The 144,179-nt window shown below is 36.6% G+C and overlaps 6 protein-coding genes, 2 long non-coding RNA genes and 4 other non-coding genes across 13 annotated transcripts in view; 5 read left to right on the top strand and 7 right to left on the bottom strand.

The window, feature by feature from the left end:
• The window catches only part of LOC100891353 (bone morphogenetic protein 7), a 52,953-nt gene extending 27,880 nt beyond the window's left edge, over window positions 1–25,073 (bottom strand). For both annotated transcript variants that reach the window (XR_004064087.1, XM_030985293.1), the window contains exons 1-2: window positions 23,887–25,073; window positions 4,417–5,232 (exon numbers count right to left, since the gene is read on the bottom strand). Coding sequence is in view for 1 of the 2 variants with exons in the window: in XM_030985293.1 (XP_030841153.1) it covers window positions 4,417–5,232; window positions 23,887–24,388 (1,318 nt within the window). In the remaining variant the exon portion in view is untranslated. The remainder of the gene's footprint in view (window positions 1–4,416; window positions 5,233–23,886) is intronic.
• A 9,981-nt stretch (window positions 25,074–35,054) lies between these two features.
• LOC582737 (vacuolar protein sorting-associated protein 51 homolog) lies at window positions 35,055–52,764 on the top strand. The gene is made up of 20 exons (XM_030985292.1): window positions 35,055–35,136; window positions 36,991–37,217; window positions 37,700–37,785; window positions 38,134–38,289; window positions 40,531–40,604; window positions 41,137–41,269; window positions 41,995–42,083; window positions 42,806–42,971; window positions 43,413–43,516; window positions 44,188–44,299; window positions 44,685–44,865; window positions 45,394–45,533; window positions 46,326–46,448; window positions 47,024–47,128; window positions 47,764–47,904; window positions 48,519–48,748; window positions 49,289–49,415; window positions 49,931–50,043; window positions 50,507–50,585; window positions 51,262–52,764. The coding sequence occupies exons 2-20, from the start codon at window positions 36,998–37,000 to the stop codon at window positions 51,289–51,291; spliced, it is 2,409 nt and encodes an 802-aa protein (XP_030841152.1). The 5' UTR covers window positions 35,055–35,136; window positions 36,991–36,997; the 3' UTR covers window positions 51,292–52,764.
• A 4,456-nt stretch (window positions 52,765–57,220) lies between these two features.
• Window positions 57,221–57,321, bottom strand: Mir252a (microRNA mir-252a). The gene has a single exon (NR_036411.1). It is a non-coding gene; the product is annotated as a microRNA mir-252a (primary transcript).
• Window positions 57,322–58,599: 1,278 nt separating this feature from the next.
• Window positions 58,600–58,700, bottom strand: Mir252b (microRNA mir-252b). Its single transcript, NR_036412.1, has one exon. It is a non-coding gene; the product is annotated as a microRNA mir-252b (primary transcript).
• Window positions 58,701–59,276: 576 nt separating this feature from the next.
• On the bottom strand, window positions 59,277–67,992 carry LOC115923951. The gene is made up of 2 exons (XR_004064086.1): window positions 67,605–67,992; window positions 59,277–61,800 (listed from the first exon to the last, which is right to left on the bottom strand). It is a non-coding gene; the product is annotated as an uncharacterized LOC115923951 (long non-coding RNA).
• Mir2001 (microRNA mir-2001) lies at window positions 65,816–65,886 on the bottom strand. Its single transcript, NR_036416.1, has one exon. It is a non-coding gene; the product is annotated as a microRNA mir-2001 (primary transcript).
• Window positions 67,993–72,153: 4,161 nt separating the features above from the next.
• On the top strand, window positions 72,154–89,286 carry LOC582767 (angiotensin-converting enzyme). Its single transcript, XM_030985291.1, has 12 exons — window positions 72,154–72,948; window positions 73,475–73,645; window positions 75,058–75,160; window positions 80,671–80,814; window positions 81,484–81,675; window positions 82,231–82,325; window positions 82,837–83,009; window positions 83,810–84,036; window positions 84,648–84,792; window positions 85,651–85,749; window positions 86,178–86,300; window positions 88,156–89,286. The coding sequence occupies exons 1-12, from the start codon at window positions 72,562–72,564 to the stop codon at window positions 88,385–88,387; spliced, it is 2,091 nt and encodes a 696-aa protein (XP_030841151.1). The 5' UTR covers window positions 72,154–72,561; the 3' UTR covers window positions 88,388–89,286.
• A 994-nt stretch (window positions 89,287–90,280) lies between these two features.
• On the top strand, window positions 90,281–91,944 carry LOC105437595. Its single transcript, XR_970657.2, has 3 exons — window positions 90,281–90,350; window positions 90,996–91,077; window positions 91,560–91,944. It is a non-coding gene; the product is annotated as an uncharacterized LOC105437595 (long non-coding RNA).
• A 1,001-nt stretch (window positions 91,945–92,945) lies between these two features.
• LOC582798 (BTB/POZ domain-containing protein 16) lies at window positions 92,946–103,138 on the bottom strand. The gene is made up of 15 exons (XM_782736.5): window positions 102,602–103,138; window positions 101,931–101,997; window positions 101,452–101,608; window positions 100,856–101,045; window positions 100,238–100,344; window positions 99,632–99,809; window positions 98,755–98,927; window positions 98,124–98,238; window positions 97,190–97,259; window positions 96,917–96,979; window positions 96,515–96,582; window positions 96,006–96,125; window positions 95,214–95,466; window positions 94,775–94,876; window positions 92,946–94,398 (listed from the first exon to the last, which is right to left on the bottom strand). Exons 1-15 carry the CDS (start codon window positions 102,724–102,726, stop codon window positions 94,141–94,143), a joined length of 2,046 nt encoding a protein of 681 aa, XP_787829.2. The 5' UTR covers window positions 102,727–103,138; the 3' UTR covers window positions 92,946–94,140.
• A 10,992-nt stretch (window positions 103,139–114,130) lies between these two features.
• LOC578694 (ankyrin-1) lies at window positions 114,131–119,178 on the top strand. The gene is made up of 5 exons (XM_778849.5): window positions 114,131–115,029; window positions 116,241–116,390; window positions 116,715–116,942; window positions 117,532–117,744; window positions 118,175–119,178. Exons 1-5 carry the CDS (start codon window positions 114,759–114,761, stop codon window positions 118,660–118,662), a joined length of 1,350 nt encoding a protein of 449 aa, XP_783942.1. The 5' UTR covers window positions 114,131–114,758; the 3' UTR covers window positions 118,663–119,178.
• A 4,846-nt stretch (window positions 119,179–124,024) lies between these two features.
• On the bottom strand, window positions 124,025–124,097 carry TRNAA-AGC. The gene has a single exon. It is a non-coding gene; the product is annotated as a tRNA-Ala (tRNA).
• Window positions 124,098–124,364: 267 nt separating this feature from the next.
• LOC578764 (nucleolar protein 14) lies at window positions 124,365–141,940 on the top strand. Its single transcript, XM_030985290.1, has 20 exons — window positions 124,365–124,447; window positions 125,895–126,140; window positions 127,022–127,156; window positions 127,651–127,789; window positions 128,266–128,324; window positions 129,161–129,226; window positions 129,695–129,790; window positions 130,594–130,674; window positions 131,178–131,344; window positions 133,763–133,836; window positions 134,085–134,344; window positions 134,784–134,838; window positions 136,123–136,342; window positions 136,754–136,889; window positions 137,522–137,686; window positions 138,077–138,237; window positions 139,780–140,005; window positions 140,472–140,593; window positions 140,961–141,122; window positions 141,421–141,940. The coding sequence occupies exons 2-20, from the start codon at window positions 125,958–125,960 to the stop codon at window positions 141,518–141,520; spliced, it is 2,607 nt and encodes an 868-aa protein (XP_030841150.1). The 5' UTR covers window positions 124,365–124,447; window positions 125,895–125,957; the 3' UTR covers window positions 141,521–141,940.
• The last annotated feature ends 2,239 nt before the right edge of the window (window positions 141,941–144,179 follow it).

Genomic DNA, 144,179 nt, shown 5'->3' with positions numbered 1-144,179 from the left:
CTTCTTTGACTACATAATACCATGACTGTTCGTCGTTATAGTGATGTGTAACTCGTGTTCCCTTTATTTACACGTTCGTGATATAATTCCAAAACTAAGGCATGTTTTATTTTAGAAAATCTGGAATATTTGTAGAGATGTTTATATACTATTGCCAAAGAACGGCCAAGAATCGAGCGAATAGGAAGCACGTTTGGACTTTCTCAAGGTATTCCCCCTTGAGCCCTATAGCTCTATTTTCCCAATAATGATAGCGATCTATATTCTCAAACTGTTTATGTGGATTTTATAAAAGCATTTGACGGATATACGAATCACCCATAAATGACTATTTAAACAACAAAGTGGCACTATGGTTCTATTTTCATTTCATTTTTTACTTTCCTATATTCGATTGATATTTCCTTATAGCCTCAACATGAATAAGTACAGGTAAAGTACAGGTAAATAGTTATCACTTATCAGACTATTGCCTTGGACCAGCATTTTGCTACGTCATCTACCTGGAGTTATAATAATACTATCTATAGATCACTGATAGGGACCAACTAGTTTCAAAGTATTCAGCCCTTATCACAATGCATTTATAAAAACGAACGCTGTTATTACCATCGGCATTGTGCATGTTATGTGTTCCCATTGGTTTTATCTTCTTTTTTTTTTCTTTTATGTTAAGAACATCTGAAATCTGAAATAGAGAGGTCCTGGAGAGAGGTTTTCTAATCCCAATTTTGCTTTTGTTAAACTGTCCGTTGGTGATTTCACAATTATTTTCTTTAAATAAGTGGTACAAGATTTGAAATTATAAAACAAAGAGAATACTCACTTCACTATAAGGAATAGTAGCTACTGGGAGGGGAACAAATGAGTGACACGCAGACAGAGCAATGAACGTACGGCTATCTCCGATCATCTCCTTCTTTAGAAAGATCAACGGAGGATGAATGGCCAATTTAAGGATTAATTGCGATGTTTACGCTTTACTAATGGCGTTATAAAATCAAGTAAATTACCAGCGTGGTAAAGGCATTCTGCACAACAACCATGCATTGATGTGGATGTCTGATTTAATCTTGTCGTTCTGAGGTACAAAATAGAAGCCCTGGGGTGATGTGGGGTGGCTCATGCTCGTGACTGGAATCTATCACCCATAGCGAATGAGTGGTTTTAGGCATCATCAACGGGATACACCCTTCTCTATACACAATGACAAACTTTCTTTATCTTAAACAATGCCCCATCCAATTGGCGGATCAGATCGACGTAATTGATCTTCGCGGTTAACGCACAAATGTCGATTGTGCTGGTACGTGCTTCCTACCAATCAAATATGGTATCGACATTTTACCAAGGATAATTGGTTTTTAGACACAAGATTAGCAGGGATGAGTTTCCGTATCAATCAGATGATTTCTGCAGTCAATTGGGTTCGTATTTAACTGTCACTAATGAGATCATGGTTTCATACTTAACCGCTAAATACTGAGATACCGACACGATAAGAATAGCATCAGATATCTAATGTATACTAACGCAATTATTACATTAAACCGAACTGCGTTCCGAGGTCATTTATCAATAGGTAAATAAACATTTATCCATACAATAATCTTCAGGTCAAGTCACAGAAATAATATTCTATCATTAAAAAGGATGCGAATAATATTGGAAATGGAGTTTTCTCACGTGACAGCATTTCAGGAAGAAAAAACAATTATTAATTCCCTTATTAATTCCCTCTATGTGTTGCGAACATCATCCAGTCAGGATAACCATAGGAGTAGCCAGGGGCTCAAGACCCCAATGCCTCCACCCCACCCCGTTCATCCGCATCTTCCACGGAACAGCCCAAACCGCATCCTTACCCCTTTGGTGTCACCATCCGTCTGTGCCCCTCCCCTAACCTGTTTAAAAAAGTCTGGTAACGTCACTGCGACTTACTACATGTACAGTATTGTGTTTTGATCTTCATCAGGATCTAATGGGATAGTTGTGTCTTATTCACGGCTACCATTACCCTTAAGTGCAGCGGCGATGATATTATCTTCTGTTATGTTTTCAATATGTTTGCGTGCTGGTAAAAACAAAGTGGTATGAAACAGAATTACTTACATTTGAAGAAATCATTAGCGACGTAAGTTTCTGAGTTTGGTGGTAAACATGAATAGTGCATATTGTTGTGACGATTATTGTTTAGATGTTCAATCTAAACGAGACGTTTATACTTCCCAAGTTCAACGAGAAGTGTCAATCAATGGTTTGGCCCGGTTTATCAACACTCTTCTTCGTGTCTTCAAACTTTAAGACTTTAAAATTGCTTGAAGCGTGGTTTATTTGATAAACACATTTTCGCTTAAAAAACAGTAAAGATCTTTAAAGCAATCAACGCAAATCGTGAGTGTTCTTATCCTTATCCATGTTTTGATTTGAGGGCCGTTAAATGGCCATTTTGAGCCTTACTCAATCATGCTAAATATTATGAGAAGATTTATTTCGGCAAGGCCTTCACGGCTTGGTATGTTGTGCTTCCACCAAAGGACTGCATAAACGAACAAAAGCCCAAAGGCGACAACCTTCCATTTCCTTTCCTTTCAGCACTTTGCTGGAATCTCCTTCTCAAAAAGAGCGCACGTTTCTTTCTATATGTTTAGATTTTCTTCCGCTTCCTTCAAATTAACGCGCGAACATATTAAATTTGACTTCGATGGAGAACTTTTTTATCTAGACTTAGATTCCCGAGTAAAGTGGCTTTAAAAAACTCGCACGTGTATGAAGGAAATCTTGTAGAAGTTAAGAATTTTGTAAAGACTTGAATAAAGTAGAAGATTTATTTTACAAGCCACTACATGTTGTCGGGAAATGATGCGCTCTTTAAATTGTCTTGATGTAACGGTTGATTGAATTTGGTACTTCTTACATTATAGAATCATAATATATGGAATTAATTCGAAATGGGATAGATTACAAAGCCCTTATACTTAGACAATCATCATGACCATTTATGTTCGCCCATCACGATGAAGTAACAAAATCGTACATTGTCCTTCGCATAGTTGATACAGGATAAATGCGATATAATCATGTTAAAACTCGACTTTATTCAGGGGTAGTATTCGAGTTACCCCCTATCTATCACGAGTATTAAATTTTAATTCGTATCTTAATCTACAATGATACAGATACAAAGTGTTAATATGTCAGAGTGGACAGGAACAGCCATTGACCCCATATAAATCACTTATGAATGTTCAAGCCACAACAAATATTCATCCTTTCACAAAAGATATAGGTTAATGGTCGAAACACACGGTGGTAGCTTTTCTTTTATAAACTTATAGGCCTAAAAAAGCATCAGATAATTATATCCCCTCTTGTGGTTTTTTATATCTCAATATGAAATGTTGTGGTTGTACCACTGCCCTCACGGTATGATTAAGGCTTTCATCAAGAGAACCCACGGACCTGACGAAGGGTCATGACATTTATAAATATTAATGATTGCAAATGAGATCAATTTGAATATTTGATTATATTATTATTTCTTCAATTGACATGGATATTTTACGGAAAAAAAGTTATGACAGTAAATGGTAAAATTGCACAATTTTATAAATGTAGGCGATGTAATAATTTTGTATAGTCTTTGTCCAAACGTATTCATACCAGACAATAGCAACAGATGACCAAATCCCGGTTAACCGGAACGTTCTGCGCGACTCATTTTCTATTTCCATTATCTTTAAAATGGCCTCGAAAATATATCAAGTGCACTTCTGTGCTCAAACCAACTGTTATTTTTGCTTCGCCTGTCCTCTTTCAAAAATGAAAGGTCACGGCTAAGAATATTGTGATTTTTCCCCCCTGTCCTTTGTCTTTACTTTGGTCTACTGTTGTTTACCAGCCTTTCCACCAGCCCGATACGATGGACCTACAAATGATGTCATGTATATACAAAGTTTCCAGCGTTTTATGAAGAAAAAAAAATCTCCATTTTTTTTTTCTTCCCCCGATGGAGTTTCGCAATTCCAGGATCATTATCCTATCTTCTTTTTTCTAGTTTGAAGCTTCATCTGTGATCAATAGTTAGACACATCCAGTAGATTACGCTGTTAAAACTGGCTACTTGCTTGTGGGGCCGGTGAGATTTCCCTGCCTTCTCTGATTTGATGTTTTTCCTGATTTCTAGGATAGCTGGTAATCCTGAGGTATCAACACTTTCACTATCTGCTATTTAATGGTATAGGGTATATTTTGCTTGTGTTGCAGACAAGTAAATAAATAAACTATGAATAAATAAACAAATATATGATAAATACGTTGATAAACAAACATAGGAATAAAGTATAAATAAATGAATAAAATGATGATGTCACACGAGAATTCGGGTCTATTTTGAATTCTAGGCCCTGTACTTACTTCTCGGAGCAACGATCCACGTGGTCCACCCAATGTCTTCAAAATTGACTTCATACTCTTCCAGCTGGCATTTGGTTCTTCCGGGTCTTGATGATACCCGATTTTCAGCCCTCCTTTTCCTCCTCAGTGCCTTGTGCTCCCTACCCACGCCACTGTTATCAGTCCTTGAGTTTCCCTCTACCGCTGCAGCTACTTCTAACCGCCTCTCCAGCTCAATGCTGTTTTCTAACCGCGTCTCTAACCTGTTTGATGCGGTAACAGGTGTATGTGGTTCTAGTTTATTCCTGCTTGACCGGCGTGGTGCCACCACACCCTCTTGTCCAAGAGGCATCCCAATGTCCCGCCTCTGGATCATATTGTCATTTAGATACAACACCAAAAGGGGTTGCTTCTCCGGCCTGTTATCGGCGGGAAATTTAATAAATCGCACCATTCTTTTAATGCTTGCGCTTTGCGCTCTGATTTTGACTTCAAATGTTCTTGTCATGACGCTGGTATTGTCACTACTAATCCTTAAATTTTGTGCTTTGTTTAAGAACGCCGATGTGACGTTAAATTGTAACAATCCTGAATATGAAAGATGGATTATTCTCTGATCGACAAGGGTCTTCCGTCTTCTCACATCACCTTTCTTCTCTAATCTGTAAACATGGTAGACTTCAATTATAACCCGTTTTGCATCCGATTCCATAGGTTCCCATTCTGATAGTCTGGACTGACGTTTGTAAAGGACGATCTCAGCCGATACGATGGTTTCGCGATCCAATATCCCTCTGACTTCGAACTCGAACAACCTGCGACCTGATGATCGAGATCCTGTAAGACAAAACGGTAGAAATAATGGGATAAATTTTGCAAAGTAATATGATGGGTTTTTATATAATGTGTCAATTTTACGAAATTATAGCCAGAATATCTACAAAAGTATTATTACTGCTCTTCCTGCATAGGCCCTGCAATTAGAACCCTGGCATTGCCAGGTACCCACTTAAAGCACCTGGGTCAAGAGGGCCAAATGTGATCAAAACCACTTGTACTAGGATGTAAGCACCAAACAAAGATCGAACCTTGGGCTGCTCATCCGAGTGTCAAGAGTATTCCCTTTGTAGTTCTTGAATAGAATATGTAAGTTTTATGTGTTTCTAAAGAATGCATTTTTGTCCAATTTTTATATAATTAGGCCTAGATTAAACTAGAACTAATCATGCCTTACAAAAAGTACATCACGGTTCAAGTATTGAGAAATAGAGGTTCATGAAATGCCTGTATTCAGTCGTGAAATGCACGGACGTCATTTCACAGAACTAGAGCTGCCAATTTGGATGCACACAGAGATTTAAAACAACCACACTTGTGCCATTTCCTGGAAAAGATTGAAAATTTCATTGAATATGATCAAACACGTAGAAACAAAAACTTTCGAAAATGTAATTCCTATAGCCTTCACCTATTGAAAAGTACGAACATTGCAACGCCATATTACGTACAAAGAATGTGATTTCCATGGGACATTGAATAGTTTCTTGAAACACCCTTCGATTTTAGTCACGGTCACTTTCCTATATTCTACTTAAATTCAAGCCAACTTGGCTGCCATTTTGGATGCACACAGAGATTTAAAACAACCACACTTGTGCCATTTCCTGGAAAAGATTGAAAATCTCATTGAATATGATCAAACAAGTAGAAAGAAAAAACTTTCGAAAATGTAATTCCAATAGCCTTCACCTATTGAAAAGTACGAATACCCCGTAACTTCAGTTATATAAGACAAATCAGTTATCCGAAAAGAAAATTGAAGAAAAAAATTGTAAAAATATAATTAATTAACCAGTAACGCAATTTATTAGGAGTTCTGGACAGGGCTCCAAGATAAGTGGAACTTGATGCCCTTTCGGAAATCTACCCTTCTGCCATTTCTGGTTTTACTTCTGTCACACCCGACTCCAAATCTACTCATTCGAGGTTATATAATATATTTCTTCGGCCAGTTGTAGGTATCGTTGTTATGACTGGGGTGTTGCATAAGTCTCGAGGAAAATTTTGACCAAGTTTCTTTACCTCCTTTTTCCAAAACTAGTGATTTCTTTACCTGATATGAAAAGAAGACTTTCCGGACAGTTGATTTACTAAACCCAACACCACGCCTCGGTACCACTATGACACCCACTGCGTGTGACAGTAAGTATTACTTATCTTAAGATTCATCCTACCTGTACGAAAGCTTTAAAGGGAATAAGTTGTTATTGTTCCACTGTTGAAATAGAGCTTTCCAGTGTATAATGGGCACGACAAAAGCACCCACTTAATATGATTCTTTGCTACATTTAGACTTTAGTTCAATGTGGATGTACAGCGCAAGAAAGGCACAAAACAACTTGGTGCTGAAAACCTTTTAGCGGTCATGGTTCTTAAACAGTATCTGTGGAAGCAGTTCGTTGGCTTGAACTCCATTAAAGGGCTTAGCCGGGGATTACAAATATTCTGCCATCCATACGAAAGTCGGGATCCAACTTCCTAAATATTGTGTGTAGTCTCCTTCGCGACGAAAAGAGGAGGCCTGTCGAGAATAAAGCTTGATTAAAAAGGCAAATTTTTCGTTCTTATCTGCGTATCTTGTATGAATAAAAAACAAGGAAATACACCATGCTGATAAGAACATTTTTGCCATTGACGAGTACAGCTCCAAGATCCTTTATTTTTTTTAATACAACATTTATCATAATCAAAACGTATTGTCCTCGCAGTATGGTTGTCAATCACACTCAAGATCCTCATCAAAATTGGTCCTGCGATTCCATTCCCTATTTTCGATATAAATATGCCACTTTACAGATTACAGAAGTGACAGAAGCCTGCTAGAAACATGTGGTTCTATCTCTATAACACGTACGAGGTGGAAGTCAAAGTCTAAGGGGGGAATCAATCAGTCGAACGTACAGTAGATAATATGATCATAACAAGTTCATTTTGGCTGATTTATCCTAATATGTTTTAAACTATTTTCGGGGCAAATATAATGACATACGTGATACGTACATTATCCTTGATTATGACCATGTATACGTATTGTAAGCTTGTGTTTAATAGTAGGATTTAATGTGTTGTTTTCATGTAGTAGGTTGTTGATCTTTAGAAGTCCTTGAAGAGGGTTTACTTCGTGTTTGTGATTAGTCTGCAGCTCTGCATCGACGGAGACTTGCTTTCTCAAAACTTTAGAGTAGCAATAGAGTAGCTTTCGATAAACGCAACGGGATAATTAGCAGTGCGAATTGAGCTACTTAGCAAAGTGGTTTATTGTTTGGTACACAGCCTTGGTACAACTGTAACGGCTGGACCCACCACCATCTACATTCAAGCGGAATAAGTAGGGAAACCCGGTATTTACTCCAGCATTTACCCCCCTCGAGTGCATCCATACAGCTTTTTCAAACTTTTTTAATTCGAATTTTTTTCTATATGAAAGGTGAAAAAACCTTAACTGATGAAATCAAGATGAGATTTTTGAACGTCCATCATTATTTTTCTCTTTAAAGCGGAATTCCAAACGTGAACGCAAAACTCGGGAAAACGGCTTAATCCGGAGAAATAATTCACCGAATGAAACGTGCATATACCTTTTTGTACAAGACCAAGTCAGCTTATAGAGATGAAATTATGTTTCCTCTATGCAGCAAAGAATGTTGGAGCTTCCTCTATATAGTTCAAAGTGACCATCTTCCTTACTCTTATGTTAAATTATTTATTTTAAAGGAAGAAGGAACAGCCTATCAGTAAACCGTGAACGGGAAATCCACAATCATGTAACACTAATCAGTATGGACGCACTGCCCAAGACAAACAAAATTGAGGTTGTCTTTGCGGTACCGAATCGCCTTTCTTCTAGAGGATCAGAGGCACTCAAGCCCATTTAGAAAGTGACTGAGAAGGATGTGAGCTGATTATAGGGTTAATGACATCTTAATGATCGTTTTCTTCTAACCAGGTCTCTCTCGGGATATCTAGTCATAACAAATTTATAACGAACAACTTTGTCGGCGTGTTCGTAGAAAGAGTCAATTAACGTAACATTTCAATCATGTACACGAGGCGTTAGTTCGGTTACGTTATTATCTGCCTAGCTAATCAGCCTTGTGAAGGAATCTAACCCATACACCAGTTATTAACGTCATAATTAGCATTGTTTATTTTGCAGTCACTCTTACACGATATTACTCTCACAGAATGCGCCAAAGACCCCCCGCAATCACTGACGCAGTCTTACGTTAATTTAATGACGCATCGTACACAACGTGCTTAAATGAAGATGTGAGCTGATGACGTATTGGGTAACATATCCTGCACACTGATTTTGACACACATGCGCAATTTAATTACGCTGGCATTTTTTTTCGGGTATTACGTTATTGTAGGTAAAAGGTATTATGCCCGCTTACAATTGATCCTCGTCGTTTCATGAGAACTGGTATTTACACAACTTTGCTTTGGTTTATGTTATGTGTTAACGAGAACATAGTATGTTTTATTGTAGTTCTGAAATATACACTGATCTCATTCTTCGAGGGCCGCCCTTCAAAGAATCTTACAAGCTAGAGGTCCTTCTGGTTGTTTTAATACGTTCTGTCTTTTAGTTATTGCTATGCTCATTTATATTCTAATCTTGCCTCTCCTGAATAGAGAATAGTAACCTATTGAGAATATTTTTATTTATAGACTTTCCTTTTCCTTTTGCTGCTTAAATCTAAAGCAATTTTTTAGTCTATGAAGACTTTTCTATTAAGGACTACTTGATATGATTCATCATAAAATGCTGAGAATGCCAGTTGTAAATATCTGAATCAGGGCAATAACCTTATCGTATACGATGACATGTCCTTACAACTTAATATTTACTCCATTATACCATTATTGAATTAACAAAAAGAGAAATTCCACTATTTTAATATTAAATTGCTTATGATTTGAATAAAATAAGCTGAAGTATGACCTTAAAATCACAATTGTTGTGATTCAAAACTAAAATATGAATATGGATAGTTGATAAAGTGATCTTGAAACCTGTAGTGATTGGTAAGGTTTAGTGGTGTTGTGTGGTAAGCAGATCGTGCGAGCAATTAACCGTGAACTATGCCATTATCTCACATCAGATAAAACTAATTGATACAAAACGATTAATGGTCTATTCCTTTGAGCTCCTGGATCGTAATGTGTCAAGAACTATCACAAGTATCATCCACAACTCTAAGGTTGACCTCTAGAGTTCATAAACAACCTCTTTTAAATCGTTCCAACTAGCGCGATCAAATGAATCAATTATTATCCCAAAAAGCATATCAATTGGTGTAAGATTTTATCTGGGGTTGGCGCTGAATAGGTAGAGTCCTAATTTGATGTTATCGTATGTTCCTATTCTGTCGCGACAATTTCCAATCTTCGTATCTTGCTAATGGCTATCATTAGCGAAATTGACCCTAACAAGAGAAGTACTAAAAACTGAAGGTGGGATTTGCCCGGTTCACCATCCAATAAATAACGTGAACGAATTTTCACACTACTCCAGATGCTCTTGTGTTATTTAGTATGTTCTCCAATTCAAGACTTTATTGGAGATTTCAACCAAATCATACACGTATTCTCAAATGTTCATCCTATGGAAGTGGGAATCCACTTTGGGAAAGTCATTTTATGGACCACTTCTATTGGAATGGAAACAAAGCTATAAGAGAGGAATCAAATCTCCAAAAACTTATCCAGCTACTTATTTGGGGTTGAATTTCCACTCATTTGTATTTACATGTATGTAGGTCGTATCGACTAAACTGTATGTTGCGATGTTATAAAAACTCATCAAACCATATTTATATTCATTACTAAAGGAAGGTCATCTTATTTTTCCTTTAAACTTCTTGGCCAAACTTCACTGGTTTCATGTACATTTTTACTGGGCTTTGAGTACTGTTGAATGATTAGATCATCAGCCTGTTTTAAATCTCAGGAGATGATTCAGAACTATTAACTTTGTACCAGCATGACCAGGAAGCATTATGGATGTACTGATCAGTCTTTATGAAACATGTAGCGACATTCAATCAGTTATAGAAGGATTCAAAGATTTGTGGTAATATGAACTAGATAAAAGAAAGCAATTACCAATATGTTTTAGTTGTATATAATACATAGTTAGATGGGTATGGGTAGAGTTTCGTGACAAGATTGAATATCAGATTGAATAGTTCGGGGTTGTGTTAAACTGTTTGGTCGATCAACCAAACATTGGTTTGAGTGTCGGTTTATGTCGATCGGTTGTTTGGTCGGCCTTTATGTAAGTTTTATGATTGATTATTTTGTCATGTTTTAGGTAAGTTAACTGGATGATCAGTTGGTTGATTTTTTAGTGGTTGGTTGGATGGTGGGTTGGGTGGGTGGGTGTTTGATTAATTGGTTGGTTTAGTGGGTGTGTGGTTTGTAGGGTGGGTGGTTGGTCGGTTGGGTTCGTGGGTGGTTGGCTGAGTGGATGGGTAAATGGTTGTTTTTTGAGAGTGTGGGTGGGTGGGTGAGTGTTTAGCTGGGTGGATGGGTAAATGGTTGGGAGGCTGGGTGTGCGAGTGGGTGGGTGGATGGATTGGTGTGAGTGGGTGGTTGTTTGGGTGTATGGGTGGATGGGTAAATGGTTGGTTGTTGGGAGGGTGGGTGGGTGGGTGGATGGATTGGTGTGAGTGGGTGGTTGTTTGGGTGTATGGGTGGATGGGTAAATGGTTGGTTGTTGGGAGGGTGGGTGTGTGGGTGTGTGGGTGGATGGATTGGTGTGAGTGGGTGGTTGTTTGGGTGTATGGGTGGATGGGTAAATGGTTAGTTGTTGGGAGGGTGGGTGTGTGGGTGGGTGGGTGGATGGATTGGTGTGAGTGGGTGGTTGTTTGGGTGTATGGGTGGATGGGTAAATGGTTGGTTGTTGGGAGGGTGGGTGTGTGGGTGTGTGGGTGGATGCATTGGTGTGAGTGGGTGGTTGTTTGGGTGTATGGGTGGATGGGTAAATGGTTGGTTGTTGGGAGGGTGGGTGTGTGGGTGGGTGGGTGGATGGATTGGTGTGAGTGGGTGGTTGTTTGGGTGTATGGGTGGATGGGTAAATGGTTGGTTGTTGGGAGGGTGGGTGTGTGGGTGGGTGGGTGGATGGATTGGTGTGAGTGGGTGGTTGTTTGGGTGTATGGGTGGATGGGTAAATGGTTGGTTGTTGGGAGGGTGGGTGTGTGGGTGGGTGGGTGGATGGATTGGTGTGAGTGGGTGGTTGTTTGGGTGTATGGGTGGATGGGTAAATGGTTGGTTGTTGGGAGGGTGGGTGGGTGGGTGGATGGATTGGTGTGAGTGGGTGGTTGTTTGGGTGTATGGGTGGATGGGTAAATGGTTGGTTGTTGGGAGGGTGGGTGTGTGGGTGTGTGGGTGGATGCATTGGTGTGAGTGGGTGGTTGTTTGGGTGTATGGGTGGATGGGTAAATGGTTGGTTGTTGGGAGGGTGGGTGTGTGGGTGGGTGGGTGGATGGATTGGTGTGAGTGGGTGGTTGTTTGGGTGTATGGGTGGATGGGTAAATGATTGGTTGTTGGGAGGGTGGGTGTGTGGGTGGATGGATGGGTGTGAGTGGGTGGTTGGTTGGTTGGGTGGGTGAATGGTTGGTTGGGTGGATGGGTAAATGCTTGGTTGTTGGGAGGGTGGGTGTGTGGGTGGATGGATGGTTGGATGGGTAAATGCTTGGGTAGGTGGTTGGCTGGGTTGTTGGGTTGGTGGGTTGGTTAGTTAGATGATCAGTTGTTTGGTCGAGTGCTTGCTTCCTTGGTTGCGTGCTTTTTTTTTGGAAAGTTAGTTGGTCGGTTGTCTTTTTCTTTTTCTTTTTCTTTTCTTTTTTCTTGAGGGTATTTCGAGAACAATCCTTTTCATCACGTTCAAGAGGCGTTGTCACTATGATGTTCTTAACCTTCTCCTTAGTACTCGTGGACGTTGCACGCTGTCCAGTGACCGGATCTGTTATTAATCTGGAGAACACGATTTTAATCAATGCGATTTCTTTTCCCCACATTGCACATGTTAGCGAAACGTCACTCAAATGCGAGCACCGTATCAGCCAGGCTAAGTTTGCTCGAATCAACAAGAAATAGACGTCTTCAAAGTTTTCGAATTAGGAAAAAATCGTTTGTATTAATAATTTTCTTGGCCTGTTTAGAGTGGAAAAGATTGGGATTTTGAAGCAGAGAGTAAACATGATGTAGACGTACGGTTTGACAGCTCAGTACTAGCTCGGCGCCATGTTTGACATAGGCAACATTTAGCTCAGACTTTCGCTTTATTTCTCCCCTCCACTAAACGCCATCATATCGGACATAACATACCAAAGCGAAACCCGGAACGGGGTAAAGAAAGGCGGCGTGCATTTGTTTTAAAAATGAGGTCCTCAGTAATTATGTGTCCAAATTTAAAACACAGGGTTATTCACAAAACTTGATACGACTTGTCTCAAATTATCTTCCAATTCTTGCGAGTCCATTCTACTATCTGTAGTAGATCGAGACGTATTTGTCAAGAAATAGACCTTTTCTAATATTGATTTTATTCATTATTTTTTAAAGGCGGTGAACTAAAATCATATCACTGGCATGGAGACATCTGTATTTCTGAATAAGATTAAATATTCCCTTAAAACCCTCCCCCCCCCCCTTTCCTATCTTACTCCAACTATTTCTTTCTTTTTTTTTATTTTTTTTTTATTTCAAGTAACATATTCTAACAAAACCCATCACCTTTATGTTCATACCGTATACTCTTATAATACTCTTATGATAGATCAATGATAAATATACACAGTATAAAAATTATATGATAGTTTGTATAGTTTGTATGCAATAGACAATGTCATTCGACTTTCTTCAAAACCATTTCACATTGCGTTATTCGTATAAATTACTCAAAATTGATCTTAATACAGACAAAAGCCCTAGTACATTGTAAGGTTTTAAAGGAGACCAGTTTTATATAGTATCCATTGGAAGTCCATGAAGTGCTTGCTATGAATAGTGCATTTTGTTCTAAAAATAGTCCTTTACAAACACGATACCTTATTAGTATCGTATTCTTAAGCTCTAATTCCAAACCTTGAAGCATGTAACGGTACAGAATTAAGATTGGCAATTTATTTTCTGAATCAAGGGTGAGCAACCGATTCCGAGATTTTTAAAGAACCCAAGAAACTAAAGGCCAACATCATTGTATGAATCAAATTGGAAAGCTCATTAGTTTTATACCTACACATGTGTTTTATTTTATTTTGCATCTCTAACAAGTTGTGGGGTAAACGTCCGTCCCGCTTCCACGATTGACGTCCAAAGGGATCACTCACCCAAAGATGAAATCAATCTTCAAAGAGTCAGACTGATATGTCATAATGACTGTAGCTCCCCCCCCCCTGTTTCTCTCTCTCTCTCTCTCTCTTTCTCTCTCTCTCTATCTCTCTCACTCTATCCTCTTCTCTTCTCCCAATTGTTCTCTTTCCTTTTCTCTTTCTTTCCTACTTCATTTCACTTTCCTATTATCGTCATTATAGACATGACTGTTTACTAAGTTATATTACTTTAATGCCATGATTTAAAGTGCACGGCCCAAATAATGTTTATACCCAGAGATGGTGGAGAAGGAATTAAGGAGGAGAAAAGCAGAGAAAGATGATAACTCTGGAAAAGAAGAAGAAAAGGAGGGTGAAGAAAACGAAAAAGAAGAAGAAAAAATAAAAGAAAGTGAAAAGACAAGAAAAGAAAATGAAGAATGGAGAAAGAGATACAGATAAGAGAATAAGATACACGACAAATACAAGAAACATAGTATTTTGAACTATCATCATTACGCTCTGGATTCTTGTGTTTAGACAACAGACTCTTTTCTCTCTCCTCATATCCATGAATCTACTAGGAACTGGAAAAGAAAGAGGGAGGTATACTCACTGAAATTCCTTCTCATTAATGATGTTGATAGTTGCGAGGTTCTGATATGTCTATTGGTCACATTCAGCTCATTTTGTCACACTAGTCACATGAAGCTCTAGGGTAGAGGCTATCGTTTCAGGACATAAGATCCTTCCACAAGACTACAATGCATCTCAACACATGAAAACACCACATGTAGAATTCCCGCGCTGGAAGCATCTACACAACGTCCAAAGAAAACGGAGCCTCTTTCCTACTTTATCATGCGTATATCACATTTTCGACTATGTAAATCCACTGCTCTACGACTTTTTCAATTCTCATATAATTTTTGTCCATATCCTATCATCCTTTTTGTACAATCAACACTTTTCTACAAACTCTACATTTCTCGAAATAAATATACCTAATAAGAATGGAATTTTCCATCTTGATTTACGATTTAGATGATGAACGAAAAGGTGCTTCTTAGACATTATAGTTAGAGCTCAAAAATATAATTTGAAATAACCTCCAAAAAGTAAACCAATCGCTAGTCGGAACGAAATATTATTCAAGGAAGGGGCCAAGCATTTCTTGGGACATCCTATACCCCCTCCCCCCACCATCATCTATTATCTGGATGAGACTGATCTACAGAGTGATATATTCTTTGCCCAAATCGCATGTACAACTGTATAATAAGGTCTCCTTTTCATAACAGATTCGAGGTAAGCGTAAAAACGGAGAAAGAGACAGAAGGAAATCAATCCTTTTCAAATGGAAAAGGATAAGAAAAGACACACATTAACGATGCTATGAACAGGTTTCACTCTCTTCGACAAATCCTTGTATAAATGATGATGGGAAAGGGGGGAAGAGTTGTATTTCAATAACCAAATCAATCTGTCAGAATGTTCAACTTTAATCTCTAATAATTCACATACGCAGTTTTTTTTACATTAGAATCCCTATTTTTTTAAGCAGTATACTCCCATGACATGTCATGAAGCATATTTTGCTTCTAAAATATTTTTGTCGTACTATTTCAAAATCTCATCTTTTTATGCAATTAATCCTGTTGAAATGAAATGAACAGGTGTGCTTATTTTCGAAATGCCCACATAATGGCATTTCAAATGTTTTTTTTACACGCTTTGAACTGGTGAAGAAAATATAATACTGTCTTATTGAATGAGCTGCATGAATAATGGGGAAATATACAGACGAGAGAAGAAAACCGTCAAAATATATTATACAAGCAGGCACATAATGAGAAAGGGGAGAGATAGACAGAGATAGACAAGGAGAAACAAAGTGAAGTGGGTGATATGCAGACACACCCTGATTTTTACTTTGTCTTTATAATAATGGTGACCCGAAAAATCCTCGCAATTAATTTATTTCTAACTTTTTTAAAACATACACTTTTCTTCTTTTTCCTTCTCTTCCACTTTCCTTCTCATTCTCCTTCCTGCTCTCAAGTTTTACTTCCTCCATGATAGCTTCATTTCCTTTCTTTCATTGATTTTCCTTATATCTAATTTTCTATTTAAGATGGTTGTTTTATTTCTTAAACACATCACCCTGCATACATATACATGTACATGACTTGTTATGATAGCTTGAATGCGAACGTGAAAATTTCGTACCCACATTCGTTGAAACTCGACAAGTCGGTTGATTTCGATACGATTTTTGACCCACAATTCGCATCCCAGCATCAACACGCTTCTTTTTTTTTCTTTTCCCTCTCATCTTTTGCCAATTGTGTATACTCGGTGGTGACAAGATCATAGTGCTTTAAGGCGCCCTGATGAATGACGGCTCTAGAAATACATTAACCGTGTTAAACATATCCAGAACCGCTTTAAATACACTTGATGACAGGGAGCCGGAGACACGGCTCTTCCTTTGGAAACAAAAGGATGTAAAGCGGGAAAATTATAGAACTGGAGGAGGAGAGAGATGAAGGGGAAATGGGGTAGTGGAGAGAGCGAGATGGAGATACTAAGGGGAAGAAAGATATGAATGGCATGAAAGCGGGGAGGGACGATGGAGGGCGATTAAGCAGAGGATTGTGTATATATTTTGAGAGAGGTGCAGCTAAAGTGAAGGAAAGATGGAGAGAAATATAGAGCAAGAGGGTAAGGGATAACAGGGGGAAGGGGAATAAAGGAGAGGTAGACAGAGACAGTGAGACATGGAAGAGAGGAGAGGAAGAAAAGGGGTGAGGAGAAGGTTAAGACAGGTTTAGGGTCAATTACAAAGAGTAAAATATTTTCATAGAATCCTGGATTGGGTTTCTTGGATTAGACGCTTAGGGATTCATGGTCTGCTTGTTCAACAAGGAACGGCAATGGAAGGGGGAAAAAACGAAATTTTGTTTTGCCTTCTCATCATAACTTTCCGTTAATTCTGTTTTCTTAACTTTCTCTTTCCACGACCCTTTTCTTCCTTTACCGCCTCACTCTTCTCTCTCTCTCTCTCTCTCTCTGCCCCTTAATTCTCTTTTTGTTTACCTTTTCTATATATATATCTCTTTCTCTCTATCTTTCTCTCTCATTTCATACAACACACACAAACGCACGCACACACACTTTCTCCCCCTTTCTCTCTCTCTCTCTCTCTCCCTTTCTCTTTCGATTTCTCCGTCTACATTTCTGTGTCGTGACCTAAGGAAACCAAAAAAAAAAGAAAAAAGTTTGTAGTCTTCGGAAGACACGTTGTAGCACTTAACAATGCCATTGGGATTACTCGCCTTCACTTGTGTGTGATAGTATAGGATTCTTTCTTCACAATCCTGTTATCATTACTAGTCTGTGTTTATCACCATGGTTATCTGTTCTGTCCTCCAGAAACAATATATTAGTTGTTATGACGCTCTCTATTTCATACGACATCCTATATTCTACATCTCCCAAATCCGTCTCCACCGTTGCGTTCCATTTAAACTGCTTTAATGTCCCTTTTCTGATATCTTTCTTTGCCCTATCTCTTATAAACAATTTGCCACAATCTCAATTATTTCGTGTAACTATCTGTATTGCTAGATAACCATAAATATGACAAAATCGAATTAACATATCGAATAAAAAGTTTATAAATTATTAAAAACCCGGGCGGATAAAACAAAATTGAATACGCGTTAGAGAATCATTTTGTATTGGATATTTTAATGTCAAAACATCTTCCCGATCAAATTGAAAAATGTTCGTTTTGTTACGTGCATTCCAATTTAACCATTTAAAACTGTTGATTCTCAAAAATCATTAAAATTGCGTATTCTAATCATCTTTCATTGTGCTGACATAACTGTAATACCCTTTTAAAGTCTTTTTTGTCAATCTTATAAACATTATACTTACTTAAGAAATTGTCGAATTTGTCATAAATTTTCTTGATCCTTTTCCAGTATTTCCAATTTAGTATATTTTTTAAATAAACTCGATTTACGGTCGAGACATGTGGCCTGTAGATCTTAATTAGTTTCGTATGTATGTAGATTGCAAATGCTTTATAGCTGATCGGCTAAACGTCATGCAAGTGCTTTGAATGTATGACTATTAATGAATAAATGATAAGGCAATTATCGATTGGAGTTCAACAGCAGTTCACGGTAATTCAGTCAAACATTGTCGACTCTCGGTGAAATCCACCGTATTTCTCTGAAGTTGTGTTTGAAGGTGACTACAGTTCACTAAATAGTTATGAATTATGATGTATTCGTTGTAGATTATGATGTATTCGTTGTATAATCGCGGTAAAAAGTGGAATTTAGAGAATTTTTGAGAGAAAAAAGTATGTCAGGCTCTTTTATCTTCTGTTTTGTGGCGTATCTATTCAGACTGAACGGTTTCTTAATGATCAATTGCGGATAGATCACGCTCAAATCTACAGACCAAATAAAAACGGGGCAAAGCCATGATTCAGGCGAGGAATGCATCTTTCTCACAAAATAAACCTCATAAAGTGTTGTTTCTTGGCTATATGTACAAGCTTACCACGCAAATATTTATCCACACTCTGTGTGAAAGATCAATGGCTGATAAATACATTTTTCACAATTCTGCTTCTTTTCTTTGCATGTCTCTCCCAGTCAGATCATTGATACAATTTCAATATACGGAATGCCTCTATTTGTGTCGCTCATATCGTGTGATAAACTTGCCCCAAGCGAAATTTAACAAAAGGTCGGGGGATTTAGACTCTATTTTTCTATTTCGTCTCATTCTCTTGAAGCTGTTCAAAATCAATGACCTCTGTATGAGCATGAGGGAACGAAGCTTGCTTGGCTGAGAGTAGGATTGTTTACCCCATCTTACCGCCAACTTAATCAACTCTTAAATTACCCCTAAATAGCACTCTAATTATTGTTTTACTTCTATTCCTACGTAATAGCTTGCTTTGTTATCAAACCGCTTAAAGGAATCATGTCGGGATGAAAAAAATGAACTGCAACCACTAATGGTACGTTTTGAGATAGAGGTAAGTGTTCATATTTTGAGCAAAGTAGTGACATCATTGTGACCTCGTGTTATATTAAGTCTCGAGTAAACAGTTTAAGTATTTTCTTACAACCATCTTCACCACGGTAATATGAATTCTCAATATATCTTGAAGCTAATATAAAGGAAAAATATGATGACAAAGAATATTGTGTACACCTGTATTTAATGAGTTTATAAGCTTACATCGATAATTTTCTATTCTCAAGAAAATGTGTATGTGTGCGTGTACGTGTACGATTATAACTTTAAATGATCGCTGGTGACTTATAACATATCAATTTGTAAATAAGGTGTTTTTATCAAGTGTAAAACATTTAATGTATTTTAATGACATGAATATACTTTATCATGTCATCTTTTCTCAGAGTTTTAAAATTAAAACTTATACTACGTGGTAACAACGCTGATGATATAATATCTCTAAGAAAAGCCCTGATCGATTATCAAAACCTTTAATCTAGTCCTAGACAAATCAATATGACCAGACAATTTTGGGGGGAAAATAAGATGGTTTTTAAACGAAATGTATATGCAGTTATCGATAATAGGCAAAACTACTATATTTCTAGGGTTGTCCCATAGCTATTCCTGATATTAATTTCATTCTGGCTCAACTGAGTCTCAAATGTATCACTTTCCCATTTCATCAAAATCAATGTGCATTTTTCAAAAGGATAACCAATACTCATTATTTGTCTTGTTTGAAGCTCATTTCGGGAAAATTACATTATGTTGACGAAAGAAATACGAGTGGCATCTAACATAGCTGCCAAATGTGAGGTAAAGTGCCTTTCTGGGTTTCTCTCACCTAATCGTTCAGCAAAAGAGGGACAAAACATATTCACGCAGAGGTTGCATACATAAGATCTACTTTGTCTAATTATATATAATTGGGCCAATTTTCTTTTGTTTGACAATCCTGTACACTAAGAGGCGTGTTTCACACACTTTGAGTGTCAACCACTCAGGGTTTTTCATTGAATGGTATACTCTATACATCATACCTGATTTAGCATTTGTGTTGTTTTCCTCAAATAATATTTGTTTTCAGCAATGATCTGTGACAGATTGGAGCTCCAAAGAAAAGAGGAAAACAGACGCATGCTTGATGAATTGTACACAAATCAAGTGGAAACAGAGTTCAGTCTAGTACCACTAACTAGCCTACTTTTTGCATTGGCATCAACTTATTGATATGCACTGCACACCATGATGGCTTTAAGCATCGGCTTAAAGTGAGCATTGACGCCTAAGTAGCAATAACAACTGTGCTACTGATTTTATTATCAACAAAGCCCTCGGACAATGCCTCGTATTATCTGCCTAAGAATAGATTGTAATGCAGCTATGAAAGTGTATGTAAAATGAATATGATGGGTTGATAGACATTATTAGTTGCATACGTCATGAGTATGGGATAGTCTGAATCTATGCAGTTAGAAACATAATTGAAATTATACAATTAATTTTAAATGGGACGTACTATAGGAGCGGTGACTATATAATTTAAACAGCTCAGATGCTAAGGAGTAGATAGATATACAAAAATGGTAAAGCAGTAGACAGTGACAGAGGTGGAATTACAGAAAGATTGATATGAGTTGTATCAACAAAGGTAGCAATGTAGTATCATTGACTAAGTTGACTGTTGATAAATTTCCCTCCTTCTATAACTGATGTCAAATAATGCACTTTCTTGAATATTGATCTCACATTCCTCTTGGTTTCCTGTGAATTACCCGACCAGAGGCAGAGATAAATCAAACTGAATTTCAACCATCAAGCATTAATGATTCATTACGTCTCAACATACGGACTTTACACCCCCATCTTTCCAATTCTCCACAATAGATTCTAATTCCAACAAAGTTGTAAATGTATTCATGTTGCCCTGCCAAAAATCCCTAATTTTCCAGTGAAGATTTGATTAATTGACCGGCATGTATGTTACTGCACATCCACTTCATAGTGGGTATTTGTACTGCAGGAATATAAGCATGATCGGCATACTTATCATACCACTTCAAATCATATTTTCTACGAATAAGTGTTGTGCATTTCTAAATCTAGATCTACATCTAAAATGTACACACGACAAAGAAAGTAGAGAAAATGCTTCAAAATTGGTATTGAGATTTATGACCCAAATAAATGTCAACTGGACGGAAACCTGTACTGTGAATTTGCGTTAAAATAGCTATATACTAACTGACAGAAGAGTGAAAAATACAAATTCTTTTCCATAACTGATTGTAAATATAATTTAGACGTCATTAATCGTTATAGGCAGCACTAAATGGCACAACTAAAAAACAGATGTGGACAATTATCCAGAGACATTTTGACCGACTCCAAAGTTAGGGAAAAGTATACTATTGATCAATTTCTTGTAAATCGATCACACTTTTTGATTGACAGTATGAAAAGTACAGTCTGGTCTTAGTGAAAATTGGTTATTCCCCATAAATCGGATACAAATTAAATGAAATTAATCTTAATTAAAGACTTAATTTTTACAATACAAAAATATATTTTTAAAGACTGCGCTATTCCCTTGCAAATGGTGCATGGTTAATTAGTGATGTAAAAATACAATGTTCAATGCATGTCAAGGATAAATTATGTTTTAGTTGATAAAAAGGCATCCCTTTGTTCAAATTGGTGATTGAAAAGCACGATGCTTTGTTTCGAATTCAAATTAATTGACTGGTGTTATTACATTTCTTATCTACAGAGATCAATGAGGAATGTATCTAACAATCGAAAACAAAATGGAATTCATTGAAATATATATTTTGAATAATTAATGGCGTTTTGATCTCTTCCTGGAAATTGTTTAATCGATTTGATTGTCATTCATTCATTTACGTTGGTAGTTCATATACAGTAGGTGCCTCGATAAGAGAAGGAAATGAAAGGAAAGAGTAGGTTCTTGATATATTTTCAACCAGCCGTTCTGAAAATGCCCAAATTGATGTAAACAAACAATATGGGTACAATTATTGGTTTATGAATGCAGGTATCCTGAGAGAGGAAATTCCCGCATGCCTGGCTATGATTATGAAAATGATGAGATGCATGTTCGGGACGGTTACCTCATTCTCCGGCTCCGATTTGAATGTAGGAGGATGGAGTATGAATGGATGCAGTCCCATGGGATGTCATGAATAATTAATTTCCTCCTCACCCCATTACCTTACACAGTTAATCATCCCTGTTCCAAGCTGCTCTGAGTTCACAAAGAAACCTTGGTTGTTTCCTCCCGCCCCATCTAACCGGCTTTTTGTACGTTTTTCGTTTCAATAATTAATTTTCGCAATCTTCGATTCAAGGTGTGGATATCAAGCAAGACACTGATCTCACAATGGGGTTTGTTCTCAATCTAGGTGTCATGTCAGTCAAGAAAACTACCTATAAGGACTTTACTATTACAATTCTAAATAGTGGTGTATGGTATTCATGCATTTCGATATAACATTCATCTTTTTTACACTATTTTTAAATATTTATTTTAAATTGGTTTGATTTTTATGATTATCAACTTCGCCCTACACATGTCATCATATTTTATATTATTTTTTGTTTATGTTTAGTTGATGTTATATAGAAAAGAGTTTCCAATTACTTGATACTTGGTAGGATTCTTCCAGAAGACGCCGTAAATGTGTTTAAACTGGAGGTTAACAGTTGTATTATATAAAGATCCCGAACATCAGCACATTGTTACAAGTAATTAAAAACGAAAAGCAACACAAAATTAAAAAGTAGAATCAAAATGGTAAAAATATGGAAAACACATTGCAAATCTATATAATGTACGGAAAACACGTAATAAAGGCTTTTTTTTAACATCAAATGCCTTTTTGCTACATGTGTAATGCAAGAAGTACTACCATGTGCTAGTAGTAGTAGTACCTTGCAAAACAACATATTTCTTCGTGTCTGAATCACGTTTCTCTCGCGTAGGATTAAAGGCACCATTAGCTTATTCTGAAACGTACTTTTTTGTCAAGGATAACATTTTCTGGGAAGCGAGATTTTTACGTATGGTGATAGTTTCAAGGCATTCCTTTGAAATTACTTCTTTTTTTACCCTGTTGTATATAATAACCCATAGTTATCCATGACACATTACAAATATAATTTTCTTTGTTTCATTCTTTTTGAAAATCGATATTGAAGTTTCTAAACAAAACATTTACCATTTTATCCCTAAAACTTCCAGTGATATCCTTTTCTTACATTAAAAAAAAAAATATGGCATTTTCATAACCATGTCATAACGTTAAAACTACCTTTAATAGTTTAGATTATATTGAGAGTAACTAGTGGAATAATAATTTGAGCTTCATTACTTCTTCATTCCTCACAAATTCACGTTCAAAATATTGTGATATATATATATTTATTTTTATAAGGAGTCTGGCATTTTGCGCTACTTACCAAACTGAACACCGTTACTTTAAGTCAATTTATATTCATGTTATTAGAATAGCAAGCCTAGAACTTATTCATATGATCAGCCCAAGGCAATGTTCGTTTAATTACTATTTCGACATGTGACTGGACATTAATGAGGCCTACTTGTGATTGTCCGAGTTCTACGCGCCAGCATGTTAGCTTAATTTGACTGTGGCGGCACCGGACTGGCCTGTGGCGCCTTGCAAGTTAGAGTTGGTTCCAATACCATTCGATGCAAACCCTCTTTGCCTTGAAAACATTCTCAATACATTATCAAATTGATGAAATACAAACTAGTTGAATTATCGACACTGAACGATACTTTTAAGACGATTGGTAGTCTTTATGACACGTAATGCTTATCAGCATTTGAGATGTCATGAATTCCACGGAAATTGTAAGACTATCCATAACGCTAATTGCAAAGGTGACAGATTACAGATTACACAATATATTCCCCTTTTGATGTGTGTTTTTCCTTTCTAGTTGATTGTTTTTACATATACCAATGACTTAATCGTTTATATTTAAAAAGTGGAAATACAATTTTTAAACTCACCTTTCTCTGAATAACTTCTGACTGTATTTGCTGCTGGGGCTGTATCATCATCGTGATTAAAATCCTCCGAGGTTTTATCATTTTGCGAACCTTGTAACTTTTCATAGAGATCCAACATAAAAGAAGGTGCTTCTTTCACGGCCTTTTTATCAAGCTTCGGCAGTGCAGAGAGGCCAAATGATGTCAGTAACCTCCTCTCGGCGTCCCCTTCAACTTTAGGGTTTGAATAATCCGAATAGTCGTCCTCTTCATCCTCTTGCTCGTCATCATCGACATCGTTCGATTTTTGGTCGTTGTTTCCGTAGGGTGAATCGTTTTCATGCCATGGTGGTGCCTCTTGCTCGGATCGTAAGCCGCCTGGTGTTCGGCGTGACGCCGACCCGCCTCGCCGCCTCTTCCCATAATGTTCCGTGGCGTCGAGAGGAGAACATGTAACCCGTGATAAAATAACAAGAATAAAAGAAATCCGTATTGTAGCTAGGGCAAAATTGGGCATCATCATGTCAACAACGACAGCAACAAGAAGAAAAATATCTCCCTGGTCGATGATATCAGCGAGCTAAAACGACGACGACCGGACTACACTGGCGAGTTGTCGTATTGATGTTTGCTCATCTAAAAGCTTGGAATCGACGATGCTATTGGAGAAAAGTGATGAGGAAGAAATGTTCGATTGTCCAACCAGTCATCCTGCTGAGATGCGATGGAAATGAAACAGGGCTGGGAAAATGGAGACAAAAATTAGAAAAGGAAGCCGAGAAATGCAGTACAGGTCCCCGGTATTGGTCTATATCAATGCGTAAACTCAGCTTTAAATGAGCTTTACAAACTCGTACGAAAGGCAATCGGGCGCAAAGGTTTTAGAGGCTCTCTCTCTCTCTCTCTCTCTCTCTCTCTATTTCTCTCTATTTCTCTCTCTCTCTCTCTCTCTCTCTCTCTCTCTTTCTCTCTCCCTCGTTGTGCCTCAACGATCCTTCTCTTTCTTTTCTTGTTTTATTCGCTTTTTCTGTCTCTCTGTGTCGCTACATCTGTTACTGTATCTGGACGAATAATGGTTTCGCGAGTGGGGCTCTGGCCATCCATGACTGAGCGAGACTGAACGGTCTTGTGTCGAGAAGGCAAGCTTGACGTATCTATTTAGCGCACGGGTATTCATTGGGGTTGGTAGGCTCGCATCAAACACAACCATCAATCAGTCCCAAATAGGCATACTAGCCCCGATGTAACCTCTAAATTGAAGAGCCAGATATGACAGAGAGAGCGAGAGGGAGGGAGAGGGAGGGAGAATGAAAGAGGGAGAAAGAGAGAGAGAGAGATAGAGAGAGAATGAGGGCGATAGTGTGTGGGGTGAGATGGGGAGAGGGGGAGAGGAAGGGGTGTGAGGAAGGGGTGTGGGGTGGAAACCCAGATAGGATAGGTTAGCGGAATATTCTATATCTATATATTTAGCGAATGCGCCTTTCGTCTACTGATGATCGTTATGGTGGCCATTTACAGTTAACTCCTAAACCAATACCTTGTAAATTTAATGTTTTCTTTGGGTTGTTTTTTGTGACTCAAGAATGAAAGGTGGACTGGTTGAATTAGAGCCTTTGTTGAACACTTTTAGATGTAAGCTTTAATATGTCACATTCTCAAGAAACTTAAATTGGGACATATCAACTGTTCGCACACTCTTAACAACTTGTAAAACTTGGTTAGGGCATGTTAGGGTATGAATAATTTAGTTATTAACTGGATCTATCGTTACCGTGGCAATAGTCGGGAGAGTTCTGATTTCTGCTTCTGATTTTTCTTTGTTAAAAGGCTATCCAGCTATTCACTTCAGATACATATAATAATTATGTGCATGATGGAAATATACAAATAAATCTATGATATTTGTCGTTGTTGTTTTGTTTTGTACACTGGCGTATTAGATGGTGTCTCAATCAATAATTTATCAATCCTATTTATGTTAGGCTAACAAAAGAGAAAGGTATGGGGGAAAGATTTTTGGAAAGAACAAAATGCCAAATTTAATGTATATCCATTTATTAACACACGCCCACTTACACACAAACATACACACACACACATTTCATAATTCTTTGTTCCATGTAATATATATATAGGCTATATAAACTATTTGTGTTTTTTTATTGGTATTTACATATTTCAGTGATAATTAAAGTCATCATTTCATTTTTTCCCTCAGAAGGTTGTTGTCGCCTTTAAATTTATTTGATTTTTTAATTGTATTATTATTATTATTATTTATTTATTTTGTGTGTGTGTGTGTGTGTGTGTGTGTGCGTGTGCGTATGTGTGTGTGTGTGGTTTGTTTGTTTTGTTTTACGCTTGAGCCTACACAAAACAAAGAAAAAGATGCGTTGTCTAAGTATCTAAGTATCTTCTCCCGGTTCGGAGGTTGATTGCAACATCTCTCCATTTCACTCTATCTTCTGCCATTCTGGTGCACTCTTGCACTTTTAGTCCACTCCAGTCCTAGACATTCTCTTACCAGTTGATTCTGGGCTTCCCTCTCGATCTAGTTCCTTTTACTCTTCCCTCCAACATATCTTTTAAGAGGCTTTGGTGCATTTTAACATGACCAAAGTATTTGACTTTTCCTATTAGTGCGATTTGTTTACGCCCTGCCATGTGCAGTATCTCTTTGTATCTCGTCGTAGTAGTGACAAATGGACTCAATGGCTTTTAATAATTGTCTTCTGTTCTAGAGCGATTTCAATTCAGTTGATGCTAATCCACCTTAAAGTTCCTTATCATGTTTAAATCAATTCGACTGGTTTCAAGTCATTTGATCGAGCATGTCATCAATATTATATCATCGAATGTTTGATAGGAACTCTTTGGGAGATATAAACGTTTGGATAACAGTTATTAGTTCAATCTATATACTGGAATAGTTTGTTAGATTTGATATAAATGATTCTTTCATTCACAACCGATTAGAATTATGATTTCCCTGTACATGCATATGGTAAAGAGTGTAAAATAAAGTAGAATCTATAATATCAATTTGTACAGCTTATGGGCTTTGAAATATCGTTTTTATGAAATGCGGTTTGTGTATTTCTATGGTATCGTTCTATTCAATTATGAATAAAACCCCATGTGTCGTTTGTCAATGACTTTTAGATAGATCGAAGCACGTTGTTTTTTATTGTATCTGTATATTCTAACTGACTGTGACCATGATGACCAGGGAACGAAAGCTTACAAATTTGTCTTTTTTTCTCAGATTTTACAATTCATATAAGTCTGTGAGTCATACGTTAGGTATCAGTTATGAAGGCTATCTGAAGAGTACAATAGGCGTAAAACGTTCGAAAATCCGTTAATTTGGTCCTACTTCATTACCACGAGTTAATAAAGAGGTCATTCTCCGTGTGTGTTATGATCTTGTTAAGACCCCAAACAATCTCAAGGGAAATAAACTCTAGCTTTAATAAATCAAAAGAGTCCAGAAAAGGGGGAGTCTATTAGAATACTTGTGTTAAACAACGGGTATTGTGTTGAAGAGTAAGTGAGACACAATACGCGGCCAGAGTGACTCTTCACTATAAGGCGCCCGGTCGAGTTGAAACGATCTCGGACAATACAAGATGTATTCAACAAGTGTGTGCCGCTATGTCGCCCCTCTCTATCCATGCAATGAAGATACGATCAATAGAGTACTCATCTTGATAGGTTTCATCCGAACCGTCTTCGTTTTAAATTGGGAGATCAGTCTCCTTTCATGACGTGATTTAGCTCAGAGAATGCCGCTAAAACGGGGCTTTTGCGATTCTAGTCCAATAGACGCTAATCTGTTAATTTGGATTAATGGCGTTATCCGAATAGAGATTGGCAAAGATTTACAAAAGGAAACAGTATTGATCCCTAAAGAATGGTATTAAGCAAGAAAAGAGGTAAAGAAATGACTTTTTCCTCTTCCTCTTTCTCTCTCAATCTTAAGAATATGTAGCGATGTCACTATCTATGCTTCATCTGAAATAGAATAAATTGAAACTGAGAATCCTAATCACAAAAATATGTGACACATAAATCACCGTGAGGCTATTCAGTTGTTTGGTTGGACATATGTGTTATTAATGGGATGAATACATTTCAATCTTAGACAGCATTATACCATGTAGACCATTCTTTGAAATTGAAAAAAGGCTTATCTGTATCTTGTAATGTTAATGCCTTGGTGAAAGAAAAGTTTCTTTTCGCAAAATAAATGTTCTCACTTAATTCCTAAGTAGTCTTAATGTTTCTCTCAGACACAATTGTACATATCCCTCCTTTACACTGCATGATTTATTACTCCTGGGCCCTGTGTTATAAACAGTTGCCATTAATCAAAAATGTATTTGTATTTGATACCAATCGCACCTAAGTATGTACATAAGAGATAAGAGACTGTAAACTTGCGATTGATTGGAGGACTTGCGATTGATTCGGATCAATCGCAACGCTTTACAAGACGAGGCCCTGGTGGGTTTTTTTTTGTTGTACAATTACAATGTTTGTAGGTCTGTTCCATGGAGAATGACATAAAAGGAGAACATGGATTCCTAACCATATAAATGGTTCCAATTCGTTTTTACCAGAGTATTTTGTTGAATCATCAATTCGACATAACCTATTAGAAAGTACACTAACCGTAGTCAAGGTAATCATGGGAATTGGTATAAGAAGGGGTGTGTACGAATAAGAAAATATTATGACAAGTATTGTGGGGTTATCTTTTCACTTCAGAATTACCAGACAAGGAAAAACACAAGGGGGATCTAAGGTTGTCACCTTTTCAGCCGTCTTTGGTGGGTTATTTTTTTACTTAGTCTGTATTTGCTATACACCTCACTTGGGTATGCCAAGGGAACGTGCCCCCCCCCCCGTCCCAACCTTGATTCGATATTGATGATTTCACGTCTTGTTGAGAGAGAAGGAGGAATTTCATGATTTACAAATACTACATATAACTGAATACATGATCACTTTGAATCCATCTGCAATACTAATATTCCGCTTATATATAGCGCTTAATACATCAACGATGACTCTATAAGCGCTTTATACAAATATATTATAACCCCGATCATCGGATTCAGGCTTACCCGCACACAATGTATGCACACTCTCCACTCCCTGGGAAGCATTCCAGGCATGCGTCATTTTTAATACAGACGCTCACAAACTACTTTAACTTTCGCTTCCTACCGCATCACACGCCTAACATGTCTAACATTTTGTAGGGGTGGAGGGAGAGTATAATGCTGTCAAAGTAACTGTAAGCGAAGTAATAAAGTATTATAATCATTTAAGCTTAGAATAATGAAATCTTTTCTTTCCTGCTACACTATAAGCGTATTACTCAGTAATATAGATCAACATGTTATAATGTGATCGACGTGACCTCAAGGATGTACACACACCACGACACATTAGGATTTCATATTCTTTCTGGGTCAATGCGCTGGTTTAACTGTACAGTAAACACGACTCCAAATGTTGTTTTAATTTCCTTTTCATATAGGGTGAGTTCTTCTCAGAATTAAAGGATAAATCATTTTTAATGGGTTTTTTCAGTTGTGTACTTGTTTTGTCACTGTTTGTTTTTCTATATTTAGATGGTGCTTTCATTGTATTTCGGCGTTTTCGGTTCATACAGACATTGACGATTAAAACAGTTTCTACAGCGCATCAAACAAAATATATTCACGACATGCCTGCAATAAGCTTAAATATAAAATATAGATGTTACCATGTAAGGCCTAAAAAAGGATGTTGAATTGCCCTTTGCGACCGATCCCAAAATCTTGAAATCTAAGGTCGACTTTTTAAGTGTTTTTTTTTCAAGAGAAAAAAAATATTAAAGCATTCAAAACTGAGAAATATCAGCCCAAAGAGGGAGAAAAAAGAAGAAAAGTGTTTTTTTTTTTAAACATCCGACCGACCCATGTTTTGGCTCCAAAAGGGCATTACAACATTATTATTTTTAGGCCTAACGTTCATCATGTCAATGGGGTTTTAAACGTTGCATTCCTTGCATTTGATAGCTGATACGTCCTTTTAGCACGAAACATGAGTTTTATATGTACTATAAAAGCAGAAAAAGCACACATGTAAGTTTAACCCTCTATGGCGTGCCCCCCCCCCACCTAAATATGGGGGGGGGGTCAAAAGAAAGCCAAACCAAACTATGAAGACCCTGTTCTTTTCAAATGTTACAAAGTTCGCAAAGTGAATATGTGTGGACATTATTGGCTCTTGTGAATATGTATTAAATATGGGAGTTAATCCAACCATTTCTTTATGTTTTAATAAGCATGTCATTTTTGTTTGTTTCTTTGCTTTTTGTTTGTTTCTTTGCTTTTTGTTTCTTTGCTTGCTTGCCTGTTTGCTTGCTTGTTTGCTCTTTCTCCTCTTTCTTTCTCTCTCCTCTTTCTCTCTCTCTCTCTCTCTTTCTGTCTCTCTCCCCTCTTTCTCTCTCTCTCTCTCTCTCTTTCTCTCTCGATGTATTTTTTTCGACGTTAGCTTTGGTGGATTCAACCGTTTGACTCGTTCTTTAACCCGCCAGATAAATATTGTGAAAAGTTTTGAATAGTACCAATGGCAGCTCATGGTTGATCTAGATTACTCGCCTCATCGAACTCTTCTAATTAGAAGTCATGGCTCATTACCAAACATCTAATGTTATCAATACTTTCATTTACGAACCATTTATTCGATACATTTATTCGTCTGGTTTTAACAATGATATATCTTACCTACAGGTGTTTCGTTTGACTGAGTTATTCTGTGAATCACACGCGAAGGGCATGACGGTTTGATGAAGGTGGATTCACGCAGTACTGACAGGGAGATTCTTTGCGAGATACAAGTAGAAAAAGAGAGAGCTACAACTGCGTAAAGAGATGAATAGACAACAGAAAAGAGAGAGGTGGGAGGGAGACAGAGGGACAGACAGAAAGAGAGAGAAAAGAGAGGGAGAGAGAGAGAGAAAGAGAGGGGGGAGAGAGAGAGGGGGAGAGAATATTTATATCACAATGTTGGACAGTCGGTACACTCACCATAACATATAATTGTTTGTATGTTTTATTAATGATAGCATACATTTTCATGGAATGGGGCGAACATCTTCCCCATCCCTCCCTTCTTCTGGCACTTGTGGACGTGCCCAAGTGGTCGCTAAACAAAAATCTCTTTTTAAGGACAAACTCTTTTGTAAAGTTGGCATAGCTTGGCGATTTAAAAAAAAAAGTTTTCCCACGACTTGCAGGCTAGGTGAATGACTTGTGAATTTATCATCCACCCCCGGAACAATATCAAAACACTACGCCCTTAATTGATGGCAACGTTTGTTTCTCGTGGTATATTCCTATTCTTGCAATGAAATGGGCGAATGGATGCCAATCAACTAAAACGATGTAAGTATAGGATAATCAACCACTATCATTGAAAGTCAACAGAGACATGACATCATCAACCAGGGGCGGATCAAGAATTTTACATCAGGGTCTGGACATGGGAGTACAGACATCTTGAGGTTTTAATATATTTGTCAGTGATTTTTAGGTCTACATGAGGGACAGGAGTTGGTTTTGCCCCCCCCCCCCCCTAAATCCGCCGTTGTCATCAAGAATGACGTGTATGGTCTTTTCTTTATTCAATGGGCAATGGACCTTGACCAAATTATGGTAAATGAGTAGGAGGTTTAGAAATAAAAATAACCGCACTGCTACCAATATTTCATAGGTATCAACACTAAAGTTGTCTAATATTTTAATATTCATCCATCTATTGTGACAAGATAACATTGTATGGAGCAGTGGAGATAGTGTGTGTATTGGGTTTTTACAGACGTGTATCAATCAGATATGATTATTTACGTCTGTAGCAGAGGAGATACAAAATATCTTAATACACTCGTGAGCCCACTTATATTTGTGTTTGTTTGTTTGTAAGTTGTTTGTTTGTTTAAATTGTTCGTTAACCTTCGGACCATATGATAAGAAATATTGGTAATGGATAGAATCTGAGAAACACTTTCTTGAAGAAAATGATCTTCTCGCGGGAATATGATTTCGGAAATCCTGCCAGGTTCCCGAAAACTCGGGTTGGGTGCGTTTTCGAATAATCTCGAAAATATTTCATCCACTTCTTTCTTTTTTTTCCCAAAATTTCCCACTCCCCTCCCCCTTTTTTATTTTTTTTTATTAGGAAGGGTGGTGACCGGATCCGCTGAATAAATGCTGCTAACATTCATAAGACCGGGGAAGTGTCCTTACTATAATGCCCGTCATGCTTGAGTAGAGTTAAATGACGAAAACAAAAGCAAGACAATAAAAAGGGTAATCTAATCACCGACTATAACGATCATCATTAAGAAAATGATTTTTACCATCCCGAAACAAGATGTCTTGAAGAGATTGCACGGGTGTGAAGTGAGATAGTCATGAATACGACAATCACTCAAGTGAGATGGAGGAGGGGCAGACTGAAGGGGGGCACATCGTCAAAATGAGAAGCCCTCTTCTGCAGTTTTTGTTTCCTATGTTCTTTTCATCATTAAAAAAACATTGTTTATGCATTTTCTATAAATCGAAAACTTGAAAATCAGCTTTCACGCTGCCTGTTCGATGTGTTTTACAACAAATGAACCAATTATAATGGGGAAAAAGACACGTGATAGTGGGTCACTACTCTTAACCTGTTAGTTATTATACGATATTTGTTTTGACATAACTCGCATTTTCCCATAAACTCCAGCCAGAGCTATCTCTGTCATAGAATTCGGGTTCAAACTATATTCATGCAGCAACAACAAAACCAAAAGAGGAAACCGAAAAATAATAAATAAAGAGTTGAAGTAAGAAAGATAGGGCATAGGAAAGTTGAGAAAAGATACACATCCTCCCATTTCATCCACTTTGTAAGAAGCTCCCCCCCCCCCCGCCCCCTAGTGCCCAATTATTGCTAGTGCCCCTCGATAGCGGGATTCGTGTTATGCAACTGGCATGAATTATTAATTAGTTATGTTATCAACAACATTACTGTAACACTTTAGTAATAACATAAATAATTAAATAATGATTAAAACTTGATCACCACTATTTTCGAAAAAACATCCTAAAGCAAGTTCAATAACCTTATGCGTCGCCTATTGCAATGTGCGAACATGATTTATATGGGGTGTACAGTAGGGTATTGAAATTATCCTAGAGTGGATTTTCGAAAACATATCGTGTTCTTACTACATTTATAAGCAAAAAATACAAATGAATGAAAGATGCCCATAGCCTACACAAATATTGGGGTCATCTTATCTTCACAATGTCAACAAGCCTTTCTAAGATCGCCATTAAACAATTCATTTTAAAAAATTCAACTTTCTGTTCACATAACATGTTTTTTTTTATAAAGAATCGATCAGGTCAATGAAACATACTTGATTTTCAGAATAATGTTGACATTTTGATTTCGAAGTAGGTCGAGACGACCACACTTATTACACTTAGCCAGCATGGCCGGTGTGATGTAACTCATGCACCTCGAAATAGATGGCGCATTATACGGAAATGTCGAATGAATCATCAACTTTAATTAAGAAAAGTTTGTCTCTCAGTAATTCTTCGGATCATTAAGCTCGTCAATATTTCATCATCCTCAAACGGGTCAAAGACTTGACATCCTTCTCATGGTTCGACCTTCAACTCGACTGCTCATTATAATCAAAGGCGGTGAGTTTCAATCTCTGGGTTGTCCGGAAATTTGCAAAAATTGCATTTTCTTTCCTTTTTACCAGCAGTACCTAGCTTTATAAAACAGCACTTTATTTTCAGACAAAACAATTTTAAACAAAAATTGACAATTTCATTATTCGTCTTTTGCCGATATGTGGACTAACAATCTGTTAGACTCTTTGAATGAATTGAAGGCTCGGAATGAAATACGATTTTTACACCAATATTTATATGGCCGTTCGGGGCCTCAGTCATAGACTATTAATCTTTGTTTTCCTTTAATTCCATGTCCCAAATTCCGTTTAAAATAAAGTAAGTTCTACATAAACCAGTCGTTCAGCTGAATGCTTCTGATTACTCGATGAGAATAAAAGACTTTACATGACCAGAGAAAAACTGAGAAATTGTCGCCATCAAAGCTTATTTGAAATAAGAATAGTTTTCATGTTCACGTATTAAAAGGCCATTAAGTAAATAAAGGTCCTAATTATAATTGCACTATTTATATGACATTACCAAGAAATGAATATTGTTTGTTTGAACGTTGTGTTTGGAGCCACGATAAGACAACTTTCCATTGTGTCTGTGGTTCAAATAAAGGACGCTGGTACTTTTATATAATAACAAACGTTGTCGGAACACATGTTGTAATGCATGTATTCGCATGAATGTTGAAAATGTTATATCAACAGCAATTCATCACACCATTGACCAACAACATTTGTTGCTTCTGGCCTACCACAAAACAGCGGTTTTCTCTACCGTTGGTGGCGTTAAATGTAACAGCAGACAGGGTATATTGATCTCGTTTTAACCTCGTTTAGACTCGAGTAGGCTATAGACATCTATATTTTTATTCAGGTTTGACTATAGGATCTACCTGAAGCAGGAGTTACAAACTCCCCTTATATTCAAGTGTAATATAGCCTACCATTCATTCAAAGAGTGAAAGACCTAACACTGTTAAATCAGCATTGTTTGTATTACTGCATCCAACGTACACTATAAAACTAAACACGTCAAATGCGTTACCCAGCGTGTAAAAGTCTTTTCAAAGCAACCAATCCTACTGAATCTACATGAAAATAATTGTGAAGTCTTTTCTGAATAATGTTAAAGATGATGAACATTTCGGGCTGTTGATCTCAAGCCGAGGTATAGTAGCCTATATGTTATTACAATTGTACCATAATGCCTATGGTAATTGGGTAGTTGATCAGGAGGGGACCTTCTCATAACATATGTTGACGATGTGTGGTTTAAATTCATTTTCAAGGACTCATACATCCTATTTTAGAAAATCAAAATCTAGATTTTGGATTTAGTGTTTTCAGATAATCTCATTGGCCCCTCGAATTTCCCTGCTCTGTGCCTGAAATGTGCATACTAGCTGTACACTCGTAAAATATTTTCCCCCTTTTTATTTGCATACTGCACAACACCATAAGTCAAAAAATTGATGTTTTAGGAGACGTCAAGAGCATATTTCTTAGACTAAAGAAGTGACGATAAAGTAAGTTTTCTGCCGTATATTTCACAATGTCGAATGTTTAGAATATGTAGCATACATTAATGCAACAATAGATTCATAAATTTATCTAATTAAATGATTTTCGGACTTTAAAATTGAGGTGTGTGCGTACATATACATGTAATCGCGAGCTTTTACTTTACTTTAGCTTTTGCCGTAGCCTCTCCGCCAGTGGGGCGGGGTCCCGATATGTCCGATTAGCGCAGCTGAATAATATTAACAAGTTGCAGTAACATAGCTCATACTATCATACTCATAGACCAAACATTCTGTCTCTTTCGTTTGTTAGACTTTTCTTCGAGTAGACTAGGGTCATGTTGAAAATCTTGCAGTTGTATTATAAGATCTAACTTACTCTGTCACTCTACTCAACTCGGTCACTGGCACTGCTCATGCATGAATGACGTCATCTTTCGACGTCTGTCATGTTTGTGGGGGGAAGGGTATTTTCAAACTAATCGCATGTGACCCCTTCGGACTAGCGAAAACATAAGCGCATGGATATATTCCTTACGTTTGGAACTACTTGTCCCTCAGGCGGTCATTTCACGAAAGTGGGAAATCTCGGAGCTACGATGGAAACAATGTTTACATGTAAATCACCATTTTGATCAAGATATTTGTAGAGCTCTGAGTTGACCCTTTTGGGGGGATATGAGAAAAACCTGCTCTTTCATATGACACCTTATTTGTCGTGCATCGCCTTCAGGATCGCGAGCGATAAAGGTTTGAATTACAATTTGGTAATGAACACATTCACAAATTTTGTATAAGCAAGCAATGCACGTAGACTGCATAGAGATGCATGCAATTTCTATGGTATGCAATCAGACACCCTATTTATACATTGATTGCAATATAATGTATAAACTGCATTTATAATACCATTTCAAGTGAAATTTGAACCTTTATGGTACTATTCATATAATATGTCTATATTATATCGTACAGTGCATTGGATGGGTGGTGATTTCTATTCATTCGCTGGACTACTACTACTAGTAATAACAGTAGTAGATGTGTGGAGTTGTAATGTAATGCCTTTTATGTCACAGTCGCTCAGCTTTTATTTATGTGACATTGCATCAACTAATGAATGTTAGAATGAGTGAGCACAAGAACAGGTTCATCTGAGACACTCGTCCAATGTGTGCATACATGCCAACTGTTCAGATTAAAGAGGAACATTCCTCTTTTGGGGAGAAGATAATTATCATTTTAATGCAGGTGTTCCTCTTCCTGTACAAATTTGTCTGTAGTATTGAATAGGAGAGTTAGGATTGTTCCTCTTTTTTTTGAAAATAGCATAATTTGTACAGATTTCTGATTTTCAAATGTTGGCATGTGTGTGTGTGCTGTGTGACTGTTGTGTTATAACAATCTGAGAGTGGAGCCATGAAGGCTAGTAGGAGAAAGTAGTATGCTGGTGTATAGATTGTAGTGTAGTGATTATGATCAAAATGCAATGTTTGATTGCCTGGACAGTCTAACTTAGTGATGGTCAAGATGTTGCTAGATTCGATGGCTTTGCTTTAAAGCCCCACTGCACTACTTATAGCTACTTGCGCCCTCTATATAACAAACAATGCATAATTGGTAACCATTGATCCCCCATGATCCTCTTTTTCTTATGTTAATTGAGAGCTGATTTGATGAGATAACCATCCGTCTAGTGACCTTGCAGGGTGGTCTAATCCCTCCTGTACATTAGTACAGATGGGCTTTCACAGCTGCATCTTTCACATCATGAAAGAGTAATAGTTTTACAATCTCACTTTTGAAACATCAAATATTTGTACATATACTATATTACCTTTGTCTGATTGTTTTCTGAAGGAGTAAAATGAGTGAGGGTTCAGCTGAGGGTGGAGCTGCTAAGTCCCGGAGGAAACATGGTATGCTGAAGATGTACTACGGTCTTGATGATCAGCAGGAGAAGCCTGCTAACATGAATCCGACCGACATCAACGGTGCTTACTTCAATCCTGAGGTCTATCTTACTATGATCATGAAGGAGAAGAGACTCAATGATCTCATTGATAAGGAAGCTGAGATGGTCAAACGTAAGTCTGCATCTACTTTGCATTCACAGGATTAAGAACAGTGTTGTTTTACCTTTCCATTCAGTGGTCAAGGACAATTGTTGCGTAGATGCAAATTTGCAATTATATCTGAACGTGGCTTCAGTTACTTTGTAAAGCCTGCAAATAGATCAACTGAACTGCAGATTTGGTTTTGTTAAACAAATCAGAACAAACACATTGTAAAACATAACAATTTTGTTTTTAAACAAATGTATATGAGTTTATTATACGACCCATAATTGATTTCAGTGTATCCAATGTATATGTGTGTTTCATGGAATCAAACAATCTTCATTGAACATTTAAGATTACATTATGTCATTCAGGACTGTCATTTACGACTGATGTCGCATATAGCAACAAATTTTTCAGCCTTTGAAAACAAGATGCAGTTTAGTCACCTCCACTGTAATGATGATGTATTGAGACATTCTTTCCTATTCTTTCCTCTGCGTTTCTAGAAATCCGCTCACTAGACAGTGACATGCAGACATTGGTTTATGAGAATTATAATAAATTCATCAGCGCCACAGACACCATACGCAAGGTAAAAATGTCGCTCTAGTCATGTTTGAGCTGTGATGGAGTGTAATTTCAGACACATGTTTGTGAACTAGATGACAATTAGACTAACTCCCAACCAGATGATTAACTACACTGTATGCACAATGAAATGTTTCCTATCCTCTAAGTTTAATGAACAGAGAATTTGTTTTCTATGTGTATATAATGATCAATATTTTGATTGTCTCTGAAGGTAATTGACATGTGAACCATAATGATTACAATACCCCCAAGGATTATGGATATTACAATCAAGACCTAATGATAGGTGAATGCCTGAAATGATGGTTTTACTGTGATATCAATGATTCTATTCTGATTGTACATGTAGATGAAAACTGATTTTAAGAAGATGGAGGAAGAAATGGATCGCTTAGCAACCAACATGGATACCATCGCAGACTTCAGTGAGAAGATAAGCTCTACACTGCAGGAAAGAAGAGCACAGATCACTAAGCTGAGTGGTGTCCATTCACTTCTCAAGAAGGTAAACAAAACATTCCTTGTTAGCACACTATACACACACCTAAAAGATTTGATCACCAGACAGAGCGGCATCCATTTTTGTCTCAAATAGGTAAAAAAATGATTTTTATTAACGTGATAACCGAAATAGCTCAGAGCTACCCAGAGTGGAATCCATTCCCTCTCAAAAAAGGGAAGATAGATAGAGATATACATATATGTAGCTGCCAACTATTCCTATTTTGGGGGATTGATTCCAATTTTTTAGTCTTCAAGCTACTGCTTTGAACCCTATATTCCTCTCTTTTTCTGGAATATTCTGTGTGAAAAGTATACAAAATAGATTATATACCTCACTTAAGTAATCCAGCAATCTGATTGGTCGAAATTGCATTCATAAACTTTAACTGTTCCCGAAAATTCCCGGTAACCATGGTTAAAAAACAGTTCAAAATCCCAATAACCATGGTTATTGGGAAAATAGGTCAGTCTCCATGGTTACCCCATAGGTTTACATGTTAAAAAATGGTCTGAGCGATCGAGGATACCGTACGTGTGCGAAGAATTGGTCGGTAATTTCAATACAATTGAATCTCGATCGATCTTACCGACAATTTTATCTTGCATTGTTGACATGAAGACGAAAATAAACTTCCAAAAACAAAAAAACAACATCTGCCGATAGATCTTGATCTAAGTTCGTGCCAATATGCATTGCAAAAGTAAAAGAAGGGCCCGTTTAATGGAGCAGCCGCGAAACTTCCACCACGCGAAGCCGTTTTCAATTCATTTTAATGTATATATTAAAGAAAACTACAGCCCATGGTGACAGAGCGCGCTGGCCGAACGGTTTAAGGCGCTGACTTTAGTAACATCACCTTTGGTACGCAAGAGTTCGAATCCCATCTTCGACAAAAGTTTATTTTTCTTTTTTTCTTTTTTTCTTTTTTTTTGGCATATAAAAGTATTAATGACTGCTTTAATATTCGAGAAATAGTAAGGATATATTGACTGCTTTGAGAGGCATAGTGGTTTCTATAGGGTCAAGGGAAACTCACAACCTGCTATGACCCCAAGGCGCTTGCGCCGCGGGGTCATAGCAGGTTGTGAGTTTCCCGAGACCCTATAGAAACAACTATGCCTTGAATATTAAAAGCAGTCAATATATATTTTATATACCGAAAAAAAGGAAAATGTTGACTCACCCATTTAGGTTTCCATCTCTTTGAAGTCATGAATATTAACACCAACAATAACTTTGTTGGATCTTGTCCAGGTCTGCATTCGGAAGTCTGTTTACATCTCCGAGGTCCGTGTTGACATTTCGCAAGAACTCTTCAAATATTTTAATGCCGTATTTTACTGCATACTTCGTATTTTTGCTATCAGCAGAATCGATTAAGTCTTGCAGCTGAATGTCATCCATAAGTTGAAATCTTGGCATAGCTGTGTCCTCCATTTTGCCTCTTTATTGACAAAAAATTAGAAACAAAAAACCCCAGTATTTTGCGATCGAGACTAGTACACAAAATGGCGATCGGTCGTCTGCGCTGCATGGATTGGTAGATTCGTCGCCTGAATGCAGCGACCAAAATCGAATTGCACTCAAACACCGTTAACGGTATTGCGCATCGGTCATCGCACAAAAGAAACTTATACGGTAACACGTAAACCAAAATGGGGATCGCAGCAAAATGACGTCACGTTTCACAGCCATGGAAAAAGTGCTATGAAAAATGGATATAAACCGGTAGAGCCGGGAATAATGACTATGAATTTCAATTAGCGGGCATGGTTAAGAACATGACTGCATTTTCAACCAATCAGAAGACAGGATTAGTAAAGAATCTTAAAATGAGGTATATAATTGTTTTTATACGCTCTCGGGAAGGTTACAATTGGGCTATTCCCCTCGGCACGCCTCAGGTAATAGCACAATTCTAACCTTCCCTTGAGCGTATAAAAACAACTATTTCTCTCAAAGCAGTCATTAATACTATACTATTCCTAATTTTGCCTTGAGAAATTCCCAATTTTTGCTTTGAAAGGTTGGCACATATCAAGATATATATATATTTAGAGAGAGAGAGAGATAGAGGTGGATAGATGAATGAAATGGATCTGTTTTGTTTTTGAGTATTACCATTGTTACTTGCAAGTAAGGTGTAATTTCACTACCTGTGGATAATTAACTGTTTTTTGTCACTTTGCAAAAGGCGCACTAGATTTATGAATTCATTCTTATTGTTGTTTTATCCCACAGTTGCAGTTCCTGTTTGAGCTTCCAGCTCGACTCAATAAATGTATCTCGATGAAAGCATACAGCCAGGCGGTCCGGTAAGTTGCCCAGGCTTGTATACTTCAGTCTCTATAGACTACCAGTTTTGGCACAAAGAACATGAGACATTACCATTTTAGTTCCATATTAAGTTGCATATATGTAAGTAATCCAGATATGTAAAAGTTTTATGCTGCAAAATAATTGAATAACCCACTGAATTAATGCACTTTGGGAAGTTGCTTGCTTTGCAATGGCCATCATTAACAATTGAGGAAAAAGGTTTGGTTTGATGGTGTGTGTGCTTTTTTTTTTTTTTTTTTTTTTTACTGCTATAAAATCGTGTGTATGCTTGTAAGTAAGCAACCAAGAGACCAATGGCTGTAAGTCCTCTCTGAGGAACTTGCTAATGAGGAGTAATTTTTTACCAAAAGGCACTAGCACATCGACTTGGTTTCAAAGCGGAAACCTCCTGGTTACGAGACCACTGCTCTACCACTGAGCCATCATGCCTTTCTTAGTACTCTTCTATATGCATCACTCTGATAAACTCACTACTTCTTTCTCCGTCTCTACTTTGAATTCTCCCAGATACTACTCTAAAGCCCGGGTTGTACTGCTTCAATACCAACACATGCCCTCATTCCATGGTATACATAGAGACTGCAATGAGATTGTCAATGAACTCAGACTCAAGCTCAGAGAACAATTTGGTAACAAAGAGGTAAGGAAATCATTCATTGGACCCAGATTTATTCTTGTATTTGCTGGTATTTTGGGCTGTTTATCTATTTTGGATGCATGAATTTCATCCGTAGGATTTGTGGACAAAATAAAATGCAAATAACCCTATAAACTGATGTTTACTGGCCTTTCTATTACTCATAGTAAGTGTTATGTCCTTTTCATGTAAAAAGTGGATTTTTAAACCACAGAAATTTGCAAATAAATAGTGCCTTAGAAAAACAACAACTGTGTATAATGTCATGAAAGTAATCAGCCCCATATTTTAACCCATAATAATCATATCATTGAATTCTATACTTCCTGTTAAAGCCACTACTACTGTGCTTTGATATAATATGCAACTTCATGATGTCAGCTCCTGTTGCTAATACTGTTTGTTGTTATTGTGACTTTACTGACATGAATTTTTGTTAGTTTTTGTTTATATTATCATCATTATTATTAATTAATTAAAAAATCTATTGTAGCCATTTTGGGACCCGAGGAAGAACAGATCAACTTTGTCGGTTGATCTAAAGCAGGTGATCCCTAGATCTTCATTTCAATTTTAGTACTTTATTTTTCTGGAATAGTCTTTGTAAAATATTTAATACTTTGTTTATTTATGTGTTATGATGTTTGTATGTAAATAAAATAAAACCAAACCAAACCAATTTTAATGTGGATATAGTTACATTCTTAATGTGATGATTGTTCTTCTAGTCGGATGCTAAGCAGCTGGCTGAATGTGTAGATCTCCTACTGCAACTCAAAGAGCCACCAGATGAGCTTTGTGATGAGTTTCTCTCTCAGTAAGTATGAATGAATCATGATGATATAGTCAAATCTGCTTTACTTTAATATCGCTAAATTGTAACAACACCGAACACAAGCATGTAAATTTGCCTGTGAGAGATGTAAGCACTATGAAAATGACGGACAAAGAAAGAGGACAAAATATACAGTTCCTCATTCTACCCTCACTTTGCTGTGGTAGACAAAGGAACATCCCTTCACTGCTATTATGTAAAAATTGTTGAGGGTAGAATGAGGAACTGTATATTTTGTCCTCTTTGTTCGTCATGTTCATAGTGAAGGATACTTACTTCAAGGTTTAATTTGGGGCTTTTCCAACGTATTTGGTGATTTGATGTCTTGTATGCTACAAAGTGTTGTAAATATATGCATATAAATTTACATCAAATACGTTATTTTACTCCATAATATGGACAGATCCAAACTTTGACAACACTAAATACTTCATTCAGTAATGTGACATACTCAAATCTAGATGCAGTTCGTAACATTAGGGGAAAGTATTCTGGATGTACTCTTATCTTATTAGATATTTTGCTTACCTGTATTTGATAAATGGCCAATAGTTGAACAAGGGTTCATAAAAGATTTTTTGTCAATAACTGCGTCATCTTTTATGTTATCATATTAATTATATGCAGGAACAGAATGACTTGTTCCTATATCATGTTAAGACTAGTAGATCTCAGTTTATGTTATTGATTCTAATGTACTCTAGTGCAAGACGCAAGTTAGATGAGAGCCTGAGAGAGATGTCAAGTCATGTTAAGACCGGTAGAGAGAGAACAGCATCCAGTCCTGAAGAAGATGAGGATGGTAACCATGGTAACAAAGAACACGAGTCTGAGAGACCTGCTGAGAAGATCATGAGATCACTTCCTATGGTATGCTTGAATGCTATGTCATCACGTGTTTCTCCTGCAGTTTTAATGCAAATTTAATGGGATTTAGCATTTAGTAAAAGCATAAAACTCATAGAAGCAGATCAGTGATTGTTTGGGGGAATTCGATAAAGAATAAGAGTTTTATTGAATTTCAGTTTCATTACTTGTAATAACACAAGACTTTGTTTAATTGCAATGTGGTCATTATGCGTGTGTTGCTGTAGATGGAGAAGTAGCCTTTTTGGTATATACAACAAAATATTAAAGATATCCCTTCCTTCTATTTGAATGGCAGAATAATATTTTTTTTCCATCAAGAATTATAAGTAACATAATAATTTAACATGTCCCTCAGCAAAAAAACTGTTCTATCAATATATCTGCGAAGACGATTCCCTCTATAGTTTTTTCCTCAATGATTTTACATATTTCTTATTTCAGGACATCTTGGAGTTTGTTGACAGCAGCTGTAATGGTTTCCTTGAAAGCATTTGTTTGGTGATAGCCTCTTACAAGGAACTCTTTGTAAACAGACAGGCCGGAGAGTAAGTACATTTAATGACCTATCAGTATTTACCTACATGTAGAAGGATATTGGACAACGCATATATACAACATCTAATGTAAACCTCAAAATGCTATAGGGAATCATTTCAGCCATGGGTTGAAAAAACTTTGCATATAGTTACATCATTATATAATTGACAAATCTGTAATGCTTGCAATACGTATATGCACTTTTTATCAAATGATGCATGAGACTCTCAGGTATAATGTTCAAAAGTTGCCCCTGACCCCCTTCCCCCATGCTAACCCTCTTAGTGTTTTGCTACATGTAGTTTAAGTAAATTATAGTACATGTTACCTGAATTTTACGTTCTTCGTTATTTCTGTAATGTTAATTTTGTAACCTTTCCGGGCCATCCCGTTCACTCGGACACTAATAAAATAATTCACTTATTTTGTTTATAATAACGTAAGAAAACTAGTGTTTAGAAATATTCTGAAGGATTTCTATGTCATAATATATGATATATATCATGTATGTAAAGTTATTTTGATGCTTTGTACGTTTGTGAAATGTGAGCAAAACAAATTTCCAATATTGGACAATAAACTGAAATTGAAATGAAATTGAAATGTGAAAGAAATGCAATATCTGAAGCTGAATACACTAGTGATAATGGATGTTTTATCCAATCTAAATTGCATTTAGTTCCCAGGAAGAGGAGGAGTTAGAGCAGGTTGCCCATGCCAAGCTAGGTCAGTTTGTAGACTCCAGGATGCAGCAGTACTTTACATGTATCCAGGATAGAATACAGGCTGAGGTAAATACACCTTCTTAATATATATCGTACTTTGAAAATAAATAATCGAAATTAAACCTCATGGAGGCACAAATCTCTATTAGAAATATTTGTCTGAAGATATAACACTGATTTAAAAGGCACAAACTCTGATTTATGTTTTGTTGTCTTACATAGACAAATGATACTATTGTTTAATGGCTGTCAGTTGTCATCTCTGGAGCTTCAAAACAATGCTCTATTCATTATGCAGCCATTCCTTTGTTGCCAATTTTGAGTGGACAGCAATGATATATTTTTCTGCATCATTTAGCAAAATAACAATAAAGAAACAGATTTCTTTTCAACTTCTTAAGTAGTATTAGAGAGGAGAAATTGAATATTCTGTAATTTTCTGTCATATCAGAAATCATCAGTTGAGAATTCCCTGCTAGTGAGAGCATTAGATCGGTTCTTCAGACGTCTTCAAGCTGTACATCGTTTGTTACCTGATCTGAAGATCCTTCAACGAGGAGCTGATATAGTAGCAGCGGCGGCCAAGGAGAGAGCACAGTACTATGGTGATGGTCTCAAGAAACACTTTGCTGGTGAGTAACAAAACTTATATTAACTCAAAGTTTGTTTATGGAATGTCACACTTAGGGTATTTTATATCAGACGTTATCAAACATTGGGGGTAGACTTTGCTTTACAAGTGACATGTCTGACATAATGTGCAATTTGTTCACTAACTTCAGCAAACTAACTAGACCTGACATAAATCAAAGGCACTCTAGTCTCTCCTATTTGGTAAGCCATGTTTCATGTGTTTCTAAATTATTTGATGTGCTAGAAGCATGAATAGGGAATTCCACCAAGTCCAATGTAATCAAAGTGTGTTACATGGACACTCCCAAAAGTATGTCTTTAATAGATTTTTTTAGAACATAATTTGAAACTGGGAATCTCTATATTAGGATATACACAAAATGCAAAAAAAAATATTCTGGCCAACGAAGTGTGATTTGTAATCATCGTAGCATGAATCCCTCAAGTCAATAGTCAATATACTTTTTCCAAAGCTTTACCAAGTGGCCGTGTCTGATGATGATGATGTATTTGTTGTCTTGTTTCAGAGTGCATTACTGATATCCGTCAGACACTGTGTGCCCCTAGAATGGTCGGCAAACAGTCTGCACCCAACCTAGCTGAACTAGTCAATGTGACATCATCATCGGTCATTGATCAAGTCAAACTAGTGCTGACCAGTCTCAAGGTATACTTCATCCTTTATATCTTTAAGCCATTCAAGGCCAAGCAGTCTGTACAGTAAACCTTCAAGAGATCTAATTATGATATTCTATGTACTGTTTTTTTTTTTTTAATAGGCATAGAATATACTTTATTATATCCTGCATCCAAAATTTATTGTTTTTTATATTGGTTGAGAGCTCTTCAAGTGACCAGAAATATATCAATCATTTTTAAGGTTGCTCTGAAAGAGTACTATTTGGGAGTTGAAAATTCAGCGAGCGTACAGGGTTTCAAATGCCTCCAGCAAGCAACTCCCACAGTGTCACGGGGCTTACGCAGTGCAATCTACACTGAGTTGAAAATTCAGCAAGCATACAGGATTTCAAATAAATTTTTGATGTAGGATATGAAACAAATATACTCTGCCTTCTTTTTGAGGTACTGGTTAAAACTATGGCACTCTGTGACTCCACTAGTACTATTGGAGTCGCAGAGTCACCTATTGGAGCTGTATCTGTAAGCCATCTACACTCTCTCATAGCACATAGAAATGGAAAAAGCTCTTTCAATATTGATAGTTTTCAATGTATGTTTTATGCAGAATACAGGGATGCCTGATTTCAGGCCATGACACCTTCCCATGTCAGGCTTTTCAGGCTTATATTGTACAGCACATATGAGACTCCAGCATTTAAGAATCTCTTTTTCATTTTCATTGGGTGAAACCAAGTGGTATTCCTGAGCATACCATCACTCTGTCGTCCTCAGTTGTGATAAAGGAATAACTGATCTAGATTGTCTCTTTCTCCTGCAGTCATTCCTAGGTCAAGACATCACGTTCGCTCAGACCTTGTTCTTTGCAACCAAGTATCCCACCAAGACAGTACGAGAGGGGCTCTTAGTGGACTTCCTGAGGCACATATTCCAGACGTGTACTGTGAGTATTCAGGGATGATAATTTACTGTTTCATCATGAAGTGTTGATTAATTGTGAAAGTGTGACAAAACATTAAATGTTCTGTAAACTGTATTAAAGGTTTCTGTTTAGGATTTTAGAGAAATATATTGCAACATATCATAGTATCAAGTTAAGCACAGAGCAATAACAGTATATCTTAGCTGTGATATCCTTCATAGCTTTTCAATTCTATTAGTGACGATTGACGACAGAAAAATGTCTTACTTAACGCACATACTGACTTAACAGACCAAATAAAATGACTCCACCATAATTGTTCAAACCAAGAAAATTAAATTAAATTTCTCAAAACCTTGTACATGTTTTTTTAGGTGAATTACATATAAGTCTGCAAAGTATTTAGTGGAATTGTATTCTTCAGTGTACATGCATACGGTGAAAGGGAGAGAAATTGTAAGGAAACATGGTAATTTCTCAATTTCAATGTTGATTGAAAATCTTCTCATTTTTTAGCATGATCAAATAAAAAGTAAAACCTGTTACTAAATTGTATAAATGTTGAATTTCATATCAAATTGTATTTTTGTGTTTAGAATCTTTGTGAAGGAGGAGGAGAGAAAGGATCAGCCCCTCACACTCTCATCCTAATACTATCCAGACTTCTGGTAGACTTTGAAACAACTCACATCATACAACTGGTAAGTATCAATGTACATGCTTGATGATACTGACTTTTTATACAACGCCTCTGTCTGACGATTGAAATGGGTTATATAAATATTGCAAAATTATTTACTTTACTTGTATCATAGAGAACTGTTGCTGAGCTAGCGCCATGAGCGTCCCTGGACGGTGTGTGCGTTTTATAAGATTAGACTATTATTATTATTATTATTATTATTATTATTAAAAGTGCACCAAATCAAAGTACATTGTGCAAGTATTTATACATGTCAGTACAACTACTCATACTCACCTATCTGAGGCTATTTGTGAAGGGAAATATGTATAAGTTCTGCATGATTTTGTTGTAAACGAGGCAAAATGATATTGTGAGATTTGGAGAATGAAAGGTGACTTATTCTGACTGAAAATAAATAATGAAAGGCAGTGGACAAAGAAAGGGAGACATCGGAATACGTAAGCATGATGCATCAGAATTCAGTCCAAAGTTGCAAACTACGTGTAAATGTAGTCATATTTGAAATATGAGAGCATTTCGAGAGTAAATCATCTTCATTGGACCTTGCTTTAATGTTATTATTCCACAAGTGAGAACGTTCATAAACTTGTTCACTTATAATGCTTGATCTCAATCTTCTCTTTTTCTCAGCTTGGTACATGCAATGCTCAGTTCTTGATTGAAGACAGCAGAGGTCTAACTCAGACGTCCACTCTCTGCTTGGAAGCTAAGGACGCTGCTCAGTTACTTCTCAATCACTATGTACAGGCACAGGGACTGCAGATATCTCAAGTAAGTACATCTATCTGTCTGTAACATACCTTCATTCTTTCCCGGTTTTGGTGGATTAATAGTACAAACATTGGATTGTCACATTAGACTTATGTCACACAAAAGTATGTATGGATCATGTACTCTCCAGGCAATATTGGGTTTTGATCCATGGCTAACAAAGAGTTGATAATAAGTTACTTCTCAATCACTATGTACAAGCACATGGTCTACAGGTATTTTAAGTAAGACGCTATTAAAAAGAAATTTTACATATTTTGATTGGCCACTTTCAAATCATAAGCAAAAAAGTAAACAGTGTATCATTATTCAGTAGTGGAATCACGAGAGTGAATTTGTCAAGTGGGGTGAGAAAAAAGGAGCTGCTGCACTTAAGAAAGGCTCCTATGCGTACTTGTCTATTTATGCAGTATAAGATATAGAATTTTAAAGAGCGATATGCTTGTGTTTCACTTTTCCTACAATGGTGAATTTGAAGAATACAGTTGACTGTACCATCGATGAACAAGACTTGACAGTGTTTTATTTACATGTTCTTGCTTGCTCTGTTTAGATGTGGTTGTTGTGTTTTTTGTGTGTGTTTTTTTTTTCTTATTCTTTTTTGTTCTGTTTAGATGTTGAGGAAGAGTGTAGACACGAGGGACTGGCTGAACACCATCGAGCCACGCAACGTGAGAGCCGTCATGAAGCGTGTGGTAGAGGACATCACAGCCATTGATAGCAACGTAGGATCGCTGTATGAGGAGGGGACACGTAAAGCACACAGTAGTGATTCCAGTAAGAAAACATTCCAGAGCTTTAGTGTGTCCAGGCAGCAACGTACTCAGAGGAGCTACACACCAAGGTAAACAATTCTGCACTGTATCTTTGGTTTGTAGATAACTTGAAGATGCCTACATTATGATTAACCTGTTATATTCTGAAAGCTAATTTTGAGTGTTAGTAATGGAGTTCTGTTTTAGAAGAAACAGTCTCAAAGTAATTCTACATTGTTTATTGATTTTAGACAAACAAAATGTAAACATGCAAATATTTGTGGACATCACTTTCATTTAAAAGCAATAGCTCAAAAATTGGACAAAGAAGAGCTGTCAGTAGCATGCATATTAAGGCCCTTACTTTATCCTTATTGAAGATGTGAATTGAAATAAAATGTATAGGCTTTCTATTCCACCTGTTCTTCTTCCATTATAAGTGCTCAACTGCTGTGCAATCAATTACAGTTAGGATCTTAGTCTAGAGGTTCCTTGCTTTGGTAAACATAACATACTTTAAGCCAAAGCCACAACTTGTCATGTTTGAAATTTGCTGCTCATCTTGTCTTTAAAAGTGCTACTTTTTAATCATTGTGTATTTTTTTTTTGGGGGGGTTTTTGTATTACAGTACTACATTTGATACGAGTCTGATGAGTAACATCCAGAAGCTCTTCTCTGAGAGGATTGAAATCTTCAGCAGTGTGGAGTTCTCAAAGGTCTCCGTAGTCACAGGCATCATCAAGATTAGCTTGAAAGTAAGGTTTATTTACTATGTCCTGCATCTAAGTAATAGTCTCTGGAATCATCAAAACTTGTAAGGAAAAAAAAATTATTTAATGAATTCATAATAATGATAGAAAGTTTGAAACATGGAAACTTCACTTTATACTATAATGATCTTGCAATCTAGAATCTCGTTGTGATATCTCGTCCAAATGTTTGAATGCTCAAATGGAAATGTGAAGATTCTGGGTTCAGGCCTCAACACAGCACTAATATTCTCTGGCAAAGTATTCCATTTGACACTCCATATAAATAGAAATTGAAATGGAGAACCTAGTTCATATAGGATGACAGAAGCCATTTTGATGTGTATGAACTCACAGTGACCATATGGTGGGAATACTCCCTAGAGAGTGTAGATGGTGCATGCACTGCATGTGAATGATTCTGATGACTAGAGTTATAAAGTCTGTTGAGTACTTAGATACAATATTTGATGTAAGCTGCTGTATCAATCCAGATTACAGTATTGTTGTTTTCTTTATAGACATTCCTTGAGTGTGTAAGACTGAGGACGTTTGGACGTTACGGACTCCAGCAGATCCAGGTGGATACTCACTATCTCAACCTCTATCTTTGGAGATTTGTATCAGATGAGAAGTAAGTTGATACAGAAAGCTTTCAGGGGTTGGGGTAGTCATAACCAGGAGCGTAGTCAGGGGGGGGGGGGCAGTGGTATGTTTGTTTCTTAAGCAGAAGTGTGTTTTTAAGTCAATAATACAGGCATCATCCCAGCCAATAGTAAGGACATGTTCTGCGATTGCTGAGGAGATTGATAACTCAATATGTTTACTCTTTTGTGTTTTTTGTTATTGATATTATATAATTGATGATATGAAATTTCCTTTTCCTTGAACTTCTTCTTGGTATTATGCAAACATTGTTTGACTGATGGCTTTAATTTATGCACAGTCTAGAAGGTTTTCATATTTAGAAGTGAGCTAATGTAGGTACCTTGAGCACCCCTTTTAATCTATTCGTGTGCAATATTTAAACAATGATAAAGAATAGAGAATATGATTGTTAGAATTGTGCAGTAATTAGATTATCTTTAACATTTCAGATTGGTACACTTTCTGTTGGATGAGATCGTTGGGAGTGCTGTTCATCGATGTCTAGATGCAACTCTTATGGAGAGTAGTGTAAGTTACAACCTTAAAGTTCTTGTTTTGTTTGACCAATTATGATAACCATAACTATAAATCATCCCCAAACCGGTTTTGGGAAGTATTTACTAAAGTCATTTACCATCATTGCGATCCCACAGATCAAAGGAAACGGTCGTAGAAGGCTCTTTAGCATAAATTGGTGAGATAGGACATGCATCTCACACATCCAATATTTTTTGCCCATAAATTACAGACCGATGTGGGAATGAATTTCAGCTATAGTGTCATTGACTTTAAATGGAACCAGCCCTTTATCCTTTCCCCTAGGACCAAGGTTCACTTTAACTTGACTTTCAATTAGAGTTGTGTTTTCTGCATCCTTTTACTTTTTACAACACATGCCTTATCTTGTATTAATTGAAGATTAGAAAATTGTCAAGAATTAGAACTCTACACAAGTCAAAGTGTTACTTTGAAAATGTGTATACTTGGTATTCTTTCAAACAGATTAGGGGATTTGGATTGCAATTTGGTAGAGACTCCAATTCAGTTAAAAAATACCTAACTTAAATTCCTTTTCCAATTTGTTTTACAAGATTATTGGGTTTTTGTCCTTTTAATGATGATGCCACATTTTTTTTAAATAATAATATATCTAAAGTTAAACTGTCATTTGTATTTCTCCTTGTGTACTTCTTTCTCCTAACAGATTGTAGAAGTTATCTGTGAGCGAGGATGAAATCAAGAATAGCTGCAATCATGACTTTTCAACTTCACAGTGTATCAAGATACCATGTGGACACAGACAGATATGTTTATATTCAGAAGTATTTGCCAATTGTATATTGTGGTAGAAAATTGAAATATAAAACTTGATATATTTATCATTTTTATGTCACATTGAGTATGGTCGACAACATTGATTAAGATAACTTGGACAATTTTGTTTATCTATAGACAACAGTACGATACTATTATGGGGAAAAGGTACAGTCAGTATCTTTTTATTGTGTTTATGTAGTCTGTGATGTATTCTATTCGTTTTTGCTACAGATTTCTTATTATTTAAAACCCATTTGGAATTGATAAGCCCCCCTATTAAGTCATTTAAAATGGCACAGGGTTTTGACTTCTAACTCTTTCAGAATATGTTTTTTTGTAGACTTGACTTGCCAGCAAAAAATTGAGAGAATTAGAGTCACATGAATGCCACAAGTGAATGTATTTTCTTTATCTTGGTAACCCCTGTGTAGTTTATGATATGTAAACGAATATGATACGTGTACCTCCATAGGTAATATATGGAAACAATCATCCATTCACACTGTTTTAGTATTGAAGGATAGCATTATGAGTGATACACAGTGACAAGTAGAACTTGTTCCAATGTTTTTAAGATATGCTTAGAAATGTGTGAAACCTTATATTAGGGTTCATCATTTAACTTGGGTTCAGTGCAAACTGGACCCCTACAATTTTGAAATTGTAATGAGCTCCATACAAAACACATCCAAACCAGTTTAGTACAGATCCCCTCTGAAAAAGGTTAGTGCAGTACCCTAGAATGGTGGATAAATGTGTATGACGTTCAGAATCCTTTCCACACCACTAACATCCCTTGCAAGATATTTATGTACTTTCATCTACTCCCCCATCAACTTGAAGAAAGGAATAAAACAGTTTGAAGGTTAATATAGAGCTCTTTAAATCATTGAAGCTCAGCTGAAACTGATGTAATAATAGAATATTTTGTATATGTGCTGTTAAAGTAAACAATTACCATTATACTGACATTCTGTGAGATTTAAAGAATACTGCCATCTCCCGGACCAAGGGATAATCCGAATTATCATACATGAAAGAAAATGTTGAGTCAAATATTTGTGTTTATAGCTATGTCAACAGACTTATCTTCACTTAAAAGAAAACTACAATATCTTGGTACATTATTCTTGACATAAAGTATATTATTATAATCTATTGATATTGATGTGCTTGCTTTTCATCATATGATATGAGTACATACCACATCATACCCATCACTGTCAGTCACATCTCAATTGTAGCAGTATCCTCATCTCCCAAACTCCATGGATGAACTTTATTTTTTTCATTTAAGAAATTGAAAAGAAAGTATCGCTATTTGAATGAAATTTACCATGTATAGACAGATAGTACTTGAAATAAAGTAAATTATTATAATGTAATGATATTCATGTGCTTGCCTTCAGTTTGTTACATGAGTGATGTGGACCTTTTCCTCCTCCCCCCCCCCCTCCCCCTCCCCTTCCCATTTATTTTAGGGGGATATGATCAGGGTTTTCTGTAAATTGTGAATTGTAGACAGTTGTCTTGAACCAATTGATTATTCTTGCCATACACCAGGAAGTAGACAGTAGATTTGAATGAAATGAAGGCATTTGCTACATGTAATGCTGCACTCTAGAGTAAATGAGCTCTTGATTGTTGCTAAAGTGTGACACTCGAGGGCAGCATCCCAACCACCTAATCCATTGCTAGATTTCAGTCACAATTTGATTGTGCCTAAGCCTCGGGCATGTGTTTGGGTCTAAATGGAGACATCAACAGTTGATGATCTGCAATAGTCATTGTTGGTACTACTGATTACAAATAAGGTGAGCATAAATCAATTCAAGATTTGGTATTCAAGTACATTGGCAATTTGTCTTGTTTTGTTTGAACTGATGATCAATCTCAAAATATGTATGTCTGAGAATGGCACATTTATGGGTTAGGGTTACATTACACCAACCACCTCTGTTTCACAGAAGGGAGGGGGGGGGGGGGTCTCTTCTCATCTCAATATTTGTAATTGAAAAATTACCTGCTTGAAAGCTTTGTGATAAAGATGTTTTGTTTTGTATTTAGCAGAGATTATAAGTGAATAAGGGAGTGAAAATGGGAAAAAGAATGAAAAGTGATGACAGAAATGGGGAAGAAAGTAGGCAATGAGGAAAAGAGAGAGGGTGAAAATGGAGTGGATAACGAAGAGAGAAGGAGAAGATGGAAATAAATGGGGGGGGGGGGGCAGGAAAGGGAGGGAGAAAAAAAATCTACTAATGTAGACTTGTTTTCCTATCATGTACAATGGTGCAGCATTTTCTATAACTTTCATATTGTACTTATTTAAGTTACTCTTGTATATATTGCCAAAGCATCGCATGTTATTGCACTAGTCATGTCTTCGGATATCAAATTACGGAAATTGCCATGAAATTGTGTTTTAATATGTGAATCGAGATATGAATCGACATCTGCCAGTCATTAACCCTAATGTATAAAGGCTATCCATTAGCATCATACCCAGGCACACTAGTAGACATGTGTCTCGTTCACTGCAATATTTAATCAAATTTGCCATCCCTCTAATCATTTGAAATGTGATACTTCAGAAACATACACACGAAAAATACAAACACATCAACAGTATGTCTTTTCAATTTCATTTTATTGTTCATATTTCACATGTAACAATCTTCATTGATTCATTTAGGTACAGGTAATTTGGTGTAGACACTGTAAAGGAAACGCATCAAATTAAATTACTTGCCTTGACTTAAATACTGAGGCCGTAAGAATGAAATATGACGGCAAAATGGAAGTAATCTTGTAATGTAATTATGAAGAAAAAAAGTATCTGCACAGCCAATATAGAAATTAAACAAATAAAGAAATAATTGTGAAACAATGCAATTAAATCTCTTTCTCAGAAAGGACTTTGTATAATATGCATGATATTTGTATTATAATAGGTGGCACTGATTGTAAAATCATTTTCATTGAATAATTGATTCAGTTAAGAATGAGTAAGGAATAAGGACAGTACTTTTTAGATGAAAATAATCAAAAACTTCTTCACTTGAAATTGTTGTTCAACAAAGTAAAAACCAAACAAAGTTCACTACATCCACTTTTCAATTCTACCTCATTGTCTTGTAATCTTAGTTTAAAATATGCTTTTGTTCTGTTTTCATCAAGCTTACTATTCATGTATAACAAATTAAATAGTTATACCATGTAATTGCAATTGATGATTTGAATACGATACGGATGTCTTGTACTGTATGAAATTATAAATTCAAATGAAAATATTTGAAGAAAAAAAATCATTAGGTGCTTGCATATACAGCACACATTGATGGAGCAGAGAGTGCAAAATGCTTGAATGTTTTAAAACAACCTTGACCAGGATATATATCACATGTGTTTATTGAAAGTACCTGTATCTTTTCAGATCACGGAAATAAGGGGGAGTAAGATATTTATAACTTTGAATATTCATTAGTTCATTTACCCAGCTGCTGTTTTCACCTTGTACGTATACAACATGCAGATGTTTTTTAGTGGTGTATCGAACTCTATTTAATGTATTTATTTTATGAATTCTCTTTTATTGCAGTGGTTATTGTTGACTCGTTCAGTTTTATTGCATCAGTAGATCTGCATTACATTAAAAAACTTTTACATGACATTCAAAACCTGTATTAATCAGCATAAATACAATACGTATATAAAACAGATGAGTTAACGGAGAAATTTCATGGTTTCAGGGCAAATGCATGTGACGTAAAATGATGATTAGAGAAAGCATGTCAAATTATTTTGTGGAGAATTTAAATGTATGTAACACTGAGTTGTAATTGTAAAGTATCCATGTTTTCTAGCTCAGAGTAATAGGCACTTTCCATATAGGTTAGATTACAGTTGAGTAGCTACGGGGGTCGGCAGGGGGAATGCATCTCCTCTCCCCCTTCCCATTATCAAATTGTGAAGTGAACAGAGAGAGACAAATAGAGAAGAAGGAAGAGACGCTGGAGACAAGAAAGAGATACATCCCCCTCCCACTCCATCCCATCACCTGAAGCTTTCATTCTTTTACCTAATAAGGCTGACCCCCCCCCCCCCCCGCTCCCCTTTGCACCATCACCCCCCCCCCCCCCCCTCAACAACTGGACCCTTCATATTACGCAACCTCTTTCAAGCAGAAATATGGATGCATATATGGAAATAAAGAAAAACTTACTTAAATCAATAGTCTATTTCATAGGGTACTTTTATTGAAAAAGTGACATCTCTTAAATGATGAGAACGCCTATAATTTATCATAGCTCAACAATCATCAATAAAATATAATGCAACAAGGTTACAATACGCCATCTGAACAAAGAAAACTTCTAGCGCCATTCTCCCATTGTATACCAGCTATACAGGATTGGGTTTCACTGTACCACCGGGTACGACAAATCGCCTGGTAGTATACTCGTGCGTTAGATCCATCAATTTCGAGGTTTCCTGGTTTTATAATCATCCCACGTATGTTAGAATTCGACGAGGAAAAATAAATTTACAAAATTATACTGAGAAAAACTTTTCGCGTACATTGAAATGAATTTATGGAATTATAGCTTTCCCCAATCGAAGCAAGTATAGGAAAAAACATAATCTGTTTTTGCCGGAAAACAGTGAAAAAAAATGATAATAAATGAAATAGCTGATTACGTGAGGTAACAAAACTATTGCACAGAGCAACATAAAAATGACTTCAAAGAAGTTTTAATTTTTGGAGGAATAAAAACATTAGTAAATATGAAATAAAACAAACAAATTTATGAAGAAAAAAAAAATACATGATGTCGATCGGCAATATCTACGAGGCACATAAATAAAATCATTGTAACTAATATACATATTGTATTGAATTCGAACTCAAAACAAATTTTCATACAAAAAAATAAATAAAAAAAGCTTCTGTTAGTTCTAATTTATGTGCGTTATAACTGATATCCGGGGCGTGGTTGAGGTAAACCATTGTTTGCGTCACCAGATGTTGATAACTTGATATGCTAGGAAGGCATTTAAAACTATTATGATAGATTGTTGCAATACTCACTATAAGCTGTGGGAATTCAACATGCGCTTTATCTGTTGCCAAAAGATATATGATTTAATTGTTGTAAATAATAAACATTTTCAAAACATATATGATTCTCGAAATACCAATTCTTGTTAGAGACTATAAGGTGTATTTTATTACAATGTTAAAAACAGCGGTTTATTTTGAAGGTAAAAAAAACCTATAGCATTTTATTTTGTGAAGACATCAGCACTTCATTCAGATAAGATTAGCATTCCATGAAGAAGCTACCAGTTGCGTAACTATATGGGCACATTGACCCCCCCCCCCCCCTCCCCACGCCAAATCAAGTAGAGAAAAGGAAAAAATGAACTGTAAGCAAAAGTGAAAAAGGAAACGGGGAAAAGAAAATGATATGACCCCTCTTACACAATCTCGTAATCAAAATAATACAATGTGTATTTTGCATCTTATCCACTGTGGAATAAGACTGATGCCCCGTTCCTATATTGCTGGTGCCCTTTCATAACCTGCACCCACGCTACGCCACTGGATACAACACACAAATTTCTACCAAATTCTCATGAATATTAGCAAAAATATGTAAAATCATTCGTAGAACCTTAAATGAAATTGTACAATATTATCAAGCATTTCTGTATGAATCAATACAAGCGTAATAGACTTTTATGATTTTGACGATCATATCAAATCTCGTTGGTGTTTGAAGATAACCAGTACTTGAATGGTAGAACCTCTCGAAGCTTCCACGGTGAATTCGACTTGTGCCATGTTAAGTACTAGTACTACAGGTCTGAGAAGCTATAGTCTAGCTTCACTTTCCTTCTCAGTTAACCTACGGCACTAGTACTTAGGACGGAACATAGTCACGTGTTTAGCGACGTCATCTTCCTCAACGGCATCCTGGTCATCGTCGTGGTCATCGTCGTGATCATCGAGGGCATGACCTTTACCTTTTCTGTCGAGTCCATCAGCATCTTTTATTCTACCTGCGTCATGTTTCACAAAACTTCCCAATACAGTAATACCTGCTAGTTAGTGACCACCTGTCTATAAACACCATGGTAGTCCTTTTCGTTTCTCTTGAACATCGTTTCTCATTGAATCATGTACGAAATGAACTATGACTACGAAGACCACTTTTCTTGTCTCCTTTGGGCAGTCTTTGTTTCGCTGTAATAACGAGCTACAATTATTGATAACTGTTTTTAAAAATCACCGTGTCTCCACTGTTTAGACAAACCAATATTCATGGCAATATATGCATCCCCTTCATAATTCGAATTCAATAATTTAGAAATTTGAATATTCTAGCACTCATCAGTATCATAAATTTATGTTCTATCAACATGTACTGAAATGAAGATAAACTAATACAAATTAGATAAAGCCGGATTGATAGCGAGTCAGTAGTCTTGTTGCGTGTCCTAGCTAAGTGACTATACCGTATAATATATAACTCGTCTTTCCATGCACTTATCTTTCTTTGAGTACGATAGGCCTACCAATATGCGCGGTTACCAATTATGCGCAACCGCATATCATATTATTTGTTTTAAATAAGAGGGTATCTATTATGCGACCAATCACAGCTGTGCGCTAAATGGCATTAAGGGATATATGATTCCTTTTCAACCAACGTTTTATTTGCATTGCTGATAAATGCTTTTTTACTTTTGTCACCCTATTGGAAATTGAATTATCCGAGCGCAATGATAAGCTCGAGAAAAATGCGGTAAAACTGATAACGTGAATATTTTAATTTCTAGTTGATGGCATGACTATGATTCTTGCTGGTTGATTTTAATAACTGTAACCATGGCAACATAGCACGGGTTAAGTCGAGATGCAAAGTTAAACATGTCCCTTGTAAAATGAATTGTTACAAAACGAAATTCAGACATTCATTAATTTCGGAAAATTGCAGTATTTACAAAAGTTCAATTTGAATTGCGGCGGGTCTTTGTATATTAATAATAATTAACTCGGCATATAATTATATCTTTCATGTATACATGGACCGCTGTCGTTGATTCATATCACTTTGTGTTCAACAGCCATATTGATCATCTATTTGCATTACTTTTACACCTGAAATGGTAAATTAATTGTACAATGAATGAGTGTTACTCTGGTGGAGAGACGAAGAGTTGATTTTCCAGCTCGTTGCCAATGTAAGTAGCCGTGTACAGGTATCACTTAAAAATCAGTACCTGCGGCACTACTACTTAGATCGGCAACGTGGACTCAAGATGAAGACGTGTGAATATCTGGGGCAGTTTCAGATGATGCGATTTCAAGAGACAAAAAAGCAATACAGAATAAAGTTATCTCCAAGGTTATTTTCAATTCAGAGCAATCAATCTGGAGTTGAATAAACTATGAGCCAGCAAACACATCAATAAACAAATATCTAAAATGTTAAGAAATTTAATGTTTAAAAGAAATGTTAACAACATTTTCAATTGATGTAGGCCTATATGATTATCTGGAAAAAAAATGGACAAGAAAATACAAAAGGGGTAAACATTATAAAGCGTAACAAATGACTCTGACTGTTAGGAAACTTTATAAGGATTTATAGATAACCTAAGACGTAACAATAACAAATATATTTTTCTACTATTTGCAATTTTCCCTGTCTTAATATCTATTTTTATCATCCTATATACCTCTCGATTTATTCCCCCCCCCCCTTCTCTCTCTCTCTCTCTCTCTCTCTCTCTCTCTCTCTCCCCTCTTTCCCATCTACATATCTATCTATATATCTATGAATATAATCCTTGTCTCTCGGTCTGTCCATCTATATGCCTTTATCTATCTGTCTATTTTTTCTTTTTCCCTTTATTATGCGGCAATGATCAGTTTTCACCGTCAAGCTTGTATTATGAGCCTTAATAAAGTTTCTATTCGTGTTAATTGGAGTGTCCTTTTCTCTCATTCATAGATACTTTCGGCAATGTGAATTAAAACAATACTGTCTTTTCAATAATCGTTCGTCACAAAGAGTTGAATACATCTATATATATATATTCCTTTACAAAATATTGTTTAAATCTTCTTTTTTGTAAATCATCATTTATGTTTTATATAAATGTTTTTTCTTTCTCATCTGCTATAATCTACTATTCAATCCACGTGTCAGCATAAGATGACGCAACCAAAATGATGAAAAAGAGAAGCTTCATGCTTTAAATCTAGCTTTTTTACCCTCTGCTGGTATAATAGCAAAAAGCGATTTACTTTCCAGATATACTGTTTTTAGCCAAACGCGAAGTGATTAATTAAAAAGAAAGATTGGGAACGTTAAACACACCATCTTTAATATCTTAGTAGATAACTCGACCCCAATCGCCATTTTGTACAGCTACCAGCAACTTTACCACGACGACTATTGTTCTCTGATATCAGTATCGGGAAGATTTATCACTCTATAGGGGAGAGTATGTTTCTTTCTTTATTCCTCAATTTTTTTTCAGTACAGCGTCGTATCTGCTTTTGTGAAAATATGTTTGCTATTTTTCTGGGTCTAATGTTTTAGGGTACACTGATTTATTTTAACTATTTGTTCCCATAATTACATTCTTATTGTGTCAGGGCAAAAGAGAGCATATGAACAAATGTGGCTTTCTCTCAGCTGAGACATTTACAAATTATTTTAATTTTAATTTTACAGGCACTTGGTGTAGCAGCTTTGTACTTTTGTCTACTGTAAGTTGATACAGTATAAGCAACCTTTTCCAATTCACCGAAATATTTGCTATGGGGTGCTGTCAGAAAAATATAACGAATTTGATACATCTTTACCCATGATATATTAAGAAGCTCATGAAAAAAAATACATTTCAGATTCTGCATTTTGAAATAGTCTAAACACACAGTCGAACACGTTCTGATCAATTCAATGTATACAGTTTGAAAACTTATCTAGGCCGCCAATATAACACCCTGAACCAGGAGGTGTGTTCAAGCCTATGATGTAAAGCCAATTGAAATGGGCGGAAGTCGTTATAGCCTGTTAACGAAATCGGGTCACAATTTATGTAATATTCAATTGAATAAGGTATTAGAGAGGTTGCCATTATATATTTAGAAATTTTAAAAAATGTGTCTTTATTTGCAAACGTAGTAAAAGTTGTGTTCTTGTGCATCAAAATGTTCATGACTTGTTATTATTGCGTCTCCAATACTTGAATAGATTTTTTTTTCGCGAATTACGGTTCTTTCACATAATTTACATGCAATGTTAACATTGATAAGCATTTGCGTGCACTTTATTTATCCAATAAGTAAGTATTTGAAGTATGTGAAAGAATAGAATTTGGTACAAAATAATTATCCACACACCGTTAATCATTCGCGCTTTAACCATGTATCATCCTACAACGACTCATTCTTCGTATAGATTCTGAGTCATAGTTTAGTTCAACAAAAGGACTATCATCTTTGTACAATGTGAAGTGAACCGTTCCTTGGCAATATACTTTACTTCATATCTTCCTAAAGCTGAGGTTCCTTTCTTTTTCTAATGTTTCTACCTAATTCGTTACGTTATCACATCTCAGTTTCAATTGTCCTATAGACATACATTTTCTCCCGCCAAAACCTTATGTGTTTTTTTTCCTTCATAATGAGAACTTTGTAAATTGTGAATAGCGATATAAATTTTAAGTTAAAAAAAGTTTCAGAATGAAGTAATTATTTTGAATGGAACTAACCACAACCGGCATTGTGCTATTTTGTTAGTTCCTTTTACCTAAATATGTATTATAAAAAATACATCTGCATATATTCGTTGTTGTATGTGAAATTAATTTTGGTAATAAATGGTGGTTTAGATCGTATAAAGACATGAGAGCCAAGCCATGTCGAGGCTTTAGGACAGACAAATCCCTCACAATAGGTTCAAATCAAATCTCTATGTCAATGGGTGCTACATAACTAATCATCTATACTCCAGAGTCGACGCCCCTGATAAGAGGGAATAGGGGACGGACAGACGGACAGCCGGGTGGACAGACAGACATAATTATCGACAGGGCAAGTATACTTACAGTGTCCTTGTAAAATAATCACCACAATGCTTCCTGTAATTCGTACCTGTTTTCTTTGCTGGAAAGTTTCAATACGAATCTTCAGAAGGTTTTTCTGTTCAGTCACACCTTCGCTTCAGAAATCCGAATGGCTTTTGCCTCATAATATGATGCAGTATACCAGGACCAGGATCAGGACCAGGAATTCTATTAGATCGACCCCAAGACCAGACTCCAAAAGGTCCGTTTCCTGCTCTCCACCCATCCTCGTTAGAATGATGTCCATTGCAGAATGGCACGACATCAAATAACGTCCCTCCTATAGCAGTCCAAACCAGACCAACAAAGAACAGTTTAACATACGAACATGTGACGATATATGCAGATATCCTTTGGCGCTTGTTTCTCCCTATCATTTTATGCAAATTGTTAACAGCCTTGTAATTTTAGACGCCGTATGGTAGGTACCGTAATCCAATCTTGTTTGTAGACATAATTATGCGGGTATGATTTTTACAGCAACCGTATCTATGCTTAAAAAGAGCTGCTCTACAGGCATTATGCTTATTCAATGAATATATATATATATATACATGTATATATGTATATATAATTATAGCATTATGAACTGAAAAAATATGGAGCACAAAGGCTACATATCTTCAGCCTAAAATATTACAATTATATTATGTCGAAGAAAATATACTATTTGCATTCAATAGCTATTGTTTACAGAGATTCATGAGGTGATTTGATTATGATGATATCTGAATATTTCATCCTGAGTTCAAACATTTACTTCTGAGTAGAATAGAGGGCAAAATACAGATATAGTTATGACAATAGCGAGGTATATATGTACCGTTTTATGGAACCAAATACAAAAATATACAAAACATGGTATCCAAGATTATTAGTATTATACTGCATACAAACTTTCATCTCTACATCACACGTTATGAAAAACAACATCTGTTTCATATTATCACATGAAGTTATTCATGAATGTGACTGTGTGTTTGTCAATGTTCATCCAGGATGTAGACCGGTTTCGGCAAGCTTTTCACCACTATAATTATGCAGGGCCTACTAAAGTGTTTTAAAGACGAGTGCTACTTTCTGCCTTCCTGAAGAATATTTGTAACCCATAGCTGAAGAGTTTGAGGTATACGCAGTCGAAAAAACAAGGAATATCAAATGGAAAGTCATCTAATTCTTTAGTTGAAATTGACTAAAGAGATAGTGAAGTAAATTAAGCCATTTTATTTGTACTTTGATCTCCAATTGGAATTGTCTAAGTGAAGGGGATTATACAATATTCAATGATATCAAATTATTTCTACTTCCGCGCGCGTGACTGATGCATGGTATATGGTTCCAGAGCCTGTCCTTCCGGCATTGTGTCATGTTTTTGTCATTCCTTTTTTAGTATGCCAATGACATGGAAGAACTATTTCAAATTTAAGATTGAAATATGAATAATTGGCACATGTACGATATAATAAAAGAAGTAGGATCAAATAAGCTCATATAAGAGCCGCTCAATGGCTTAGCCAATATTTTGAAGAAATGGTACAGATGGGGTCAGCAAACTGCTTGATTTTATTTTAGAGCGAGTGGAGCAAGTGGGGCGACTGACTCCTTTTTTTCTTCATATTTGTGTTTTCTATCGTCAGACCAAACAGGGGCTATGGCTCCCTGTCGGTGCTTAGTATAGCTAGTTGTGCCTGTGATACAGCTATTTGTCTTACATATTATTTGTTGTATATTATTGTGCAATTGCAAACAATAGTCAGTTCAGGTATCAACAGATACTTGTAGACATCTGTTCACATTCGCAGTCCCTGTAATGAGAATCCCAAATAGGCATATCAAATTGGTTCGCTGCTGCAAAGATTTAATGTATCACTAATCTATTTTTCTATAAATATTTCACCAGTTGACTATAATGTTGCTTGTCTTCCATCATCTGTGGCGAATAAATTACTATTCTCTCGAAAGCTCACTCTCCATCGAGTTCCATTGTTTTAAAATAGCTTGTAAACATCCATTGGTGCACGATTTGACAGATATTAAAACACAAAAATCATAGCATCACATCTGAACTTGAATTAGAAACAATAGATTTTAGTTTATGACGACATTTTTTTTCAATCAGCTGATTATTTTGTTTAATGCACCATTACTCATTGACGGGGGCGGCAGAGGCATGTCGTCACATTTTTGAAAATCAATAAAATGTCTCTCTAGCAATAAAACAGACTTTAATGGAGAAAGTACCCAGCAAAATTTCTTATCTTAACTTTCCTCTGCCTCAAGTCCTCTTAACACGATAAACATCCCCCTTGATGATAATGGAGGGTACCTTCTTTGTTTCAGTTGTTTGTTTTTAAATTCTTTGTAATACCATCACGTTGTGTGTTTTGTTTCTAAAGAAAGTGCAGTTTTGTAGATTAATTCAAATACTGCTGTTCCTTGCAGGTACCCTTTCAATCGAGAAAGTTCTCTTTGTGCCTTCCACCCTCCCCCCCCCCCCCCCCACCCATCCCACACCTAACATTGACCACAGCTTGGCTAACCTTTGTTTGAAGATGAGGGCATCACCTTTTCCCTAATCATAACAAAATAAATTATGGGCAAAATATTCCATTGGGGATTAAAGTTTAAAAATATTACCTTTCCACCTTTTTTTCTTCTAAATTTTGCTCGCGATGTTGTTTGACCCTGTATAATATTGAAACATTCTTTTTCCTCAAAATATGCTAGATAAGATATAAACACATCAACTTAATGATACGCGCCGCTAAAACTAAAACAACGTCTACATCAACTTGATAGAGAAAAGGGAAAGGATGAAAGAAAGTAAGCAAATAACAAAGAAAGAATGAAAGAAAAAAGAAAGGAAGAGGAAAAAGCAACGTGAAGAAGAAGCTGATATAACCACCCTCCCACGACCCCTGACCTTGATCTACAGTATACGCGAAGAGACTACAACCACTTTACTATTACAAAGTTCCCTTTGAAGCTGGAATATTTTTTTTTATCTGTTATCTCTTTTCATGGAATGAAAGTATGGTATATTCTTGATAGATAAATCTTGTATTATGAACTTTATCTATCAGGAATTGTTTTGATCAATTTAAAGATTCATATAGAGAGTAACAAATTAAGGTTTGAATAGGTATAAACCTTGTCTTTCAGGAATAAACTAGTTTTGTCACAAATGTTTCATGAAAAGAGATAAGAGAAGAAAATTACTAAAACTTTATGGGCAACAATTAGCGTACCACTACTACTACTACAACTTCTACTAATATCACCACCACCACTACTACTACTACTACTACTACCTACTACTACTACTACTACTACTACTACTACTACTACCAGGGGCGGATCCACGTAGCGATTTTACCGGCCCGGCTCCCCCCCCCCCCCCCCCCCCCCCCCCCCCCCAGCCCCCCAAAACGATAAAAAAATAGGATAATAACGTAAAGTTAACCTTTATAAAACAAAAAACAAAAGCGCCCTCCCCCCCCCCCCCGCTTATTCGCCGGCCGGCTGAGACGGCACTAAATTTTGTATTAAGATTTTGGCTACCCCCCCCCCCTTGACGCCGACTGGATCCTCTGCAGGCGTGGATCCACGGGGGGGGGGGGGGCTGACGGGTCAACAACAACAAAATAATAATAAAAATAAAAAAATCTCACGAATTAGGTCCCCCAAAAAATAATAGTGGTCTCACGCCACCCCCCCCCCCCCACTTATTCACCGGCGCAAAATATTTCCTGAAAAATTGGACCAAAAAAAAGTGCCTCCTAACCCCCCCCCCCCCCCTCCCCCCGCTTATTCACCGACGGCCGAGTCGCAACTTATATTTTCTCACGGATTGGGCCCCCCCCCCCCCCTCTTCCCGCCGGCTGGATCCGCCACTGACTACTAATATATGTACGAGTACTGCTTCTTCTACTACTACTTTACTACTACGACGACGACGAGTACTGCTACTAAATGTACTAGAAATACTACTACTACTACTACTACTACTCCTACTACTACTACTCCTACTACTACTACTACTAATACTACTACTACTACTACTCCTACTACTACTACTACTACTACTACTTCTACTACTACTTTACTAGTACTACTTCGACCACGACTATTTTCATTCTGCTGCTGCCACTGCTGCTGATTTTGAATAGTTTTTCATCCAATTAAAGTCCAAAGTTGGCACTATCCCGTCTCGGTAGGAGCATAGGAAATGATGATGTTGGTATCCATGGTGATGGTGACGTAGTCAGCATTGTTTGTCTGATGACCACATGACCATCTCATTGTCACCGCTATACTGGACATTGATCATGATTATTCATGCCCATTATATCGGTCACATTGACAAGATCACGTGATGTATGTTGAATATTTGCCTTTTTTTTCCTTCTTGTTCTATCTTCCTCCTCCTCCTCCTCTTCTACTCCTTCACTTTCTTCTCCGCCTTCTTCTTCTCCTCCAACCATTACAAATCATTTGGAACTAAATATATAGTCCATGGGACTCACAGATTCGTGCGATTATTTCCTGTGTGAAGTTACTACTACACTGTCTATTTACGGGGTCCGCTCGCTATTCGTAAGGACCGCTATTCATAATATGATAAAAGGGTCCCTATTCATAATATAAAATCGGGTCTATATTCATAGGGGTCCCTATTCATAATACGAGAAGAGGGTCGCTATTCATATTAGGAGAAGAATGAATAGCGAATAGAACTTGAAAAGCGACTCTCATTTCGTATCATGAATAGCAGTCCTTATGAGTAGTAGTGCCCTTTCCTATCTTTATGAATAGCGACTCCGATTTCGTATTATGAATAGCGGTCTTGTATAAGTAATGACCCCCCAATGTGAATTATGAATAGCGAACCTCACCTCACGTAATGAATAGCGGTCTTTCACATAGGCATACGTGAAGTTACACGTTATGAATGATGGTCCTTAATATGACTAGCGGTCCTTATGACTAGCTAAATGTATTTACGATCGTCAATAGGAGCTCGTTAAAATAGCGCCACCTCCAGACACTGTTCATGATCCGGTTCAGATCAGTGGTACAAACTAATGGAGCATCGATACGTTTATACACATGTATTTTAACCCCGCCCCCCCCCCCCCCCCCTACTCAGTGAACGGAGGGATACCATGCGTACTTTTCAGGCACCAAAGTCCGGCTTGTAGTACACAAAAATCCGGCCCGTATTGACTTTACACACCGGACTTATGGGGGTGTTTTCAAAATGAGGGAACATGCATATGCGTACCCTGAATAACACTGTGTGTGGGGGGGGGGGGGGGCGGGATTTTAACCATTCATGTATGTAATGTTTGCGTCGGCATATCGAGGGGGGTGTTTTGGGCGTTTTATAATTTTAAAGACACCCTTTATCTGTGTTTCAGGTGTTAACAAATGGGGGAAAACAGGTTTTTAAAACGAGGGTAGCGTCAATTTTACCTTTAAAAAAAATGGAAATGGGAACTAAGTACATGAATTAATTTGTTATTTTTTTCTCAAGGGATGGGGGAGGATTTTGAGAAAAAACAAAATGAGTTTTTACTCCACATCCCCGTTGAGCCCCCCCCCCCCCCCCCCAAAAAAAAAAAAATAGTACTTAGTTCTACAGAATTTGATGTTGGCTGCACAATGGAATACACTGCCAATAAACATCAACGTGGGTCAGGAATATAAACACCTCATCTCCGCAATATAAACGAATGACATTCTATATAATTGCGCTCAATTATTACAAGAAAGGTGATTTCTAATGCTCGTCACGAATAATGATAATAATAATAATATTTAATTTTTATATAGCGCTTAATACAAATGTCTCTAAGCTCTTTACAAATATACTATTACACGAAACATCCACCTACCATGCTTCTAATGCTACAGCGTTACTATACCCATATGTACTAGGTAATATCAATTACACATTTATGGCCACATTACTATGAATAAATGTGGATCATGCAGAACTTCAAGAAATGTTCACTCGAACTAAACGTTATTTAACTCAGTCTAAACCATCCCCTTTAGAGTAATAAGACCATCCTTACTTACCGTGAATGTCAGTCACCACGAGGCTTGGTTCCAATCAATGAATGAAGCTTGCGATATTCTCACGTATTCTTTCTTCCTCCATTTCAAGTTGGCATATCCTTAGTCTATTATGTATGTCAAACTTGCCCCCTCCTGAGTGCATAGATTTCAACAGATATATGGCAATATATAATTTGTTCGGTTTTGGTTTAAACGGCTAGTTTCAAATTAGCAGAAAGGGAAGCCCAGAGCTAACGAGTCCATAGAGGAGGTCCTTCAGACACTTGAAGACGATACATGTGGTCTTCAAGTATGTAAGAGCTTGAATTTATAAGAGAATTCAGAGGAAAGGGTACCAGCATCCTTCCCGCCATTTTGTGATAAAATTTCCTGGCAAAGACCCGCGGATTTATTCCCTCGCATTCTAATACACTTAATGAACCCCTCCTTTAAATAACACATTTATACTGGATCCTGGACAGTAGTGTATACTGCCTAGATGCATGGAACTTTCATATCCGACTTTAAAACATGTGAGGGTGATATCGATCAGAGTTGACATCATTAATAAACATTATGTAACATTTACATTTCCAGAATGTACTTCGATTGTTTTAATGTGAGAACTGTGACTCTAGCTATGAAATAGTTTTCATCCTCAAGCTATACCTGGAGGGTTATTGACCATATACCTTTGCCTGAATAGCTTTACTGTGTCTATGCAATATGCAACCTGTCGTGTGACGGTGATCTTGTGATTACATATTTTAATTAAAGTTATATGTTTTTGTTTTTAAACAATAACTGTCGATTTTGTGATGGATACCGGCTATTACATTCTCATCTGCAATTACTGACCATGTTTCAGAGTGAAAGTAAATGACTTCTTTCAGTCAGCTGGCGCTAGCTGCAATGCTTTACACGTTTATATCGTTTTCTAAATATAAATGTAAGGAATAATAAAGTCATCGTCTGAGTTTAAGGTTGACACAAACTAAAAAACTTGCAAAGTAAAAATAAATAAAAAAACGTTTAGACGTACATGTATGTATATAATAAGCTTAAAGGGCTTTTATATATGAGCCCAAACGAACTCTCATTATCCACCTCAAGAACTAGTAATTCAACCTCTGTTGACCCATCTAGAATAAGAAAGACAAATGCTTACCAAGATCCCCTTATAACTATTCTGTCACTCCATTCTATCAACAACAACAAAATAAAAAATTCCTGCTGAACAGTTCCCATAGATTATGAAACCCCATTATTATAATAATCTCTATCTCAAAGCAAAATTATCCAACATTTTAAAATTTTGACAAGTCGTATGAAATTGGACAGAAAAATCTTTTTTTTTAAAGGTATTTGACGACAACAAATTATAAAGTTTGTAAATGGTATTTGGCAAGATTTTGGATATAACTTTATTCCTTTATACCCTCATATATCCTCTTACCTTTATCACATCCCTTGGGAGATAATGTCATTATCTTTGTATTGTCATCAAGAAGATTGGTGGTATTAATAGACTTCAGTGTATGGTTGATGGTAAGGATTATAGTTCATTAACTGACATAATAAACACCCATACGTGTATTCTACCAACACCAAGACCACCACCACCCCCCCCCACCACCACCACAAATACTACCACCACCACCATAAACCCCTCCTGTATGACATTATCACTGTCTCCACCCCATGGCGTTAGAAATTAGTCGCTATTTACCACAACATCTGGTGTTCTTCATCAGAATATTCCCCATGATTGGTAATACTCATCACACTAGTTGGCAGAGACAGCGGTTTCTTGTCAACTGTTGTTCCATAAGCTGAATTAATGAAAAACTTTTCATTCAATTCCACTAAACATTTGAAAAATAAAAATGAAACTGTTTATTCTTCGATATTATATTCCCTGATGATATGCATGTGTATGAACTTCTCCATCGATGTTACCGTATCAAATTTATATGTTCACTCTAAAAGCTAAAATGTTAAAATCACAATTTAAAGGGGCGGAGGAGTGAGCACTGTTTCAAAATGTCAGATCAATTTTTCTTACATTCAACCTTTATAGTATTGGATCCAGCGTGTTCAAAGTGTTAATGTACCATTTTGAAAATTGGTCACCCCTCGGCGAGCCCTTTTAAATGTTTAACATTTTAATTTTCACAGTGTATCTATCATGATTGTAAATGTTGAAGTTCAATCAAACGAATTACAATAATTGTAGCACATTATGTATTTATACAGTCTAGACCAAAATCTTCAATGTCTGATATCGACGTTTGTTCCAAGTGAGATTACACCTGGCTCCACTTACCGCCTCTATATAATTGTGGGGAAGGTTGACAAACGTCAGTTTTATTGAAGAATCCCCCATACCAGACGGTTATTTCTGTCTATATGTAGCCCTGACTTAATTTAAGATTAAATCACATTATAAAACCATCAACATCTCATTATTCTGCACAGCAGAAATAGTATGCATGATGGTTAGGAGCATGTTGGTCTAGTTTATACGTAGCCAAATTGTCAATCAACTATATGGTTAGAATCCAGCCATAGCACTATATAGTATTTTTTTGGAAAGATGAAATCTACATTTTCCACTGTCAACTCGGATGAGATAGTGGGCACCTGATATTCATTCCCAGGATGTACTCAATGCTTTATGGCGGCTTACCTTAAAGGCATCATTTAACAATGTTATATCTGAGATGCATAGCTCTACGTGTTATCAGTGTCTGTGATATGGTGTAATATTGAAGCCCTTAACAAATTGCGCTTCAAAATGATCATGAAGTGCCTCAAAAAGTAAAAATCTTTGAGTGACCGGTTTTACCATATTCATTTTCCCCAATGGACTGTAGTCTTATAAAAACCGTTAGGAAAAGGAAAAATAAAATTTCGATTTTCAATCATAAATATCTTGTTAATCAGACAAGTGATCTGCTTGTAAAAGTCATGGGATTCCTGACTGGCCTAAATGTTTATAATTATGATTGCAGCATGAGCTAAATCCAGGATTTTGTTTCAGAATCTGAGGCAATGTTACCGAGTCACTTTAATCTCAGCCAGGGTCACACTAATCATTAACATAGGTATACATGTAGTTTGAACATCCCCTGCATTATTTTGTGTGCAATAAACTTTTGCTATTGTTACGTATCTAATTATAACCACAACTTTGAATGAAATATTAAGGGAACAATCGAGAATATTTTTTGAACTCGTGACCTTCCTCTTATCCACATACAGTACATTATCATGCCAGCATCTTTGCTCAAATGATTACGTCACAGTAGAAATAATGAGGGTAGGTCTAACACGGCCTTGTTAAGCAATATGAAAGTATATATGAATGAATATTATGAGGCAGAAGTGTATGGTTAGTAAATGATCGCGTATAATAGAATGGTATATCAACGCATTTACAAAACAAAAGTTTGTATTTGATTTTGATTCTGGATATCAAGATATCCAATGAAACAAACATCAAGGCACTGTTAGATATAACGTTATGATTGATGGTATCTTTACAAATGTATTCGAATCTCCTTCAATCAATCGTAATGTTACAATAAATGGTAAGTTAGACTTAGTTTCATGTAACAGATAGATCGATGCATGGTAAGATGAATTAATTGCAGTAAGATTAGAGATACAATAGATTGTTAGTCGATTGCAGTTGACCTTATAGAGGTGGTCGTATATATTTCATAAAGAAAATTTAGGAAACAAAAAAATACAGAATATTTAATTTGTTCGTAGTGAAAATGGATTACTGTGGTAAGTCAAATATGTTTTTTTTCTCCAAGAAGTTCGCGATAAATTTTCTCAGAAAGGGTTTTTAATCAGTGCCTGTCTTTCATCACAAGTTACATCATTAGTTGAACAGGGTCATCTTAATCGGGTAGGAGGAACTTAGGCCCTCAAAATCTTAAATGCTTTACTCGTTCTTATGATGCGGCTCTATTTGGAAGGCGGGGAAAATAAACTCCAACTGACAAGCACTACCTGTATCCTCTGGATGAGAAAACATGGGCTAAACATTCCTCACCCGATCGACCCAGGCTCTCTATCCTACTTATATTATCACTTGGTATGGACAAATTGATGTGGACACTGTGTGAGGAAAATAAGCTCAGTGTATATAGGTCACATGACACTTGTGTGGTTGTCTGTACTTTCAGAAGAGTGCTTCAAATTTCCATGGCAATAAATACTTTGTTTGCGATCAATCATCCTTGCTTGTGAGGCTCATGCTTATGATTATAAAACAGAGCACTGTGTGGGGTGAGCGCTGATTGGACGGGTGGGACCTCACGAAAACCAGTACGCGACGTAAGGTGAGCCCTGATTGGATGGATCTTTTTCGGGATAGTACGCGGTGTAAGGCGGGCGCTGATTGGAAGGATTTCTCGTCAGCCGGTGCGAGGTAGAAAGTGGGCGCTGATTGGACGGATCTCTCACAAGCTCTAACAAGGGGGGTAAGGTGAGTGCTGAGAGGTGCGCTAGTTTAGGCCTACGAGGGGAGGGGGGGGGGGGGGGGGAGAGAACATACGAATGAATAATTATTAAGTGGGTCAGACGTCTGGTTTATGGTTCAAAAACTAAAGAGCGTTCGGGTTCATTTTGCACTCCGAGATGAGAATCTGCTGAAACAAGTTGATGCAGCGGAAAATGTCAACTCGATACTCGCAAATTCAAGAGGTATCCTATCTTACAAACTTGACATAGTCCTTCATCCTCATTGTCAAGAATAGTTTTAACGATTTCCTGATTTCTCGGAGTTGTCTCTTAAATAGCACGATTTTGGGTTGAAGGTGATTTTCGTCGGGTTGGAAATAATTCCATCCTAAGTCGGACAGGAGCATACTAATCCTTGAAATATAGTGAAGAAACTCACATGTGCTATCAAGCTACGAAATATTCTCCAATGATCTGTTAGATTTGAGGAGCAAGCACCGAAATGTATTTCAAGCCGACCATATACCGCGTTGTATTTTACTTCGCGTTAATCAACATTTTTAGCCGTGATAATGGCTCGATGGCGGTCTCACTTACATTTGATACCAGTGAAGTATCATCCAGCTCCATCAGCTCGGATGTCGTCCCTGATCAAGCTGGAACCTTCATGCTTGGAGGTGAGACGTCTCGGGAGGATGGCGGTCAAGCTGGAACGTTCGTGCTCGGCGGCGGCACATCACGGGAGGTGGACGGTAACCCTTCACCCGATGAGATTGTAAAGCTCTTCTTGGCAGATTTTGATCGTCGCGCTGATCAGGAATTCCCTGGTTTAATGGAGAAACAATGGACCTACTACACAAACCTTACAGAGGAAAATCGACAAATAAAGGTAACTATAATTGTCTTTATATTTATATTTTACCAAACATATTATATTCCACACAATATACACTAGTTTTGTCCTAGTGAATATAAGTAATGGCTTTCGGTTTCTACATGTTTGATAATTATGTCTTGGAAAAAAATCCATGAATTTAGCTTTAAATCAAATTGCGTCTTTATCCTACATTTATATATTTTTTCCCATTTCACACACATAAAACGACACACATACCACTTTAAATTTGATGATTTTGTGTAACACGTAAATATGTAAATAATATGCTAAAAGTATGTAAATACTATGTAAATACTATGTTAATATTTGAATATAACCTGTCATGATCAACACCAAAGTTCAAAGGTGATCCCCTTTGTATCGACTTTTGAACTTGGTTTGTACCATCAGATAGATCTTAAACGATTTTGACAATTTTAGAAACCTCTTTCAGAATATGACAATAATTATATTCCATCAGTGACAATATTGTAGAGTTTTATGACTTAATATCTTATAATTCCCCCATTTTTTACAGGTTGAAGCTAAGATTCGAATCACCGAGTTTGATTCTGAATCACGTCGTACTGCTCAGACCTACTACCATACCTATCCTTCTCATCAGATCTCCTACGATGTCAGACGTGAACTCGAAGCTATAGCCTCGACATCGGGTTTGCCCACCTACGTGGACGAAGTCACTCAAGAGGTAGGTGTCTCATGATGTATATCTATCATCTCGTTATTAAGACCACGATCTCAATCAAACGATCATATTCAAACTATTCCGACGTAGACTACGATTCCATTCAGATTAAACTTGATAAATCTATTAAAAATAGACATATTTGACCTTTCTTTATTTGTCATAAGTTTCCCTGCATATTTATTCAAATATTATTCTAGAAAAGAAACTTATTGTTGCATGACTCAAGACCGTCCAATGTTTGTATTTTAGTGATTAATTCAGAATAAATCAATCCTGTTGGCATTATTGGTGCATTGCTGCTGAAATTCCAGAACATTATGGAGCTCTGTTTTTAATCCAGGGTAAGCAATTATAAATGACTCTTGGTAGGAAAGTATAATTATTACATGATGCGTTACAATACTAGTGCTGTGTTTTTAATGGATAACTTATTCACAGATATTCAAGTCCTTGATTTATCAAATACTCGAATGAAAATAGAAATTGAAGATTCGTTAACTTTACAATATTCAAACTTCAGTCTGATACGAGTTTTAAATCTTCTTTAAGAAGAAGAAAGTATGACAAAGTTGTTGATTTTAATCTCGTACTCACAGAGTAATCTAGTAATAAAGATTTACAATGTTTTAACTAAATAGGCTACAGAACTATTGAAATGCAATTTCAAAAATACAATCCGACCTGATCATTATTTACATTGCGTCTGTACAAGGTTTATTGTAGAGCTCAAAAGGGAGGAAACCCAAATAAACCAAACTTGAACTTGATCTAGATCAGTGGACCATTTGACAGCTTGAATAATAAACCGTGTGAGAATGGCGTGAGATCATTATCAGTCTTGAGATGCTCTAAGTACAGTTCGCTTGTGATGGAAACTACAATTCAACTGTCAATTTCATTAACACTCTCGATGTTGTATATTCTTCTCATATAGTTTTTATAAAATTTAATTAAATTTTGATTTTTTTTTTTCGACCCGTTTCTCTGGTTTCCACATTTTCTAAAATCAAATTGATGTTAGAGCGGACTTAAACGGAGACTTTAGACTGTAGCTCTGTATGGTTAATGGCAGAAGGCTCTTTTGCACATTTGTTTGAATTATTTCTTTCATTGTTGACGATGATGTGTTTGATATGATTCGATTTTATTTTATTTACCAAGTATAAAAACATATAAATAACAACATACATGATAACATGAGAAAATAACATTGGATGGATCACCCTGCTCAGCTGTGCCAGTGCATCACAGCTGTTCTACCGAGGGGTCCAGTTTACAATGCGAAACAAACGAGAGAAAATGATATATCACAAATTCTTTCGTCTTATAGATAATTCATTCTAATTTCATTATAAAGACATTTACCGACAAAAATAGAATTATCATTTTTATTTAATTGTTTTCAATGATAGCTAGAGGATGTGAAGTCTCGAATGGAGCAGAGATATCACACGGCTAAGGTATGCAGGAAGAAAGGTAGACGAGCACGGAAAGAATGTCTGCGTCTAGATCCAGGTAAATAAACTAAATTATTTTGATCGTCTTTATTAAGCCCCATCCAACTGTGATCCGATTACAATGTAAAAGATATTGTAGTATCGTGGTTACATGTTATAATGATTAGATAATAACTATATTTAGAGTGCGCAACATGATCGCTAAGAAGAAAAAACAATAGCCCAATGCATCACCTTATGACACATGCGATCATGACAATGACAGTCATGACGTAATGCGAACATGAATTCTGTTGGCAATATAAATACGGCATAGAAATTGCCCTAAAGTTGATTTCTTGAAAGTCGTTGTGATCGTGTTACTTATTAATCCCAGGGTGTTGCTCAATGCGCCTGCAAGGTACCTTGGCGTGACCCCTACTGCCCTGAAAGCATTTACTACACCTGGGTGAGGAACGGCAAATGTAGATCGTCAAGATAATTCATGGTGTTTGCCCTGACTATTTATCCCACCTGATGTTATGTTACCCCCTCCTCGAGGAATGTTAGATCATCCTCACAAAATCTCTTAACCGCCCCAAGATGTAGGACTAAATCATTTGGAAATAGAGCCTTTTCATTTCAATCACCCGCATTATGGAACTCTCTCCCATGTACTCTTAGCTCCCAGCACAATATTGACCTGTTTAAGAAACAATTGAAATCCCACCTCTTTCAAGTGCATACTATAGCATGCATTCTTATTCAGAAATGATGTTGCTTTGTAATAATTGTAGCTTATTGTAATTGTTATTTAGAATATGTAGTTAAAACTGTATATGGGATATAAATGTTACAGTACCTCTATATTACTAATTTAGGCAGTATCTTTTTTATGTCATGTTGTATTATGTAATTTATGTAAAGTGCACTGATATTTCTTAGGACAGGAATTGCGCTATAATAGTGGTACGTATTACTATTATTAATGTCTCGATATAGGACATTAGTACCGCGACCCACAAAGCTAGTGACAGCCCAATAACGTATGCACAAGACCACCGCGTGTCTTAGGCTGCGTTCATGCTTGATTTTGACGGCCAGAATCAGGCATCTGTTACGCGTTTAGTTTAAAACACGGTTGCGTCTTAGCTCACTTTTGTAGAATCACCGAAAAACGGCGATCACGATCGCCGATCGTAAACTCACAAAAAGATGCGTTTACAATTTGTAAACGCGTTTAAATGGGGTCAACGCACTGACCTCTAGTGGGTCTACGTAGCATGCACAGTGAAGGTTTGCGAATCCAGCTGGAAGACCAATTAAGGCCACACACTGAGAATTGCCTGGGGGAGCCAGAGAAGTAAGCATGAACACTACATCGTGGAACTGCGATCACGATGAGCGTTTACGATGAGCGTTTCAGATCGCTCATTCTGCCTTCAAAAGTTAAGCATGAACGCAGCCTTAAACCTCTGTAAACTGTTCGTGATTGATATTTGTTGGTCAAATTAATAGTAAAAATGAAATTGTTTAGTTTCACAAGACTTTCGGGAGGAGATATTGCCATATCGGCTTGACAGGGTAAAAGACAGAAGATTAAAGTATATATAAAACAGATAAGGGGAAGGCGAGGAGAAAAGGAAAGAGAGAAGATCATGAGACACAATCTTTCATGCTCACTTTCTCAATAAGTTTTCCTATTCACATTAAGAGGTCAAAAGATCGTCGACATAATATAAACACGGCATTGGTAAAGTAAACAGTACGCCTTCAGTGATTATAAATGTCTCGAAATTTGGAGGAGAGGTGATTTTAGAACTTCCCAATGCCAATAAATCCTCTTAAAGTTGAAGCTTTAAAGATTGAATAATTTCTCACAGTGTATAGAGTCAATTAAGTATACAACTTATCCTGAATTCTGTAAATATAATTTCATATCGAGGAAAACAGTTTTTTCCAAAAAGTAAATGAACATTGTTTATTTTGCAATAGACGATGTGTTTGGATTTGTAAATTTCGATGTGTTAGCGAAAATGTTCATAGAAACCATATGGAAGGCTCAACTAACATGTAATACCATGGTGTATGGTACTTGTACATTTATATACACGCAAGTCTTGACTATTCGCTCGATTTCTCTATCTTTCTTTATTCGTCACTCTGCTATTTACAGCTTACAACCGAAATAATTTGGCATTTAGCAATGATTTGTAGTCATTCATTGCGAATCTTGTTTCATTCTCTGACTATATATTTTCTATTCACTACAACTAACCACTACTCTTAATTACATTTAAATTCAATATGTTAATAATCTCACGCTTGCAAGGGTGAAATTTCTGAATAAACTGTTCTTGAGAGCTATAAAGACGTCATATCGAGGTCATTTCCTTAGGAATGCATTTCGCTGTTAATTCGAACCTAAACTTGACCCTGTCTTGGTCCCGTATTCTGTTAAACAAACCATGTGGATTATAACTACTAGTGAAATACTCACTGTAGGGGATGGTGGAGGTATAATAGGTGTCAGTAATGAATTCAGCGTGATTCCTTAATGACATTGACCTTAAGAGGTCAAAGGTTAAATGTAGGTGACATTACCATTTATAATGTTAAAGAGATCAATTAGAGGACTGCTGAACAGGCAGCAATTCTGATTGGAAACGTCATCACAAAGTTTTTCACGATCAATGTTGTTTTTACTTTCGTTTCATGATAGTTTTGTGGGATGTGAGTAGACCACTCCGGTCCCTGGTACTATCTAGACATGATTCATTTACTGAGGGTTTCAAGATGGATGGTGTTAGATCATCTTTGTGGTTTTGAGTCGTGCATTGGAACACGTCGCCACCAGTAGCCATTTCATTTATAGTGGTCTCTGTGTCGCTCCTTCATGTCCCTCCCGCCCCCCATCCCCACCCCTATATTCAAGCACTCACCAACTCCGTCACGTCACCTGGCGTGCTCAGTATTTTGTGAAAATTGGTTCAACATTTTCAACCCAGTGCCAGTAGCACTTCTATTATTTGCGGTCTGTTATAATGTCGCCGTTTGACGCCCCTGGACGCCCCACAGTCCCCTCCCACCAATATTCGTACACCCGTCAATTCCGACACGTCACCTGGCCTGGCGTGATGTGTGTTGTGAAAATTGGTTCAATATGGGTAGCACACCTTGTTGATTAAAGACACGTGGCCCGCATCCCATTTGCAGTATACCGATTACACGAACAGGAGCAAGAAGGCGAAACATTTCCGACGAGAAAAAATAGAAGTTTCAAACGGGTCATTAAGAATACCGAAAACAAATCAACTTTAAGATCAAAAGACAGCTAGGTCACTATGTAAGAGGTCCAATGTATTATATTTCAGCTACAGTATCAATATCATGAGGTATATGAATTTATTTCATGAAGCCTTCACTTTTCAGGAAGAAGAAGAAGACTGTGCATTGGTATTCAAGAAACGAAGATGCGTAACCATGACAATGCTACGAGATGAGAGATTATATGTTTACATCAGGCTGTGATGAAAGCTAGGAAAGTGGATCAAGGGTCCCTTTATTTGTATGTTATGATCAATTATTTGAAGGAAGGTAGTGATGACAAGATTGGTGATGATCATAATGCCATGGACTTTGACCGGACATCATGGTCAAGGACCATGGTTAATCTCACGAAATGGAAAGTAGCAATGAAGCGAAACGATGAGGGAGGATGTACTTACGAGGGTTAGTGAGATGACGGGGTTTAGGGATCAAGCAGGGGGCCATAAGGGGGCCGAAAATGGTAGTAGGTTGGCGGTGGGTGGTGGTGGTTGATGATGATGATGATGCTTACGATGGTGATGACGTCTTCATAGTAGCTGTTTATACATATTGGAGTGATGGTGATGATGATGATGATGATGATGATGATGATGATGATCAGAATAATGATGCTCGACGTGGAGGTGGTGTTTTTGTTGGTTGTGATGGTGTTGACGATGCTTGTGATGGTTATGATATTGTTATTGTTAGTAATGAGTAAAGGGTTGGCGACAGTCTTGACATAAGTGATAATGGTAATTTTTGTTTGATATTGGTATTTTAATCGAGCCATGGACAGACTGCTGTAAGCTCATATATTAACTTTTAAACATTTATCGTAAGGTTTTCAGAAGTAAAGTGTCGTTTCATTTTTATGGATATCAGTTTTCAACATTCAATATAAAAAGAATCCTGCCGGGAGCCTTTGGTTTATCAGTCACTGAAAACCGCCTGTGATAATATATGAAGGGAAAGATGAACTCTTTCACGGCATGATTTATTGAAAAGACAGAGCAAGCTAATTTCTGAGAAAATCTGGAAATGTTCGACATCCATCATGAGTTTTATGTTGTGCTTTACAGTCTACTGTTTATGTCTGCTATCACACACATCAGCCAATGATATACCAAGAAATGTCGTAAATTCAATGGATTATGTCATGTTCAAGAGTTTTCTCACCCTCCCCATCTCGAGATTGCCTGTGACCTTTGTACATGTAGAATACCCTGTCTTTGCTTGGATAGGATTCACATCATCCCGAGCAGGATCTTATTGTCAGATATGATATAAAACATTATTGTCACATCGGATTATATTAGTTTTATTCTCATGAACAATGGCGAAGTTTACAGGAGAACACAAGGGCAAGTTCTTAACTCCCAATCCATCGAAGGGGGGGGGGGGTGAAAGTGAGAGAAAGAGAAAGCGAAAGAAGATAATAGAACACCTTTCACACTCCCCCCTAATCAGTTGCCTTGGTAATTCGCTTTTTCCCACCTGGTATGACCGCAGCCCCCCCCCCCCCCCCACCCCCACTAACGAGAAGCTAGTGCCCCCTGCATAGCTGGGTCTATGCTTCACCACTGATTGTTGTCGATTCATACACGGTTTATTCTCATAACACGAGGCGTAGCTCCAAAGAGAATGGGGCACATGCTCCCTATGAAATGACGAAAGCGAGATGAAGAGAGAGAAATTAAGGAGAAGGCCATACAAAAAAGATGATGCGCACCTACCCGAGGGACTCTTGCAACGCCAGTTACCCCCCCCCCTTCCCCCATGACACGGGACCCCCTCAATAGCTGGGCTCGAGCTACACCACATCTCATGAATCATGACTGGAGGGAATGTAGTCTGATAGGTTCGGCGCAGGTGAAATCCATGTGGTTTTAGTAGAATCCTCTGCGAAAGTTTGTTGATTGAGTGGCAATAATCTTTACCGGTGTTTGTAGTGAAATGAAAGAACCGCAAATACAATACGCATAAATCATTATTAATAACAGCCACGGAAGTAGTAGTAATGGTGATTACTTTTTATCATCTTAATCAGCATCTTTACCAATTTCATTAAAATTATCCTAATACTTTAAAGTTAGAACTATAATGATATATATCTAAAGCCCCCTCTCAATTGTTGGGAGCCCACTAAAATTGGGCTCCCAACACTTGAGAGGGGCTTTAAACGCGAACATACATCTGTAACGATTCGGAATGCCCTTTGTACCCCTTAGAAGATAAAACAAACCCCTATGATTATCAACCCTGTAACTCTCCTTTCAGATCTGAAACGTGTAATGGGAGAGAGTCGAGATGATGATGAGCTTCTATGGGCGTGGCAGGGTTGGAGGAACGAGACAGGAGCTCCTAATCGTGATGACTTCCAGAGATTCGTGGAACTCAGTAACACTGTAGCACAACAGAGTGGTAAGATCCGCAATTCCTAATAAGCCTATTTACAAAGTGCCTCCCAGATATATAATCACATATTTTTGTCTGTATTTCTTTTTCTTTTTCTTTGTTTATTCTTTTATTTTACTGCACATTAAAAGTAAAACGTATTGGATTTGAATATACCCAATATTAATACAATGAAGAGATGGTCAAAGCTGGTTAACATTCAGGAGAGAATATTATTACATATCCTATGAAATGTTATCATATCTGATCCTTGATTAAATTTAATTAATGTAGCCACTGAGAAAGATAAATAGTAATGAAAAGACATTAGTCCTATGTTGGCGTGATTAGATTAACTCCAAATAGGTCCATCCTTAATTCGTAAAAATTGAAATGACTACGTTTATGCGACAACTCAATTGGTAGAGCAGTGGTCTCATAATCCGGTGACCCGGGTTCGAAACCAAGTCGATGCGCTAGTGCCCTTTGGTAAGGCATTAATCCTCATTACGAACGAAAGCAGCCAGGTAAAATAACCACCACCATCACAATATACATGGAACTAAAGAAAACTCACCCATACATTACAGAAGTAAAATATGGTTTTAGAGTGACATGGAACGGTGGTAGATGGTGATATATATTTACAAAGAGATTTGGTAAAATCTATCCATTTCATTAACCCTTGATACTTAGGTTTTGACGATCATGGTGACTACCAGCGGCGGCAGTACGACACACCTCATCTGGAACAAACCATGTCGGATCTATTAACCAATCTCCAACCTCTCTATGACAACCTCCATGCTTTCATCAGGAGGAGACTGTATGACATACATGGACCAGAGGTCATTGACCTCAATGGACCCATCCCTTCTCATCTACTAGGTGAGTTTGGTAAAGTTCAAAGGTCATAGTCGGATCCAGGGGTATATTGGGATAATATAGGGGGAAAGGGTAGCAAAAGAAGAAAATAAGGAGAAGAAGAAGAAAAGAGGGAGAAGGAGAAAGAAGAGGAGGAGGAGGAAAAGAAGAAATAGAAAAGAAGAACAAGAACAAGAAGAACAACGAGAAGAAGAAACAGAAAGATAAAACGAAATAAAAGAAGATTAAGAAGAAGAATAACAAGTAAAAAGAGAGAGAAGTTTTATTAGAAAAGAAAAAGGGAAAATAATCATGTCAGGATTTCTTTTAAGACGTACCCCCCCCCCCTCCCCCTCCCTCCCCTACTAAGCGAGTCTTAATATGGAATCGATAGTATACTTGAAATCGCATCACCATGATAACAATCCCGGAAATAAAATCCCTCTAATCGTAAAGAAAGGAATGGCCCTTTCTGAAATTATAAATTGCAAATAATCATTAGTCATGATTATCTAACTTCAACACAACAAAATCTAGGCCTATTCTGCTTTACTCTAAGTGGTATTTATTGACTTTCAGGTGGTATGTGGTCACACTCCTGGTCAAATCTCTTCGATGTCGCTAAACCCTACGAGACCGACGATGATGACCCGACTGAGTTCCTCCAAGAACAGGTAAATTAATAGTTTGTACACCTTTGTACTTTGCATAAGTTGAAACAACGCAATGATATGAAGTTTAGACAAACGGTGTCAACTCGTTTTATAGGGCAACTGCCCTTCTATCACAGAAATTTGCAATAAATGATTTAAATGTTATTACCACTACTTTTATTTGATTTATTGACTGATTGAATTTTCAGTAAATTTAATAACTCACTTGATAATCCGCGTTGGTAGTTTCATTTCGATAATATTATTTAGAGGCTAGATTTCTGGGCACAAAATGTATTATAAACAGCCATGAATATGTATACGTTCGTAAATGTATACAAATAAAATAATCAGGGCTAGTTTCTTGTTTACATCTTATTTTCATGACACAGTTCTATGACAAACAAGTAAAATACGAAAGAGGTTTTGATATTTTTGAAAGCGTTATATTTAAAAAGTCTCTTACAAAAGAACGCTGACCCTGAGTTTTTCTATTCTAATAAAATGCTTGATACCTTTTATTTTCCATCAGAATTATGACATACGAAGACTATACGAGACTGCTGAAGAGTTTTATACATCAATGGGTTATGAGGAGCTTCCGGAATCTTTCTGGGAGAACTCTGTCTTTGGTCAACCTCAAGATGGTCGCAACGTCTCGTGTGAACCAACATCATGGGATTTCCATAACCAAACAGACTTCAGGTAGTTTTTTTATTTTTTTATTTTTTTTCTTCTAATCTTTTGACAGGGTAACCCATTCACCAACAGTAGTGGTCTTCCATGGGGCCCTGAATAAACATGAACATATTTACATCGTTTATAACGTTTATACAGAACAGTTTTTTTTTTAAATACTCATTTGCAAAATAAACATATATCATTAAGAGGACTTGACCTGCGTAATATATTTTAGATTTAACAAGAAAGAAAAAAAAACATACCAATGTAAAATTACGAGAAAAATAGGTGCTCAAAGCCCCTCTAAAGTGTTGGGAGCCCCACAAGTTCGATGGGGAAGTTTCACTTAAACTGTATCATATTAATGTGAAAGAGGATGCCATTTGAGACATATTTCTACAAGGATTGTCAAAACAAACGTGTTTGAAGTCAAATATGGATGAAAGAATACAAGATTTAGGATTCTACGTACAACAGAATGAATGTATCATTTTATCAATATTTGTCTTCAAACACATTTTTTTTTTTTTTTTTTTTTTTTTGGGGGGGGGGGGAATCATTGCAGAAGTGTGTCGTAAATGGCATCCTCTCTCACATTATTATACAATTTTTCCATCATATTTTTGGCGAATTTTGGGCTCCCAAACTTTAGAGGGGCTCTGAACAATGATAATTCCAAATTACAATTCTATAACTGTTATTTCAAGCTAATTTCTTATCACAGGTTACAACATGACCATGGTGGCACCACCTACAGATAGTGATGATAATATAATCGAATCAAGTCATATTTCCTTTTTTTTTTGCATCATAATATATTGCAGGATAACTACATGCTCATCTGAAGTAACCATAGATGAACTCTCGAAGGCACATAACATCCTAGGACACACCCAATACCAGAACTCGTATAGCCATCAACCAACCGCCTTCCGTGAACCAGCGAGTCCAGCTCTCTATGAAGCCATCGCGGATCTGACGTCATCAGAGGTCTTTAGCCCCTCCTACTTGAGGCAACTTGGGCTTTCATTGGACGAGAGGAATGATGATAGTAAGCGAATTTAACAAATAAACTTTTCTTATTGGCTAGCTGTGGATGCTGCGGAGCAGTATGAGCAGCTGTGTCTGCCTCTTTCTCTTTCTCTCTCTCTCTCCTCCCTCTCTCTCTTTCTCTCTCTCCTCTCTCTCTCTCTCTCTCTCTCTCCTCCCTCTGTCCCTTTCTCTCTCTCTCTCTCTCTCTCTCTCTCACTCTCACTCTCATTCTCACTCTCTCTCCCTCTCTCTCTCGCTATCTCTCTTTCTCTACTCTACTCTTCCACTACCCATTCTCCCTATCTCATATTTCTTCTTCTTCTTCCCCCTCTTCTCCTATCAGCCTTTCTCTGTCTCTTTCAGTCAGTGCTTCTTCCCTCCTCAAGCCCTCACTTATCATTTGAGATTTTATTGTACATTCCTTTATACAATCTTTTCAAAATATGAATGGTTATACACATATTATATGGATAAATGGAAATACACATACTTGTATATGAAAAAACGGCAAGACACATAAAATGAAGAAATGGTAATACACATATATGAATAAGTGGTTATACAATTCATGGTCATACACATAAATGGTGATGCACATTAAAATCAATGATATGTTATCTTAATGTACAGAGATACAACTGAATGGCTTGATGAGGACTGCGTTAGATTCCCTAGCTCTTCTGCCCTATGCAAACGCAGTGGATCAATGGAGATGGGGTGTGTTCAATGGTTCTATTCAACCTGATCGATATAACTCCGAGTGGTGGGATCTCAGGTAAGTGGATCAATAGAGGTGGGGTGTGTTCAATGGTTCTATTCAACCTGATCGATATAACTCCGAGTGGTGGGAATTTAGGTAAGTGGATCAATAGAGATGGGGTGTGTTCAATGGTTATTTTTAACCTGATCGATATAACTCCGAGTGGTGGGATCTCAGGTAAGTAGATCAGTAGAGGTGGGGTGTGTTCAATGGTTCTATTTAACCTGATCGATATAACTCCGAGTGGTGGGATCTCAGGTAAGTGGATCAATGTAGATGGGGTGTGTTCAATAGTTCTATTCAACCTGATCGATATAACTCCGAGTGGTGGGATCTCAGGTAAGTATGAGCTCATGATATCCACATGGCATTAAGTGTTAATATGCGTAATGTCACGAAGTGCCTCACAACAGTTCTATCTGCCATTTCTTTCATTTTTTTCTCATCCATTATTTGCTATCTACAAAATTGTATTTTTGTTGTCGAATTATGGTAAGGGGAGTGCAGCTGTCAATTTGTTTTCCTTTTCATGTAGTAGGATATTTATAAATGATTATTAAAAAAAAAAAAATAATGTTATTTCAAGTGTATGTAACCCGCATCTTCCAACATTTTCAACTGTTTAATTCTCAAAACTTCTTGTCATGTACAATTAGTTATGGTTGATTTATGTGTTTGCTATTTTGTACAAAAGTTTTAGTTACTTCTGCTTCAACCCTTCAAATGACCAAATATAGCATCATATGAGTCTACATCATATATTGCCTACTGGAACCATGTGTTTCATGTATAAAGCATATGGGAATTAAAGTAAATCAGCAGTCAACGGGTTAACATCAATGAATCATACGATTGTTTTTTCCAATTTCTTAGATCCGAATATGAGGGTATTGAGCCAGGGGTGGAGAGAACAGACGCAGACTTTGATCCAGGAGCGGAGTTCAACATTGTCTCAGACAGCTCATATGCAAAGTAAGAAAATAATCCTTCATCAATCAAGTTTACTTAAATATTATTATTCCTCTTCATATTTCACGAGAGAATACATAAATATAATGATTCTTTTAAACATTTTTACTGACTTAAGGCTGTATTCAGGGTCAGGGATATCATCATTGTTATAACATGAAAATGAAGTTAGCAGCTAGGATCCCTATGAATAACGATCCCATGTTTCCCGCTGGACATTCAGTAAATTAATAAATGAGAAGCAGTTGTTTTAACTATTATCAACATTCTTCAAAGTCTCCATTTATCTCCCGGGTGTGGAGTGGCAAAAGTAATTCATGTGTTTCCAATATACAATGCCACTGCAGAGGTTCAGTACAAGAACATTTTCATCCTTGATTAGCCCGACTGACTCTGCACCTCTAACATAATGTATGTTTCTCCTTTTCCAGACATTTCCTTGGACAGATCATGAAGTTTCAATTCCTAAAGTCTCTTTGTGAAGCAGCGGGACACACCGGACCAATTCAAGATTGTAATCTCTATGGCAACAGGGTAGCGGGACAACTCATCACGTAAGCGGATAATTATGATTATGAATAGAAAGTAAAATGAGAAAATAAAAAGAACGTAAAGATAACAGAAAATGCAAAGTTTATAGTCTGAGACGATAATGAATAACGTGGATACATTAATTATAATCATAACACTCATTTTTCATATTGTGTGGTATCAAATATATAAAGCAGAGAAAGGGTGACCAATTCTTTTTATCAAATACAAACCTCGAACGAAATATTCCAATTTATTAAAACAACACATTGTTTGAGAGTGTATTATCTCAATTATGTTGGCCACGTGTGCATTGAGGCGGAGGTGGTCTACAGTGTGAATCAAAAAAAGTTTACTCCTAGAAAATTGCTAATTATTTAAAAAAATCACCTATGAACAGTAAATTATTATATATCTCATGAAAGAGTGTTTTATCCCAAATCATTATGTACCATTTTTGTGTGGTATGTGTTCACACATGGATGAACAGGAGGCATTGTTTGCGAGAGTGCCAAAATCGACTTGCGCCAAAGTTGCTTATGTGATGTTTGAATAAAACAATTTGGATTAGGGTATTAATTCGATCTTTGCGGATCAAAATAACATCCCTAACAAAATTGATCATGCCACACATATCAAATATCGAATATCTAATATCAATGAACATTTGTGCGCGTGTGTGTGAGTGTGTGTGACTTTGCTCTTTGCATATGCAATGCATTTCATTTGATACATTAATTTCATTCTCTCACTCCGCTAATCCCAACATAACACATACTGTAGGCATCACTTTGGCGCAAGTCGATTTTGGCACTCTCGCAAACAATGTCTCCTGTTCATCCAAGCGTGAACACATACCACACAAAAATGGTACCAAATGATTTGGGATAAAGCTCTCTTTCATAAGATGTATAATAACTTACTGTTCATAGATGATTTTAAAAATAATTAACAATTTTCTAGGTGTAAACTTTTTTTTTGGACTCACACGGTAGAGGCCTCTCCAGATAAAGATTTTGATAATTGCCATTTTCAGGCAGCGCTGTCCTCATAATCGGCCAGCAAGTATATTTCTATCACAAATTAAATTGTTACTTTGTTAAGACAGACACAGAAAAAGTAATATTCAAGCATGAGACGTCATCTCCCGCGCCTTCCTAGGTTGATGTAATACATGGGCTCTAATACCTAAACTTTTACTTTATTTTAGCACAGAAATATCTCTTCGAACGCGAAGAGAAGTATCAAGTATGGTATAATCATGAATTCTATATTTATATACTGGATGTATTCACACTAATAACCCCAACTTCACATCCATATAAGGGTACCCTTCTGCAACGGTTACCTAATTATAGCAGCTGGAAAAACGTAAAAATGCGGGCATAAAATATACTTCCTGTATGTAAAACCTCGATTGTGGATAGGCGTAATTCCGACCTTTCTTTAAAAGTAAATTAACAAATTTCAATTTCAATTTGAAAATTTAACAAAGGTTCGCTAAACAGATTAACACTATTCTGTTAATTTGGGAACTTCATTTTGATAACTTTGAGTTTGTAGATAAACTTCTGGGTAAGCTCTCTGATCATCATCAGTTTCAAGGAACTACATGACCTAACAATATAAGTCTGGTGAATATGAGTTTATATCTCGTTCTATCTCTCCCTCTCTCCACCCCCTCTCTCTCTCTCTCTCTCACTGTTTTATCTTTCTATCTATATTATGTATGTATGTATATATCTATTTCTCTATCTACCTATATATATATATATCTATCTATTTACTTAACTATCTCTATCTATAAACATGTAGTATATATCTCTCTCAATCAATCAATCTATATCTCTCTCTATATTATGTATCTCTCTATCCTAGCACTGCTATGCAGCTGGGTAAAACACGCTCATGGACCGAGATCTTCTACATCTTGACCCAACAGTACAACCTCGATACGTCACCGCTCTTGGAATACTTCCAGCCGCTTAATGAATTTCTTGAGAGAGAGAACCGTAGGAATGGAGATTCAACAGGGTGGGCTCAATCTGCAAGAAGGCCTGATCAAACGCCTGGGCGACCAAAGCCTAGTCCAGCTGGTAGCCGTACGTAATGCTGAGCTTGGTTATAAATTAACCCGGAAATTAACTCATCATGATTAAATTGAGACATTCAAATATAATCTTTTTACTAATATTAATCCTTCTTATGATATAAGATAAGTTTGCTTTTCCCTTTCGGTCACATATTATATGACACAATATAATTATGAAACCAAATTCTTTTTTTCTTTCACATTAAAGACTTCCATGTAAGAATACAGCAATACTTCACGATGGTACATGTATCATTCATGTCTATAACAACAAAAATCATTACAATATCAACAATATTCTAGTAGAGTTGCTTTCAGTTGAAACTGGTATAATTTTTGACATTTTTTTGTGGTTGAAAGAATTATAGATTAATAGCAAAGAGAGAGAGAGAGAGCGAGAGAGAGAGAATTCACAATTGCGGAATTGAAGGACTTTGAGGAAAATATAATTCCCCATCCATTGAGGAGAGCACACTCAGTGAAAGAGGTTTTGTTAATCATTAACCTTTCTCTTTGTCATCAGCCATTGCCACAGAGGTAAGTTATGAACGCAGTTAACTGATAAAAGCTTGGCCACAAGCGAGGTTTTCTCCAGAAGTTTAAAGTTGTTTTAAACTTTTCCCAAGCACATATAGTATTCTCTATCTTTCTTCAACATAACATTCGATAAGATAGTTTTACAGGTTGTCAAGATAAGATTTAGGATCTTCACATCGCAGTGTCTTCAGATGACGGTTCGGAATCTTCTATCTGCCCTATGGAGTCGTCATGTAGCCTAATGACTTGGGATTATCCGAATTGACGTTTCTGGAACACCATGATCATCTCAATTAGAGGTTTGTGTAAAAGGTGAGTAAATAATCTAACGAATCTAACAAACTTGGCCACCATTCCCATGCATACCCTCTTTCTCTCTCTCAAACACATTACATAATACAGGGTTAAAAGATTTATGATCTTCCCATCGAAGCGTCTTCAGGGGGAGGTTCTGAATCATCTGTGTCTCCTGTGGTGTCACCATAATGAAGACGTGGGATCATCTGAATCCACGCATGCCTCATCAGGAACACATCTTGGTTCGAGGTTTGTATGAAAGGTCAGTAAATGACCCAACGAATCTTACAAACTTGGCCACCATATTTAGGGTTTTTACTCATCTTAACCATTCCCAAGCCTCATACTCTCTCAAATCAATAACTTTTCATAAAACAGGGTTTTACAGTGTCGTCAAGAATTGGAGTTTCGCATCGCAATGTCGCCAGGTGACACTTGTAGATCACCTGCTGTCCTGTGGCGTCACCATCCCGTGATTGTGAATCATCTGAGTGATGCTCCAGGAACATCATTATAATCTTCATTCGAGCTTCGTGTGAGATCGAGGTGGGTAAGTACTAATGAATCTAACAAACTTGGCCACCAGAAATGGATTTGCTTCATTTAACCTACAGGCTTATTTCTGCAGGTTCATTTCCAGATTCAGACGTGGGGCGGACGAAAACTGTACTGTTTCTTTAGCGGATTATGCAAAACATCTCAAGGTCTAAGCCGTGTCTCTTCAAGCATGGATTAGTAGGTCCATGCTTCAAGGTAAGATTTCACCCATGAAAACTTGGCCACCATGCATCCATGCATTTATTATATCCTGCTTCACCTTGATAATGTTTTCCCTCCATTCGAGAGTTTTCACATTTTAAAACGAGAATTTTCAAGGAATAAGGAGCACTCCTGCAGCCGGTACAACGCTACCACGGCAAATCAGAATGGTTGAACCAAAATGGCATCACATCATGGAGCTACCCAGACTATCGACTGCTAGAACCAGGAGCTATAGACTAAGCCATGACTGTGATCCTACCAGATCTGGATCTATACTGATCAATATGGAACCAAGCCCTGATCTGATGTATACAATAGACTTGGATCCTGAAGACGAATGGACCAAGGTGATATGTCTTCTTGGAGCAGAATGACGACCAGATGGGTAAGAGTGATTGTATATAATATTTTGTTTAATTACTTTAAGCATATCACTTCGGACTATGAAGATTTTAAGAATGGGGCAGTATTTTCATGGTAACCGGAATTTTGAGGCATCTCACTCTTGGACTTATAACTGGCATTGGCATTTCTCGTTTCTTTACGGGAATGGCTAAAATCACTACTCCAATTTCGACCGATCAGATAGCTGAATTTCTTAAGTGAGGTATATAACAAATAATATGAAATCACTTTGTCGTATCAGCATTGGCGCAAATATCATGACTGTTACAAATCATGGAATTCATTACCACCCCTACCCGCCCCAGGAACGATTTCTGTCAAGCATTTTTTTTTTCTTTCAAGAAGGGTTTAATACAATGGTATATTTATAGACAGGGAAGTTTGAAGGAATACCCAAATTTGGAAGAGACAAGCATATTTACAATTTGTGTTCATTGGATTGCCAAAACAATTTCAAATAACAAGACAATTTGTTGTTACACTGTTTTATTATTCTTCTTTCGATGCTAGGCCTACCTCTGGAGTTTAATTTAGCAACTATACTCAAATCGCAAAAATGAATGTCCAGGCATTGAATATAGGAAAAATCAACTTCCATTGTGTATTGTTTCTATCCCTGGTGTAGAGCCATATGACCACATGACAGCGCCGGACTGCCCAATCAACAATGTCCTTCATCGTATCATCTATATACTAGACTACAGAAGGTACAATATATCATCATGCCGACTACATAACTGCAGCCTTTTAACAGAAGCAGTTGGGAAAGAAAAAAAAAGGCTACCCATCTCTTTGAAGAAAAAAAAGGAGTAGGTCCTAGGGATAGAGCCCTCCCCTCCCCCTTCTCTGTTGTGACAACCATGGGTCCCCCTACATAGTTTTCATACCATAGTAATAACGTTGAGAACTAGAGACGGGTGTGTATGAGATGAGATATCATTATAAGAGCAGAGTAAAGAAATGTAAAATTCATTATATCATACAGTCTCCGAGACCAAAATATGTGAAGAGTGGGGGAATGCTTTGTTTTAAAGGGAAGATGAACTCGTTACAGCCTACTTCCATCACTATGGAGATGTTTACAACTTTCTTTTTTTTTTACATTGGAGTTTTGCCTTTTAGAATTAACAATGTTCAAAGTATAATAGTGTTTTTTAAATCTTGTCTTTCCTTCTGTCCTTGTTGGTAGCCTCTCTTTAATGGAGATCTGATGAATAATGGAACCAGGTACAGCACAGAGTAACTAACAACCCAACCAAAGATTGCAGGTGAACTGCATGATGAACAACGATTAGCATTATCTACACTGGAAGATGTATCAACCATAGTCAAGACACACTGAAATGTCTTTACAAATTGTGACTTTTTGTGGTAACTCTAAAGTCTACGAGTATCAATTCTGACAGACTTACATGTATAGGAAGAATTTAATCTGGACACAGAAAGACAATCAGTGATTAATAATCTTTGCTTTATTATATTTCAAACAATGCATTGAATGCACACACATACAAAAAATTAGTAAACAAGCATTTATCACAATTTGATTGTCAATGGTTACAAAAAACAATAAATAGATTAATGAAATATTTTCATATATCATTAAATGCTAATTTTGCAGTAGGATTAATAGTTTTTTAAACATTTTATAAAATGTGGATCATAGAAATAATACAGGTTTCTGCTTGTTTTTTGTTTGTTCCCATTTACCCTAGAAACAAAAACAACAAAGTCATTATCTACAGAAGTTGCCAAAGGCTGTCAGTCTTTGGTTTTAAATCTTGTGTACAATAATTCTCTGCAAAAGAAGTATATTTACATCAGCTGCAAGAAGTAAAGTATTTACATTGTGTAAGGCATCACCGATGAAGATCAAGTAGCAACTACAATATTGTCTTCTTTGATTGTGTGCTTAATTAGATTTGAATCCTGTATTTTGTTGGTAATATTAACAATTATATGCATGATATTCAACTGATATACACAGTGCAATTTCAATTTAGGAGAAGAGTTCTTCAGTCCCATATTACTTAATAAGAGTTGGTTGATCAATTAAATCATGTCAATCACATGTACACACTGAATGCTTTTAGCTAGATGTAAACTACCAAGATATAAAATCTGTCATTTTCTTCAGCCTGTTTTCATAAATTATCTATATATTACACTCTGTATAAATATATACGATACATCTGACTTTCTGATCTGCACTTGTCCTGTTTAATAAAATATAATTATAATTATTATTAGATGTACGAGCAATATGATATATATATATATATATATATATATATTATTTAATATAATTTTGAATTTTTATTATTTGACATATCATAATTATTTATAATCAGGGTCCCGTTTCACAAAACTTGTCGTCAGTGACAAATGGCAGGCTACGTTATAAGCTACTGAAATCCTTGCTTCTGATTGGTTATCAACAGATTTGTCACTGATTTTTGTCATTTGTCACTGAAAAGAGGCTTTGTGATACTGGTCCCTGGTCTATATTAAGTATAATTTAGTATGTTTATATTTTGTATTGCATAAAAAATATATTTAACGTGTACTTATATTCAAAGCCTTGCCACTTTTTACCATGAATACACTTTTAAGGCAATATATATGTGTCTAATCTGACATCCTTATGTTTTGAGAGCAGTTCCAAATATTGATTATCATAGACCTTTGTTGCTTTACTGAATATAAGCAAGGTATTCTATACTTTGAGCCCAATAATATAGAGGAATGTAATGAAACATGTGCAAACTCATCCCATTATAATAATGGATAATACAAGGAAATAATGCAAAAGTTGGTTATATGCAACAAAAACATCAATTTTGTCTTTGACATGTCCAAAAACAAGGCACAGCAAATGTGATATTACCTTGAATGAAAAGAATATCAAATCTGTTATCATGATTAGAATTTGCTTGGTTTTAAATGCCCTTTTATTAAAGATCGTAGGTATCATTGTTTACAATAAAGTAGTGACTTCTTGTGTAGCCAAAAACATGTATTAATACACTAATGTATGTTTTTTCCAATTAAAATTATTCATTAAGATACTTGTAAACACATAATCAAGTCTAAAAGGTCATCTGTTGAGAGCCAAATAGGTGATAACTCTGTGTTAAAGTATATGAGTTAACACTCCAGACAGACCTGATAACAGGTAGCATCCACTGTAATATCTGATACTGATATGTGAATATGTAATAAATCTGATATAGAACACCTCAAAACTACCTCAAGTGGTCCCTTGTTTGTACTCTCTATCTGAATTATAAACTCTAAACTATATATTGTATTTCAATAATATAATGTAATATTAATGCTTTCAAGCACTCATATACAGTAGCAACCACACATATTTCCTGTAATTGTACACACATCGCCAAAACTCCACATCACATTCAATACAGAAAGTAAATACTTGAATTGTTTATAAAAATAAGACACTGTCAATAATATAAGTCTTACAAGTGGAATGTAAATGCTGTAATGGAATGAAGAAGTGTATTTTAAGTTACTGTGTAAATCTCATACTTGTGATGTGCCAGTTTATATCACTTATTTATCAACTTTTATTAATAAAACATAAATGTTAAACTTGAAATCATAAGAAAGCTTGGTTGATTTGCTTTATTTTTTCCCTCAAATTTCGTTTTTGTCTGTTTTTTAAAAATTCCATTGCATTGGTTTTCTTAATTAATATTCAACCTACAAAGCATGTTGATGATCAAGTCCCATGTGTGAATGAGTTCTCTTTAGGAAGGTGGGAAGAGGAGGGAGTAGGTGATGTAGAGGGGTAAACACAACCCCTCCAGGGTTAGGACCTCACTCTTGCAGGTATTGGGTCCTAGTCCAAACCTCTTGCCTAGGATGCCTGTGTTGAAGGCATAGTCCTGGCCTTTGATGCGGCTCTGGATCCGGATGGAATAGAGGACTTCTCGGTCCTGACGCAAAGAGAACGTCTGACGCTCACAGACACGGAAGGACAGGGCAGGATCGCGGGGCTTCAATCGCTGTTAGACCCAAAACAAACAAAATATTTTGAAGTATAAATTAATCTGATTAAAAATCAAATACACCGATTTTTCGCCCAATTGAATAAAAGATGAGGATAGTAAAGAAGAATAAGTTGAGCTATCTAATTTCTAGGAAATGAAACAGTTATTTTGATTTCATAAATAATCCTCTCAGAGGTGATCTGACATTTGAGGTAGAGCAATCTACATAATGACTTGATGAATGATAAGATAACTTCTTTCTATTTTCTGAATTGTAACATTGTAAATTTCTTGATCAACTCAAAAGAGCATTGATAAAAGCATATCGATATCATATATAGGCATAAAGTTCATGAAGATAAATATATAGTATATAACAGAGACAGCTTACCTGAATATAGAACTGATATGAGTTCTGTTTGCCAACACGCTGTGCCTTCAACTCAAAGTGAAACCCATGCACAGAGATCACTTCACAGTGATAACGAGGCTCCTAATCATTGAAAAGAAAAAAAAAAAATAATGATACCTTTCCTATTTCTCTTTCTATTCTGCTCCACATCATTTTAACGTCTCTATCATTCTCCCCTTTCCCTCTTGTGTTTTCATTCTCTGATCCTTAAATGGTGAACTTACTTCAATAAATTTGAAATGATTTGAAATAACTTAATTTGATAAATGAATGTTTCTTCTTTGACATCTAAATATTTCATGAAAGTTACTAGCAATCCCTCATGGCTTAGATTGATTGATTCAATGCATCTTATGGCAAACCAGACGGTTTGTTGGATCACTGCCGGGACATCGAGTCAGGTATGACTCACACCTACCTGTTCAATGATGAAGCCAAGTCTGATGGCATCCTTCTTGAAGTCCTGCATGAGGGACATATCTCCACCACCCTGTAAGGCATGGTAGTGTAAGGTCAGGGTACGTAGGATCCACTGATTAGGTACTACATTCATCTGAAGCATATCATCTAGATGTCGTGTATCTGTGATGCCACTCATCCTTAATGACATGAAGAGACCTGCGTAGGGCTGTCCTCTCTCCTGCTCTATGAAAGCACTGGACCGTGACATACTGAAAGCAGGAAAAAAAAAATTAAAAATGAGTTTAAACAAGTTCATGCATGTAGTCGTTATAATACTTAGCCAACGGGTATTACGCTCCTGTGCATACGTCTGTGTGCTGCCCTCTATATACCCACGCTTGAGCAACTTTAATGACTACATCTTCAACTTAGCTTGACATTAGCAGTGGTCCCGTACACATAGATCCCCAAAGTATCAGAGGTGTGTTACACAAAGTCCCACAAAATGTTACTTCAGATCCTCAGAAAATCAAAGTAAGCGGGGGCCCTGTCTATATGGTACGACTCTGGTCCTTTGCTACAACATGCACCCCTGTAATATCTTGACCTTTTACATTTGACAAATGTCATCATCAATCAGTAAAAAAATTACAATTAAGATCATGCACAGATAATTCAACCTCTAAACCTCATGTATGTTGCAAAGATATTTAACCAAACAACTGTCAACATGAACATAGTTCCAACAACAACAACAACAATAACAACAACCCCCCCCCCCCCCAAAAAAAAAAGAAGAAGTGTATACCTGTTGAAGAATGTGACGATGGTACTATGGGATGGCATCAACTGAAGGTGATCATTCTCCTGAAGAAATATCCAGTAGCACAGCATCTTGTACACATAGTACTCATTGAAGGTAAAGAACCTGTGAAATAGATAGGGTCCGTAATATACATGCAAGATACAGCAAAGAAACAATACCAGCGATGTGGGCAAACCAGTCTTCACCAATGGCCTCAATTTTTTGTTTGCATTCATACATTGCAAGCTCACAATGCCAGTCATTTCTTTTCTCCAAATCAAAATGAGTAATCTTATAAAATAGTCTACAATCCACCCAAAATCTACTTTTGTGAGTCCTCCACTAAAGAAGGTGAGGTATTGAGATGCATACATAGAGAATCTTCCATTTTCACTTTAAAGTATAAAAGTAACACTTCCCTGAATATTGAGGGTTAAGTCAATGAGCTGTAACTGAATTCCCTCCCCTCCCTTCCCATGAAGAAACTATTTCTCAATACTCCAATCACTGACCTGCTTGATTTAATGATCTTCTGAAGGAGTTCGATCGGTAACTGTCTCAGCTGGATCTGAACTGACAACTGTCATGAGGGGAAAAAAAAATCAACTATTTCATTAATTTTTGAAGAATAGGAACTTGAACTGTTCGCACCTTAAAAATATGTTCCAATTCTAGAGGTATTAATTACCTTTGGAAAATGTTTAGCCCTAAACTTATGTATTAATGAACACTTTTATTATAGAAACCAAAGTATAACATTTCCTTTTAAACATGTTTGTTAAAAAGATTTCTAGATCATGTTTTAAAAAGAAGCAAATAGCATCTGCAAATGTCCATTATCATTACCCTACACAAATGTATCACATCTATTTTATTTTGCCCTTTTCATTGAGATCATGAAATTATTGCCTTACCTGTGGAATCAGATTGAGTTCTAACCAACGTTCACATGCATTCACCACCTGACCAATCTTGTACTGAAATGTGAAAATAAGGAAAGAAATAAACATGTGTGTGAAAATAGAAAACAGATAAACATACAAGTCATGAAAATATATTGTTTCATATATCACCAAACTATATAAATTATGATGTATTTTGAAACCTTTTTTCCTCAGGCTATTATTAGCAGATAAGCAATAATGAATAAAAGAACTCTTTTACAGTGTAACAAGAAATATAATTACCTTGAGTGCAGCCTGGTGATATCTACACACTGTATTAGCTTGAATGTCATCCATCATAATATCAGCACACCTATCAGAGAGAGAGAGAGAGAAACAATTTCAAATCGATGGATTAGAATAATTCATCAGACTTTTATTACAGGTCATGCTGGGTCAAAGTGTTAATAACCAGGAATGGCTTGGTTGAGCAATTGAATTGTGAGAGAATAATTCCTAAACCAAATATGGGCCCTATATCACAAAACTATCAATAATAAGTTATCATAAGTGTTATAAGTTACTGAAATTGTGGTATTTGATTGGCTGAGAGCAAATTTGTCACAGAAATTTGGCATTTATAATTGATGACAAGTTTTTATGAAACAGGGGACAGATATGAATATACTACATTGTTTCTTTTGTGTTACAATGTTCAAAATTTCTGTTAAATTTTAAAGTCTACTTTAAATGATTTTCCACTCATTATTATGGACTTGACAGAAGTTTTCCAAAACATAAAATCCTATTACATTATAATGCTCATCACAACAAGGTCAAGATTGCATTCACATCAAACCAGGGGGTGTTTCATAAAGCTGTGCGTACTGTTACGAATGACTTTACAAATGATTTGAATATGAAGAGCCAAATGGGATGCCCAAAGTTTTTCCTGAAATTTAAAAAAGTGAGACTGTATTTCCATAATCTCAATTAAACTGCAGCCAAATATACACTTTGCATTAAAATGTTTTGTTAATAATAATAAGGTTAATCTACATCTTAATATTTAATTTTTAGCTTAAATGCAATTAAAAGGATTTGAGAATCCCATTTAGCCCTTCATATTCAAGTCATTTGTAAAGTCATGCGTAAATTTACGCACAGCTTTATGAAACACCCCTCTGACTTCCTAAATGTTTTGAAATCTGAGGACACTTTTCCAGTGAGTACCTACCTCCTCTCAAGGTCTGGGAATCCCAAGGCATGACCAGAAGCTAGGACACCGACCACATCAGTGCGCTCAGGGTTGACACCTTCATGGTAGAGGTTACCAAGGGCTATGGCAAAAGCTGTAATGAATCATAATACAATAGTGATGAGAAGAATAATGATAATTGTGATGATATTGAAGATGAAGATGGTGATGATGATATTGAAGATGAAGATGGTGATGATGATAATGATGATTGTAATTTTGATGATGGTGATGATAATGCTAATGATGAAGATGATGATCGTGGTTACGATGATAATGACGATAATGATGATGATGATTAGGTACCATTTATAATATCATCCAATTAAGGCATAATACTACTAACTTGTGGACAAATTCATGAATATATCATTAATATCATTATCATTAATATCAATACTAATAATGATATTAGGAATATCACATATCATATGATAACGATGATTGAATTAAAGCCTAAGTCACAAATGCCATTACGAACTGCTACGAACGCTGTATGAACGATTTTCAGACAATGGAAAAACGGATATTTGTACGAAATTATCGTTCATACAAACCTTTGTGACCGTAGCATTACCACTCTCTTTATTATATCTACATCTATACATACCTTCCTTGGATACCATAGAATCTTTGATTTTTAGCTTGAGTTTCACCATGTTACTAGTCCTAGCTGCAACGATATGTGATGGGTGGTTGATATCTTTCTTAGGTGTCTGTTTGATGCTGTCTGTAGGAGCTGGCTGTGTGCTCTGCTCTCTGCTAATCTTCTGATATTCAGAGCTGAAAGAAATGTAAACAATGCAGATTTTGAAGACTCAGCTAAAGGATAATTTAGACAGTAATCTCAAACATATATTACCTTTAGATTGGATTAATACCCATTCTCAGTTTATTATTTCTTCGATATTTTTTTTAGAAGAAATGAAATGTGTGTCTACCTTTTAATCTTTTATTTGTTGATTGAAAAAAGACGTTATTTAATGCAAGATTTACTTTAAGGTCCAATGCTCCAACTGTGCACTTCATATCCAACTACTATAAATTTCATGTATGCACGTAACAATTACAACAATTTTGGACCAATTGATGTTTAACGATTGCAGTGATGAATGGTGTAAGATACAGGACTCTGTTTCATAAAACTTGTTATCAATAATAAGTTCTGATAATTGTTATAAGCTACTGAAATGTTTGCATTTGATTGGCTATGAGCAGATTTGTCATAGATCTGTGTCAGTTGTTATTGATAACAAGTTTAATGAAACAGGGCCCATATCTCACAATATGAGGTATGAGGCGGACTACCGTCCTACTATTCAGCCGATATCATCGCCATCTGATATACGGGAATGAGGTAATCCTGTAGATATCCTGGTTGTCATCCAAAATTTAAGTTCAATTGGTAGTTTGTGACTTAAACGGAGTGCAATTCAGCCAATATCAGCAGATCTATATGGCAGTAATCAAGAAGTTACAACATTCACCTGTAGAATTGGCTCTTGCTGATATACTGATCTACCGTAGCTGACATAGGATCTCTGTAGTAGAGCTCTTCATGCGGTTTATCTTCAGCTCTCTGGAGTAACTGTGTTAGAGTGCATGCCTTGCGGATGTAGGGACGGTGCAACTCCCAGTTTGTATCCAAACATTGAAGCAAGATGTCTAGTAGAAAATAAGAATTAATTTACAAGTGGTTTTATATGTCAAGTATACACAACATACAATAAAGTTTCATATTTAGTCATATGTCAATGTCTTTGAAAATCCATCTGAAGTCAGGTCATAAAGTTACCATATTAATAATGTAAGGCGTAAAAATAATCAACAATACTGTAAGGTTAATATTTCCTGACCAAATAGGGTTATTTGACATCATATGATATAATTAAACCAGCTATATTAACCAACAGTCTATAAATCTCCCTCTTCCTGTTTGCCTTCAACAGTGTTTCTTACTAGTGAAACCTGTACCACAGACCTTGATCATAAAGACCACCCGCTTGCAAAGACTACATTTCTTGTCTCCCTTGAGTAGTCTTTACATACAGGTTTCAATAAAGCTGGAATGACGAGAAGAAGACTGTACTTACCAGGTCCAAGCAGACTGTGTACAGGAGCTGAATGATAATGGAAGATATCTACAGGTGTAGGAGACCTGGCAGACATTGGTCGGAATTTCTCAATTGGAGCAGGATGTCTGAAAACAATCAAATCAAACAATTCAATCTTCCAGGAGTACTTGTACAAGCAGATGGAATACTGATACACTTGAATATTGTTGTTGTGTTAATGGGTTGTCTGGACCAGCAATAATTTAATATAAGCAAAGAAAAACTTGCTTGAAATCACATTCAAATCAAATTTTGCAACTCAAATGTGAATGCATGGTATGATCTGGAGTGACTACTGGCTAAATTCATTTCATTTTTTTGCTTATAACTCAGCTACCAGCAGAATTTTGGCAGGCATTTCTATGAAATCTTGAAAAGTCCAAAGAAAATCTTGTTGGAATCAATGGAAATGATTATGACCAAAGCCATGAAGATTACATTCAAGTCTGAATCAAAGGCAACCCATTATAAGTTGGTGCATGCCATAGAGATCAGAGTCCTGCACAATTTGGGGATTTCCAAGTACAGATCACAATATAATGAATGTAGTATTGTACACTCAGACAGCTTTCCTAGTCAATGAAGAGACTAACTCACTGTGTTGGTTTCTTGCCATGGAGTGGAGCTGTAGCAGGAGGCTGAGGACTGGGAACCCTCTGGTTATACCAGCTCTCACTACCAAACTGAGCTGGAGCTGGGGCTGTCATCGGCTTAGCATGACCCTCCGTGGAGTGAAACTGGTAAGGACGATCAAGGTCACGGTTGACTGTAGTAGCAGGGTTATCAGCTGAGGAGGAAAGAGAATGAAATGATTTTGTAAGGATATCAATCAGCAATGAGATACATAACAGGAAATTTCAGTCATTCATTGTACACTATTTCTGAGACAAAATTTCCTTTTATTTCATAGTCAATTTTCTGTGAGAGAAAGTATATTTAAGGCAAAACACCTTTCCAAAGAAAAAATTCTGAAATAAAGGGTTGAATATTACATTCAAAGGAAGAATAAAAAGGACAAACATTAATAATTAATTTTTTTTTAAAGAATAGAAAGAATAAACAAAAGGGAGAAGGGAAAGGAAGCCCTCATCAATGGCCTTGCTCTACCTCATAAATCCCCCCCCCCCCCCATCACCACCACCAGAGCCTGGGAGCCCCCTCAACTAAATGCGGTTCATTAATTACAATATTACCTGATAGAATAGCTATAGTGTTCTTGTTGTAAGGTTCATTGGTAGATCGAATGGCTTGAGAAGTTCCTAGAAGATCACCTCCAAGTGACTCCGGAAGCCTCCATCTGTTTGTCCCTCCTACCTGCTTCCGTATCCTGAAGCGAGGAGACTCAGGGTGCTGTCAAGTAAACGCAATAAGATTTTCTAAATTAAAAACTGACAAAATCAAATCTGTTGAATGTAACAGTTAATAATATTAAACAAGGATTCATATAGCCCTTAATATGGAATACCTTCTCTAAGGTAATACCTTCTCTTACCCAGGTCATTGGATTCATTCACACACACTGTGTGCACAATTTCCACTCCCTGTGGAGAATTCCTATGGTCACTGCAAGGGCCTAGGGCATATGGCATATACTTACATTTATTATATGTAACGTGATATCACATATAATTTCAAAGCAAAACAAAGACAGTAAAATGAAATCTAAACTTACCCTTGGTGGTTGCCTGCCGTCTACTACGACACCTTTGAGAGCGGTGAAAGGAGCACTCTGCAGGGCCCTATCAAACAAAATCATATTATACACCGAAATTACATCATATAATATAACACCCTTCTTAGTTATAACACATTATAGTCCCATCTCAATTCTCATACTCATAGTCATACTTTTCATAGTTTAGTCATAGACCCTACACACATTTACACAAGGCTTGATATAAGCAGGATCCTGTTTGTCAGGGACATGAAACTGCTTTGGTAGGCAACCAATAATCAAAATGGGATTAGTTGCTCATGTTTGGTAAAATAAAATTGGTTAAATAATCATGCATTTTGTGGAGCTCTAATCTAAGTCTAGACTAAGTCTCGGTCTATTTTTCCTTTTTCAGATGATCGATCTGTACACATGAAGAAAATTATTGTTTAATATAGCCTACACAACATGAACAACAAAATGAGAAGCATAAAAATAGTCTGTATTTTTGTTATTGTTAATCTGCAGATCTGGCCACCAAAACAAAATCATTCAAAAAGTAGTTGTTTCTTAAGTTTGAGTTGTACTCTTCCTTGAGCAACCCCAAAAATCAACTAGGGTCTAGATCTAGTAGACATTGATTAGGCCTACAATCATTACATTCATTCAATGCATGAGATCATACTTACATGGAGTAAGAAAGTGCATGAGGGTTGAATCTTGGAGGATCCGTTGGTAAATATGGCAATACAAATCTTCCTGATGCATGCGACGTGCTCGAAGAAAAGTTACGGATTAAAGTTGTCTCTGCCATTTTATCCTGTGTCTCACTGTCTGTTTTCTGTGAAGAAATTCTTGACTGAATCGGACTGAATTGACCGAGTTTGTCAAGATATCCCCTAATTTGTGACACTTTGAATTTGAATCCTTGCTTGAGTGCAGATGTAGTGGTGACAATGTCAGTTATTCTTGTTGATTTGTTTCTCCATCCCTAAAGTTTAAAGATGAATCATGTCGAGTGCACGACAAATCCCAATGAATGTGTTGTTTATGATTGCCTAGATCAGCTACAGCTACACCGCGGCAAAGACGCCAAGGCCAGCGGGAGACAGCGATATCGGTCGGGAGAAGGTTAGGGCGGCGGAATAAGCACCGCTCGCGTGCGAATAGCTAGTGCAATGTTGACATCTTCAATCCCGGGCATGCAATGCGGTATGCTGGCGCTGGCCCCAGTACAAACGGTTGCTATGCATGCTGCACGCTCGAACGAACAGGAGGGGTGAGTCTGTTAGCTGCAGCAGGTGGGTAAAAAAGGGTGCACACGCAACAGTAATAAATGGAATGGGCGTGTGCAGGATTCGTAATGAGAAGGGAGGGGGGGGGGGGGTGGGAGAAGGTTGCTGAAACCGATGTTTAAAGGGACTATTAGTCCCATTTGCAGGCCCAAAAAATGAAAAAGTTAAATTCCAACTGCATTTGAAAGATAATACTAATTTAGAACTTCCCTAGAAAAGGTGGGGCTTGAAAATGTCTTCAAGTGGGAAAATAACGACTATTACTTGTCAAATCGACTTTAGGGCTATAGAGCCCAAAAGTAATAGTCTTGATTTTCAGACAATTGTACCGAATGGTCATACGTTTTATGCTGCGCAAAGATTCAATCAGTTTAATCTTGGCCATCACAAGAAGTGGGTTATTGATGTAGACAAATGCCCTTTACAACTCTTTTCATGTATGTTATTACCAAAGAAGAAAAAAAAGCCAGTCAGTCACTCAATAGTGTCTGACAGTGTAGTCTAGCAAGTAAACGGGTTTCCTTGTATAATTTGAATATGAGGACACTGCTAACGTTTAAATTTAACAGATAGGACATACATGACATATTCATAATTCCTGCGAAGTTCTACAGCATTTGAGGTTGGCTGCAAAAGGGACATAGTACCTTTAATGTAATATATTAATATTTTGGGTCCCAATTTGGCAGTTTAAATAGGGCGCACTAATTAAAGCACATCGTCTAACGTACGGCGTGATGGGGTCGAGGGCCGGAAGCTCAATAAATAAGTGTTCGTGCTTTCTTTTATATTACATTTATTAGCGTTGTTTGCCGTTATAGGTTTGGACCCCAGTAAAATGTTTGAAGAAATCGGATGCATTGAAACTCCGCTCCTCCCCCTCTCTCCCTCATCCCCACCTCCCCCCCCCCCCCTCTCTCTCTCTCTCCTCTCTCTCTCTATCTCTCTCTCTCTCTCTCTCTTTCTTTCTCCCTCCCTCCCTCCCTCTCTCTCACCCTCATCTCTGTGTAGTCTCACTGCTCCACAACGATGTAGATGGGGTGCGGGAAAGAGCCATCAAAAACTAATAAAAGTCAGGCGGAAAATTGGGTCCAAGTGATGCAAAGTTTGGGGTGGGTCCTACCTGACGTCTATCAGTGGAGAATTATGAAATTGTGTGGGTTTGGGCGGGGGAGGGGCGGGGGAGGGGCGGGGGAGGGAACTAGATCGGAGATAGATATAGGCAGATGTGATTTACTCACAGGAAGTTGAATTCGATAAAAAGAAATCTCAGTCGAAGTTAATGAGTGAACGTGAACAATGGAGGAAGAAGGGGAAAAAAGGCTTTTGATTTAAAATCAATTCGATTCAGCAAACATTTATTTTCTTTCAAAAAAAAAATGAACATAATCATAAAAATGAATTTGCAATGAAGGAAGGAGGCAAACTTCTTTATAAGCAAAGGGCTTGTGATCGCGTCGCCATGACAAAGCAGATAATGATACATACAAGCTACGTATTGAATAATCATAATCTATACATAAGATAAATAAAAAGAGATAGAGGAAAAGGGGGGAAAAGAAGAGGAAAATATACTGAAAAATACGTACATAATCGTAAGATAGTTATACAAGTTTAAAGGCTCAAGATCAATCTTAAGCCCCCCCCCCCAACGAAAAATAAATCTCAAGGCACATGTACAAAACCAAAGGTAAGAACCTATACAAGTAAATACAAATACCCCCCCCCCCCCCATTCATCTTTTAAAACCTCCTGGTTCCTACGAATCGTTTTTCCCCATTTTGTATGGAGTAATCGTAATCCAGGGCCCTGTTGTATTATGATGGTAACTTTTTTTATCAGTATTAACTACCTTGGCATCATCACTAATTAGCCAATCTAATCAAGTTACTTTTACGGGCTAAAATACCATAAATGCTAGCTTTATGCAACGAGTCCCTGCATGGGGTGTTAAGAAAATACGAACTTTGCCTTTTTTATGAACAAGGCTTCTGACAGAAGGGATATTTCGTTCTCTCCATCCAGTGGCGATGAAAGAAAGGAAAAGAAGGTAAATGTGAAAAGAGAGAGAGAAATTGCGAAAAAAAAAGACGAGAGAAGAATAGGATATAGGACCCCTTCCCGTAATCAGGGGCCTTGAAAAATTGTCCACTGGCCCTCCTTGCATGGTTGGAATCACGCTACGCTATACTGACTCGGCCCAAAATTACTCTCATTATCAAGTTTGTTTCCTTGTGAATAATTGATGATCTTGCGCCTGGGTAAACATGCATTTTGTTATGGAAAAAAGGGGAAAATGTCCGTTGCACTTAATTTTACCTTTACTCTCCGTTTTCATATTCACAGGTACTCACCAACACCAAAGACAAATTAACTACGACAATTACAACCATCACAATGATAGACCTACCTTGAAAAAGACAGGATGGGATTAAAATAAAATGGTTTTCCACTTTATATAAAATTAAAGTACATAATATATCTAGCGTAATTTTGAAATCAAAGCACGTTTAACTATTTTTTTTCTTTACATTGTTTCAACTAGTCAAGAAACTTTTGTATATTATGCGCTTTATAAATATTATATTATTAGTCGCATATCCACAATGAACAGATTGAGATGGCGGAATCGCAGGTAGACCCTCAAAGATTTTGTTTTTAGGGGCCTTCAAACAGCTCGATATATTATATTTACTGTTCACAAGTTAGACTTGAAAACTGTGGAGGAAATACAACAATATAAACTTGCGTGTGCTGTGTGAAATCCTAATAAAGTCCATGTCATTTCCTCCTTATGAAAAACATAATTCAGTACCCCGAAAGTGCTTCAAATAGATTCAAGTATAATTATTTCTGTTTCATAATCTGCATCAGGTTAACAGGATCGTCTTGTAAGAAAGGATCAATGCGTTATCTTTGACGTTCAACTTGGAACTGTCAATTCGTCATGAATCTAGGTACTGCTACTTGGGCAGACCCCATGAATGTCCCTATGTCGTCATGAACAGTAGATGTCAAAAAGTGAATATTATCACACGCACGACTTGATTTGAATTTAACTTTCTCTCCCTCCCCTAAATCTTCTCTGCCCCTTCTCTTCCTTTACTTTTTTTCTATCTTTCTTCCCTCCTCTCCATTATGTATCGCTATATTGTATGTATTTTTATTTTCATTTGAGAGGGTCGACGTCACTTCAAGCTTATACTTAAGACGACCCCTTTTCTGTATACACCACGTCACATTTAGAGTAGTAAGATTGTAAATGTATATCATTGTATATAGGGGAAAAAAATCATAAAATCAAATAAAAATATGGATAATAATTCTATTTCTCTTCCAGATTGTGTCTTGGTCAGTGCCACATTCAAGTTGTTCAATATAATTTTTCCGATAGTCTTATTTTCTAATAATCTATGATTTGGTTATAATTGTCTTTGTTTTGTTTCAAATAAGAAGTGAGGGTGACTGTAAGCTAAATTCATTTAAGTACGGCTTAACCCTAATAAGGCCGGGGGGCCATTATGCCCCCCCCCCCCTCCACGATTTTTCTGATTGTTCGAGAACGCATATGGATGGCGCCCCGCCGCTCGCCGACTTTTTTCTTTAGAGTCTTGCGCATCTTTAAAAAAAAATGAAAATCGGACCTACAGTTACAAGGTCACGTGACCTTTTGTCTTTGCATGTCAGCCCGAAAATCGCTCATTTTTGTGATTTGTGTACAAAACAAATGAAAATGTCATTTTTCCTAAAAATAGATCAAACATTGGTTATTGGGTCTTGTTTAAAGTTTAGGAGGTTGTTTTGGGAGTCAAAATAGTTGAATTGAAGGAAGAAATGAAAAAAAAAAAAAACAATAAAATACATAAGTTAAAAAACAATGAAATACATAAGAAATTATCAAAACAAGAGATAACATAAGGAATAAGCTGGCTCTTCCAAATTTTTTTGTCGTATTATTGTTCCAAATGTTCTAATGAATATAATGTAGCGAAAAAGAATGCTTAAATATGAATAATATAATTATGATTTATGGGTAAAAATGTGATTTTATGAACTTATTTGCATAAATTACCATAAATATGCAAATGAGTGATTTTTTTCAAAAAATTGAAATTATCATATTGTTCTATACAGTTCAATTGTGTGCACATTTTCCCGGAGATCGGCCGTTTCACGGCCGAGATCTTAAGGGGGGCCATAATGCCCCCCCCCCCCCCGGCCGTACTAAGACCTCAAATAGCCCGGCCTTATTAGGGTTAAAGTATATTAAGAGGTAAGAATCTAACAAAAATATAAACCTATACATTTCAGTTGCAGATTAGTTTGTACTTACAGGTTACATTGCTTTAATTTCTTATCGAATTCCCACGGAAAAGTAGTAGTTGGTGCAGAACAATTTATTTCGATGAGTAACTTCTGAATTAACGTGCAAATATAGGGCTTATACCTTTGAAGCCTATCATGTTAAATATACAGAGGTCAACTGATACGAATAATTTTAACCAGTACAATTACTGCAGCCGTCTACGAGCCGATAGTTCCACATTGTGTATTCCTGGTCGCCTTCGCCCAGATTCATGCCCAAGAAGAAACCAATGGCGCCGTAGATGAGTGTAGGTGAAAGTCCACCGGAATGGTCCACGTTGATCTCGAAGAGGCACCTTTGTATGGCCCTCCAGTAAGCCTCGTGTGCGTATCTCTGGTCTTTGGTGATTTCGTATCTCAACCGCTTCCAGACGTGCTCCAGGTTCAGCCCGCCTATCGCAAAGTACGGCACCACGAAAAACATAATCTTCTGGGTGCTGACGAGAACGTTGAGGGAATGCAGAACGGGGATTTTTTTGGGGTCCAGCCGACCGGTGTTGCTGAAGATCAGATAATTCCACGTCACATGAGCAGTTAGTCCCCAAGTGGCAACGACCATGGTGAAAGCCATCCAAGATCGGATCAATCGACGTAGAATGCTGTAATGCGCGTAGAATTTCGATATCCGACTGCGCACAGCGTCGACGTTTTTCGCACGTGCCTGATCGCGTGCGAAAACGGCAATCTGCCGCACCTCGCATTCAAACGAAATGCGCTTGATGTGGATGAGATAGCAAAAACAGCCGTAGAAGACGTAACCGAGGAAAGCGCTCCAGTGGGTGATTTCTTTGTAGACGGCTGTGGCGGGGTCGTAATTGAAGTAGTAGTCATTGGCAAATCGGAGCATGGCGTTCATGATCGGCCAAACGAGGAAGCAGATGAGACGAAACCAGGACAGGCTTCTCGCCCCGTAACGGGAGCTCATCGAAACCGCGACGCGCCTCGACAGGAAGCCGCGGAAGAGCGGGTAGCTCCGCCGGAAGCGCCGTCCCATGGTGATATAGAGAATCCGAGCGTAGAAACACCAGAAAGGAATGACCATGACTTGTAAGAGGAAGGTAAAGTAAGATACAAGATGAAGAATTTTATCTCGCTTGCCCCAGAGGTGTCGCAAGTAATTCTGGAAATCGTAAGTCATCAGAGAGCATGACATAAGAAGGTATAGGACAGCGATGACGTCAGAGGTCCGACAACCTGAAAAATATCACCCAAAACAAACGTATTTAATCATACCAGGTTCCACAACACATTTATTAAAATTGCAAGACAGCAGGTACCTCAATATTCGATGTATTTTCGACCTATTACTATTAAACTTGTTTTAAACCCATGACACAACCATGAGCGGTTATCTACACGGACACTTTGTACTCTTGCTTATAATTCCTCTTCCTCTTCCCCTATTCCTGTGTGTTGTACGGTGCCCTTACCCCGCCCCCGCCCCGTCCAGTCCCGCCCGAACCACATCCGTCAGCCCCCCCCCCCCCTCGGACACTACGCAACTTGAATAGGTTAGTTTTATCTAAGGCAATGTGACATACACACCAATTAGGCGTTGCCATCACTGGCGTACTGATGGGGGGGGGGGGGGTTTGGGGACAGTTCCCCCCCCCCCCCACCCTCCCCAAATGAAATTCAAACATGTTTTTAATTCGTTACCAGAGATTCACAAATGATGCTGAAATGGAATGGTTTTCCCTGAGCTTCCGGGGTTCTGCCCCCTGAACCCCACCAAGGGCCCTAGGGCGGGCCACTGAATGCTTATCTGACCGTAATTAAATGCCTAAAACCCCTAAGCTTCTGGGGGCTCTGCTCCCTGGACACCACTCCAACACCACTCCAATAAATTCATAAATTTGAGGTCTGATTTTTTACCAAGTTAGTCAATGTATTTTTTATGACATGAAGAATGCGATGCATATATATTTCAATATTTCTAATGTTCACCTTATAATATTCATATTTGTATTGCAATGTATCTTTGTATTGTATCAGCATGTACATAATTGTTTTCCCTCTCTGTCCATCTGTCCCCTTTCACCCCCCCTCTCTCTCTCTCTCTCTCTCTCTCTTTCTCTCTCTTTCCTTTTCTCTCTCCTGCTTTCCCATCTCTCTTTCTTTTTTAACTCAAATTTTTAACTTGAAATATTGTATAAGATTAATGGTATAACACGCTCTTCATAATTATGTACTTCATAATTATGAAGAGCTACTAGATTGTAGTGTGACATCTTGAAATGTATACTTGCTTCTTTCCAGCAATTTACTCAAGACATGTGCAATTCAGTTACTTTTTACTGTGGTATCTCTTAAAATGTATAATTGTCTTCACCATCAATGTTTTATTCATGCACAATTCAGTTACTTGTAACTGCGATACATGGAAATGAATCAATAAATACCATTTATCTATCTATCTATCTGTCTATCATACCAGTGTCACAAATAAGGTATCAACATAATGGTCATCTGACCGTAATTAAATGCGTAAAACCCCTGAGCTTCCGGGGGCTCCGCTCCAGGACCCCACTAGGGATCCTATAGTATAAGGCGGACTCCTGAATGCTCATCTGACCGTAATTAAATGCTTGAAACCCCTGTGCTTCATGGGGCTCCGCATCTTGACCCCGTCGGGGCTTTGCCCCTTGACCCTACGCCAATTTACGCTCCACTTGCTTCGCCCACTTTGAAAAAACGTTTCGCGGGGCCTGCATGTAACATGTAAAAGTGGTGGTGATGCGGATTTTTGTTCTGCCCCCCCCCCCTCCCCTAATCAGTTTTGCTCATTACGCCACGAGTTGATATCGCATTAATGCAAACCCTGTATAGATTCATTAATATTGATCGATGAAAGTGAAAGGTAATTATGAAATATATGTCAATTGATGATGATGATATTAGTCCCTCATATATTGGTTTACAATGTGATGATACATTAGTCATTATATGCGCTTCAGTTTTTATTTTTAGTAATGATAGTACTTTATTTAAGCATGTTTAAACTCTTAGTCACATGATCATGGTGTGTGAAAGCAGGAAATGTTTTCTTTTTAGTGAGACATTTTTAAAAGTAAAAAAAAATACAAATTATTTATCTTACTAAATAACAATTCCATTCGTTAATTGTCTTAATCATTGCATTTTCTTGACACCTATAGTAAGATCCCTTTGGGTGAAGGTCCATATGGCCATGATGGCCTATTTCGTTTCTTAATTCTTTGAAATCAAAACTTAAGGTTTTTTTTATTCATATACTCTACAAAATAATTAATCCATCCCAACTTTTATAACTTTTAAACTTTTATAACTTTTAAACTCTTTTTTTGCCATAATGTCACTAAGCTTTTCTTATTCTTAACAGTAAAAATTTCAGTATTTTAATAAGCTGGGAATTGCCTCGACAGAACCTTTATTTGGTTCTTTTGCAATTTCCATTTCATGTTCATTATCTATTTCCTTGATTTCTTACTCTTATCTTTACTTCTCTTTTTAATTGTGTGTTTAAAGTTCAATGTACACTGTGTATCCTACATGTAAATATGTTGTCAATGTTTTTCAATGTACTTTTTTTAAATGGACTTTAATAAAATCAAATTGAATTGGATAAAAAAAATTGAATTGAATTGAATGTTTTCACGGAATATCAAAGAGGCCTCTTTAAATTATTATCACTTTTACCATTTGTGATATTATTTGAATAAGATGCATATCACAGGGTAGACGTCGGATTAAACACCAACACAACATTCCAGCCACATTTTTTTTCTTCAGGCATTTTTATTGACTTAAACACAGACATGACCAACAACAAAAAAGTATTTTTTTTAAACGCAGTTTCATTGATAGGTTCGCTTGACAAAAAAAATGGACTCCGAACCAGTGTCACAAAATGCTCAATAAAAACAAAACCCCCTCTACAAATTTGTCGATTTTGTATCATTTTTCATGGGCAAAGATTCTCCCTCCGCCGCGGCCGCGGCGGATGATACCATGCAGTGAATTTACTGGAAGTATGCTAGTTGTTTTTGTGTTTTTTATGGGAAGGCGGCACTCTGTATTATTTATTAACGAAAGGAGATAATTAATTTCTTTAGACAAATGTTCGTGTCATAATCATAAAGTTGACCTTTGTCAGACATTTTTAACGTTACAATTGAGATTCTTCTTCTTTTTTAGATCAAAAATAATTATTCTTTATTTTGCATGGAGAAGTTTAGATAACATAATTTGTATCAAACCTGTTTCTTGGTATGACTCGTATGAGGTTTATATTCTGAATGAATGTAACATAAAATTAATTAAAATGATAGGCTACCTTTAAGTTTCTTTCCTTCGTTGTCATCGTCGCAGTCATTGTCGTGTTCGTCAAGAGATTCGACTGACGACTTCTCGGCCCAGGTTGTTTCTTGCCCGCTTCTAAGGTCGTCATCATTCGTTAACATGGTGACGACTGTCTGCTCTGTCTGCACGCTGGCCTTTTGCGACATCGTCGTCCTCCTCATCGTCGGAGGGCTCCATAACCCGAGCAGGCCGAGGGTGAGTTGGAGAACGAGTGGCAAGGAGTGGCCGGAGCAGTCACCCACGCGCTCCTTTCTTTGGCTTCGAGGACAACAGCCGGTATACGATGATGATGACATGCTATCGGATAAACATGATCTCTCTTGCAAGGGGGTATGCTCATTGAAATCGTGAGGCAATGTGTGATCCATGGTGAGATTTAAAAAAATACAATAATAAAGATGAAAATATCTTGACAACGGTGGTAAATGGTCTATACACAAATGTTTAGTATAGGCGCGGTTGCGTGAATTGTTTAAAATCACCACAGTTTAATAGCGAATGAAATCCACTTGATAGTTCTTCAAGAACTACTCTCCAAATGAAAAAAGCTATTCTAAAAATAACCATTTGAGGCATATGTACCTGTAAAGCGCTGAAGACTATCACGAGATGTTCTTATGTTCTGAAAGTAATCTATAGCTAATCTCGAGTTCGGTTTCATGTATGGGCATCGTATGTCAAGAGAACATGGCTATAATTTAAACTGCAGTAGATTGACATTCATTGTTTGAACCAGTAAAATAAAAAACAAACTCACAAAAACTAGCAGTAAATCAACTTCAATAAAAACCACGCCTCTCATGCATGGTGTCGGGCCTAGGTATCCCTTTTTTTTTCCCCCTCTTTCAATTTTTCTTATTTACAATGATGGTACATTTTTACATATTCACATACTAATATACATATATATCGATTTGCACAATAAAATACATTAAAACAAAACTTGACATGAAATTGAAAGGGTAGAGGGCCGACTACCTTGATTTCCATATCTTTCTATGCTCATTACTCAGCCCCTATACATTTTCTACCAAAATCATTTGGCATATGTGTCATTTATTAGTAATATTGAAAATTCAGTTTAAGTTTCGATGTATACTGTGAATGTATTTTCTAATATTACCAGAACCCAAGCTTATCTTGCCTGACCTGTCCAGTCAGTGACAGAGAACACAGACATCATGGATAAATGACAAGAATGAAAGCTCGTCTTAAATTTAAACAAAATATAAACTCAGTTTAAAATCGTACACTTTCTCTTTAAGAAGATAGAGAATAGGGATAATGATAGTGATATGTGTTGAGTGATAAAGAAGTTTCTAATTAACAGATCAATTACCAAGTAAGTACCTCTTGTAACGATATTATAAATAATTGGGATACTTTATAGCGTTGCGAAAAATTATTTTCTGAGCTGCAAATTTCTCTCACTTTCGACGTGCACAAGTATTGTTTTTATAGCTCTTCCTGCGTGTGACATAAATTATTTTGCTTGTGAAATTTCAGATTTTTTTTCTTCTTTTTTTCGGGGGGGGGGGAACACTAGCATGAACATTTTCCTTTATATTGCAATAATGGTCATGGTGATTTTGCACATATTCCATGAAGATTCAAGTCATGTTTTACATTCCCAGAGCAGAACGACAATTTTGTTAAATTCATGAACAAACACGGATATAGAGAGAAGTGAGGGGATGACATCATCAACTTGCTAATTTCCATACAAACTACCATTTTTCTTCCTTCCATCTCGGCCCGTTATATCTATCCATTTATCAATCGTATCTATCCATCTGTTTCTATCTCTCTCTCTCTCTCTCTCTCTCTCTCTCTCTCTCTCTCTCTCTCTCTATATATATATATATATATATAATATATATAAATTATATACCCGTCTATCTAGGCCTATATATCTATCTGTCCATGATATAATATGCTTGTAAATGCCATTTAAAAATTTAAGCTGCGGCGTCTTCTTATTGAACATGTATCCCAGCATTATAGGCCGCACAAAAAAAAATGTTGTATTGCCCTTTAGGTGCCAAAACATGGGTCGGTCGGTCGGAATTTTTTTTTGTATAACTTTTTTTTTCTTTTTTTCTTCCTCTTTGGGCTGCCTTTTTTCAGTTTTTTATTTTTTCTCTAAAAACCGGTAAAAAAAAATTTGTCTTCAAGATTTTAGGGTCGGTCGCAAAGGGCAATACAACATCTTTTTTTTTTATAGGTCCTATGACCATGTAATAATAAAGGGAAGGGCGGAGCTGGGGATGTAGGGACCCCCATTATTGCAAGCCGCAAACAATGTCCTTTCCCAAGCATAATCATGTTCATTTTCATCAAGTCCATCAAGTGCATCATGTCTGGCTAGTGAAAGAAATGTGCTTTTTGCCATTATGAACTACGAAGACAGGTCGTACGTAACATTATAAATTATAAGCCTAATCAAATACCCCCCGGGCAAAATGTTCCGAGTACCGTTCAGAGTTTGAAGATTTCTCTGCGACTCCTTAATTTTTTCACTGATTTACTCCAAGATTCATTTTTTCATGCACATCTTTCGCTGTTATGATGTTATGTTAAATTTGAAGGTCACATGCCACACGTATTCTGACTGAATTCCCTAAACGAAGAGATATTTGAAACTCCAAATATTTTGTTCCATATTTCATTTACCTAACGTACACAATTATTTCGCTTTATGGTTTGTTTTCTCTAATATACCATAAATGTTGTTGTTTTCTGAGAGAGGAATCCCTTGCAGACTCGCCTCTATTAATCTCTAGATCTATGCCTACATGTATATTATGTTTATTTGACTTCATTTGTATTATAGAAGGTCACAATCATGTCCAAAAAGAAGCTTCACAATCCCATGAATTTCTTCCAAGACAATCGCGGAGTAAATCAGCAAAGAGCACTGGATACGGCGCTCGTTAATAGTTGTTTAGCTGGAGATGATGACGCCGCGATAGACCTTTTACAGAAGGGTGCCTCCCCGGAAGGAGAGGCGTATGCGATGACACAAATAGCGAGTGGAGAGAACTTCAAGCGGCCCTTGATGGCTGCAGTCATGAACGGTCACAAGAAAATTGCACAGATATTGTTAGAAAATGGAGGTATTATATAACGTTTAACGATATCTTTAATCTTGTCTATTTGTAGAAAGAATAATAGCCTCAAGAATTACAAGATGAAGATTGCTAATGATTAATGTCAATGTAATGATTGGATTTGGAGAGCTTGAAATGAACTTTTGTGAAGGAAGATTCGGCGACATACAAATCGAAGGGCTCTCTAGTACAATTAAAGGCATAATTAAAGAATTATAGAATGACAGAAAAGTGGAAAATAAATTGTGATGAAGATGGAATATTTGATCACAGACCTGCATTTGTGCAGTAGTAAGAGTAAGAGTAAGACTGATCACTAATGTAATGCTGTGTTGCAAAAAACAAAACATTCCAGGAAGAGATGATGTAGCTGAGTGTAGGCCTATCTGACTTAGCCTAAGTTAGGTTGTGCTAGGTGATGTTATCATATTTTATACTATCAATTGACCTTCTATTGGACTTGCTTTAAAGTAGAGCCTGAGGCTGTGTTTCTGTTTTTATTTTGATTTGCTTTTGCTTTTGCTTGATTTCCCCCCATTTTTTTGTCTTGTGTTAGTTATTATTATTGAAACTGCATCCCTTTCATTGTTTTCCTTTTATTTGTTACACTTACAGGTAATAATAACATTTATTGTAAATAAGATATTTTACAACATGTTCTTGCTTTTTGCACCATCACCTGCTGTCACAGCACAACCCATCGCAGTTTAGCTTGGAAAAGCTGCAACAGTGTACCGGATTATCTTTTCATGGTTCAGACGGTAGAACTTAGAAGTACTTTCTCACTGTTCAGCAAAGTCTCAAAAAAAAAAAGATTGTTGAATATATCAAGATAGATCTTCAGTGACCATGAACAGGAGACACTGCCTTATTAGGCCCAAATAAAAAAAAAAAAACATTTTAGCATCCTGCCTTTATGAAAAATAGCAAGGAGGAAGCCCTTTTTTCTTTCTTTTTTTCACTTCAAAATGGCCCTCAGTTCATTTTCCATGACAGTTATTTTTCAAGATGGCCGCCGGCATTTGAAAATTAAAAATTAAAAAAAATCTGAAATAGATCCATTTTAGCAGTGTTTTTCATGTTTTTTTTCTTTAAAAAGGAAGGAAAAAAAATAACAATAAAAGAGGCAGCCTACTGAAAGGAAGCGGACGGGGATGCTAAACATGTTTATATTTTTTTAATTGTGTGTTTTATTTCTTTGTTTAAACACGGTATAGCTGATCCATGTGGTGTGAACAGATACCATGTCCAAGCCCTTCATCTTGCGGCTCATTTTGGTCACAGAGACTGTGTTACTCTACTCCTCGATGCTGGAGCAAATGCGAATGCTGAGACTTCAGATTTCAACAAACCAGGAGTCTACAAAAGTAAACATTCATATTTTCATGATTTTGTTAACATTTGATGGTCAAAACAACCTATTTACTGCTATTACATGATAGGCAATAAAGTTTTCTAATTCTTTTTCTCAGGAACTTGTACTTGTAGTTGTGTTGAGGTATTTTTTGTCTGGCTCTAAAGCTTAAACACACATATCTAACTGATTATTGTAAGCTTGAAATGCTAATGTCTGTGTACAGAATACAACATTAAAGTAGTCTAAAGCACAGCCTTCTTTCATAGAACGCTTGCTCTTAGTGTTTTTCATATAAGTGAGAAAAATATTTAAAATGTCATTCTTCTATTGATAGAGCCGTTTCGAGGAGGGACCACACCGTTACACATGGCAGCCAAGCTGAACCGTAGTGGCTGTATTGAAGAGTTGGTACAACGAGGCAATGCTGATCTCAGCCAGAAAGATATAATAGGAATGAATTGTCTAAATACAGCATGTCAACTCGGCCATGAAGAGAGTATTCTCACTATTCTTAGAATATCCCAAGAAAAAAAGATAGCAGCTAGATCATCAATGGGAACAGGTTAGTAGTCAGAATGTCAGGGTTCTGTGACAGCACACAGTCTTATCAACCATCAGAAGGAGTTGTATGACACTTACTTTGATGACAGTTGCTGCAGAGTCAATATCCTATCATCAAACCAGGACTAAAATCTGCAAATATGCCTATCCTAAAATATAATTACCCCCCAAGGACAGTCCCCCCCCCCCCCCCCCAAAAAAAAAGAAGAAGACTTGCCCTGTAAAGAACATGGGGAAATATATGTATTTATTTATGTGTTGTTGTTGTTGTTGTTGTTTGTTTGTTTGTTTTTTTTTTTTTGGGGGGGGGGAAGGTTATTGTCCTTGGGGTGGTTGTCCTTAGTTGTCCTTGGGGGGGGGGGGGAGGGGGAATTGCCTAATACAGAAAAATAGACTCAATAGAGCCACTGCTGTATGTCTTATAAAGGCTACCTCTTTCTCTGAGCTCCTATGGTATCGGCTTAATGGAAATGATTGCAATTGTGCATATATTTTTTTTCCTATTTTACTTGATGATAATTTTTATTTTCTGTAATGTTAGTAATATGGTTCCAATCATTTCTGTTCAACTTTTTTTCTCTCCATATCAGGGAATAGTCCGCTTCATGACTGCGTTCGATGTGGCCTTGTAGTAGCCACAAAGGCTTTGTTAGACTATGGAGTAGACGTCAACCAAACCACTCCAACAGGTTATACACCGCTTCACTTTGCTATGATACAGACCAGTGCTATCGGGCCTGAGCTCATCAAAACACTTGTACTGCACGGCAGAGATGTGGATGTTAATGTACCAAACAGAGCAGGTATGCTGTCAAATGAATAGATAATAGTCTATAGAGAATACATGTATATAGAGAGGGTATGTGGTCTTGGGACAATGGAGTGCAGGGTACAGGTTCAAATCCCAGCAACAGTAAACATCCTCTTGACCCAAGTGAGGATAAATAAGATTATTTCTTAAAATACACTAACAGCTGCTGGAGCTAAAACACATCTAATAATTTGTAAAGCCCTTTCGAGTCAAAAAGGGACGCTACACCATAAGTTGATATTTGCTATATACTACAACAAGCAATTATCATTGTACTGTACAGTATGTAAAAAGGAGGAATACGAATCTTTATAGATCTTATTGTATTGAATAAGGATGGATGTAATTACATGCATTCCTTCAGACTGCCCTCAGATCAAGTGGTACCACCATTACTCAAGTCTGTATTTTCTTGTTTGTAGGACTGAGGCCTCTCCATCTAGTGGCTTTCAAGACTGACGGAGGAGAACACTTTCATCATATACACACGATTGAGTACCACATGTCACGTGATCATATCACCCTCGACCCTGGCCGACCTCGTCATGACCCTGAACTGACCTGCTTCTTGATTCAGTACGGTGCAGACTTTAACATTGAGTATCACGGTGTGTCGTTGCTTCAGCAGGAGATCTATACCAAGGAGGATGATGATGATGTCATCTTGGAAACTATCCTTCGAGCTACAAACTCCTTTGAGATACCAAGTAACCCTAATCCAAGGGATAGTCAAATGACGAGAGTTTCAGAGAAGTTGAGCATGCTGCAGACTCTGTTCTGCAACCCTAGATCACTGCAGCATCTTTGCCGTCTTCACATCAGGAGACTCCTCAAGACACCGTGTCTCAATAGAGCGCAAGAACTTGCTCTTCCAGACAGTCTCAAAGATTATGTTCTCTTGAAATGCTGAACAAGGTGCAAGTCTGTCATAGTGGTCAGAGAAACACTTCTTTGAACTTTAAGAATTTAGATTATTATGGTATAATAAGTTAACGCAACGACTTATTAATGGAGGAACATTTTTGAACAGACTGAAAGGGCAATCCAAACTTACAAGCAAACAACTCTAAAAGAAAGCAGAAAAATCAGAGAAGCAGGCGGGTGAAAGTTTGAACATAATCTGAAGCAATTATAAAGTTGGAAATTTGTTAAAACTGTAATCACTGTAGGTATGTGAACTTCAAATTTAATGAGTTGTTCATGTCTAATGTCACTGTGACGTAGTTCCGGACAACTTTCCGTTATTGTTTCAACACACAAATTGACTAAAATGTCATTTTTCAAAATAACATATACATATCTGGAGGGTCTTTATTCTTCAGAGGAACTATAATAATGCATTACCGGGGTATCCATAATATATTTTTAGGCCAGAAGAAGAATGCACTTGGGAGAAAATCTGAAATTTATGATATTTTTGTACACATCATATTCATATTCATATTCGATTCATTCGATTCATAAATTAAGTAGTTAAATTCAGTTCAAGTTCGGATTAAATTCATTCGCAATTCAGATTAAATACAATTAAAAATTTAAACCAATTCAATTCGTAATTCAGATCAAATCCATTTCAAATCCCGATCACATTCAGTTCGTAGTTCAAATTAAAATATAATTAACAAAATCAAATCACATTCAGTTTATAATTCAAACTAAGTAATAAGATTAAATTCATAATTCGGGTTAAGTTAAGTTCACAATTCAAATTCAATACAGTTCATGATTCAGACGGATTCAATTCATATTTCAGGAAATAATTCAATTCAAATCCCGATCGCGTACAATTCATAATTCAGATTAAATTAAATTGACAATTCAGGTTAAATAAATTCATAATTCAAATTACTACAATCTATAATTCACATCAATTCAATTCGTAGTTCAGATTAATATAAAATTAACAATTCAAATCAAATTTAATATATAATTCAAACTAAGTAATTAAATTATATTCATATTTCGGGTTAAATTAAATTCACAATTCAAATGCAATACAATTTATTCTTCAGACCAATTCAGTTCATATTTCATAATATAATTCAACTCAAGTTCCGATCACCTAGAATTCATAATTCAAATTAAATTAGTTTACAATTCAGATTAAATGCAAGTTATAATTCAAAATAGGTGATTACATTCAGTCATAATTCAGATTAAGTTAGGTTCACAGTTCAAATTAAATTCACAATTCAGATTAAATTCAGTTTATTATTCAGACTTAGATTAAACCCTCCTCGTTCATCAGCCTGATTGAGCTTGGCACAAATGAATTTAGAAACCTGCTCGTTCTGGACCTTAGAGATCTTAACCTGTTTCCTGACCTCAGGGCTACATAATTATTATTTAAGGGGTGACGGCTGTTATGGTAGATTGATTTCGCCTTGTCGAGTATTCTATTTCTACATATATCTTCGAAGTCTAGATTCTTCCCTACAATTTTTTCCGCTTGTTTAACAATTCTTTTTAGCATAGAAAAGTCTACTTTTCGACATGCTGTGAACCACACAACGCAGTCGTTTACTATTATGCTCTCTATCACAGACTTGTAGAAAAGGTACATTATAGTGCGGTCTACATGAAAGGAATTGAGTTTACGAAGGAAATATAAACGTTTCTGCCCTTTCTTGTACAGCTCCCTACAGTTGTCATCCCATTTCAGCTTGTCATTAATTACAGTGCCAAGGTATTTGTATGATTTCACTATCTCTATTTCTTTTCCGTTTATTTTCATTGGGCAGCTACTTGGATCTACGGGTCTTACTTTCCTTAAGTCAATTATCATCTCTTTTGTTTTCGTAGTATTGAAGTCCAGAAAGTTTTCATTGCACCACTCAGTAAACCAGTTTAGATAATCTTCGTATTCAGTCTCACTTCCTCTAATATTCCCAACAATAACAGTATCGTCCGCGTATTTCAAGACTGAGACATTTTCCGAAGATGAGCGGCAGTCGTTGGTATACAACACGAACAGGATGGCCGAGAGCACGCACCCTTGAGGAGACCCGATGTTGGTGACAATGGACTCACTCATTGTGTTCTGCACCCGTACTTTCTGCGTTCGGTTCTGCAAGAAGTCCACGATCCAAAGTATGAGCGATGGCCTTACTTCAAGACGCTTCAACTTCTCAACAAGCACATGAGGGCGGATGGTATTGAACGCAGAAGAGAAGTCCACGAACAATGCTCGTACGTACGATTTCGTCTCTTCTGTGTGCTTGTATAGCAGATGTGTTAGATAAAGGGTAGCGTCTTGAACAGATTTGTTTTGTTGGTATGCATACTGATGAGGATCAATCAGCTCTCTGACTATGTCACAATCCACTTACAACATTGCCAATATGAGATTTTCATATCTATAGTGATCTCATATTGCAAACGTTCATAACCCTGCCATTTTGTTTGTCTTATTTTCCTGCTTTCATACAAATGAACTTATTATAAGGGTTGGATTGGCCTTTATTAAAAGATGTTGGTTTCTATGTCTTCCATGTTTGTACCTATAGCACCCTGCATACATTATGAATCAACTATCCTTCATTATGAGACTGAAGATTTTTAAACATGTTGTCTGACTTTGTGATCTACGATAAGAAACCAAACCAATTCCCTTTGTTTGCAGGAAAAATATTCCTCAGCAAATAATATATGCTTATAACAGGGTTCTTATTTGTAATAATTTTATATATTTTTTAGCTTGACAGTTGGTCATTCCATATTAAATAGGTCTTTGCTAAAACTGTAGAGATGTTATATAATATAGCGATAATTTTGAACATCTCATTCTTAAGTGATTAAGAAAATGAAACAATAATTTTTGTGTTGATTTTCAGGAAATGATGGGATGAATTTATTTTTCAAAGTTTGATATCAAATTATTACCAATTTGACAATATGTTGGGGAAAAAATATGTTTTAGGAATTTTGAAGTGAACAAATTTAAATGTTATCTGAAATTATTTCCTAAGATTTTAGGGTGCACGTGTATAGGTTTTGTGGTCAGTGGATAAGTCACCGGACTGTGAAGGGTATAGGGTTCTAATCCCTACCACAGCACTAACATACTTTGGAAAGAGCCACACTCAATCCCAGGTGAGGTAGATGGCTACCTGGCAGGATTTAATTCCTGAGAATGCTAGAGCACCATGATGGCAGCTATGCTAAAACCGGAGTAATAATTGTGAAGCACCAGGAATGCCAAGCCTAATAGACATAAGGCTATACAAGAACCCACTATTATCATTATAATCTATTATGAACTTTGTTTAAATGGTCTCATTCAAAACTCAAAAGGTTGGCAATTTTGAAATTGTATATCTTTTATTTGGGATTTAAATTGATGAAATGCATGTATGATTATAGTACCCTTGTATAATAATAATAATAATAATATAGAGTATTTTTAATTCTCAACTCCACATGACTAATGTGTTCAAGTCTCAATGGAGAAAAAAGCTAAGCTACAAGTGTAGCCTAAAGGTGATCCTAAGAGCATTGTAAGATTGTGCATCTTGATGTGACACCAAGTGTCTTTAAATTTAAATTAAATTTTAAATTAAATTTAAATTAAATCACACTGTGTAACATATGTCAAGTTTAATTAATTAATTACTTATTGATGACATCGGAAAGCAGCAGTACCTTTGTGCTAATAATGGCATGAAATATTTCAATTTCTTATGTTACAATATGACAGTATATTCTTTCAGTTTCAAAATTGTTAGATTTGAAAGATTTTTCAAAAATGACAAATGCTGTATGATTGAGTTATAAGAACTAAAGTTCTGTTTTATCTTGTTTTAATGCAATGTAAATTGCATACTTTGCTATTGAATGCCTTTTGTCTTTCAGCATAATTAATGAATGTATATTAATTTAAATTATTTAAACTTATTCGTATATATCACAAGGTAAACTTCCTTAAAAATGTGGCAAGATTTATGTGTAAAAGAGTGGTAAGAAGCAATGTCTTGCCATGTGGGACTTTGTGCTCTCTCTGATATGTGAGTCGAAAGACACCACACTTTTAAAGGGGTTCCAACCTAGACAGCAAACTACTCTAGAAGAAAGCAGAAAAATTAGACAAACAGACTAATGAAAGTTTGAATGAAATCAAAGAAATCAGAAAGTTGTACATATCTAAAACTTGCGCTTATTATAGGTATAGGCGCTTCGAATTGACTGAGTCAGTAATGTCTCTGTGATGTACCGGTAGTGTTGAACAACTTTCTCATTCGTTCATTTTTTCAAAAATGTAAGACCCAGGATGGTCTTTTTTTCTGGGGACCTTTAATGATATACTGTCCATCATTTGTTTTGAGCAGTGCCCGAAGATTGGAGACACTAGGGAGAAAAAAAAAGAAGATATTAGTGATATGTTTGGACAGGACTAAAGAACCGATTTAATAATGGCATTGCTGATTAGCTGTAGTGATCTCATGTTTCAAACATTCATAACTTTCTTATTATAGGTCCCATTTATTTCAAACTTTCGCCATGCTGTTTCTCTAACTTATCTGCTTTTATTCAAATGAACTTATTACAAGGGTTGGATTGCCCTTTAATCACATTAAACTTAGCTCACTTTATTATGGTGGTTCACTGATTTGTGTCTGGATGTTTCTTGATTTTGGTTATTTTATGCTGGGGATATAGCAATAGCCATTATTGTCTATTAACTGTTAATCTTTGTAACAAAGTATTTATTTTATTTGAAATTACTGGTATCATTTATGTAGGGGTCTAGTGAAGTATGTGTGTATTCCTTAGTGCTTAAAAAGTTTGTGCAATAAAATAGTTTGTAGTACATGTACGTGTAACAAATCAATGTTTTTGTTGTGTTTGTTCCTGTTTTTGTTTGCCATCCCCTTCCCCCCTCTCCTCTCCTCTCCTCTCCTCTCCTCTCCTCTTCCCCTCTCTATATTTCTTTCAAATTCTCTCTTTGTCTCAATCTATTTCTCATTCAGTCTTTCTGTCTCTTGCTCTGAATATGTTAAGTCTCTGATGCCTCCCCATTTTCTCCTTACCTATTTGCTTATCATGCATATACCATTCCCATGTATCTCCTTATAAGATCTCCTTGCTGTACTAGAGGTCTTCCTGATAAAATGACAGATGAATTAATAATTTAATGCAAATTTAATGCAAAGGAAAATAGCGTGAGGGAGAGAGAAAGAGAGATCCTGACAATAATTGATTTAGAACTTATCGCGAGCAGGAAGAAGAAAGTGAACATCTACACTTTTGGTTCAATATGCAAAAAGATATCCAGTTGGAGAACCCGGGCATCGATCCCGGTACCTCTCGCATGCTAAGCGAGCGCTCTACCATCTGAGCTAGCTCCCCTTCCTGTCAGCATGAGGGTTACAATAAGTAATATACAATTTATTTTTCAAACAAACAAACAGCAATGTTCAAAGCGTTTTTATAAATGAATTATGTTCGTTGGAATGTAAAAAAATCAAATTCGATACCAAAAAGATTGATAATGCTTTGTCAAAATGTTTGTATAATTTTTTCTATTTATTTCGTATTCATGAATCTTAGCTTTCGACTCCTAACGTGTAATTAATTGACTGCAAGATTAAATTTATTTGAAGTCAACAGCCTGGAATCAAAGTTAGCATCAACGCACGTGTAAAAACATAACTCGGCATAAAAGGGTAAGACTTGTCCTTTACTTTGAACTGTTACTTGTAAGTATATACAATGAATGATCTACTAGTTAATATAGCTTAATATGATGCATTGAATTGATCTCAGTAACAAAATCCAACTAAACTTAGATTAAGAATCGCCGTGTGTGGATGCCAGCTCCAGCGAATCTCCCCATCGCACACATGTACACTAGCGCGTACAGAGTGATGGAGCGCCTCTGCTAGTGCTATGCCTGTGGACTGGCGCTCGCTTGCGATAGGATCCGCTGGGTTTCCACCCGCCCGGCCCGGCCTAGACCGAATTTTTCTGTCTCTTTCGTTCGTTAGCCTCTGATTTGGGTAGGTCGGCTCTCTCTTTAAGTCAAGGCAGCCCCCAAGAAAGCGAAGAAGCCAGTAAAGAAAACGACTGAAAACGAGAGAGCCGACCTACCCAAATCAGAGGCTACCGAACGAAAGAGACAGAAAAATTTGGTCTAGGCCCGGCCCTGCATGCCCCACACACAGGTATCAGCATTAGGCAGTTAGGCCTACTAATTCATGATCCTGGCTGGCTGTTTATTAAGATGGCCGGGCGACACTGCACAGCACCCCTGCTCTCCCAGAAATGGAGTACTGAGTAGATCTAGATCTATGAGGATAAAACAAGAGACAAGATTGAACAAATGAGAGAGAGAGAGAGGAGTCAGATGATCATGATGGAGTAAAAAAAAAAAGGAAATGTGAAATTGTGAGGGAGAGAGAGAGAAGATGACAGAAAACGAAGAGCTCTGGCAGTCTTGGAGGGAAGGGATGAGGTACCGCAGAGTAGGGAGGCCAATCCCAAAATCTAACTTTTTAATTACTCATTTAGGTGAGGTGTTGACGACGGCGTTCATCGTGTCACTACAACGATAAGTGTCAGTGGAAAAAGACAAATCCTAGTAGAGTCTATGTACTAGTTCACTACTAGTAACAGCGATACAAGTTTTTCCACAAATGAAATGTAAAAAGAGTTGAATGATGAACAAGTCACCCGGGAGTCCGGAGACAAAGTCGTCAAGTCCATGTTGGACGAAAAATTTGACCGGCACGATAAACAAAAACACAGTATCGACCTGTGTGTGCCTAAAGAAATAATCCCTCTGATTTCCACATGGAAATATCAGAAAAAGCCCCAATCGCTGGTGTAGCGCGATTGGTGAAAACAAGCGCACAAAATTACTATGCACGTATACGCGCTGTGCGTAACAATGACAAATCTACATAACAATAGGATATATTAACAAACCAGACAGAACCGGCTGGGCATGCCTGAAAAGCCAGACAGTGGACTACGCAAGGGAAATTAATTCTCCCTAGCCGCCATCTTGGCCATAGAAAAGCAATACGTATTAAACATGTACAAATCACTGCATAAAACGTTATATATAAAAGTTTTAAATGGTGACATTTGGTCACTACACCTTCATCTGTTATCTTACATTGTTAATGCATGTTTGTTCAACAGATGTACCTGAACTACTTGGATACGCCGTTTTAGATCGATGGTTTGTTTTTAATATACTGAGAAATGGCAAAGAACAAGAAGAGACGGAGCTTAACCTCCAAAGTGGAGCAACGCAGTAAGGCGACAGAGATTAAAAACAATCCATTTGAAGTTAAAATCAACAAACAAAAACACAACATCCTTGGAAGGAAGAACAAACATGGAAAAGGAGTGCCTGTAGTATCCAGATCAAAAGGACTGCAGAAGGTAAGAACCTAGAAAATGAACTATGATATGATTTTAATTGTCATGCAATTTAGCCGAGGCTGCGGAATGATGATCTTAATAAACTGAATTGAACTGAACTGAACTGAACTGAACTGAACTGAACTGAACTGAACTGAGTCAACTGACTTACTAAAACTGAAAAGCTTGGTCCAAATCAACCAATTCTTGGCCATTTCGGGTAATAAAATGTATTTGGGGTTCAAAACAGCTTTGTGTTTATCATATCTCAGAAACGTGATTCTGGCTCTATGTCACATTCAAAACACTTTTTTGGGGGCGTTTCAATATACCCATATCTAAAGACCTTTGAAAAATGATTTGCGTTTTATCACCTTAAAAAATTTGCCTGAAAGACGTTTAAAAACGCTGATTCTAGGCAAAAAAATGGACTATAAACGCACTCTCTGATGAGTTTGAGACTACCGGTATTGACTAACTCTGAATCCTGAATGTATGAAATGATATAATAACGCTCTAGATTATAAGTGTGTAGATGATAATGATAGTACAATAGCGCTTTCTTGTTTCAATATAACACTGTAAAAGAAAGCCTGTAACCCTTACTAATTGTTATGTAACACCTTACAGGTATATCTGATTTTGACGAAAATGTGCGTAAGACTTGAGGGAAAAAAGTCATGACACGACACTTCAAAAGTCCAAGCGGTTGCGACGCAATCTCCGAAAATGTCGAGGGGTACAGTACAGTAAGGGTTAAAAAAAATTCAAGTGCATGCTAGGAGAACCGTTTAGAATGTACTTGGTATATCCACAATTCCATATATGAAATGACCAAATCTATGTGAAATTCAATAACAGGTTTACTGTCAACATTGATTTTGTTTTTATGTGTTGTATAGAGAAATGCTACCCTGCTACAAGAATACAAACAGCGGCATAAAAGCAACAAGTTCCTTGACAAGAGACTAGGAGAGAATGATCCAGAGATGTCAGTAGAAGATAAGATGATGGAAAGATTTACTCTGGAAAAACAGGTTTGTTATAAATTCTCCTTTCTAAGGGGAGTTGTGATTTCTTCACACTTAAAGATTGTGATTGTTATATAAGAGGTTAACTTACCGCCTTTAGCAAGAGATGTCTGTCTATGTTGACAGTCTAGCACTTCTCCCTAATTTTCAACAAAACTTAATGGTCAATGGGCTTCCCAGTTTACAGTGCTCTAACTCTGGAATGTAAAGGTGCTTTAGAACAATTACATTTGTTTAGAAAACTTGTCCCTTTTACCCACAATATTGACTTAGCATTCTTATTGTAATGGTTGTAGGTTTTTCTTTCTGGTTGTTTATAATACTTTGAATGTTTCTTTTTTTCCCTAAAATTTCAAAGAAGCTTACCACTTAGTGTATCATTTTATAACTGTTTATATTTGTTTTCTTCTGAGAATTCATTAGAATTCAGTCAGAAGCTAGTTGCTGTCCAGTCGAGAGAAGTTTGTTATTTAAATGTTTGTTTGTTTGTTTATCCTTAGAGAAATCATGAAAAGTCTGGCATGTACAGCCTGAATACAGATGAAGACTTGACCCATTACGGTCAGTCGCTGTCCAGTTTAGAGAAGTTTGAAGAACCAGACCTTGCAAGTGATGATGAAGAGGGGGGCATGATAGATAGTAAGTATACGTTCTGATCGTAGAGGTTTGCTGGGCTATTTTTCACCCAAACTGATTTAGGAATTATGAAATAGAGAGTATGCATGTATCCCCCCCCCCCCACTTCCTCATTTAGAGGTGTTGTGGTCCTGTGGAAAATTCTCTGGACTGTGAACCACAAGGTACAGGGTTAACAATCCCTTCCACAGCAGTAATGTCCTTTGGCAAGACGCTAATCTACATTTGTCACACTCTTCCCAGGTGTCTTTAGTGGGTACCTTGTAGGAATATTCCTTGAATGCACTGAGTAATAAGGTTGCCGGAGCTAAAGCCGGGGTACTAATATCCGAAGTCCTTTGAAAGTGCATAGAGATGCTATGATGGCAGGATATTATGATTCAGTTCTTCATGTTTAAAATGTAATCTGTATTGTGGTGGGTCTCTAGAGTTTGTGTCTTTGAAATTCAGTGTCTTTTCATAATCTTTGCTTATTTCAGAAAAATTTGTAGCTGAAGAACATTTTGGAGGATTTCTAACCAAGAAGAAAACTGATGAGGTAAGAAAAGTAAACTCACAAAACAACTCTTGTCTAACCTGGTTCTTTATGAATGTTGATAATTTAATAATATTGCAATACCCTTGAAAAGTATATGCCTGATGAAGTTTGAATGGAATTTATTTATATTAGACATATTGTTATATATATTTTTAATTCAAAAATACTTATTTGAATTCATTATGATGTTTTTCAGTTGTGTAACTTTCTGTTTTGTATTTATTGTTTAGTGATGATAATAAATCATTTTACAAACTAAAAGGAATCTTAATGATAGTCAGAGGTAATGAGATCACATGACATCACTTGAAATAAGAGTCATTAATATAATGTATCATACAAAACCGAAAGCACTGTAACATGAAACAGACATTCTAAGAAAAGTTGTTGAAACATTTGTTATGGAAAATAGTTAATAACACTTTACTTAAACAAAACTTAAACAATATTATAGAACATGATTTTTGTGGTTGTTCCAAGTGCCTAAACTTACATAGCGATTAAACATATTCCTTGTATTTTGTCCATTATAAGTTTATACTATTTTTGTTTTTCTTAAAATATAGTTAGGTGTATTAGTTTTCTGCCATGTACTGTCCTGTGTGTTCAGGCAGTAGCCTAGGCATGGATATCTCTTTTTTTTTTTTTACATGCTTTCTGTTGTTATATTCAATAATAAAGTATGTGACTCAAAAATTGAGCTCAAAAAGCTATTATATTTTGAAGTACTGTGTACATCAGACCGGTAATTTATGTTGATAAGGTAATATTATGTTTTTGTTGTTGTGCGTATTTGATGTTTTCTTCCTTGGTCTATCTACATTTGTGTGTTTTAGGAAGGAAAGCCAAAGACAAGACAAGAAATATTTGAAGAAATCATCGCCAAATCTAAGAAAGATAAGGTAAATAGACTCTCTTACTCTCCATTTCTCTAGCTCTCTCAGTGTTGCATCAATTACTTATGTTAAAGTGTGTAACACCTTGTCAAAAAGTTGGATGGAAAGTTTTCTTGTTATTTGGTGAAAGAGGAATATGATAGTATTTCACTAAATTCACCTAAAAACAACATATTTCTATTGAATTGATATATTCCATGCTAAAGACTATCCAGGAGGAGGGGTTTAGATTACTTTAAGCATTAATAAGCATGGCATATTTCAGAGAACAGAGAGAATGAAAGAAAAATGGATCGATATTTAAAATACCACTCTACCACAAATGTAACTTATGATTATCTAAGTTGTAGCGATAATAGCATATTCCAGTTGTTATTTATGTTTTCTAATGTCTCTTCGGTAATATTTATGAATATGTTAATTTATAAAATCTACATGTCTAAGCTAATTCATGATGTTTTTCTATATTTTCAGTTCAACCGACAGAGTGAGAAAGAAGATGTTGTGAAGCTTACAGAGCAATTAGATCAAGATTTCAATGATGTCTCACAGTTCTTAGCCAAAGTCAAGGTATGTCACTCACATATAGGAAGATGTGTTGAAGCTTACAGAGCAATTAGATCAAGATTTCAATGATGTCACTAGTTATTATCCAAAGTCAAGGTATGTCACTCACATGTATCCCACCTACGTATCACTGTTGCAATAAACCTGTAAATTGTTAATTATCAATTTTATATCTCATGTAAAACGAATGACAATTTTATATCATCAATGAAACTGTAAATCGTATTCAAATATACACAATATTTGTTAAGTGTTCTATATATTTTAATGTGTTATCAATGCAATGTTATGCCATGTACTTTTTACTCTGTAAATTGAACAATTTCAGCTTTTAGCTGCATGTCCAATGATTTTTATCTCAATAAACCAATACAATACAATACAGTCATGTAATTCATCAGTTCCTGGTACCTTGAGAGGATTTGATGTTTGATATATGAATGGCTGGTTTGTATAGCGTACAATTTTTTATTCTTGTATACAGGATGTTGAGAAGGTATACAATATAACATAATGTTTAACATATATACTTCCATATAAAACTGAAGTGGAGGCTGGCATGTATCACTACATAGTTTGTGGTGTATTATGAAAACCTACAAAACCTCCTAATGAATTAATAATGACAAATGGAGTAATTGTTAGTTATTCTAAAAGGACCTTATTGCATATAAAAAGCTGCTTAAAGTCAATTTGATATGTTTTTATAAAAACATTGCTAAATATTTTCCAAGTTTGAAATTGAAAAGTAAATATTGGTCCATTCAAAAATTTTAATCTTGACTGTCCTCTGATCTTTTTTCCAGCGAGACAAGGATGAGGAAAGGAGGAAACCAGATGACTATGATATGTCAGTAAAAGAACTCATCTTTGATATGAGAGCTAAGGTATGTATATCAGATTTGATATTGAGATAAAGATTGAGATTACCCTTTTGAAATTGACATGATGGATTGATTGAATTCGCAACAAAGTACATATACTTCCAATCACTATCACTCATGAACCCTTTAGAATGGTGTCAACTAAATATCTTATCAGAATCTTAAATTGTTATAATTTTGATCGCTGAAGTGTGAGATATCAGCAACAGCAAGGATGGAGTATGCAATGACAGCGTGTTGCATAGATGTAGTCAAAGAACAGTCGAAGCATAAGGGTTTTTATTGATATTTACATTGATTATCGGTGCCTCTGTTCGATCCTTTTTAATGGGTACTAGATGATATGGAGCAGTGATGTAAATATCTTGGAATGATTGATGTACATTTTTGATTTAGTAAAAGGCTTCAGAGAGAATGAAAACTAATAGAGTAAATTGTGTAATATCAGGCAAAAGACAGATTAAAACCTCAGTAGTAATTGACATATATTTATTATTCAATAACAGGCTTCGGACAGATTGAAGACACCCGAGGAACTTGCCAAGGAGGAGAAGGAGAAACTAGAGAAGATGGAAACAGATCGACAGAGAAGAATGAAAGGAATCACGGAGACTGAAGAACAGGAGAATAAGAGAAGGATGCAGTACTTATCAGCTGATGATCTCAATGATGGGTAAAGAGTTCTAAAATGAATCAGGATATGTTGAAATAAGTTTTAAAGAATGAAATTTCTTCTGCAGTATGAGAACATGTACACTGATAGTTATTATTACGTATTATGTTGTTAGAGAGTATTAGAAATGAAGTTAGTTTAGTATAAAAATGGCTGATTAATAGTTGGATGGATTTTCCCCTGGCCATGTAAAATCTTGTGTCTGTAACCTTCTTGTTCAATTAAACAAAATGCGATGACTAAATTCATGTTCAACAAAAGTAAAAGCTTAGATCAGACTAGAACCCAGTCTATCATACTATGTTTAACTCAAATTCAGACAGAGCTAAATACCAGCGTCAGGATTAGATAGTAGATAAGTAGAAAATGGACGTTATAGTTTTATCTATCAAGTCATACCTATTTTTATGCCTCCGTTACGAAGTAGCCGGAGGCATTATGTTTTCGGGTTGTCCGTCCGTCTGTACGTACGTACGTCTGTACGTACCTACGTCTATACGTACGTACGTCCCGTTCTCGTGATCGCGTTATCTCAAGAACCGATTGATGGATTCCTGCCAAAATTAGGTCATGTATGTTACTTGCAGAGCCAATGAACTGAGTAGATTCTTGGTTCATAAGGTCGAAGGTCAAAGGTCATGGGCTCATTATGTATGCAGAAATAGCTTGTGAACACATTCTCATTAGAACTGACAGATGGATTACTATTTAACTCAGGACATCTTGCAGAGCCAATGAACTGAGTAGATTTTAGGGTCATGAGGTCAAAGATCAAAGGGTCATATATGTATATGAGAAATTGCTTGTAATCACGATATTCCAGGGCGCGACAAACCCGCTTGCCCGACGTCCCGGGGCAACCAAATTGAGCCGTCGGGCAAGTAAATCAAATTATCACTTGCCCGATTCGGGCAAGTGATACTTTTACAGTAATTTCCTAGTGTCCAAGAACTCTACCATTCACCCGTCAACTTCTTACCCGTCGTCAAAATCCAGAAGCAAAAAAGCGATCGTTCCGATTTCGAAAAAACTTCACAGACAGCTAGCCAGCTCAGCTAGCTCAGCGCGCATGCAACAGTGACACTTCAAGCCATGAATGCCGCTCCGCCTCCACGCACGGCCGGCCGTGAGCTAGCTAGAGACAGCTAGCGCGATCGTACCAGCTGCGAGCTTATTCGCGCTCTCTCTCTCTAGCTCTGCAGGCCGCACCGACAGGCCTTTGCTATTCTCTGATTGCGATTGGTTGAATCACGCCAAATATGACGTCATTATTCTAGGGAAATGAACACGTGCGAATCGGAATGGAATAAACAACAGGGATTTTCTAGTAAGTACAAAAAGTCAAATGTTTGATATTTATTCATAATGACTGTTAATGATTGTGAACATATTATTTAAAACTCGCTGCTCATATAAATCAGATGAATGTTTTTGTCTCGTTTTCAATTTATTACTGCGGTCTCAAGATCCGACCGAGCGAGTCATTTTGATAATAGTATCGAGACCCCCAGAATATAAGCCGTTGTTGTTTTGTTTTCATGGTTTTAGCGACGTTGTTTAGTCTAGTTTTCGCATACTTATCCGAGATTTATCGTAAAATATCTTCAATATTATTATTTAGTAAGAATTTACAAATTTTGGCATGATATTTATAGCAGTGAATGATGAAATAAAAATGTCCGTACTTTATTTAAAATAGTTGATTACCCATTATTTACATGACGTTTCTTGATGGAAGAGTTGACCCAAATTATTAACAGCTGAAAATTAGCCTACGTTTCCAAATGACAGCGGCTTGCACAGACACACATGTGATGTTGCACCATGGTACATGTGGCTACCATTAATGACATGTTTGTATCATATTTTTTACAACAGGGTCATTATGCTTTTTTACATGACTGAATATTAAAAACTTAAACCTGCTTGAACCATTCTACCTTGCCGAGATTCATGTGAATCTGATTATTTATGGAGAATCAATAAAATGCGTTTTTTAAACCTTCAACCATCCTTTGTTGACCATTTTCTTTGACATATTAGGTTATTATTCAGTACAGTTACACTGTACATGTATGTGCATTAATTTGCTATCTAAAACACTAACTTATCATTACGAGATAATAAATGCTTTAACCTCGAGTCCTTTTTCGCTTTAAAGTTTTGGGCAAGTGGAAATATTGTTTGGGCAAGTAAATTGAAAACCCACTTGCCCGACAGGGCAAGTGGTGAAAAAAATTCTTGTAGCACCCTGTATTCTGAGAACCTGTTAATGGATTACAATTGAACTTGAATTCGAAAAATGTGTTCTGTTTTGGTTTGTAAAATTGCTCTATGATGGAGGCATCATTTTCGACTGCGCGCAGTCGAATTCCATCTAGTTTAATGTTTAATTTGATTTGAATTGATATTTTGCAGGTTTGAGCTAACCCGAGACAATCGTAGCACTCTCAGCTATAGAGATGGTGTTCCTTCATTTGGTTTTGATCAAGGTATGGTATAATATCTAAGAATATATTTAAACTCAAATCTGCTTGGTAGTAGCTTGAAACATATGAGAACAACGTAAATTTTGATCATTGATATGAAAAATGTGTAATTAATATTTAGTTGTAGAGAAAGAGAGAGAGGAATTAATTGATAACTAGATATCGATAGATCTGTAAAATTGCTCTTGTAATTTACATGCTGAGGAAGAGATATATCAAGAGTTATGAGGTGATGTTATTATATTCTACAGGTGAATCTGACTCTGAGGAGAAGGAGGAAGAAGGAGAAGAAGAAGTTCAAGAGGATGATGAAGAAGAAGAAGAAGATGATGAAAGTGAAGAGGGAGAGGAGGAGGAGGAAGACAATGCTTCTGATTTGGATTCTGAAACTGATGAGGATGACGATGAGGATGATAGGACCGTGAAGGAGATTAAAAGCTCATTAAAGAAAGGCAATAAGCAGAGTGTTACCAAGAAAGTATCCATTCAAGAACCCGTGGAGAAAAAGAAGGTATGTATCAATCAATCTTTCTTCTTCACTTCAAGGTAAATTACAGTGTTGGTCAAGGATTTATTTATTTTATTGATTTACAAATTTTCAGAATGTGCCTTAACACAATTTTTCTTCAGAAGCTGCTAAAATACTGAAGTCATGTAGAAGCTTGAAACTTTGAATATGTCTCTACAAACATCATTTAAATACTGTGAATCATTTGAACTGTTTTAGCCCACATTGTTAATTCACTCTCTTTAATATTGATGATATTTTCAGCTGTGATAACCTTTGTCCCTTAAGTTCCTCTCAGAAACTTTTATTTCATTAGCTGGATGTACAGATGTGATTATAGTTACTTGTTACTACATGAAACAGTGAATTGAACCTGTTGATTTTAATAGAGATTCTTTTCTTTATTTATTTTTTTCTCTATCAATATGATTTGATTATACAGAAGATAGAAGAGATGATGAGGCTAGCCAAAGAAGAGCTTCCATACACATTCAAAGGTAAATTTATTACTTTTTTCTACTTTAATAGGCTATATTAGAGACTTCTAATCTTATAAATTCCATTATTGATTGCAAAAAAAATATGTATACTCTGCATTCTTATTGAAATTGCGTACAGTAAACAACTTTGTGTTGTCTAAAGTATTTTGTATGTTTTGGGGTTATATTTTACATTGTAAGAAATTCCAGCTATTGTTAATATTAGACCCAGCATATCTTGACTAAGATTGGGCTCTGAGTAGCTAAGTTTCCCCTCTACCTGTCTGTCAGAGCAACAGGTTATGAAATATGATAATATGAACCTATATCCATTTTATCATGTACCATTGCTTTATTGTTCTTTAAATAGTGCTTTAGGTGTTCAATAAATAGTGATATTTATTACTTGTCTTGATAAAATTGAAACTGTGAATAATAATAATAATAATAATAAATTTATATAGCGCAGCTTTTATATAAAATATATTCAGCTGCGCTGGTTAAGAGCTCCTTTGCACTAGATTCTACAAAATAAGAACTCTCAATTAAAGGGAAAGTCCACCCCAAAAATAAGTTTGTTTCGATAGAGGCAGAATAATAAGAAAATCAGGTGAGTGAAAGTTTGAGCAAATTCTGAATGAAAATAAGAAAGTTATGAATTATTGAAGTTGTGATCAATCAAACACAAATTGGCAACTCTATGACGTATCATGCGAGCTCAACTTCCATTTGCTCAGTACTAAAAAAATCTAAAATTTTCATTTTCCCTCAAGAAAAATTTCAACCATACATGCACCCTAAATATAATAATTGCAAATATGTTTCTATACTCCCCCTGCAAGGAACAAATATATATTCCGTCATCAATAACGAAGAAAACATGATTTTATGGAATATTATGCACAAAGCAAATGAAGGAGAGCTCGTATAATAAGTCACAGAGTTGCCAATTTGTATTTATTGATCACAACTTCAATAATTCATAACTTTCTTATTTTCATTCAGAATTTGCTCAAACTTTCACTCACCTGATTTTCTTATTATTCTGCCTCTATCGAAACAAACTTATTTTGGGGGTGGACTTTCCCTTTAAACAGATAAGTTTTTAAATTGGATTTGAAAACATTGAGGGATGGAGTGCTTCGTATTTCTATTGGCAAGCTATTCCATAGTTTGGGGGCAGCAATAGCAAAAGCACAGTCCCCGAGAGTTTTGCCATGGGGGAATCTGAAACAATTGCATTTCAATCAATTGAATTGATTTTAATTCTTAATATCTATATCATTGTTATTTTCGCATCAGCACCAACATGTCTAGAAGAGTTAGAGGGCGTATTAACTGGCCACTCCCCTAGCAACCAGCTGACGATCATAGAGAGAATGATTAAATGCCATCATCCTAGTCTATCTGATGGTAACAAAGCTAAGCTAGAGACTCTCACTACATGCATCTATCAGCTCATGGGAAAGTATGTCAAAGAAGGCAAGGACTTACAGCCACAGTTCATCAATGGGCTCACCAAGTAAGTAGTTATCATTTAACATCCCACTTTCGATACATTACACAGGCTAATGTGAGAACTAGACCTTAGTGGTCATATTTGTATCATATCGTAGAAAAAGAAAAGAAAATGAAACAACTAACACAAACCCTTGGCGGTTAAAATGAAATCTTCCAAACTGATATAAATTTATAATATTTATCTCTTCAATTATGTTGTTCAAAGATATGAATTTTAGTTTAATGACATTAAGTCCTAGTGCATGCCTATCACTTTTGTTCATTTTGTCTCATATCTCATTAAAGTTTGTACAAATCTGGGTTTTCTCGGACCGTTATTGATTATAATAAAGATTCGTACGTTTTTATTGTGTGAGGCATGTCTGAACTCAAGGTAACTCTTTACAAGTGGATAAACCTGTCTTTCTCCTAGGCATCTATATGACCTGACACAGACCTGTGCTCTGGCCTCGGGGAACAGTCTGATGGGGATTATCTGTGAGAAATATGAATCATTTAACAAGGAAACTGAAGACAGAGGAAGATCAACCTTTCCTTCATTAGATGTGGTGAGTGGAATTATCCCCTCTCCCCTACCCCTTGTCAACAACCTCCTAACTACCTCTTGATGAGATTACACCTGTCACAACAAAGGTTGCACCCTTCCAACTATTAAAGATTGCCCCATCCATCAAAGCTTTCTCTTCTGAAATTACATACCCGTCCCGAACAATATTACTACTCCATGATAACTACTGTATCACTCCAGCCAATAATTGATGATTTTCTATTTTCTTAGTTATTGATGAAGGAAGAGATAAATTACATGGAGGGAGTTGTGTAAAAGATGTGTCATATAAAATGTCAAGAGCTCACCTATAATGAAATATTTTATTTAGAAAACATTGAAATGGATTCTTTGACACACACAATATAGAGAAGATGCTCTCAAAGTAACAAAGTATATCAAAGGGCTGTCAACTTGTTTTTGATAGCTCATTTAAAACTTGGAAACTTTCATGTGATTTTCACCAAACTTTCATTTATATGTATCGCTCAGTCCTCTGCCCATGTTTCTTCTCAACTTAATGTCAGATTTGACTTCCCTTTGTAGTAGGATAATAGATAAATCATGCAAGCAGTAAATAAGTTTCTTCTTGATCTGAAATTTGAAAGTGTTCTAATTTCATCTTCCTTGCAGCTTCTATACTTCAAGCTAGTCTCGGCCCTCTTCCCAACATCTGACTTTCGTCACAGTGTTGTTACTCCCACTATGCTTTTCATGGGAGCTATTTTGAGCCAATGTCAGGTGAGGTCATGTCAGGATGTGACCTTTGGCCTCTTCATCTGCAATCTCTTCCTCAAGGTCAGTACAGTAACCTCTAAGCTCCACTATGATACATGTATATGACTGGCCAAGACAGCAGTGTTTCATTTGAAATGAAATTGAGTTCTCAACCCTTGCCTGCAGGAACCAAGTGGCCCCTGTATTAAGCCTATGAGAGTGAGAGAATTCAGCATTCATAAGATCAAGTTTTTTATTAATAATAATAATGATGATAAAACCGTGATTATGAAGCGCTTTCCACCAAAGTCTATTACTAGGTGTGCTTTGTATAGATACTTGTATATGCTTTCTATCAAAAGAGAGTGTCGAATTGACGCTAATGCTTCATATCTTATATTCTGTGTGGGCTAAACTCACTATTCTCATCCGAGCTATTATAATGGAAGCATATCATATTTCTGTTCTCAGAACGTGTCGTTGTCCAAGCGTCTTGTTCCTGAGGTGATGAACTTCTTACAAGGTATTCTCTACATGGCCTCGGACCATGAGAGTAAGACAGCAGGACTCGTGGTGGCGCCCTTCAAACAGTCAGGTAGATTCTCCAAGCTCCTTAGACACGAAGGGACAAGGTCAGTGTGAATCACTTTATGTGTTCTATTCGAGTCAATAAAGTAGCCAAGTTAGACGTGATGTTCAGGTTAACTGTGTATTGATTTACTCCATGTTTGTGGGGTTGTTTTCGGAGTTATACGAGCATGCATACCTTTACAATTGGTATGCAGTGTGATACATGTAGATACGCATGAAGAAATATAGTTCTGATCGTAAGATATACAAGTCAGTATGAATTACTTGATCATTTCTTCACTTTGATCTTAGCATTGTGTTTGATGTAATCTGTAGCTGTTAGGCCTGGGAGACTTCTGTAGCCGTTCAAATATTCATCTAAATATATATCTTAGAATAATTGGAATTAAACCCTCATGGGTATATCAAAAGTAAGAAAAAGAAGAATATTTATTTCAGGGCCCCTGTCAATTTTGAAACAAAAAGACTTTTTATGTAAACTCATGGTCTTACAAAAAAACCTAACCTAATATTTACAATGCAACACTTCTTCCCCACTTAAATTATTGCAATATCATTTGGGGTAATACTTACAAAAAAAAACTGTTCAAGATTTATATGTTACAGAAACGTGCAGCTCGGTTAATAACAAATAGTCATTATATGTCTCCAAGTTTACCATTATTTATTAAACTGAAAATTATTCCTGTATATGATTTGATCAAACTTAATACTTGTATATTTATGTTTAAATTTCATAAAAACCTGTTACCATCTGTTTTTAATAATATGTTCCACACAAATTCTTCTATTCACAATTACCCCACTCTTCAACGTCTAAATTTACATCACCCACTCTGTCGTTCAACTTCACTGTATAATTCTATATCATCTGTTGGGGTACGGGAGTGGAATTCCTTGAATTATGACCTAAGATCAAGTTCTACAATTACCAGATTTAAATCAATGTATAAAAAGAGTATTTTTCAATCCATGGTTGAGTAAGTACTTCTCTTTCCCATCTTTTTTCTACTTTTATCTCTTTCTGCCCTATTCTTCGCTTCCTTCTATTCTTTCTCTGTAACCTTCTTTCTGAACGTGTGTGTGTGTTGATGTACGGGTGCGTACTTGTATTATTTAAGTCCTTTACTTTTTTTTGTTAATTTATGTGCATTATCTTCTTATTGTTTGTTTGCAGGGCCCCGATTACAAGCAGATTTCTGCTTCTTAGGGGTCCTAACCATTATATTGTATATTGTATATTGTATTTTCATTGTAAATTGTTTTTATACTGGTTAAATAAATGAAATGAAAATGAAATGAAATGAAAACACCAGGACTTACTTTGTATACTTCTTTTACTGAATATTTGATAGCTGGTGTTGGAAAATATATGAAAATTATTAATTTTTACCTTTCATGAAACCTTTACTTAATTCTTTCTAGTTATCATAGCAAATTTGTGTTGAATACCTTCATGGTTTGGTCTATATTTTGACATGTGGATACCATTGTTATGTCATGATCTACTGCATGTGTGTAGGGAAACTCATGTTTTGATCCATACTGTTATACAAGGATACCATGGTTGTTATATTACACAGTGAAGCTCAGCTGAGACCAGTGAAGATCCTGGACCTGGTGACAGACCTTGAGGACCTAGACCAAGCAGAGTTCTCTACCTGGGCTCTAGGTCTAACCTGTCATCTCCTACACCAGTTCTCGACACTCTATGTAGATCTACCCAGTTATTCAGAGATCTTCTCTCCAATCTACATCCTCTTACAAGACAAAGAATTGCTTCTTAACAAATATCATCATGATGTTCAGGTGAGGCACTATTTCTACATCATTTTTCTTCTCAGAGAAACTTTGCACTAGTGTAATTTCATCCTTAAGTCTTTGTACTTTATTTGTTAAATATTGCGTATGGATAAAAAGAAGTTCATTCATGTGTTGATCATGAAAGAGTAAATTAGGGGTACAACTATCTAAATCATTCATATGTTTATTTGTTAATGTTTTGAAAAATGCAAAAGTCTAGCAAAGTATTAAATCTTCAACAGATAGCATAATTAGGGGAACTAGAGTTGCTCATCGTATGCTATCCTTCTTCAACCTCTGTTACATTCATACAAAGTCTTGGAGATACCAGTCCTGAAAATATTTCTTACAAATTCCTTCCTTGACATTGGTCACATTCTTGACGATGTGCAAGTACCAATATTCAATTGCATGAATACATTGTGTTGGTGTGTTTGATTGACTGTCTAACCACATCATTTTGCATTTACAGTCACTAGGAGATGAGGTCCTTTCGCACATAGAGGGCAGCAGACAGAGAACGAGGAGAGTTCTTGAAGTTGAGAAGAAGAAACCAGCTCCTCTTAAGATGTTTGAACCAAAGATTGAAGAAAAGTAAGCAACACTTTTTCCAACTTATACTTACTGAAATGTATTTACATAACAAGTTGCCCTAAATATGCAACCAAATTGTTTTTGAAATTTCCAGCATTATTTTTTGATGTAAAATATCTTGATATTAGTGATTTTGAGACACTGTTATTGAGTGAGAGAAAAAGGGGGTTCAGGAGAATAAAAATGCAAAGTTCAGTCAATTTTCACTTGTAAACTTGACAACTGTTTGAGTTTTATGTGTGGGTACTGGGATTTGGGAATTAATGGTTCATGTCTTCCAATTCAGCCAATATAAAACCCTGCATCAAGACAAGACATGAGTTGGTACTAATTTTCCTATTACTTTTTGTGATATCTTGTTTTGCAGTTATGATCCTACAAGGAAATATCGTAGTTCCGGTAACAAGGAACATGATGAACAGCAGAGGTTGAAACATCGTCATCGTAGAGAGATGAAGGGTGCCGTCAGAGAGATCCGGAAAGATACTCAGTTTATTGCTCGACAGAAACTCAAAGAACAGAAAGAGAGGTGAGCTGACATTGGGTTATGGCTATTTGAATAATCTTAATTGTTATGTGAAGATGGGGCTCATTATTTATCATTTTGTTCTTTCCCTTCAGAATCCTTTTCGTACACTACTTCCACTTTCTCTCTCTCTCTCTCTCTCTTCCAGAATGAACCCTTTTCTTTTCTATTTCTGTCATCAATTTATCCTTTCCTTCAGATTTGTGTTTGTTATCTGGCCACTATCCAATTTATTATCCTTCGCTCTGTCTATCATTGACTATGTATCATTCGTTCTGACATCTTTCTTTCATTTCTACAGGGATGATGAGAGGAAGGAGAAGGTCATGCGTCTTCATCAGATGTTAGCGACCCAGGAAGGAGATTTCAGGGATATCAAACGCAAGAAGCGAAAACCGTAAAGGGATCACCTTATCTTTCACCTCCTAGCTTCCTCCACATGCCTTGTCTACAGGCGGAACTCCTTGCAGGTGGCAAAGTGGATTTAAAGGGTCTGAAAAAACTGTTCAGACTAGACTACTCCATAGGCCCTGTACTGTAGCTGCTCCGAGTTTAACACAACCATAGAGACTGACAGAATGTATGCATGAGCTTTATTGAATTTGTTGAAGTATCAAAATAAGGCCTGTGCCTGCAGACTACTCTTCTCACTCTATGTTTCATATGGACCAGTAGAGAATTAAGCCGGTTTTTAGGTAACCAGTTCTGAAAGTGCGCACCCAAATGCCCTGGAGCAGTTTCAGAGGCGTATCACATCTAAGGGTAATGTGCTGTAGTGATGGACTCTTTAAGTTCTTTTGATACTAGCTCAAATTAGAAAAGTGCTTGTTTCAAGAAAACAATACGAGCATGGATTTGAGAGATTGCAGCTACACTGGTACAAGTAACAATAACTTACAAGACTCTTTTTACAGTCTTCTAAGATAACCACACAGCAAACATTTAAAGCAGGATGCAGGATAGAGCCTTGACGTTTAACCCTACCAAGTCTTAATGAGTACAAGGTTCTGGTAGGTAGGGAAAGATCAAGAAGGTGTTCCATTGTCTTCCCTGACCCCCCCCCCCCCCCCATACGTAGTTTGCCCTTTTTCATTTGAACCCATTTCTGCATACATATACTGGTACATATTCTCATCATCCATTTACTCTCCCAAGGTAATATAGATGTAGGACACGCTCATTTGAACCCGATAGTAGGGGGAGTCACTTGGACTGAATGAAAGCTTGTGAATGTTCACACTATAGAGGTCATTTATCTTGTTTGACCCTAATTATCATATAAACCTTCCTACCAATCTATTTCTTGACATTGAATTTTATAGATTACTTAATCAATGGATTACAAAGGCAATAAGCAAGTTCGTAATTAGGATTTGCACATGGGCAGATAAAGGTCATTCGTACCCAAATTGTAAAACCATTGAGACGAATACTCGGATCGTGCCCTTGGAAGTTATGTAATCAGTATTCATTTATGCACCAACAGTATATTTATCTGATACACAGGTGGAAGTATTCTTCTCAAGAGGCAAACAAAAGGTATTCATGAAGCACCTCCATTACTTCGGCAGTGATTATTCTAAAATGCACACGTGGGAAGTATCCATTGTGTCAAAGATCTGTTGATATTTTGGGGTCATGCGTTCCAGAGCTATTTACGAACTCGCTTATTGAATGACAGCCAAGTGATCTAAATGGTTATTATTTCTCCACCATGGAAAGTGGCGTCTGATCAGGCAAATAGTGGGAGGAGGGGTCCATTTCACAAAACACAATGACTAGCCTCCATAAAGTGGGCTCAGACCCTTGTGATTCCCCTCATATGCTCCTCCCCTAATCATGTTGAAATAAGAGCTTTGAATGTAATTATACATTGCTCTTTAGGTCAAAGAGCAACTTTTTTGTAATTGTCAAGATTTTCCCCTTTTTTTCTTCTCATGTACATTTAGATCTGTAATACATGTAATTTTTTATGTATAATTAAATGTTACATCTACGTTTCAATAAAGTATACATAGATGCAAAGAAATTAAAGGATTCATTTGTACTGACCATTTGCTAGCCTTATTCCAGACCCTTCACTAAAATTAACTAAAAGGAACAATAGTGTAACAAACCTGACCACTAAGCACAGACTAGCCCCATGCAAACTAACTGCTATCTGATTGTTGACAAAAAAAAAAGCTATTGCAGCATCATTGGCTACGTGATTGCAACACCTTAATTGTCCAGATTAAGGTTTATAACGGCCATATGAAGAGTTTTGTCAAAGTTGTGGGACGTTGCAGATCTTTTTCATAGAGAAAATCCCAAATCAGCTCCAAAGCGAGGAAAGTATGTAGACGGTTCTGACCGAAATACCATACACAGCCAATGAGGCCTGTTCTCTCATCTGAAGGCTTGCAACAACCATCATTTAGGATCTTTTGTATTAATGTGACGTTTAAGAAACCCCAAGCAGAATAGTTGTAGCGAAGGATATTGCAAGTAACTACAATCACTGTTGAATTGTAAATTGTGCAGTGGGCTTAAAGATAAAGTTGAGTTCTGGTCATGTGATTGCACTGTGAAAGAATCGGTGAAGAAGCGATTGGAACAGGGTTATCATGTAGCACAGAACTATTGGTGTGTACTGTGAGGTTTTGAATTCAAAGAGAAAAGAAATTGGCCCAGTCCTGTTAATAGTCACTTGTTCTGTACACAAGAATGCATATATGAGACTACACGAACATGTTGCACGCATTGTGGCCTACAACAGTTGCTAAGACACTCTTCCACTCTTATACTTACAACAAACAAAAAACACTCACCAATCATTATTCACCTTTCCAAGAACTCTCTTTAAAATAAAACAAGAATAAAAGAGTGCTGACAATTCTCTGTGGGTGATGAAAGACATCATTCCAATTTTTTATTGAAAATAACCCTGCTCCCTCAAAAAAGATACACAGAAATCCCCAAGATATAGTCTACAATATTTCACATATACATCATTCACAATTAGTCATTTTAGCACAGGCTTTTTTTTAAAGGTGCAATTTTGAACAACTTCAAAGAGAG

Source organism: Strongylocentrotus purpuratus, unplaced genomic scaffold (assembly GCF_000002235.5).
Source record: "Strongylocentrotus purpuratus isolate Spur 01 unplaced genomic scaffold, Spur_5.0 spur5_scaffold_15, whole genome shotgun sequence".
In the NCBI taxonomy this organism is placed as follows: domain Eukaryota; kingdom Metazoa; phylum Echinodermata; class Echinoidea; order Camarodonta; family Strongylocentrotidae; genus Strongylocentrotus; species Strongylocentrotus purpuratus.
This window is presented reverse-complemented; position numbering and strand designations above follow the sequence as displayed.

What these genes read in the sequence shown, in the direction of transcription:
- LOC582798 (XM_782736.5), bottom strand. Translation starts at nt 102,726, where the DNA reads ATGGCAGAGACAACTTTAATCCGTAACTTTTCTTCGAGCACGTCGCAT. An exon ending in CACTATAGCTATTCTATCAG is followed by an intron (nt 101,046 to 101,451) that starts GTAATATTGTAA and finishes TTTCCTCCTCAG; the next exon opens with CTGATAACCCTGCTACTACA. An exon ending in CATGGCAAGAAACCAACACA is followed by an intron (nt 100,345 to 100,855) that starts GTGAGTTAGTCT and finishes GATTGTTTTCAG; the next exon opens with ACATCCTGCTCCAATTGAGA.
- LOC582737 (XM_030985292.1), top strand. Translation starts at nt 36,998, where the DNA reads ATGAGTGAGGGTTCAGCTGAGGGTGGAGCTGCTAAGTCCCGGAGGAAA. An exon ending in TGTGATGAGTTTCTCTCTCA is followed by an intron (nt 42,084 to 42,805) that starts GTAAGTATGAAT and finishes AATGTACTCTAG; the next exon opens with TGCAAGACGCAAGTTAGATG. An exon ending in TCTCAAGAAACACTTTGCTG is followed by an intron (nt 44,866 to 45,393) that starts GTGAGTAACAAA and finishes GTCTTGTTTCAG; the next exon opens with AGTGCATTACTGATATCCGT.
- LOC578764 (XM_030985290.1), top strand. Translation starts at nt 125,958, where the DNA reads ATGGCAAAGAACAAGAAGAGACGGAGCTTAACCTCCAAAGTGGAGCAA. An exon ending in TCTTTGATATGAGAGCTAAG is followed by an intron (nt 130,675 to 131,177) that starts GTATGTATATCA and finishes ATTCAATAACAG; the next exon opens with GCTTCGGACAGATTGAAGAC. An exon ending in AATATCATCATGATGTTCAG is followed by an intron (nt 140,006 to 140,471) that starts GTGAGGCACTAT and finishes TTGCATTTACAG; the next exon opens with TCACTAGGAGATGAGGTCCT.
- LOC578694 (XM_778849.5), top strand. Translation starts at nt 114,759, where the DNA reads ATGTCCAAAAAGAAGCTTCACAATCCCATGAATTTCTTCCAAGACAAT. An exon ending in CAAACCAGGAGTCTACAAAA is followed by an intron (nt 116,391 to 116,714) that starts GTAAACATTCAT and finishes TTCTATTGATAG; the next exon opens with AGCCGTTTCGAGGAGGGACC. An exon ending in TAGATCATCAATGGGAACAG is followed by an intron (nt 116,943 to 117,531) that starts GTTAGTAGTCAG and finishes TCTCCATATCAG; the next exon opens with GGAATAGTCCGCTTCATGAC.
- LOC582767 (XM_030985291.1), top strand. Translation starts at nt 72,562, where the DNA reads ATGTATTTCAAGCCGACCATATACCGCGTTGTATTTTACTTCGCGTTA. An exon ending in CACTGTAGCACAACAGAGTG is followed by an intron (nt 80,815 to 81,483) that starts GTAAGATCCGCA and finishes CTTGATACTTAG; the next exon opens with GTTTTGACGATCATGGTGAC. An exon ending in CTGAGTTCCTCCAAGAACAG is followed by an intron (nt 82,326 to 82,836) that starts GTAAATTAATAG and finishes ATTTTCCATCAG; the next exon opens with AATTATGACATACGAAGACT.